The 124,683-nt window shown below is 38.4% G+C and overlaps 3 protein-coding genes across 3 annotated transcripts; 2 read left to right on the forward strand and 1 right to left on the reverse strand.

Annotated features, from left to right (window-relative positions):
• Positions 1-2,937: 2,937 nt before the first annotated feature.
• On the forward strand, positions 2,938-85,433 carry LOC139722109 (serine/threonine-protein kinase 25-like). The gene is made up of 9 exons (XM_071633429.1): positions 2,938-4,072; positions 20,537-20,767; positions 58,193-58,358; positions 61,402-61,559; positions 68,877-69,062; positions 70,234-70,373; positions 73,936-74,113; positions 76,708-76,835; positions 78,335-85,433. The coding sequence occupies exons 1-9, from the start codon at positions 4,046-4,048 to the stop codon at positions 78,372-78,374; spliced, it is 1,254 nt and encodes a 417-aa protein (XP_071489530.1). The 5' UTR covers positions 2,938-4,045; the 3' UTR covers positions 78,375-85,433.
• A 4,585-nt stretch (positions 85,434-90,018) lies between these two features.
• On the reverse strand, positions 90,019-106,684 carry LOC139722095 (X-ray radiation resistance-associated protein 1-like). Its single transcript, XM_071633417.1, has 13 exons — positions 106,414-106,684; positions 103,137-103,336; positions 102,226-102,370; positions 100,979-101,076; positions 99,342-99,487; positions 97,047-97,157; positions 96,033-96,262; positions 94,960-95,114; positions 94,068-94,280; positions 93,213-93,584; positions 92,368-92,697; positions 91,630-91,797; positions 90,019-90,198 (listed from the first exon to the last, which is right to left on the reverse strand). The coding sequence occupies exons 1-13, from the start codon at positions 106,508-106,510 to the stop codon at positions 90,019-90,021; spliced, it is 2,445 nt and encodes an 814-aa protein (XP_071489518.1). The 5' UTR covers positions 106,511-106,684.
• A 347-nt stretch (positions 106,685-107,031) lies between these two features.
• On the forward strand, positions 107,032-119,390 carry LOC139722114 (uncharacterized). Its single transcript, XM_071633434.1, has 9 exons — positions 107,032-107,062; positions 108,704-109,382; positions 111,395-111,475; positions 113,851-113,921; positions 114,472-114,556; positions 116,163-116,263; positions 117,558-117,627; positions 118,594-118,743; positions 119,222-119,390. Exons 2-9 carry the CDS (start codon positions 108,718-108,720, stop codon positions 119,388-119,390), a joined length of 1,392 nt encoding a protein of 463 aa, XP_071489535.1. The 5' UTR covers positions 107,032-107,062; positions 108,704-108,717.
• Positions 119,391-124,683: the final 5,293 nt, after the last annotated feature.

Raw genomic sequence — 124,683 nt, forward strand, 5'->3', positions numbered from 1 at the left:
TATATATATATATATATATATATATATATACATATATATATATATACATTATATATATAATAATATATCAATTTATAAAGCGCAAAACCTATAGACATAATTCTTCTGCGCTGCAAAAGCTTCTGATGTGCTTAATAATAACGAACAGTTAAATGAAAAGATGTGTTTTGAGTCGTGATTTAAAGTATGCTACTGTTGGGGATTTCCGGACTTCTAATGGTAGATGATTCCAGAGTTTGGGAGCTGCACAGGCAAATGCTCTGTCTCCCAAAGTTACTTTTGTTTACGCGTTGGAATCTGTAAAAGAAGAGTGTCCTTAGAACTGCGCAAATTATGAATGTGTCGATGAGATTTAAACACTAATAATTCGGATATGTAAGTGGGGGCTTGACCGATAAGTGACTTATACACAATCAACAAAATCTTAAACAATATTCGTTTACGAATCGGAAGCCAGTATAGATATATATATATATATATATATATATATATATATATATATATATATATATAAACATTGCAACATACCTGATATGTGCAATGGACAGAATGAAAATATGAATACACCCAGTCATGATTGTATAATAGTATATTCAAAATCATGGTAGAGCATCGCATACCCATTCTATTTTGAGACAGTATTGCTGATTTGTGTAATAATGGATGTTTGAAAACAAAGTAAAACATTGTCCAGTTTTCAGGTGTCCTTGCAATTTCTATAGGCTTAATATATTTGAATACAGTTTACAGAATACCAGTAGAGATATTTTTTTCTCTCGCACAACAATAAACTTAATTTCAAATAATTTGAACAGCATTCACAGCTTTCGTTGTCCGATGCCTGTGTTTGTTGTCCCGAATCCCGAGGTAATGTTCTCTACTGAGTATAAAGATAATGTCACTTTAATTATCAGGACAAAAAAGGAGTCTTGCTCGTTTTGTTTTATTTTGTTTTGTTTTGTTTTTCTCTCTTTGCGCGTCAGGTCTAAGACCAAAAATAGATCATCAAAAAAAAAAAAAAAAAAAACCTACGGAAAAATACAAAACAAGGCAAAACAGAACAAAAAAGTGAACAGGAAAAAGGAAGGTCTTTCTTTATAGGTGTATTACACGCCACAAAAGATATTGTTATTACCATGCATTTGTGCATGAAATATCAGGAAAAAAATGGCGTTCTTATATTCACTATCATTGTAAACTCGGCTCCCCCTTAAAGCTTACCGTCGTTCGTTATCGGACTCCAAAGAGCAATTATTTCTTTCTTTTATCGAAGATGCATTAAAAAAAAATCACAAGAGCGTATTATAAGGCATTATTAATATAGATTTAATTTGAAACGACTGCGTGCTGTCTTTGACACACCATTCATTTGAAATGGGATTTGATTTTTACTTATGTAATTCCCGGATCCTCTGTATATAAGTGATGATACTTAATGTTCTCTTCGCGTCACTTTTTTTCTCAGGTGTTATCTGTGGTTGCATCAGCACTTGTTGCCATAATACATCGTCAATATTGCTGTTTTGGGTTCTAGTCACTGAGCACGCAAGACAAATTAATTGAAAACGCCGAATGTGTTACTTGTTTCCCAGAGTATCTCACTTTCCTTCATGGCCTATATCCGCTATTTGCATCGTCTAGTAAATCCTTAACATTATCCTGAATTTGTATTATTTGATCAATGAATTATACATATAACACAGTCCCTCGTGCATTTTTTTTTTTGCTCATTAAAAATTGTAAAAAAAAAACCCACCACAAATAAACAAGCAAACAAAATAAACCCATGAGTATGACGCTCCGAGGGTTCTGTCCGAAGATTCTTCCAGTCGAGAGGGAAGGTGGTACCATTGACCCCTGACCCCCCCCCCCCTCCCTCCCATTGGTATAGGTCCATAATTATTGGTATCGGTGCAGAGATTTTCACACTGTCACAGTGAATCATAGGCCGCTAACCATATTCCTACTATAGGTCTAATTAAAAAATAACTGCCTCGCAGAGAAACATCATCCTGATATCTGTAACGAGTAAAGGAGTGTCTCTATTGATCTTGATATAGTAAACTAAAGAAGGTTGATAAGAAACAGTCTGCGTATCATTTTGAAAAGCGAAATTGAGGCAAACTATATTCCATCTTTCTCGCAAGGAATGCTAATACATCGAACAAAGAAAGCATATAGAGGGATTCACTCAAGGGCCGTGATATCATTCAATCGTGCTTTCTAATATTGAGGTCGATCAGTAAAAAGGTCATCAAGCCCATTATAGTCACTAAAACGGACTAACAAATAAACAAGCCAAACAACGAAAAACTTCAGTCACAAACGGACTTGGTTTTCCCGACACTAAACGCCATGCATTGACAAAAAAAAAAGAGGAAAACTTTAAAGAGCATAAAATGACGGGGGTATGCAGAGTTCACATTAAAACCCTGGTTCAATGTGCCCGTGTCTATTTGTCTGTTTGTTTGTGCGTGTGTGTTTGTATATGTTCACGTGTTTATTAATGAGCTTGTTTGTGTGTTCGCTTCAGGGTCGTGAGTGGGTGGAATTGAAAGGTAATGGGTATCAGAAAATAGATTTCATAGTCATACACAGGCAACTGGTGGCTGAAAATTGCTGGTGGGTACTGTAATCATAAAACAAAGATGGTGAACAAAAGGTCAACAGCTATACATTGTACCAAATGGTGTCAATGATCATGATGATGGTGATAGTGACATGGATTAATATGAATTCACATAACATTCGTTTTTGTGTTGAAATGTCACGAAGCAGCTCACATGCGAATAATGTTTCTTGTGAGTGGTGAGCATTCTGTCAGTACTCAATGAGGTGCAAACATGCACCTCGTGCATAAAGTGATGCGCCTAGTCACCTGCTTGAACTACCGCCACTGACGCCAACTATACCAACATTTACCGCATCGCTGGTCTGCGGAAATAATCAGTCTCCCAAGCACCAAGCGGCAATTTGGCAACGGTGTCGTATTCTGTGTAAAATGGCGGAAGACATATCACCAGCGATTTACTGCAAACCGTCAAAAGATGACCTCAAAGGAGCATTGTAAGGATAGTTATAGGACATAATATTCGTCTTTTCATTCCGCTTAGACATCAGTTGTTGCTTTGGATAACTTATTCAGTACAGCTGTCGTCGCTTTGGATGAGAATCGGAAAAACCTCGGACATGTAGTTGAGGATCCGTTGGTCAGGCAGCACGATTTATGCGAGTGGACACCACGACTTGCAAGCTGGCTTCTCACTGAATTGCGACGCCAGAGTTCTACGGTAGCTGACATTCACAAGCGCGTACTTTCTCTTCTGTTCCAGTACCCACCACCATACAAGTCACTGCACTGGATGTGATACTTCTTTGGTGGATGTATTGTTCACAACCACCTCGTCTCGTATCGTGTACAAGATTCCATCTTGCTGCCGACAGGGCCATGTAATTACTCTGGTACCTATCTTTTTCTACAATTCATGCATAGAACGCAACTGGATTAGTGCTTCATAGTGCCATTACTCATTAGTGGACTGTTCAAACAAAGGAGTGGAACTTTAAAAATATCTGTGATTGTGCATGTGTACGCTCCATAGTCAAGATAAGAAATAACTATCAATAACTACAGTTCTATTAAGGGGTTCTATATTTTCTATATATATCCAAAGATGCATTTGGAGAATCCAGTGCAATTGCAGATTGAATGGTGAAGGAATGATGACTGATGTGATGTGATGTGAATGAGGCTTTTCATAACTCGCAGTCACAAGGAATACACGTAGTCTCCCTCTCGAAACTGGTATAAACTCTGCCAATCTTTGTATTGAACAGTTTATAAACAGTGCCAGTGGGAAGGGAACATCTTTTGTCATCCACTCCACTTTCCAGGGATTAGAGCTGTTTTTAAGGAATACTCACATGCCGATGCACGCTTCTGGTTGGAATCTTCATTGCTGAATCTACCAGCTAGCAAGAGTCGAGTGATGACGGACCGTCTACACATCTTCTCTAGGAAAGCATAGCATCAGAAATATTCACCATGAGCAGATTGATGATATCATCAAAGGTAAATATCAAATGTGGAATACATAGAACTTTACAATGTACATTATTTTCTAAATTTAATATATGTAAATAGACAAACTAATACAAATTTGTATAACTGTCTTGATGGTGGATGGTGGTGATAGGGATGATGAGGGTGAATGTATTCGCTGTGATAGTAATTTTTATGATGAGGAGTATAATTATCTGTTATCTGATAATGATGATTTTTCTATGATGGTAAACAAGCAAGGTAATCGAGGAAACAAGGAAAGATTTCCTTGTAAGTTATGTATCCCCCTTCCTAACTTGACATTTTTGTTTTTTGTTTTAATGACCTACGCTACGTTTTTTACGTTAGTTATTTTTGTAAAGGGGAAAAATCCTAAAAGTAAAGATTTATTATGAACACTTAAAATGTACTAGCTGCTATGGGGGTGGGGCAGATATTTTAGTGGGCATGTACAATTCTACAAGACCTATTGTACCTAGGTAAATAAACCCTAATTCTATTGAATCCCAATCCTTGTCCTGCTGTCTGTATACATCGCCTATGGCTTCAGGATTACATGTACTGTATGTACCAACCTTTACCAACAGTTAAACCTTTGTTTGTACCAAGGTATACAATATCAGTGTGAGAACATGATATTTCTTTTCTTTTTTTTTTTAAATTTTTAGTTAGGATGTATATATTTAGATCTCTGTGGTATTGTTTGAATAGCATTGCCAAATTAATGCACATATTACTGACTGTTGGCATCATCTGAAAGACCTGTTTGCACCCATGCAGCTACAACGAATGCTGTTAATTTCATCAAAAGTATAGGAAGGAATTTATGTTAATTGAAAAAAAAGAATACACCAAGTTTCTCTCATACTTCATCAAATTTGTACAAAATTTTTTGCCCAATTGGTACCTTGCTACATGTATGTAAGGATGTACAATTTTTGTACAGTGTATTAGTGTTTGATTACTGTATATGCCATACTATAGCGAATCGAAATTTTGGCAAATCTGTACTTCCCGACGATTTTGCACGTGGTTGAATTCGCGATCGTGGAGTACTGTATTGTGAGTCACATTCATATTGGCATCAGAGTCATTATTTTCGCGTGTAGCACCTGACTTGCAAAATTCGTGAAAATGAAAATCCAAAAAATATTTGGCAGACAGTATACAACACTGTACTCTGGCACTGGTCTGACGGTCCAGACCAGTAAGATTCACTGTTGGACTAGTAACTTTTGAGGAATGGACCAGTTAAAAAATGGAAAAACTGGGTGTAGTGTATGTACTGGTTGGACAGACAGGTCAGACTTGTAGAAAAAATGGATTAGTGTGCAGCCTTGAAATATTGTGGGAGGAGTGTCAGATGGATAATAATTATGGTATGTTTGATAAACAAAGAAAAGCTGCAATTTTGTGGTATTGTCATAGATTTTTTTTTTTCCTTGTGTCCGTGTGTATTATACTGGCTATAATTTGAACCATACAAGATTTAAAAATGAAAAATTTAACAGTGTACGTGTTACAACTGAAATATCCTATGGTCACAAAGTACTTCAGATTGAATACATGTACACGTAGTACCCGGGTATTTCATGTAGTGGATACGGTTGGCTTAGCTATGTGTGCATGCTGTACATTGTACGTACAGTGGAAGGTGACCGCGGAAAAGGAAATTGTATGTACAAACTAAAGATACAATGGTACCACTCACATGCAGCCACTAAGCCCTATTTACTGACACTGACAACTGGGGCACAAATGAACCTACCATCATGTGCGCATTCCTCCCCCCTCCCCCCCCTCCCCCCTCCCCCCCCCCCCCCCCTACTCTCGGACCATACGTGGCATGGTGCCTGTCTGCTAGTGCAAGTCAAGACAACAATTGACTGCACAGGAATCGGGTCGATGCAGCTCTATCACCGAGCTCATTGGACAGTGCTTTGCCAAAGAGAAAGCTAAGAGAGACCATTGTACACATGGACAACATAATGTTCTTTCTACCAACCTGCCTCTGCCCCTGCCCCCTAGGCCCTGCCCCTGCCCCTGCTCCTGCCCCCACCCCCCCCCCCCCCAGCTCAAGTCACACATACTGTACGTATACAATTTTGTATTTTTCCCCTTACATGGTTGGAATGCGTGATACACAATAACTGACAAGTGAACCGTATCCATGGAAATTGTTGTGGGAAGCTGAATTGTTGTGATTGGACTCTCCAAGTACATAAGAAGGCAGAGAGGAAGTGAATATAGGAAAATTATTACCCTGTAGACATTGCCATGTGTGCCATCATCCAGGTCCAATTCTGGAAAGAAGCACACTTTGTAGAAGTAAATAAGATTTTAAAAGCATATTTAATTGTTCTGTACACATACCTGATAAAATAGTGTCTGAAGACTAAAGAAAATAGTGCACAGTTAAACCACAGACGCACTGACATAACACGACTTTTAAAATTAGTTTCTTTGTTCTCTCTTACTCTACGTATACAGTGTCATTGTACTTTACATAATGTACCTCTCTTTTTCTCTGTACAATATATGTAATGTTTTCCTATCTCTCTTCTGCCCTGATGTCATCTCTCCCTTTAAAGATGGAAACTTAGTCCAAGTGTCCAATACAAGCCATCTACATGATGTACAATGCCACAGTATTGCTGCTTTCAGTATCTTCACAGGAAGATTTCAGTACAGTACTGTAAGCAATGAAGGTATTCACACCAACCTTGAGTGAATTTCCAGTTTTGAAATGCAATCACATAGATGCAAATGCCCTCCGCATCAAATTATTCTATACCTTGGTACATTTGTTTAGCTGTATTGATGTGGCAGTGATGACAGTTTATCATGGGAGATGGTACAATTGCTACTGTATGAATAGCTACTGTGTAGTGTATTGATGCAAAAATGTTACATTTTATGTATTGTACAAACTTCAATGTACTGTATACGCCAAATATTTTGCGAGGTTTTTATTTTCGTGAATTTCGCGAGTCGGGTGCTATTCGCGAAATTTAAGACACGCGAAAATATTGACTCTGATCCCGATGTGAATATGACATACGCGTGTACACTTCTCCGTTCAGTACAGGACTCCACGATCGCGAATTTAACCACTTGCAAAATTGTCGGGAATTCCCGATTCGCAAAAATTTAGACTCGCAAAATATATGGTGTATACAGTAGTTAGTAGGAAGATTATGAAGCAATGACAAAATATTGCCTTGCCTTATTTTGTAAAGTTTATGTGTTACTCATTGTTTTTACTTTGTTGAAGACCCTAGAAATTTCAGATTTAAAAAAACAAACAGTTGTGAAGATATGTTCTTTATTTGACTTTTTAATGTTTTTTTTAATTTTATTCAAAGATGCAGAAATGTGAAAGAGATACATGTTGTGTATAGGCCCTTCTCTGAATTTGTCATACTTCATGGAACTGTTGTATTGAATAGTTTTGATCTTTTGATTGCATCTTAAACTACAGTGTATGTATGTTGTAAATGTTCCATTTTTGGAAGCTAATGTTTGAAAGAGAAATTTCTCTGTTGCATTGCTTGGCAACCTGAATGTAAAGTTGATCATCAGTATTGCTACAAATTGACAATGATGTTTGTACAACCCCTGTACATGGAAACTGTTGGTGTTCAAAACTTAGTCAATCGACAGACCTGCTGAAGTTTGGTTTAAGTGCAGTTTGCAATTCATGGTCACTCATGGGCCATTTCTCAGAACCAGGCCTAGGCCAGACATACTTGAGGCTGTGCCCCAGGTACATTGTACAAACACACAAATGGCCAATACTGCAGTGGCGTGATGTGTTAGCCAGCAATGATTGGGTGGCAACAAACGCGGATAAGCATTTTACGTTGCCACTGGGCGTCATCTATTTATTGCCATTGAGCTGCATTGAATTGGATCAATCACTACATTTTTTTTTTCTTACTGTCTCTCTTATGCAGACATTCAGGACAATCTCTCTCTCTCTCTCTCTCTTTTTTCCTATTTGACTTGCTATTTGCACAATGATAATGGCAAGCCGAATACTACAAAGCGCCTGTTCCTCCATACTCCTCTCATTGTATAAAGTCCAAAGTTCAGTTCATTCCTCCCATCTCTCTCTTAACTCTAAACTATACGATCTGTTTTGCAATATTTCTGAGCTGAGCCATGGTTTGTACTGATGACAACATACAGTAGCATGTGGATGTTGCAAAATTGTGCAAATGCACTGCTATGTGTTATTTAAACATGCAGTAATTCTCAGGTTGGTTCCATAGAGACATGTCACGTAATAGTACAACAGAGTGCAATTGAATTGAGGCACTAGTGCCAGCATATTGACACCTTCCATAGTGCAAAGGGAAGTTTTTGTACAAATGTAGATAAGACAGTACTAGTGTAGGTGTAGGCCTACTTGTACACTGACACTTACATTTTGTACATGTGTCCCATGTTGGAGTGTATCATTGCTTTCTTTGTAAGTACAGACTTACTACAGTAACAGTGTGCTGTAAAACCAAAAATTTTTGTATGCATGAGACCAGGGAATAATTTTCATGGTATCGCATTGCAATTTGCTTCACGTGTATGCATTTTTACACAACTGCTACACAAACTATCTATTGTGTACATGTAGCAGTTTTCTTCCATAGAAGTGTACAGAAACAGAATACCATTTGAAATACTGTTCATCACCTGAAATTGCTAAGCGAATATACATTGTTTTTATATGAGTTTGAAAATTATTCCCTGTGGGACATTGGAGAATTTCATAAGGAGCCAAGATTCGTGAAATTAAAGTGCACATGAATGTGTTGTCTACATAGTGCATTACAATTCGTGAAAGTTTCTGGCCGTGAAAAAGGCAGTCAGCTCAAATGTTTCTGGCTTTGCAGTATTCTGTTGCCTACAATGCATGTACAGCTGTACATGTTTATGTATGGTAGGTAAACAACAATGGGGAAGGGGTGGAGGTTGGCTGAGGAAGGTTACATAACTTGATATCAAAGCAACAAATGTAAACATGTACCATTTACAGTGTATGTGACTGTTGAAAACTCTAGGTATCACTTTGCAAGGCATAAAAAGATGTCATACAACCTGTACTATGTACAATGTACATGTTGTTGTACAATTACTATTTGTGACACTGGTATCACAGGCGGGTAGCCGTCATACAAAAGGTCCTACATTGTACACTTTGGCATTATTCAACATGGAACCCATCATTCTTGACATTATACACTCAAAACTGGCTTTACACTTGTACCATCTTCACTTTGCATCTTTATCAATAATAATATGCTATTTGGATGTAAGCTGTAAGACCAAATACTACAGTACACTTGTATGTGAGTAAGCTACCAATTTCATCTGGAAATACATGCTGTATTAAACCTGATTGACAGTGCATGCAACTACAAAATTATTCCCTGAATTTATTTGTTAAAGTGATTTACTCACACTGACACTAAAATTGTCATGACTTCTGTGTAAATTCCCTGTACAGCTGTAGTTTCACCATACTATAGGCAGGATAACCAGGGATCTGTTACTGTGTTTCATCACTTGCACAGAATATTACAGTGTATATTGTAGTGCTTATGGTATTCTTTCATAGCTTAAAGCTACCACTTGGGATGCAGTGTACATACTGTCTTCATTAAGTTGAGTCTGACCTTTTAATATATAACAGTAAATTACAAGACAAACTGGCTCTGTCTCTTCAGGGCTCTGCAAAGATAACATGAAATGGCAGACCAGCAACAGCTCAGAGAGATAGTCTTGTTTCAAGGAGCAAATACTTTGTGACAAGTAGCGGGTATTCTTGGGTTTGGGATAAGATGCAGTGGTATCCCCATTTATGAAAGGGGGATGAATAAGAAAATTATAAAATCTGTTTGTAAGATGGCACAGAAATCTTGTGTGTCATTTGTAAGAGATGCGTCTAATCATGTGTAGAGTCGGGGAGCTCTTGTACAAGATGCTGAACAGAATCTCCTTGCCATAATAGGATTAACGGATCTGGGTGTGGGTGTCATGATGTCAAATGCACTTCACTTGGGGCGGTCTTGTTTATAATTCAATAACACTATACATGAGTCTATTAAAGTTTAAAGGGATCGTACAGTTTTGGTTGAGACCTAATTTCAGGTTTCTAACATTTTTTCTTGAGATAATGAGAAACCTTATGAAATATAAAAGAGCATGTAATTCTATGAGGAATTCAACGTTTATTTAATGAAAATTGATTTTGAAATGGCTAAGATATCCGAAAAAGAGCAATTCTAATAAAGTGTGGAACCCATACTTTATTGCAATGGCTTTGTTTTACTTTGTTTTTTGATGTTTCAGTCAGTCCAAACCCGATTATAATCAAATAAACTTTGAATTCCTCTGAAATGGTATACTCTGTACTCTTTCATAAGTGTTTTCTTGGTACATGTGTATCTCGCAAAAAGTGAAAAGCCAAATTCTCATCTCCACCAATACTGTACCATCCCTTTAAAACACTCTCATTTAGGATGCCTGTGAAGGAAGTCTAACTGCTTGAATTAAGACACTGTCAGCTTGTAGATGGTGTTAGTCTTGAATGCTAGGATGTTGGAAATAATCATACATGGTATGTTGTCAGTCCAGATGGCCTGCATACTTGTGTACACATTTTAGCTTATGCACAAAAGATAGTCAAGTCACTTTTTATTAGCCTTTGGATTGGAATAATGAATGACAGGATGGTGAATTCATTGTTTGGGAATCTTAGGAATGAGCTTGTTTCATCATTATCTCTTTCAATATTGATAAGAGATCTCATCAAAGCGGATACAGAAGATGCGGCATTGTGGACATTTAACTGGCTATTAAATATTTGTGACAAAGGTTACTGTGTAAGTGCATATAGGTCAATTTTCATATCTTTTGAAGTTGTTTCTTGTTTGACTGAACTTTTCATTGGCAGGATAATGGATTTGAGACCCTCTAGAGACATTTGCATTATTATACCCCCGCCAAACGAAGTTTGAAGGGGGTATATAGGAATCAGCGGACGGTCGGGCGGTCGGGCGGTCGGGCGGTGGGTCCGTTGCAAATCTTGCGTCGCGAACTACTTCCTCAGTTTTCAACCGATTCCCATAAAACTTGGCACAGATGTGTGCCTTGGGTTGTAGATGTGCAAGACGTATTTTTTGACAGTACCCAAAAGTACGTTGCCATGGTAACGGCATATTATGGGCAAAAATGGGTACAAATCTTGCGTCGCGAACTCCTCCCACAGTTTTTGATCAATTTTTATGAAATTAGGTACAGATGTTCATCTGAATATGTTAATGTGCAAGACACATATTTCTGCAGTGGCAAAAAGTGCGTTGCCATGGTAACGGCATGTTATTGGTAAAATATAGGGCAAAATGCTTCATGGCAAAACTGCTTCATCAGTGTTCTTCCAATTCTCATGGAATTCATATTGAATGTTTGTCTTAGGATATAGGTCAGCATGACACATTTCTTGACAGTGACAAAAAGTATGTTGCCATGGTAACAGCTCACATATTATGAGCCAAAATGATGGAAAATTTTGTGTTGCAAACTACTTCCTCAGTTTTTGCCCAATTTCCATGAAACTTGGTACAGATGTGTGCCTTTGGTTGTAGATGTGCAAGACGCATTTTTTGACAGTACCCGAAAGTACGTTGCCATGGTAACGGCATATTAATGGCAGAAGATCAAGGAAAGATCTTGCGGATTTAACCACTTCCTCAGTTTTTTGACCAAAGCTTATGAAATGTTGTTTTGACCAAAGCTTATGAAATGTTGTTTGGCGGGGGTATAACCAGTCGCTGTAGCGACATTTCTAGTTTATCATACAACTGTATGAAGTTAGTTTTTGCTGTTACATTGTATATTTTAGGGATGAAACATAGGGAAGAGGGTACAGGTAGTGGGGCTGGACATTGAGGTACAATTTTGTAAGCAATACACTAATTTACTATATGATTCAAATATATACCTTGTAGATATTACAGTAGGTCTTCAGAAAACTTTAATAGGAACAAGTTAATAGGAACAAGTTAATCCATTCACCTGTACATTCTATGTACATTTGTAGGCCCTACTTAATGAATTGTAATTCTTAGAATCAATCCACATAACGTACATTAGCTGTTGCTATGTTGTACAATGTAAGTATCACACATTGTACATACACTGTACCATGCACAGGTGTACAGTTTGTACAACACTGTACATGTTGTACAAATGATGCACAGGATAGAGTGCGTTAGAGTGCGTTAGCTGCATCTCCACTAACGCCACGAAATAATCCTGTGCATCATTTGTTTTATAAAATGGGTCGAAAACTAACAGCATTTTTCACATACCTTTGTGGGTCAATACCAGTCAGCTACATGTAGCACTCGCTCAAGAGTCAAGATATCCGAAGATGTTCGTCCCAAACATTTACGCTCGTCGCACTCGGAAATCCCGCACATGCAAGTACTGTACGTATAAGAGTATACGTACGCCACACATGTTATGCACACAAGAAAGGCCGGCCGGCAGCCCGAACTAGAAGTTGTTTACAGGATTGACAGCGCGTATAGTAGCGCGCGACGCACTGGTAACAACTGATTGAGTGCGCACTGCTAGTGTAAACATTGTGACGTCAGGCCGTGCATGTTAGTGAGAAATTAATGCAAGCACACATGACTCATTTCAGCGCTTCCAATTGGCTACATTCTTGAACCCATTTTATAAATGCTAATAACTGGTTGTCAGGAGTAACAGTTATCATAAAGGTCATGCATTTATGATTTTAGTTACATTCAACCAGTCTTTAAACCTGTCTGTAAACAAGTAATCATTTCATGTCATTTTTTTTTTCGTATTTGTGTGTGTGTGCTTCCCCATACAATATACACTGTACGTTTCTGGAATTTTCATGTATGTTGTATGATGGATAATGTGAAAAGAGCTCGTAAACTGCTGCTTTACTGGTAAACAGTTGTGACACAGAGAGTCATGCCTGAGTGACTGTTAAAAATGTGAACTCAACTTTAATAGAAGTGCATTTATGAAATTCTTTGTGGTAAAGCAGCTATTGTGTAGATGGTTGCGAGTGTCAGAGTAAGCCAGGAAAATAAACAGCTGCCTTCATGTAAGTGCATTGGTCCATTGCTCAGAACACTTTTATAAAGATGATGCATAGTTGTAGAAGTATCTGTCATACAGTCAATTTGTTTGAAATCTGCATGTACAGGTGTACATGTACAAATGTACTTCCTTGTATGGAGTCATTGCCCACATGTACACTGTACAAGATGTATCCTAGTGTAAATACTCACATGATGTACGTAGGTACAAATGTAGCAAAAACACACAGAGATGAAAAATACATTTGTATCTTGATGTCATATGTGTATTTTTGTTCTGCTGGCACCTTTCGGCCCTATTGGTTCCTGTTTCTTGGTAGCCATTGCCTTTTGAGTGTGTGAGCAGCTCTCTTGAAGTGCTGCCGCTGGAAAGTTTACCAAACTACATGTAGTTCTGTTGTAGCCCATGTGAGTGTTTTGCCCTGCATTTGAAGAGTTTTATCGCAAAACGAGCTAACTCCATTCTTTTTAAGTTGAGATATTTGTGATTAAAGCTGCTAAAAAACAAGGAAAATGCTGGATATTTTTAATCATAACTTCTAGAATATTCCTTGTTACAACTTGTTGTATGTCACAAGTGAGGTATTACTGGAAAGGCTTAATTTTGCTCTATCTTATGATGGACTTACTTTGTAATGTTTTAAAATGGCGCTTAGCTCAGTTTACAATAAAACTCTTCATTTGTTCCAGTCAGTGGTCCTTACTCATCTACTTTGACGGTTAATACTTTGTACCACATTTGTGATGGTGGGAAAGCGTAAATTAATTGCGCTCTGCCAACAGCGCCCTCTCGCAGTCGCTGACGTTGTAAGGACCTGGTAAGAATCACTGAGAAGTCACAGACCGCAATCTTCATTTCCACTTCACTCACCACACCTGGCTGTGTAGGAAGCCCTTGTCCCTTGCCTGTCTGGGGTGCTGCGAAGCGCCATCCATGATCAGGGCGTTAAGCCTTTAAGGGAAGTGAACAATTTTGAAGCTCAACCGGCGAAACGTTACGTTGCGGTGTATATACCCTGCAGTTGTGCATTGCTGTTGTGACAAGTCTGAGAGTTGACCATAGATCTGTACAAGCTGACCCTGAAATCCAAGGTTTTGTCCCATGCCAGATAGGTTCAGAGGTTGATAAAATTCTCCACGCTCTTCTATCAAAGTCTGTGGCACAGGGGTTGCCTATGATTTGATTCACTTTTGCAACCTCCTGACAATCTTCGCTCATCAAAGTTTTTGCGCCCTCATGCACCAGTGAGCATGCGTTGTTGTTTTTTTGCTGGGATCGGGAGACCCGACTCGGAAGTGAATGTCAGGACAGGCTTGGGAGGGGTAGCGCGTGCAAAGTGATCTACTCTTAGTCATCCCCATGACTGCTGAGACGGACGGATAGGGCCAAGCCAGTCCTCTGGAAAACCATTGCAGGGAGGACCGATTAATGCTAATGAGGGTCGAGAGCTGTTCCAAGGGGGCAAAGGGAGTTGACTCCCTTCTCTTTTTTTTTCTTTCCGGCATTAGGATTAGAATCACACGTAGGCACCGCGACTAATGCTGCTCATGCTGTCGTTTTGGATATTTGCAGACCCAGGGACTAGCAGTTTGTTGACCACTTTTTGTCTTTGTTTGGAGTTGACGTTCCACTCGGGCATAAATCTAACTTCTGCAAGTGCAACTTTCAAGTAACCATTTGGTGTCTGCAGTTACCTAATGTTGCTTTTGGATTGTTTGTCATTCCTCTTCAAATGTTTTGGGGTCCCAGTTTGTTTGACAGGGAGAAAAAGAACTTTTGCCAGTCCCACTACTGTTCCAATGGAATATTCATCTAGTAAAAAGAACGACTCTGGCTGTTCAGTGACCAGGAGAGTGTTGACTCCCCAGAAATTCTTTTGAGTTAAGCTGGGCCCCCTATTCTGAGGGATCAAAAGAGAAGGAGGGCTTGTCTTGCACTCCTCTTGGTAGAAATAACTAAAAGGGGAACTTGTCAGGGCAATGCCAGTCTGTTTATGAGCCGTGAACTGTTCATGCTTCTTTAGAAATTTGTGTTGCAGTTTTGCACTGGCGAATGGAAATACAGAATACTTTGTACTGTACATTGTACTATTGATACTAAAATGATAGCGCCACATGTACTACACACTTCATTGGTCTGAGCTTGTACAGTGTATGTTGTCTCCTCTGAGCTATTCAAACAAGTTTTTTTTTATGTGAGGATCTGTGCCTTCGTTGCTTGGAATATTACCATGGAATTATACAGTGGATATATCTGATACATCAGTGTTCTCGTCTTCGAATTCAGGAAGGATCGTTTACTACTGCAATGATGACATCGGAGAGACAAACTCTGAAGTTTCGCTGAGACTCCATTTATTTGCCTTGGATTGTCAATGTGACATAGTGTGACTGAGATGATTGGATTATTACTCTAGCTTTTCACATGTTTTTGTTGTACGTGAATTATATGATCATATTTGTATTTTGTTGGGTTTTTGTCAAATCACACGAGATTGGAGTCACAAATATGCTGCAGTCTCACTGCCAAGATTGATTTTGTGGACTTGTAATTTCATTTTTTTTTTTTTCTGTGCGGTGAGGAAGAACCCCACATTATCAATGCACAAACGTTACAGTGCCCTCTGTTGTTCAGTGGGCATCGATTCATTGAGAATCAAGGAAAATGAGAAGCAGTCCGCGACACTGCCGTGGGACCGCAATGGGCGATCCAAACCCAAGCAGCAGGTGCGTTAAAGTAGAATGTTGCATGCAATTCAATCATCTTGATACCACAGTAACTCTTTTTTTTTACTTCCTTTCATGAGGAAAAATGATACCATGATACTCGATATGCTGTTCATGATGTTTATGTTGTATAGTGTTTCAAATGTCAACTGTCATGATTTAAACTCCATATCAGAAATGATGCTGAAAGTGTACAGTACCTGTGACTCAAGGAGTGATGCACAACAGTTTGCTGATTTACTGAGAATATTGCCAAGGAAAGATTTATACTGTGTGATTGTTCAGTAGGGCCTAACTGCTGAAAAAGTACAACCAAATATTACAGATCAGTGAAATTTTTGTAGAATGTACATTGTAGTACATGTTGAAATGCAAACTCAGCCATACCAAAATTAGTACAAGAAGTCATCAAAGATACAGTTGTACAGTAAGTGTTCAACAGCACATGGGTGAAGATTTGTCAGCATGCTTGATCATGTACCTCTTTAGTGACGTGTGTATCTTCAAATTAAAAGTCGCTGATATTTCATTAATGTCTGCACTATCTCAAAAGACATATTTTCGTAATGACTAGACTCGACATACAGTATTACAATAGATGTACCAATATATCAAGAAGGCAAGCTATTTTTGTCAGTATGCTCTCTCTTGTTTCCAAGGTCAAAACATTTTAATCCTTTTGTTTACGAATGTAAGCTACAACATATTAAGGTCATCATAATTGTGTGCATGATTGTGTCACACAGGTATTGTGGAAAATAACGCCACGGAAGCTACAGTCATTTATCACAATAAAAACTCTAAAAGTGGATATTTTTGCGTGAGTAATTTTACACGCTCAGCCGGTTAAGATGAATTTTGCTTGTTTTTCATTCCATGGATTGCATGCAAAAATATTGTCATGATTTTATTTTTGCACTAGTTTCTGTTTGCACGAATTGTGCGCAAATTTCCACACTGCGAATATTTTCATTTAAGTAATTTGCATGCTCAGCCGGGTTTGGAGTTGAATTTTGCACGTTTTTAATTCTGTGGAATCAAGACATGAACAAATGAAACACATACAAGAAAGCAAAAATATTCACCTACTTTTATTTTCATGCTAGTTTGTAGTGGCGCGAAATGCATGAAAATTCCTACACCACGCAAATTTTCACTTTTACAGTTAGTGAAAATTCTCCATTATGTTGTATTCAGTAAAAAGAAATTTGAACTGATTCTATTTCTCATAATGTTTGATACTATTACTAGTCAGAATTTTGCTCATATACCGGTATGTTGGTGTGGGTTCAGTATATTTGCTGTGATACTGAGATTTTACCAATTTGATAATTGGATTTGCTTACTATTTGCAACCAAGAAAGTGAAACATCAAATACTATATTATAAGCTTTTCTATTGTCCCGCATACCAGTACACTGATGTTTATATCCCACAAAATTGCATCAACTAATTGTCTTCAGCAGAGTGTCCCACCAATTCATATCCATGTTTGTGTCCCTCAAAGTATTATCTTTGACATGTGTTGCATGGGGGATTTGTTTACTTTGGTCAGTAGCTGCTGCACAAGCTACAGAAATCAATCAAGTACAAAAAAAAATTTCTTTTGTGTTTTATTCTAAAATTATTCACCAAAATTATGCCGGGATTCAAACAATATTTAGCACTCACTTGCCAAGCATTGTTTGGGTGTCAAATTATTGCAAGTAGTACTGACAGTGGCACATAGGGTAGTTTTCTGTCATAAGTAGTGATATGGTCGCAATATGCATGTACTGTATGCCCCTCAAGCCAGAGTTCCATGTTGTGAATCCCATTAAAAAAAAGTTTGGCTCATATTACGTGATTGTAACGCAATATTGCAAGAAAGAAGATACTATACGTGTATCTGCAACAATATTGCTTCAAGACCATAATTTTGGCAGTGGCTTCACAAGATTTATATCTATGGCAATCTCTTCATTAAAGCGACTATTCAACACAAGGTTCAAACCCTCTGGCTTGCAAAGTGTATTTTATAATGGTCAGTGACGCGTTGATGTACATTGTATGTACTGAACCAAAACTTACACAGACATAACATGTAGATGGTAATGTATGATACATTGCAGTAAAGAAATACAGTGTTGTCAACAGTCGTGTGGACTAATTCACTGAGCAAGCCCAAGTGATTAAAAGATTTGAAATGATAATGCAAGATTGAGGATTTTCTGCAATGAAGGTATTAAAGGGCTACAATGTAACTGTGTGTCTTGCCAAACAAGATTCATTGTTTACAGTACGTACAAGAAAGTCACTACTCAAATTGATGAAATTATTCAGTCAAGTTATTTTTATTGCTGCTGATTGACAAGTTGCGTTTTAGTAGTAGCCATGGCATGAGAAATCATGGGCATACACACTCAAGCAGGATTCAAACTCTTTGTACAACCTCCTGATCACTGGACAGGTGTCTAAATCCACTAGACCACTGAGCTTCTGCCCAACAGCTGGTACTGGTTCTAATCCATGTTAAATATACACGTAGCATGCAAATATGCACATTTTTCTGGTATACAGTGTAACTACTTGTGTCTATTCATGAAAATGTCTTGTCCAAACACAATATTCCTCTATTAAACCTCCTTCACAAGTCCTCATTCAGTGCATACATGCATTGTGATGAATCAGATGATCACCAGTGAATACAATGTACAAATGTAGGTGTGGTCCAACCATGAACCATTTAGATGTCATAGTCAGCCAGACCATTGCTTTGAAATGGCTGAGACAATAGAAGATGGTTGTCATAGGCAACCAGTAGGAGGGCACTGTGACTGTTTTTTTTGTGTGTGTGTGTGTGTTTTTTTTTTAGTCAGGACCAAAATTCACTCCATTTTGCAATTGAAACATTGATTCTGTGTTTCTTTTATTTGGTGCTAGAGTATCTGTAGTCTTTAAATGTGTCTTTTTAAAGACTAACTCACTTTTTATATAGTTGTTAACCTACAAAATAGTTTATTAGTTTCTTAAAGATAAGATATTAGTGACCAAGAAACTAATGGCAAAAAGGAGGATCGTCCTTGACGGGAAATAGAACTTTGTAATCCCATCATGGTACACGTAGTAATATTTGACAGAGCATACAGTGTTATAAGGCTTGGATCATGCTCATATCATCATTTTAGAGACTGTCTTTCTTTGTTGTGGACAAAGCTGTGTTAATTAACTGTCTTTGAAATCGTCATCTTAGTGAAGATGACGCCATGATTAGCTTGTGTCACTCTGCACATGGCAAAGAGTTTGCATTATACTTGGTATTAAAGTAATCTTAAGGCAGCCGTCTGCCTTAACATGTGTGCTAGATTGGGCAAGGGAAAAATGACTCAACTGCCATTGATAGTGTTATCTTAAGAAAAGGGATGCTAATGATGTGGACATACAACCGTGTACAAGGCATGTAGTTTAATTTTCACTTTCACAGTCCATTCTCTTCTGGCATCATGTTTAAATGACATTAATTACCAACTGACGCCCTGGTTCTGTTTCCCTGCGGCTCCACAAGCATCCCTCTTGTCGTCATGGAAACTGGATCCAAAGTACAGCACCCACTTGGTCTAGAATAGCTAGTCAAAGTGTTATTGTTTGCTGGTGTCTTGGAGATTAGATGCACATGACCAGAGACTGAGAGTGGAAGCACTGTTAATAAAAATGATGGATAATGTATCATCGTGGATGGTTGAGCCTGGAAAAGTAAAGCTGTAAAAGTCTCCCGTCTGTATTCAATAAATGCATGTCGGATGTGCACAGTGCTTTAATACTGCAGACGCATTATACGATCCCTAGAGGAGGATCTTTACTGTTTGTGTACAATGTACACTGTACACTTGTATCATGGAGCGTAGTAGCTTTGTGCTTGTACACAGTGTATCTCAAGCTTACACATGAGCAAAAGAGAGAAACATGCACACACATACCTGCAGACAAACAGAGGATAACATTCTGAAATATCCTAAAACTTCAACTAAAGGTGATGATGTGCTTTATTGTGCCACATTCTCATTCTTTCCATTAAAATTTGCTTTACACAATTTTGTTAACCGTATTAAGCCTCTTGTCAAATACATAGAGGAGATCATACAGTGGTGATGAGAAGGGAAACACTTTGATTTGATGCATGCACCACTTTCAAATCATCAGCTTCAATGGGATGCAGGCAACTGATAACAATAATCTGTTCCGAACATCAAGATATGTTCTCTGGCAGGTTGATTATTTTTGCCGCATCCCCAACAATACTTCTTTTGCCGATGACAGTGAAGTCTGCGTCGGTGTAGACTAGTCATGACGTGGAGACAGTACTTTCTGCTATTGCTAATATTTGCAGTGTTAACTTTTGTCTCACATGAGCTGCATTCATACTGCAAGCCTGTACGACTAGTGCAAGCTTGCATGCAGTCAGTCTGTGGGTGCAGCAAATATGTGCAAAGCTCTCTTGTGTCTGTGCTCAAAGTGCCAATTTTGTCGGGTGATTCAATTCAGCAGTCAGGCATATTCGTAATTTTTCGTATACATTCTATTCTGTTAACTTTCCCCCTCACTTCTTTGTCGTGGCCCAATGCAGAATATGAAGGCGGATCCGGAGAAGCTCTATACCAAGCTGGAACGTATAGGCAAGGGCTCCTTTGGCGAAGTTTACAAGGGCATCGACAACATCACCAAGGAGATCGTAGCCATCAAGATCATCGACCTGGAGGAGGCGGAGGACGAGATCGAGGACATCCAGCAGGAAATCACGGTGCTGAGTCAGTGCGACTCCGCCTACGTCACCAAGTACCATGGCTCGTACCTCAAGGTGGGTGTCTGTCTGTCTGTCTGTCTTGTCCGGGCTTGTGTGTGTGTGTATCTGACCGGCTTTCCTTTCTGTGTGAGTTTATACATGCGTATCTCTTTGGCTGTATGTTGTGTGTGTGTGGGTGTGTGTTCCTATCCACGGCTGGCTGTCTGGTGCGTGTGTATCCTGCAAGTAGGCCTTCATATAGGCCTACAGTCAACCTTGCTGACGTTGACCTGGCAGAAGTTGAATTATCGCCTAAGTCGAAGGTCTTTTCAAGTCTTCTTCTCTTTTAATGTTCTCTTGATTTCAATCCCCCATAAGTCACATTTTCTCGTAAGTCGAAGCTATTTCTTCAGTCCAAATAGTTTCGATTTAGGCAAGGTTGACTGTATTTGGCCCTATCTGCCTATTTCTTTGTAGAATTTTCTCTCTTTTTTTTTTTGTCCATGGATTTATGATTAAAGGTCCAGTTTACCTTTGGGAGCAGTGATTTAAAAAATATTCAAGACATAACATTTGATGCATATATGTGTAGGTCTGTTGTATCACAAAACATCCTAGCACATAAAATTTTTGTAATAAAGCCTAAAATATAAGGAAATATCAGTATTTTTCTTTATAAACCATAACTGTAGATGGTTTAGTCTGGAAACATTTTTATTATAACCAGTGGTCACATATTGCGTATATAACAATACTTATTAACATTGATACATGTAATACGAATGCAAATTTTTACAGTGGTTGTTTCTATCCCGTACTCACATATTAGAACTACATTTAAAAAGCACTAATGCTGTGTTTTTGTTTCATCTGCAAATGGTAAATTATGCCTTTAAGTTATTCTTGTGCCCATACTCGTTTGAACTCTTAGGTATGAACATTTCCCATAACGCACTCCACACCCAGTTTCCATAGGTAATGGGTGGTACACTAATACATAAAATGAGTTCATGGCTCTCACGTTCTATGCAGCAATGGATTAAGTGTCTGCACAATGCTTTCTGTCGTAATGACACCCTCTTTGAAAAGTGAAAGTTTCAGTCTACAGATCATAAGCATGTATTCATAAACAGCTACAATCTCTTGGCAGTTCAGCTGGTTCCCATAAAGAGGTAATGGGGATTTGGTTTCACTCTGTCGTGACAGGGGATCGTTAAATCCTGGACTAAAGTTTGTTAACTCCCTTCTAAGGTTTTCAGTCACAGAGTTTTGTGGGTAGCTACCACTTGTACCAATAGTGGCTTATACTTGTGTACGTGTATGTGTTCTTCTTTTAGATAACCATCCATGACATGTAGACAAATCTCCTCTCGTAAACAAAAGCCCTCTGATTTCCATACAAATATTGATTACCAGAAGTTATTTTTTTATCGAAATAGCATATGTGCCAAACTGTACACTGGAAAATTTATGTACAGTTTCATATCGGCATATGATGATTATCCCTAATTTTGTTGGTGTTTAAAGAATTTTCTTAATGTTTTTAATGTCTTTCATGTGTCTGCAGTTACACAGGTCTCAGGGGGTACATTTTAAACATTAGTCAGTATTATGTGATGATCAACGAAGTCCATACTGTATGTGACAGAGCTCTAATTTGGGTATTAGTGAGTCTTCTGCATGGGGTAAAGGCTTATTTCATATACTAGTAGTAGTCCAGGCTAGGCTCCATAGAAAGTGCACCTAACCTTGTTTTTTGATATATACAATGTTTTTTGATGGTTTCTTGTCAATTCGAGGGTGCTGATTCCAAATCCGATTGATGCCACTCGCGTAACCTTGAGCATTTTCGGCAAAACGCAAAAATCCAAAATGGCCGCCAGATATGCTAATTTGGCCATGATAATCCTGTTTATGTCAATTTTATGACAAATTATTCCATCAAAGTTTTTTAAATTTTTGTTCCTTGAGTAATTCTACTTGCACAAGCAAGAAATTTTTCATTTGAAGAGGTACATTTAGTATTTTAAGCTTATTTTCAATTCAAAATGGCCGCCACTCATATACTCATGTACTATATGAATGGCAAAAAATATGCATAGAAATAGAAGACGAATTTTCAGTCACATACCTACGCTTTTATCAAGTTTTGCTTGTGCAATGCAAATCTGATGAGTGCCACTAACAAAACAAGCAAACAAACAAGCAAAAAAACAGAAAGTTTATTGTTTTTAGGCTTATTATATTCTTCTTAATACAAAACTTCAAAATGGATGCCACTCATATACCCCTGCACAATATGAACGGCAGAGCGTGTGAAATAAAAAAAAATAATCTTTTTTTTTTTCTGTCACTCAGGTACACTGTTTTTCAATTTGTGTGCTGATTATAAATCAGAAGGTTGTTACTAATAAAGGCTGTTTTTTTTTTTTGATGCAAACATCCAAATTTGCTACCTCAATCTGAATTTTTCCCTAGGTATTTGGAAAAATCCACCAAAACTTAAATTGACGCCAACATCAAGATCGTTTATCAGGAATTATTAGATATGAACATTTGATACTTACTCTCTAAAAAAAAATCGAGTGAAAATATTCACTCTTAAAGGAGTGAATACAAAGAAGAGTGAATTTAGAGTGAAATTGGAGTGAATTTTGAGTGAAAATGTTCATTTTCACTCATTTTGGAGTGACCTCAGGGATCACTCGAAGATTTTGGAGTGATCCCTGAGGTCACTCTAAAACGAGTGAAAATGAACATTTTCACTCAAAATGCACTCCAATTTCACTCTAAATCCACTCTTTTTTTATTCACTCCTTTAAGAGTGAATATTTTCACTCGATTTTTTTAGAGAGTACTTGCCTTGAGATGTTCAACATTAAATCATTCATTCTGATTTACTGAATTAAAAGGCTGAATCCTAGATGATGACACAAATGAAATTTCCAATTAAAAAAACTGTCCTGTTCTACATTATCTAAAAGCGATATTATACAAACTTTTCAGTCCCCTCATCCGAGAAAGAACATGAGGCAGGGGAAATTGGAAAAAGGGACCACCTCACTTCCTGTTGTCAAATCTCTGAAATGAAAACAATGCCCCAAAGTTTTTAATGTTAACCCAGATGAATTATATATGGTAGATGAATTTTACCACCGTTTTTTCGGAGTGAATGTGTTTGAGTATAGGCCTATGATGTCGAGGGAGACTCTGAGATCTGTACAGTGCTGCCTCATTCTGAAAGCAGTGTTATAACAACTTCACACTGCTTGTCTTTAATCTTCAGCATTTGCAGATTCAGGATTGCTCTCGGTAACCAGACCAGCTGTGTTAGGACTCGGAATGATGGCCTCCTTACTTGTGGCTGTAAACTAACTCCACTAGAGGTCTTTTTAACATAGGCTATGTGGTGACATTACATTCACTTCACGTAGGAAGTTTGCAGATGATCTTGCCTTTACGTCTCATAGAAAGTCCTTGGATGACATGAGCCGAGTACTGACCCATCTCAAGACAATAGTGGAGTACATCATCTTCTGGAGACTTTGCCCCAACCTTTGTTAGATTATCATCAGACCCATGCCTTCCATCTTAGTAACCATCTTGCCAACGCTATGTTCAAGGTAGCTCTCTGTGGCAAGCCTTCCAAGCATAGGCTAAGGAAGTCCACCCTCCTTCACTGACACTCGATCACTCTCCCTCACACTGGAAGGAAAGGATGGCCAGTGTCACCAGTGCCGTCAACGCATATCCTGACCTTCCAAACACGATAGCATGGGGGGGGGGGGGGGGGGGCATTTCATGAAGCGTTTTGTCTGACAAATTTGTCTGACAAATTTGCTCTCAGCCAATCAGATGCAAGGATTTAATAGCTTATAACAGTTTGTCAAAAAGAAAAGATCTGACAAAACACTTCATGAAATGCCCCCTTGAACAACCTGCCATGATCAATGCGCCTGAAATCCCACAAGCCTAGATTTCCCTACTGTAACTAGAAAACATTGACCCCAAAACAAGTTGGTGCAGATGCTGGTCTGATGTCATCTCTGATACCACCCAAGTACAACACTGTCTCTGGCCTTGCAACAAAGCCACGTACAGGGTTTCAACGGGTGGTGATCAAGCAAGTCTTCATGTCTTCATCCTATTTCTATGGCAAGTAATCGCCCTCTAACCCCTGAGGAAGTGCTGAACATCACCAGATGTGGTTGCAATTAAAACAATTGCAGGACTAATATGCATCTTTAGCCTGAGAATTCTGCACATTTGGGGCTGATGTCGCCTGCTGCTAAACATACAATTAAAGGGTTCTTTAAAGACAATAAAATGACAGTTTTAGTTTTAAGACAAGACTGAATGAGATCATGATGTCAAAGTGTATATCATCAACACCTAGGAACTGTGAGAGAACTGAAAGAGGTATCTCACATTGCTCCTTGGGTGATGTTTAATGAACAGTTTGTACGGTATTGCATTAGGACAGTTTCGTTTATGCCTTCAACAGCTTTTGTTGTTGTTTTAATTCAAGAAGAAAATCAGGTTTGCTCGATAATATCAAGGCGGCACTCCTAATTACATTAAGTCATATCAAAGTGATGGAGGTTATGATCCATTTCGAACTCGCCTCAGGACTGCTCCCTCCCCCCCCCCCCCCAACTCCTTGCTGGAAAAAAAATCTGCAGTGTAAAGGGTTTTTAGTTGTGTCATTAATGTCCGATGTGTTTTTGTCCGCAACCATGTATCTCTGCACTTACTGTATAGGATTTTTTTTTGTACTTTGTTGATATGGTTTTAGGGGAATGCATATTACAAGCTTTGCTTTCTAGCTTCCTCTCCATTTTTAACATTATTTGATAAATACCATGTATCTAGGCTCCTTAATATATTGTGTTAGTATTACATTTTTATATTCAACCGGCATGTAGAATATGATGGTACATTGATTCCTTGCGAGACGTTCAGTGAACTTATATTGTTGAGACTTTTGTTGAGACAAAATGAAATATATAAGAAATTGTGTTCAACATCGTAAGGTTTATGAATATTAAATGCTCATATATGTAGGCCCCCTATATATTGTAAGTGACACCCAATATATTGCACATGCAACACTTTATGATAGCGTAGGTACGGGACTGGAAATACAGTAAATTTGTTCTATATTTCCATGCATATGTTTTGCCATTCATATAGTACATAAGCATAGGAATGGCGGCCATTTTGAATAACAAAATGAGCTTTAAATGCTAAATGAACCTGTATATATATGAAATGAAAATTCGCTTACAAATGCAGATGGAGTAACTCTAGGAACAGAAATGTACAAAGTTTGGTGGAATAATTGGTCATATAATGCACATTATTGTGTTTATCACGGCCGAATTAGCATATCTGGCGGCCATTTTGGATTTTTGCATTTTGTCGAAAATGCTCAAGGTTACGCGAGTGGCATCAATCGGATTTGGAATCAGCACCCTCGAATTGACAAGAAACCATCAAAAAACATTGTATATATCAAAAAACAAGGTTGGGTGCCTTCTAGCCTGGACTATAGCAGTTCATTCTCACTGCTCTGCATAATGTGCTGTCGTGTGCGCTCTTCGTTAGAAGCGCGTGTGCAGCTGATGCGCCACACACTCTAAGGCTAAGGCTTGGTCATTGCGTGAATAATAGGGGTACCCCGTCCATTGACCGCGGAGGGGAAAACACCCTGGGGTAAAGTGTGTCTGCGGTAATGATTGAGTCATCATTATGGAGGATGACTGCAGTCAGTGGAGAGTGCCTTTGCTTCATGCAGATGTGGTATACTGTGTGTGTGTGTGTGTGTGTGTGTGTGTGTGTGTGTGTGTGTGCATTTACAATGTTTGTTGTATTTTAACAAGTATATTATGTGTGTGGACATGTGTACGTACATTGTACATATTTAGAGTTACATGGTTTGGTTTGTGTGTGTATGAAATTTGTACTGTCACTTTACATTACGTTATAATGCACTGATGAGGTAGCAAGAAATGATCACAGAGCATTGTACTACAGGCATAAATGTTTGTCTTTTACAAGATATCTTACAGAGTATATAATGGCATTTTTGATAGCATTGTGAGAGAAGTGTGATATTCAACTGATTTGTGTGTGGTGTGTGTATGTGTGTGTGTGTGTGTGAAATAGAAATTAAATAAAGATTATGGAAAAACAAAAAAGTGTGTATGTGTGTGTGTACACTGTATTTCTAAACTGAAGGAACTATCTCAAGTTGTAATTTACTGAATTTTTTTCTTTTGCAAATTTAAATAATAGGTAGGAACTTTATCCTTAAAGGTTGACCTTATGTACATTGTACATGGCATCATTCTTGTCTCAATAATATTTGCATACAAACTTTACTGTATGTGTGTTATGTAAACATCCTCTTTCAAATGTTTGCTAGGTAAAATCTTATACAGCATCTTGAAAAGCGGTTGCACTCAGGTCAAAGGCTGGTACATGTAGCATAGTCTGCGTTCCAGATCTGTGTAATTTCCCTTTGATATTAAAATGATAATGGAAAGTATCGTTCATGTGCGTAATCAAACTGTAATGTTTAAAAGTGGTGCTGGAGCAAGGTTGCACAAGAAATGAAGGGTGTTCTTCTGGACCTTTCATATTCAATGTATACCTCTTGGGGTAAAATTAAAAAAAGAGAAATGTATGAAAGATAGAATGATAAAGTATACAAAATTCAGGAACTGAGACTAGTTGTCAACATTGTACACTGTGTAGGTCCACACCAAATTGTGTACCGCATACTTCAAATGGAATGTTCTCATTGACATCACATCCTGTTACAAGACCACTTTTAAAGGTCTTCGCTCCTCCTTTGATTGCATGCTATTCACAAGCTGATACTTGACATTTAAGATGCACCAGGGCGCCTTGCATTTTTCATGATGCACCCCCTCAGTATGAGAAATGTTGAGAATACATCCTGTGATATCACTAGACAGTACGTTCTGTAAGGCAATACTTAGTAATATGCATGTATTGGTTTCCGAAGTCCGCAGAGGGTACTCCGCCACAGTATCGTGAATTCGCAGACGTTTTGACACGTCAGCAAAAATTGACTTGTCCCTCGCTGCGACGGGGAATATGGCGCTGTGAGAGACACAACACGCTTAACCCATGGAGTCCTGGGGGGGTGAAAATTATCATCTTGTTCTATACTGGCAGCCCTGAATTTTACTTTGCATCTGACTGTATATTGAAGAAAGACCAGATTGTGTAAACTGGTTTAGAATTCATTGAGTCTGTACTACATCAGAAAGAAATTTGTAAAAATCTGCCAAAATTGAAAGGAAGTAACAAGAACTTGGATCTTCTTTACTGTAAATACAGATCATGTATATTACCAATTTATACCTAATTTATAGATCCATCAAGTGGGGGACTTTTAATGATATGAAATACTGGTAGAAAGTAAAATAGTAAAGATTATGATAGAATATGGGATACAGCACCAAACCACAAATATATGTTTTTTGGGACTGTATTGAATAAATTAATTTGAGAATCCTTCACCATGGTTATTGGTCACCTGAAAAGTGGCAAGAGTTGCTGCTTCAATTCTGATTTTTTACTGTACAAATCCCAATAACTTATCCATGCTTTGTAGGTTTGCACACATTCCATCAAGTTTGGGGGATTGGATTGATAATGTTTCATTATATCATGAGGTAGAAGTAGGGTGTAGTTCACCTGGATGTGTTTTCATGAAATAATATGCATCATAATTTTCCACTATTCTGTCTCTCACAGAAAGAAAGAGAAACCATCAGAAAAGTACCACAAGTGTACATAGTATGTTTTGTTTGGTTTTGTGTTTGTAATGATCATTGTGTAGAGATTATTGCCTCTATGTGTAATAGACTCGTCAGGATGGGGTATTTGGTAATTATTTCTGAGAAAGTCATGCTGCAGGGAGCGAGAGAACAATGCCTGATGCTCCCTCGTTTTAGTTTACATTTTGGCATCTTGCTTATGATTGTCTAGACACAGAATTGTTGTGTTCCTGTTGCATGGTCTAGACACAAAATTATACTACAGAAGAAATTTGGGGATAATAGTGATTTGTTCTTAAAGTTTGGCTGTCTCAGTGGGCAGCCACAACCCCCTTTGTACAGAGTGCCCTCGTGTGTATTCTAGACCTACCACAAGGGTGAAAAGATTAAAAGCAAGTATTGTCCACTTTACAACTAGTTATTGTAATTGTCCACTGTCTTTCAAATCAGTGCCTGTCAGATAAGACTTCAACTCAAGTGTGTGTTACTGTTAGTTGATTCCTTGCCCAACTGAATGCTCCTCCTAGTCTTGCATGAGAAATAAGACCAAATAATGTGTCCAGATTACCTTTTATCTTGTTATCATAACAGATAATTGTTCTTTTCTTTGCAAGTGTGTGTGTGTGTGTCTGTGTATGTATGAGTTTGTGTGTACATAGTAACATGTTATAGAAGCATCAACTGTGTGAATATTTAGCACTGAACTTGTGCTTCATACTCTTCAGAAATAAGCATGCAGCATTGGTCAAGACACTATTCGTCAGTTTGGTCATGTATTTGCAGTTGGTCGTGATCGTTTTAATAACAAGGGGGATGGTCAGCATCAAAAGGGGCGGTAGTAAGGCTGGACCAAAGCAACTTTGACCTTGCCCTGCCACAAGCCTCCTACCACCACCCTTCTTTGATTTGATGCCAGCCGGAAGGTTCTGGGGTTATGTAGGGCATGGACAGTGGATTGATGGTATTCAGAGAGAGTGCCGATGATCAATAGCAGACATCCAGGCACCTTGGCGTGTAGTCTTGCATCAAGGAGAAACGTGATTTGCGTGGTTTTCTTCCCAGCAGTCTGTATGTGAGGCCAAAGATTGCAGTACTTACTACTGGTTCACCCACTTCAGCACTTCACTTCTTGATAATTTTCTGTGGATACCATTGCCAAGCATCATCCTCTTTCTCTTGTCTCCTCAAAGAATAAGAGGAGGAGAGGAGTAACATGAGTACATCCAGTGAGAAATATGTCTTTCATAGTTATGTAAAGAAGTGTTTGATTACGCATCTCAAATGAAGGTGATTCCACACATACACACACACTTTTTTTTTGTTTTTCAACGATGTTTATTCTGTTCCATTCAAAGTAATAGAAAAAAAATAACAATTTTCATTTGCTACAATTGAAATGACGAAAATATACATTTGTGATCATAATAGCAAATTTGCTATTGCTGTACATAATGACATAACAAAAATTACATTTTCATGAACAATTATCAATTTACATACAGTCACTTCCCCTATGCTCTCAAAAAAAATTGCTTAAATTTAACAGTGATAATTCAATTCTTCTAGCATTAATCTTAATAATCATCCAAATGAATTATGCAGCAAAATTATACAGTAATAAATAATGGAACCATATTATTTATCAACCAATACCCGCCCATACACCTACTAACTCATATCCCTTACTGAGTCCCTATGACCACCCCCACCAGTTCCCTCCCTTCCTGTTTCCTCCCCCACCCCTATCTGTACACATGCAACACACAAACACACACAAACACACCCATACACACACATACACATGCACCTAATTTGGTTAACTGCTCTTGCCTACGCATCACAATATAGTAAATATAGTTATATAATCAGCCCGCCAACAGGCTGACAGGAACGCATGGGAAAGGAGGGGGAGAAAATACAAAACAACACAAGAGAAAAAAAAAAGAAGAAGAAGAAGAGGAGGAGGAGGAATGAAGGAAAGGGAAAAAAATGAAGAAAAGAAAGAGTGGAATACTATGGAAACATTACTATTTTCTTAAAAGTCACAGACGTTGCACGTAGCTTCAGACTGGTTTATTCAACGAAGTCTCAAAATATTCCCATTTTTGTAAATGTACATGTAGCTTCCCAGCCTTGGTCGCAAGGATTTTTTCCTCATTTATTAATTCAACAATAATCTTTTGCATCTTTTCTCCAGTGGGTAACTTATTTCCCGTTCTAGATTTAAAAATGATGTATTTTGTTAAGATAATCAAAGTATTTACACATTTTGATCTATTTGAATAACCAGAAATTCCCCCAAATATATCTCTCCAATTCATATTCCTTAACTCATTTATATCAAAATAATTAATTATGAATTCCCATAACGGTTTCACTTTAACACAGTGTAAAAATAAATGCAGATAAGTTTCAGGCTCATGTTGGCAGAAGGAACAAAGGCTGTCTGTTACAAAACCAAACTTCATTAAACGCTCCTTAGTGTAAACTACGCCATGTAACATCATAAATTGAAATTCTCTATATTTTCTTATCAATGTACACTTACTCGGTTTAATAAAAAGATCTTTTATTTCTTTGTTTGTATAATCATAGCTACTGTGGTCATCTTTGATTTGTAAAACATAAGATGACTGTAAATCTTCCACCATAGCCTCATATATTTTTCTCGATTTTAAAACTTGCAAATTTACTCTCTGACCAGAAAAAAATCAATTTTAAGTCAAAGTTTGTGGAATCAACTTGCTGAAGTGTACCTGCTCTCATAGAATCCTTCCATTTCTGGGGTATAGCATTAAATATATCATTCAGTTTAAGCAATTCTTCTACCTTAAAACCAAAACCCAAGCTTTGAAAATGTGACTGAGATCTCAAATGACCGTTATCTAATATATCTTGTATTGTAATTATTCCTGCATCAAATAAATCTCTATGAAAAAACATCCTACCTGTTATGCGTACACTCCTATTATTAAATATTATTGGATTTACAACCTCATTTTCCAATTGTCTATATTTATAGATATCGAGCCAAACCTTCAATATTTCCGAATAAAAAGGTGGTACATTATCTGTCATAATAGATGAATCAAAGTCACACATAAACAGGAATCTACCTCCTACAGTACTAAAACAGAAGTCAAAAAATAATTTCCACCCAACTTCTTTTTCTCCATATAGAAGGCGTTTTAGCCACATAATACGTTGTGCCTTAACAAATAATCGAAAGTTCGTCATTCTTAAACCCCCAAACTCATAATCTTGATACATAATATTTCTCTTTATACGGTCTTTGCCATGCCATAAGAAATCAAAGGTAATTTTTTCGACTTCTGAAAATACCCACTGAGGAACAACAATAAGTGATGCTACATAATTCAATTTTGACAAGGCGAATGTTTTCATAAGATGTATTTTTCCCATAAGTGTTAAATCTCTTTCTTTCCACCATCCTAAAAGACTTTTTATCTTACTTAATATTTCTTTAAAATTTAAATTCTCTTTTGCCTTAACATCTAAGGAAAAATAAATTCCTAATATTTTGATTTCTTGAACAAAATTCCCAAACAAATGAATATTTGGCCTATCTTTTTCCTCCCCAAGCCATAAGAAATTAGTCTTCCCTTTATTTATTTTGAGACCACTTATTTTCCCAAATTCATCAAATAAAAATTGTAACCTTTTAATTGAACCCTCATCTTTCACAAACAAAGAAATATCATCCGCGTATAAAATTTGTTTTATTTCATTTTGACCAAATTTAATTCCATTAATATCCTTATCTTTTCTAATAGCTCCAGCTAAAGTTTCCATAGCTAATAAAAATATATATGGAGACAGAGGATCACCCTGCCTCACACCCCGTTTGATATTAAAGTACCCCGTTGAGTTTCCACCGTTCATAACACAGCTACTGATATCCGTGTACAAGACTTTAACCCAAAATTGAAATGAATTCCCGAAACCAAATAATTGCAGAATTTTAAATAAAAAGATATGCGCTACCGAATCAAATGCTTTCTCAAAGTCCACCGCAACTAGATAACCGCAAGGATGTTCCAATGCATGAAAAAGAATGTCATCTATTATTCTTACAGCTTCTCCGATATTTCTGTTTTTCATATAGCCTACTTGATCATAATGAATAATTTCCGGTAACACCTTTTGAATCCTTTTAGCTAATATTTTTGATAAAATCTTATAGTCAACATTTAACAAAGTAATAGGTCTATAGTTTTGAACATACATACCATCTTTACCTTCCTTCTCTATAAGTGTAATTACTCCTTGCTTTTGAGATGTAGACAGTTCCCCCCTATTATATGCCTCATTTAGCGTTTCAACTAAAATATCTCCTAAAACTGGCCAAAAAGTATTATAAAACTCCACAGTAAATCCATCATTTCCCGGAGACTTATTAACTTTCATTTCCTTCAAAACTTCATAACATTCATTTTTAGTTACTTCACCTTCACATAAATTTCTACTTTCTTCATTTAATTTGGGAATACCAGATAAAAACATCAACTTTTCATCTTCAAGGATATCACAAGCAGAATACAATTTTTCATAAAATGTTCTAATAATTTTCAAAATCTCATTTTTATCTGACACTATTTCTTTCTTTTCATTGTATACTTCTTTAATAACACTTTTCCTTTTCTTAGATTTCAACAACTGTTCAAAATACTGTGTTTTCTGTTCTCCCTCTTCATACCACTCTGCTCTTGACCTGATTCTCAGACCTTGGCGAGAATAATCATACAAATTGTTTAGTGCTGTTTTTTTCTCTTCAATTTCATCCGTTATAAATTTTACAGGTAAAGTCAATAATTGAGTTTGTAAATGACTTATTTCTGATTCTAACTTTTCTATTTCCTTTCTCCTTCGTTTTGCCTTCTCCTTCGAATAACTGATTATAATATTTCTCATTTTCATCTTTAAAAAATCCCAAAAAAGTAATTTATCCTGGATTTCTGGAATCAATTGTTCCCTTAATTGATAAATTTTCTCATTCAACATATTAACAAACTCAAGATCTGCACATAAACTATTATTAAATTTCCAATAAGATTTACCAAATGAAAATTTATCTGCTAGATTCTTAAGTTGTAACAAAATACAAGAATGATCAGGTGTAATTGACGTAATGATATCGCACTTATTAACCAAATTAAGTGCATTAGAGGAAAAAAACCAATAGTCTAAACGACTTTGAACGATTGGCCACTTTTGCCTAAAAGTAAATTCCCTTTTATCCGGGTTTCTTTTTCGCCACACATCTTCTAGCTCATACCTTCTCAAAAATTCTTCCAATTTCTCATTTCTCTCACACACACACACACACACACATACACACACACACACACACACAAATGATGTTCAACAACCTAAATATTAAATGTCTTAACCACCACGTGGCTTAATTTTATTGTGTAAAAATGTTTCGAAATTTAAACTTCTTTTTTTTTGGGGGGGGGGGGGGGAGTGGTGCATACTGTAAAAGTGGATATTTTCGCACAAGTAAGTTTTAGCGCTCAGGCGAGTAGCATGAATTCCGTGTGTTTTTAATTCTGTGGTATCAAGACATTTACATAGTGGAACGTGTAACAGGCGAAAGTATTCACTTGCTTTTGTTTTTGTGCTAGTTTTTGATTGCGCAAAACTTTCCACTTTTACATATATTCGTAGGGCCTACATCCTAGCATGTTGCTATTAAAATACTTATTAGATGCTTAATCTTCATAATCTTCTGCTCACTTTGCTGTGTCTCAACTTCAGAAAACATCTTTTCAAGTCTTTGATAATGTTGTGGCTGTCTTTCCTGCAGACTCTGTCATAGAGTTTTCAAAATAAAGTGAGACTATTCAGATGAATATATGTCGAAGCGCAATTTGTCAATCAGTTGCAACAAATTGAAACTATATGGTGATACAAGTGTATCTCAATTGGGAAGCTTACAGTCTAAGAACCATAAAGATATCGAAGTTAGGAAATCCATGTTTAGGGACTGTGCTCTTGTGGTGACAAATCTCACAGGTACAATGTGTGTATGTGTGTGTGTGTGTGTGTGTGTGTGTGTGTCTTGGCCACAATTATAGTGAGCTGTATACTACAATTGTACGTGCTGCACTTTGTGCTGTAAAGATACATTTTAGTATGAAACTCATTTGTAAAAATTGTCTTAACTACTGTGTAGCTGCAATGCCCATTGTAAGTTACTAGTTTTATCCCATTATTACATTGTTTGCCTCCATGTTTTTCTTAGCACGGTAATTTTTTGAAGTCATGCCAATGCGGCAAGTGATGAGGCGAAATCTATCGCGAAAAGCGACAGCTGTCCGTCTGTATATTAGCTTGTGGTGTCAAACTTGGTTACTGATTATAGGTGCAAGGGGGGCGTGGGACCCGGCAGACAGGAAGGGGGTTCGTTGGGCTTGGCCAGTGGGCCGGGGCAGGGGTCAGGACTGTTGTCAACAAGATGCAGGGTGGCTCCAGATTGCTTAACAAGAAGCCAGAGTTTTTCCATCCTTCTCCTTCTTCGTCTGGCTGTCCATATCTTCCACAGCATTAACATTCAAACAACTTGAATGGTCGACAGACATCTTTGGATAGGAGGATTCCAACTTGGTTTCCTGTGATTCCAATATATTGTTTTTGCTTTGATCAGCACTGCCAAAAACACTTGAAATAAACAAAGTTTATATCAAATTTTGCATGGTTTTGCAAAATTCTCATGTCAATTTTTTTGCTAATGGTTAAAAATAATAAGCAATGCAGAGGGTCAAATAAAATCTGGGCTTCAACACATTTAGATCTAGCTTTATGCTAAGGGAGTTGACCATGTTACAATGGATCATGACAAGCTAGCATGCAAGATAAAAACAAACAAACAAAAAACAATAAAACAACAACAACAACAACAACAAATGGGGGTGGGGGGTTGAACCCCCTATAAAACCCCAGTATTTGATACCGGTAACAAATCAAAACAAAAAACAGGAAGGGGGATGTTTTAAACTGCCTTATTCCCCTAGATCCACCCCTGACATTGTTCGTAAGTTTAATCCTGTATTAACAACAACAAAAATGCTTATTAGTTTCTATTCAAACAAAATAAACTTGATCTGCATTACCAATGAACTGGAGAATAGTGACAGCTGTGAAATGTAACAGTTTTCCATCAAGTACAGTGAGGATGGACTTTCAATTTTAGCATGAATGGAAGTATTTGAAAAGAAAAAAAAAATTTCCCCCAACAAAATTAAATCAGGGTTATTTGAGAGCTGTGGATCAGCAGAAGTTGGAGCTGAATCAAACCAGTACAGTGGCCCCCGCTCTATCAGGAGGGTTTGGCAGTCAAAACTTTTCTTTCATCAAAGTGAGTCTTCCGTTTCAGTGTTAGCTGGTTTTGGCCCATGCAAATCAGCTCACATGAAGCCCAGTACTTACGTACATACACTACATGCACAGTTATTTTAATCCATCTAGATATCCATGGCAACAAGTACATACATTGTGTGATATCCAAAGACAAAACAGCAATGATACAGAATTCAAATGACACATGGGTCTTGTAGTTTTGGCAAATGCATTAGCATTGGAACAAACCTTTATTCATTTTACATTCTGCGAAGAAATCCTCTTCATAGTTCACAGTGCACAATTTGTTATGATGCCTATGGCCCTATCAGTGCCAAGAAATAGGCAGTGCTGCTGTCATGGTTTCGTTTGTACACCATTCAATTTTACTTCTTGAAATTGAAAATTGACAAACTCTTTCTTGCAACATTTCTTTTTAGATCATATGCCCCCCACAAGTCTGTCCGTCACACACACACTACGACTACTACTACTACTACACACACTACTACTACTACTACTACTACTTCTGCTTCTCCTAGTACTACAATGAGAAACACTTGCGTCTTGCAATTTTCACGAATTGGAGCTGACGGCCTTTTTCAAGGCATGAAATTTTCACAAATCGCCACTGGCATTCAATGTATTGTCTAGACAAACACTTTGGGAATCTTGGCTTCTCGTGAAATTCGCAAAAGCTTCATGCACATGAAAATTTCTGGTTTTACAGTGATATACCAACAAAGAGAGGGAAAGTATGAACCACCCTGGGGAAAAAATGACTCGCCATGTTTGCCCTGAAAAGCAAGTATGAGAAACCCCCCCCCCCAAAAAAAAAAAAAAAAAAAAAAAAAAAAAAAACTGATTGAGCTCGATATGAGCGCCAGCACAATGCCATCTTTACTATCCATGTAGTTCTATAAACTATGTCCTACCATCCTGTGCAAAATGTTTAGTCTGCAGTTAGCAAAATCTATTTGGGATTGGTTAGAAATTTGCTGTTCTGGTTAGGGTGTGAAGTCCCTATGATATTTTTTACTGAATAAGTTATTACTTTCGATCATTATTGAGGAACAATGGAACTGTTTCAGCCTAATATGCCCCAATTAAATTATTTGAGGTTCCAATTTAGCAGTGAAAATAATATGGAGAATGTATGAAGCTGTTTCAATAGTATGTTGAGTTTTGATGCATTAATGATATTCCTTACTAAAGCGGTTCCCAACTATTGGGTGAGCACTGTGTTAAAAGGAAGTCTCGCAGTTTAAATGTCAGTGAGTCACAAAGCAGAGCATCATGTAATGAACTCAAAATAGCTTTCTTGGTAAATGGGCATCTATTTGTGTAGAAATTCTATTCCATTCCATTTTTTTTTTTTCATGTGAAGGAGTTTATCAAATACTTCTATCATTGATATTCTTTGGATACAGTCATGGAGGGAAGTTTGTTTGTTTGTTTGTTTGTTTTCCAGAAAGTGTGTAATTATGAAACTTTAGGCGCAAGATAAAAGATAATTACAAGCAGTTGAATAAATTTTGCAGTCATTATATGTAGTGTCCTCAAACACCATTTTAGGTGTAGCTGACTTTAATACAAACCATATTCATTTCATAACCTTTCTAACTGGTAGTTTGATCTCTTGCTTGTAGTTGCTATATTGATGTACACACAGTACAGTGAATTCCACTTAACAGACGATTTTGGAATACCATATGGTGTATTAGGTTTAGCCCCATGTATGTGGTAATATTCTCGTGGTTAGGACATCTGGTGTATTTAGCAAGTGCTGGAGTAAAAAACATACCCATGATACTCCATGATCGGCATATTTTTGAGACGAAGTTATCTACATGTACATTGTACTTTTCTTCCGCAGTTGGCTTACAAATTCCACGAAACTGTCAGATATGTTTTATTTTAACATTTCGATAGCACAAGAAATGTTATTGGCAAATTACTATCAAGAATGATAATTAAAGTGAGGATTCTGAACGTGTATTATACTGTGTCGTCTGTATTGACAAATAGTTTATACCACACTTAAAATGCATGCACTCTGTTCGCATTAAACCCCACATAGGTACTCTTTCTCCGCACATATGTACTGTGCACATCACAGCGAGCTGTTTGTATTCACTCTTGGAACACCAGAAGTGACGTATATATTTACCCAATCATGAGCATACATAGGTATAACATTATCCAATGTTGCCAATTTGAAGCAGTATGCTGTGTAGTGAAATTTTGAAATGAAGGAGAAATGCGCCATTATCAATCCCATGACCGTTCTTCAAGACTGGCATTCTTGAAATGTGAACATTATTTTTAGCGGAATACTGTAAAAAGTGTTGATGTTTAAGAAAAAGTTTAGATGAAGAATCTCTCATTGTTAAATCTGTTCCAACTTTGTGAACTGTCTGGATGATGTTTTTCCCATTTCTTGCTAGCATAATTGCTCAGTAAACTGTACCAAGGGACAAACATAAGTAGAGGTTTTTTAAGTAGTATAAGTATGATAGCACAATCACTTGGGAACCTGCAAGTCGCTGTCTTGTCCAACTCATGTACCTGTACACTGTCCAATTTTGGAATTTTTAACCTGGTACATGCTGAGGTGACATGGCACACTTTTTTGTCCATGACTCACCGCGCAGAAAGATTGGATGGCTTGATGCACTGCCAAAAAAGGTTTGATCTAGCCTTCTGTATCACCCTCTATTTTTTGCGACTGCAAAAATAGAAAGTGCGTCTTAAGAGAAAAGAGAGCAAGAGAGGGAGGGAAGAAAGAGGGAGTGAGGGAATTTAACAGACAGAGGGAAAAAATGTATGTAAGACTGATCTCACAGTATGACATATGAATCATAGGGAGAGAATCAGGAACATTTCAGAAATATTTGTTTCAGGTCTTGTAGGGAAAGGGAAGTGTGTTGGGTATAAGACAGTGTGCCTGTTGTCTCTTTATTAGCTGGATGTGTGTGTGTTGTGGTGTGTGTGTGTGTGTGTGTGTGTGTGTATGTGTGCGTGTGTGTGATTACTAATGCTGGGAATTTTTGTATGGAGATACAACAGTTAGCTTGTATACCATCTCTGTTTCCTTCTTCATGCTTTATAGCACTTTTTCATTTCTTACCAGGAATCATATGCAAAGCATGATTTTGATGACAAATTGGCTGCAAATAACTGAAGAATGCTATATTTTTTGTTTAAGTTCTTGATTGCACAGTTACAAGTGTAGTAGTCATCAGTGCATCTGTGTGATTCTATAGAAATTTTCTATTACAGTACTTTTAGGCCTACATTGTGTTATAATTGTTGTCTATGTAGTTTGATTACATGCACAACTACTTTGGAACATTCCAGATTTAGCATTGAGCTTTAGTGCTTAGTCTTGATTTCAGCCTGCTGAATAACATCTTCAGGTCAGCATATTTCATGATCATGAGGTATGAGTTTTCTTCCATTTGTCAGCCCTCTGTACAAATGAAATTTGTAAGATTGCAACTGATCTACAGATTTTAACAAACAGTCAGGGGGAAAAAAAGGAACCACCAGGAATTGAACCTGTCATCTACTGCTAACAGTGTTGGAATTTCGGAAGTGTGGGTATTTGTTCCAAGTTCATTATATCACTGCTGGCAACCAGGGATAGCCTTGTGGTAGTGTCACTTGCCCGGAAAGCAGTAGATGACAGGTCCGATCCCGCCGGTTCCTTTTTTTTTTTTTCTCAAACATGTTTGATAAAATGTAGATTAGCAGTTAACAATATTACAAAATTTCATTGGTACAGAGGGCAGACAAATTGAAGAGAACTCATACCTCATATCTTTACCCCTCTGCTTAATAATCTCTTCCTTTCATATCATAATCATGTCAAATTACTTTTTACACCCCATGCATTTTTATGTTTTTGCCCCAAAGAGCGCTGGAAGCATTATTTTCTTTTAGATTGTTACCCTTATATAGTGTGTATAGTGAGGTATACATGAATAAAGTAAGAACCCATCGCTTAGTTTCGAACTCTGCCACATAAACATTGGATAATGTCAAAGAACATTGTCTTACAGCCTGAAAGCTAGGCTAGTGCTGCATGGCACACAGGTTACATGGTTTCCTACTAGGTAAGTATCACAGTATGTATGTTTGCACAAAAGGCGGTGTGCCCAGTGGACATTGGCTCTGGCTTTATGGCACTAAAATATATTGGTGAATAATCTTTAGACCAATATAAAATGATATCTGATGTAAAAATTTGGTTATAAAATTTAGCAGCTGTTGGTACTGTGTCCCACTTGACATATTTCCAATATCTATCTTCCTATGATAAAGATTTAGGGGGAAAAAGAAATTTTTCTGAGCTCTTCAAACTTTAGATCATGGCATACTGCCTCGATTTGCTAGAATTTTTCAGTACTTCGAAGGTTTTACCCTCAACAACAACATCAACTATTAGAGCACTAGGCCTATATGAGCTACTCAGAAGTAAATCATTTTACTGTTAGTCTATGTGTGGAGGAGCCTTTACAGCTGATAATGTTTAGACTAATGTTCATATGTCTTGCTTTTATACCATACTGTAAATGGCTATATGCCAAGGAGAATCTATGATATTTGCTGAGTTGGCATGAAGGTGTGCAGGTACATTGCTACGTCTTTTCTGAAAACCCAGACTATTTGTTACCGTCGCAGCACAAATATGCATATGTCATGGACACTGCTGTATTGCTTGTGTGGTATTACGTTCAGCCAGATATTGAATTATTATCATCCCTGCCCCCCCCCCCACCCCCCCCCCTGCTCTGAGTCAACTTGTCGCAGTGTGACCCCGGATCTAGGCATGTATCATTGATTCTTACAGGTACCTTAAGCTGCTTGTGATTTCAGCATGCAAATTGAAACGTGCATGGGGATTAGACTCCACGAGGTTAACTCGATGATATGAAACTGTATTTATTATGAATCATTCAACCGCTGCTCAGTACCTTGGTACATTGTACACAGTGTATAGGCCTATAGGATGTTGTAAACAAGGAAACTCTTATCTCTTTTTAAAAGTGGAATTACGGTGACACTACATTTGTTCAGACTGCAACTGTTGCTCCAGCTTTATTTTCTCGTAGTTAGGGTTGTGATACTAGGGTTTGGGTTTAGTTTGATGTGAGGATTAGGATTAGGGTTACGGTTATGTTTGTGGGTTAAATTATGTTGCTTTGATAGAGTGCAGATATTTCATGAGAGCAATTGTCGCAGGAGCAAATGTCATGTGACCGTAGATACATACCGTAAAGTTCCGTGTATAAGACGCACTATTTTTTCGTCGGAAAACGTTGAAAATCGGGGGTGCAATCGTATACACGGGTACAGTCGAATCACGGAAAAAATCCGTCATGTACACCCAATTTTATAAGGCCAACTTGGGGCCATGTATGCCCGTCGACATTTGGAAGGTAAGCAATCACTAAAACTTACGGATAAATGAGCGATCTTTCAATCTGGACACACACAAAAGCTGCAAATACGAGATAAACTTACATCGGCCTTGTGCAGTAACGATGTATCAATCTGGCCATAGACAACAGCTGTAACAGCACTGCTGTATGCTACTGATGTCAGTCTACCAAGCTACCAACAGCCAACCTAGTAGCTGGAATACGCGATGTACAGGTACGTTGTATCATTACTAAATTACCGATACCGTAAAACTTATCAATGTACTAGTATCAATATGGCCATACAGCTGTAGACAAAAGCTGTAAAATACGGAGTAGGATCGACACTATGTCACCGTAAATATGAACGATGTGTGAAGCATGCATGCATATCCATGTCGTTCGTTTGCTCTTCATTTCACGAGGCCAGCTAGGATAGCATAGCTACAGAAAAGCTAGCTAGCTAGCTAGCAAGTCTTTGGCAAAGGTAGCAGCTGCAGAGAGGCGCCTTGCAATGGACCCGCGTGCACACAACGATCGGATCGAAGCGCGCTTGCCCGTTGCCAGCTGTGTGTGCAAGTCCATTGCTCTCTGTGTGCTTGTGCTGAAATTATAGCGAGCTGCCTTTTGCAAAAGGCTAGCACTGTGCATACAAGCATGGTACAAGAGACACACATGTTACTGGTAACAGTGCATGAGTGTAATTACCGTACGCACCGTTCGTCTTGCCGTATGATCCCTCTGCTACACTTGTTGATGTTTTTCTTATTTTTCGTAATGAACCTTCCAGTCTGACATGCGTCAATATGCGAGACACCCTCTGCTATGCAGCAAAGATCGTACTGTACACTCATGAGTACGATATGCATGACACATGTACCACGATTGAAAGGCGAAACAATACCAAGTGAGTAGTACCGAGACAAGTCTCGCATTTTGCATCTTCAATATTTTGCTGATGTCCGATGAATACCGTTAAAAGAAAATATAAAAGGAAACAAAAAATAGAGCAAATACATGCTGCATTCTAGGGAAATTTTGAGCTGAAATAATATGTATGACACACGCAATATTTGCGTGGAAATTTTCGTGTTTTTTTTTTTTTTTAAATTTTAGGTCTGAAAGTAGGGATGCGTCTTATACACGGGTGCGTCTTATACACAGAACTTTACGGTAACTGTGTAAATGGTGGACTGGTGTGCATACCAATGTAAAACAATAATGAATCTGAGGACGAAAGTTTCCAGTTGTCACAAATTTTAAAGATTTGACTCCTGGTGTCAAATAACTGTTATTATTTCTCAGAATGCATTCTGTGAATAGTTGATTTTATTGAGAATTCAATAATTCAGATGGTTAATTTGATTCTTGGAAGCCAAGTATAGTATACTTATATATTCCCAGTTTGTATGATATGGGGAAGGGGGCAGCAGTTTGAGACTTGTCGAAGGCGATTTGCATGGGGGGGGGGGGGAGTGGCTCTTTCTAGAATAAAGATTTGCTTCCACCAAAATTGACAGTTCTCATGGTCCTGACTGTACCATACATTGATGTTCATGTTGAGGAGATGGCAACTTGTTTATTCCGTGCAAAGACCAGCCATCTTGCAACTCCCCCCCCCCCCCCAAATACAGTGAACAGCTTGAGTATTTTCAAAAGCATTTTTAGAGACTTGAAATGAGATTGAAGATACTCAGCAATTTGCATTGGGTTCGCATTCTGAGCCCCATTTCTCACATTTACTGCAAAATTTTGGGCTGAAGCTGGACATGGGGGCACAGATTTGAAGTTTAAATGTCATGCTAGACGCCTGCTCTAAACATGAATATCACAAATGCACTCTGTGACCTACATAATTATTCTCTGATTCAAAGTTGTTGAGCTTGCATGCAGTTAGGTCTGTGACAGACCCATCTCAAAAGCCACTGTGCCGCATTACATGTGTACAAAGCTATTCTGTCTGTATCTGCACTGATGATCATGGTGATAAGAAATGACAGAGGATTATTGCCTCTATTCTAGGCTGTCTGAACTCCGGTTTTGGGTGTGTCCCTTTTCTCCCAACCAACAACAGACCAGCCCACACAAAGCCTGCCTTCACTCACTCATTCATCAACTCGCATTTCTCCAAGCTTGAAAAGTCACACATTACTAGTCTGCAATCTTCAGACCCTGCAATGCCCCTAACATAGGGGGCCCTTATGTAAACGTAAGAAGAATGAGTTGACAGAATTCGTAGCTCCCCTCTCGCCTAATCTGTGTCATTGCTGCCAGTGCAGAGCCACACAAAAAACAAGACTGTGCACATACAAACACACGCCCAGTAGAGAAGGGTGACAGTTTGTTTGTACGAAATCAGTGATATATAATGGCAATTTTCTCTTTTTGTCCTTGCCTATTATCGTGCCCTGTCAGTGCTTTTTAGAGTTTATCATTCAGCCAGTACATGCTTTGTTTGTGCTTTGGGAGGCTATCTGTAAAAGGATATCTCACTAATGCTTCCTCATTCACTCCAGCCAAAGAGCTACCCATGGCTCTCTCGGTATAGACCTATCATGCATTCAATCCCTTTGATTTTCTAACAGTGCGTTGTTGATTTCTAAATCTTCTTGCTCTATGGTGCAATCAATGCAAGTGTAACATGTCTAATCAAGAACATAAACAACTCTTGCTACAACTTGTAGCTCCTCAATTACACTGTATTTATAATTTTCCAGTAGAACCACTTACGTGAATATGCATGTATGACTAATTATCATTGTAAGAAACAATTAGCCCATTCAAAGTTCTAACTAATTTCCTTCATTAGAAAATGTCAGCTCACTTTGTCCATTTGGGCATGATGGGGACCCACTTGGTATAGGGAATTATGCACTTTGTTATGGTATTTTTGATGTATAATGTCACTGAGGTGAACTGCATGTAGGCCTACAGATTATGTGGTAAAGCTTGTAGGCAACTATTAACAGTACAGCGTCACTCAGAGTTTCACCCGCGAGTTTACCAGGGATGGGTCGAGGATAAAATTTAAGGAAAATCACCTGCGAGACCTTTCTCGTACGAGAACACCTCATGGGTTCACCCAGGAACATGCAGGTGATATTTACGAAGCGTGAAAGGGTATGAAATATGATTAACAGGTACTACATACTCCAGCAAAAAAAAACAAAAAAATGAAAAACAGATAGAAAAATGAAATAAAATAAAAATGTCTTGGTCATGGAATATTATGCTTTGTGTCTGCGCTGTTAAAATATGAATGTGCACGCACCCCCCCCCCCCACACACACACACACATGCAAACACATTCTACAGTTCTGAGCAGATCAAATTTGCTTCTGCTGTGATCGTGGAGATTTTTTATGCTGGAATTGTTGCTGGTATTTTGCAGAAAATAGCACTTTGACACACTGGCTCATCCAGGGAAACATGGTTTTATGCCAGTAGATAATATTTGTGGTGCAGGTCTGGTGTAGATATTGTATCATAGTTTCCCATATTATTATCATTTTTTTTTTTTTGGGGGGGGGGGGGAGGGGGTAATGTTTTTCATGTCTACAGTCATAGGGATAGGTTTATAACTACAACAGTGTTATTTTGGGATTGTTAAAATAACCATACTATAGGCCTATTCGCAAGATTTCAGTTGCTGTCTGGCAATATGACAAAGAAATGATAGAAAATACTTGTGCATGTGTGTGTGTGTGTGTGTGTGTGTGTGTGTCTGTCTGTGTGTGTGTATGTCTGTGTGTCTGTCTGTTTGATTTAAGGGAAGGGGGGGGGGGGGTTGGGGGAGATTTGGGATTGCCAATTTAGCCCATATACCTCAGTACAATTCTTTAGGGTTGAGAAATGTGTACCGTAAACAGTTTGCCAAGCTCCACATCACATGGGTTCAGTGTTTCCCACCTGTAGGCCTACATGTTATTTTATTCATTCTCTCGTACAGCTGTATGTAACTCTCATGAGCAAAGCCAATGGGACGTATGTATTGATGCTTGGGCAACACATCAGCAGCAAGAAGCCACATACGCTGTGTAGTATACCTCGCTAGTTCAGTGTGCTGAGTCATTCATTATTGGGGAACCTAGCATTCTCTCTTTTTAAAAAGTGTGTGTGTATTGAGTGTTTTCAGTCCCGCTCTTGAATGACAATGGTGGGCCTAGTCTAACCATATCCAGACCTATTTTGTAGTCCATAATAATGTCACAACGGAACTAGCATGCATAATGACATTGATGAATATTTCATTCGAACAGTATGATAGACTAAGTTTTTTTGGTAGTCTTATGTGTATTTTTTCCTTTCTTGAAAGAAGATAAATCAATTTAGATACCCTATACTATTGGTCAAAATATGTTGATTAACATGGTTGGTTCAGTACTATTGCCATATGAAGGATGTTGTGCAGTAGATTGATGGAGCCAAATATTGTACAGCTGAAGGGATTTATGATAATGATGCGAACTATTGCCTTTGAAAGTGCCGATTATCCATCAGGCATTGCATTGGTGTTACCAGGGTAGTTCCTTTTTCATGATGTATTTCCTTTTAGCATAATAAATATACGGATGTTTTTCAAAACTTTGCCACGGTCTAATTATCAAAAACATCAAAACTAATCGCAATGGGGTCATATCACAGATTTATAATAGCACGGCCTCAGGGCCATAATGAATATGAAATACTTTGATACTAGAGATGAAGGGGGAGAAAAGCTTACCAGTCCATCAGATGCATTTTATATCAAATCATATTTTTGGCAGTAATTTTGATGGGTACAGTTTGAATGTTGTCAGTGTACAGTATTATAAATAATTTAGTATGCTTCATGCATTAAGGTCTTTCTCATAAGACTGGTAGTGTCAAATCTTTGGATGTAGGGCCTACATGTAGATTGTAATACTGATTGGGCAACATGATATGCTGTATTATGAAGTGTATCCATAGCCGACAGAAACTACAACATATGTACATGTACAGTATGCCATGCATAGTCGGTCTGAATTCCCTGTGTAATACCTTTCAAACGTGTAATGCTGTAGGTTCGAATACAGTATTCTGGAATTGGGGTGTTCTATGCTGAAACAAAGTAAAAATCTGTCTGCACTTAAGACTACCATGTCCGACATTTTGATCGCCTAATCCATTTGTGGCCCATTTTGTCCGCATTCTACTGTTTTGTAGTACGATGAAACTCACAGCCTAGAGAGAAGGGAGAGGAGGGGAGTACAATCCCTCGCTCTGTACAACTTGGCAAAGTGCAGTCACCTGGTTGATCTTGGCTGAGTTCAGCTGGTCATTGGAAAGGGGGAAGCAACAAGCTGGAGTCTGTCACCATTGAACTTTGATGGGCAATGTCACTGGAGAAAAAACACGATTGTTGAAAGAATTCAGCTTTCAGTGACAAGTACGATAGTCTGGCTGCAGCTTGGAACAGTTTCAGTTCGTTGACTGAAGACTTCATTGTTCCCAAACTGTCTTGTTTGCTTGCATTGTATGAAACAATGAGAAAGGGAAATTTGAGACTTTGGAGGTAATGATAATGTGTCAGAAAAAAACTTTGTAGTAGACAAAAAATACCTCATGAAAGTTGACTTTGTTAGAGATTAGCCACCCAAAACAAACAAAACAGTGACAGTTGCATTAAAATTGAACCAAAGATATGAAAGTTATGAAATTCGAAGTTTTAGAGCTTTTCACAGATCAGTGAGAATAATGACAACCACACTCAAAAATTACGTGAAGTGATGAATTTCACTGCATCATTTTATTCCATGCTTAAAATTATTAACCTTTGATCTTCCTTGACTTACTTTTGGTCTGATGGAAATCAAGCTTACTGTTTTTCTGTGTAAAGGTTGATCTTTTTCTAAACTATTTGAAGACATGGTGTGGATATTCCCTGTTAACCCATTGAGGAGGAGTCCCGAGTATAATTGGGCGGGTGTCTATGGGAAATGCGTGTTGTAGAGAAGTAGTAGTGGTAGTCCAGTGCAGTCAACAGACATCATGTTATAAAGGCAAATACCTGATGTACATACTGACAGTGACTGAAGAACACGCTGTTTAAAAACGGAATGAAAAAATTTTGTTTTTCACCTGGTAGAGTCGAGAGATGCAATTTTCTCTGGAAGTGCCAAGAGGATTCAAGGCATGCATGCTTACAGCAATCTCTATTTGGATGTACACTGCAGTCCTCTGGGTACTGTGCATAATGAAAAGCATCTCATCTTGTGGAATATTGAGCTAATGTTCTTTTGGAGGACCTTTCGAAGTCATGTGACATCTTCCCAGGTCCCATATTAAGTGATGTTAAACTCTAAACTCAGGTCGATGTGGAACAGCTACTGGAATTGCCTGTGGGTAACAATTGATTGGTACTCAGAAGTTTTTTGAGATTTATGGAGAGCTCACTCAGGTGCTTGAAGTATGTTTATCAGGAAGGGATGGACAATGGTATTGATCTAAGTGCATACATGTAGCTGTGTACCCATACTGTTCTACTGTCAAGCACATCCACTTGGCATTACATTGTGCCTGTTGATTGATCATTCAGTGATGCTATGGGTATTACTGAAGAGGGAATGAAAAATAGTATGGTGTACATGGCATGTATATTGCGTTCATCACATGTTGCTAAACTCCCCACATAATGTTTCATGAGCTAGAAAATGTTTGTCGCTATTAGTATTGGCAGAATTCAACAGTTAAGGAATACACTGAACTATTCATTAGCATTCAAAACCTCATAATTCTGACTATAACAAGATTTTTAAAAATTGGTAATACACACATACATTTTGTAGTGTTCAGCATGTATTATCAGTTGCACAGACTCACACAGACCAGTTCATGCAATGCATAGTATTATTATTTTTTTTGAATATTTCAGAGTGCTTGAAACTCACTTGCCCAATTTGCCCAGCGCAAGTACTTGTACACGTATGTAAAATTTACTGCTTGGGCAAGTAGAATGAATAGGCACTTTACTGTCTGGGGCCCATAAACTCACATGCCTCAACAACAGAAATATCGTTTGTAAGGCACTGTGAAGTCTTGCCACTGTGATGAGCTACAGTGTACTATGACTGCATCTCTAGCATTGCTGGGTAGATTATGCAAAGTGTTTGTTCTCTCTAGGCAAATATAGTATGTATTATTAATGTAGGCCAGTTAGTTGACGAAAGCCTTGAGGGGTTTTATTGTCATATCCTACTGGCCGCCAAAGTTTTGTTTACCTGTCTATTGATTTACACAGTCTGTGAGTGTGGACATTGAGTTATTGTTGTTGTTTTTTTCATTATCACAGGTGTAAATGGACATGTGTGATATTTTGCTTTTACTTCTATGAAGATGTAATATTGTATCCGTTGGCGTAGATCTGAGGATAGTGCAAGCCAGTGGAAAATATGCAGCATTGCTTAACCCGCTGAGGATGGACTGATTTTGTCATTTCCCATAGACCCCTTCCCGAGTATACTCGGGACTCGTCTTCAACGGGTTAATCAGTTAAGATGCAGAGCATGTCATAAATATTTCATTTTTATTTGACGACGAACCGATCATTAGAGCACTCTCTTTATTACTGTGTCCTCACCTTTCCCGGCAAATGCAGTTTTCAAGGTTTCCATTTTGCAAGCAATATTTAGATTAGGCTATCACCACAGATGCTTTGCGGTGTAAAACCTGTGCACATCATCGACAGTATATGGTAGAATTAAACTAGGATTCCTACAAAAGCACAGAATAGAATCTAATCAAGGAGCTGTAGTTTACCAATATATGTGCCATCTTCTATAAATTCTTTGAGAAAATACAGTGTACCTGTATTATGCCAGAGGGGAAAGCACCATTAAATTCCAGTACTCAGGCCTGGAATGTCTGAATTCATCATCTTTTAACGCCATTGTTTGGTACATGGTCTATGACCATGTGCAGGAAAAAAAAAACAAAAAAACAAAAATTGGATTCAATAACTGATTATCTTAATACTTGTCAGCCGTTTCACTTATTTGTATTCATCAAACTTCACAGGACCAATAATTGACCTTTGTATTCACGCGATCGGGAAGAACATGCTCTATAGGGTCTTTGGCTCTCACGAAATTCGCAAACTTAAAATGCACGCGAACATTCCTCGCTTTACAGTATTCTTGAGTGTAGCAAATGTCAGCTTTATCATGAGTTACAGTACATGCTCGATTGACTGGCCACGGACTCTTGTGACAATTAAGTAAATTCATTGAAGGAGTTATATACATGTAGCTGGCAGCTGGGGAGGAAATCATTTTCCAGTTCATAGAACACTCGTTAACTCTGAAGACATTAAGAAAAGAAAGGAAAATGAATGTCAGTGAATGTGAAACCCTTTTGATTTTGTTTGTTTAATCGAGGCACGGTCTGACACTAGAGCACTGAGTATTTCATAAACAATGTTTTACAGTCACAGATTTTATTACCATTTGTGGTACATTCAAAAGGTAGGGAGTGTTAAACTGTTCACACCTCTTTACTCACAGGGCTCCATACAAGTAGCTTGCACTGTGTAGTGTTTGTAAATGCTGCACTGCAGAGTGTGGAATCCATTGATAAAATGATATTTGCTGCATTCTTTGTCCTGTCACAATCAAATGGAAAACACATACTGTAGCATGTAACATGTGAGAATCAATTATTGATTTGCTTTTCAATGAGATCTGATAGCAGACATACATGTATGATAATTTCTGTGAATGAACAGTTTGTCCTAATGTGCCTGCTTCCTGTCCTTACATTATTTCACTAAATCCACAGTGCTCCTGCTATGATAGAGGTGGAGATTTTTTGACTGCTTAGAGTGGAATTGACCCTCATTTGCTAGTGCTAAGTATTTTTTATCAAACTTGGTATTTACTATTTCTGTCATAATGATATCACATTTAATCATTTGGTGTTGTTCATGTATGGTACATGTGCTAAACAGAATTTGAACCAAATGTCTCTCACATGTAAAAGTCGAGAGCCACATTCACTGTACACAGCACTCTTGTTTGTTTCAGAGTTATCTGTGTGTCTTTAGTACACAATGTAAAGACATCTAGATGGCATTTACTACCCTTGATACGGAATATGAGCAATCCAGATAAGTTCCAACCATAAGAACATTAGTGTCAGTCAGAACCAACCCATTCACAGTTTTGATGGCTATCATGAAAATAGATAAATAAATAAATTTGATCAATACCACAATCAACTTCTTACAATTCTGTTGCTCTGAACGAAAAATGAAAAGAAAAAAATGGCGTAATTTATGTCCAAAAAGACGTTCATCTCAGCAGAGTCTCGGTATTTCCTCAGTAACTGGTATGGGAGCAGGAAACACCTTGAGGAGCTTCTGTGATTCCGGACTTCCCCCTGTCACAAGTTTTGAGCCCAAGCCTACCACACCCATTGGAAGGCGTCTCAAGGTCCAAGCTAGTCTCTTCGCAAAGACCCTATAAAGCATGTTCTTCCTGATTGCGTGAATCCAAAGGTCAATTATCGGTCTTGTGAAATTTGATGAATTAAAAAACAGGGAAAGTTATCCCCAACAGAGTCAATCAATTTCATTGGTGTCAGTACAAGTCAAATTAACACGGGTAAACGTTTGAACTAAATTGGACAGCTGATATTAACAGGTTACATCAGCTTAAAACTGTGAAATATGAAATTACTATGAAAACTTTATGGCCTAACGCTTGTGCTTTTAGTAGTGACTGGCAATAAGGGAATTAACACGTTTGAAACAACGTGTTTGTGAATTCTTTGTAGAAGCATAGTAATGCATATTAAGCAAAATACCTTTCGTGTTTACGGGTTTTCAAAGCTACACTGTAGCATCAATCACGTTCCTTCAAATCATGCTTAGCCAATGTTGGGTCTTGAGGTGCTTTCCAGTTTTAAATGTTACTGCACTTTTGCAGCCTGAATGCTGAGGAGACCCAAATCTTTGTCGAAACACTTCATAACTGTCAACTTGTTCAGAAACGTCTTTTAGAAACATGATTACTGATGTATCAAGGTTTTGTTTGCAGTCAGAATCCCCTCGATGTTGAGATCATAAAAATGAAGCAGTTTGTTTGAACCGCCGTTGGGACACCTTGTTCTCACCAACTTCCATCAAATAGTCACAGTGTGCTCAGTGTTTGTGTAGTTTTGCGCAAATTTGCTCTGCAATATTGCCACATTTTCAGTGCTTTCACTCTGGATGAAATATACAGTTGAATTGTCTCCCAATAAATGGTGCTTCTTGTGGTCAATACAGACTGTCAGGAGCTTGCAAAACTGCTGTACAACTGTGTACTTATTTTCTTTGTCTAGTGGTGAACTTGTGAATATGAAAATAAATAAACCTGCAAGGATGATTACACTTTGAGTGTTGTGGTATGCTACTATGAAAAGAACGAAAAGTTAGGCTAAATAAGTAGTACACTTTGGCAGTGTTTTTTTTTCCGTGTTTATTTGTATGTATGTGTGTGTGTATGTACATGTGTTTGTAAAATGGCAGGCAAAATAGGGAAAATCTACTTCTACAAAATTTAGATGGACGAGGGGAAAACAAATGGGAAAATTGCTCACAAACTAGTCTAGGTAAGGCCCCCTTTCTCTGTCAGAGTTAATTTTGACCATATTTTCCCAACATTTCTCATTTACCTATCACTTCATTCGCAATACATCATTTGCCAGGCTCAATGGAAAGGAAATTATGCAAACAGGAAACGGTTGAATAGACTGCCAATTTTGACCCAATAGGCTTTTTTTTTTTTTTTTTTTTTTTAATTGTTAGTGTGGATGTGAGGGTCAGCCATTCATTGTTCATGCACCAAGCCTGATGAGGAGCTACCCACTACGTAGGTCTATGGGGCTGGTTGGCTCATCTGCTATACCACCTGTTCCTAGTGTCCTCTAGATGAGATTCATCTCCCTTGGGAATTATCAGTCACCACTTATTGTATGTAGGTGTTCTGATGACTAGACAGAGGGTTTACTTGTTACTTTGATAATTAAGGAATCAATAGATCACACAGCAGCCAAATAATAGGTCCCTATGTTTTTGCCATATTGGGTATGTTGCCGTCGATGTCGGGAACTACAGCCTTTTTTATGTTTTTGAAAGTGTTCTCTGTTTGTGTGTAGCGCCTACAGTGCCTACAACAATGCTTTCAGATGAAGTGACTCCTAGAGCATTTGGATATCCCTATAGCACATTTACCTATACCTCACCACCATAAAAATCAGTTTTGTATTCAAATACCTACATGATTCTCCCCCCCCCCCCCATCCCACTCCCAATGTTGTAGTGACCCATTTAATTTAACCCACCTCTTCAATCACATTCAAAAGTCCTTTTTGAATGCACTTTGTTGTTGCAATGTTAGACAAGCCTTAATAGCAAGCTTTCCCATAGTTAGGCACAACCTTCAGGACTTGAATATCAGGGCTCGACATTGACCTTTTTCTCTTATGGCTAATTCATACCGCTAAAATGTTTGAATTTGAAATTTTGGTGACCCGAAAAAGAAATTTAGTGGCCTGAAAAAGCGGAAGGTGTAAAGATCATTTTGAATATTGCCTGCCCAATTGGGCCACCAAAAGATGTTCGGAAATTTGGTGGCCTGACATCAATTAGAAACTTCAGTAATAAGCGCTATATAAGTGTTACTTATTATTATCATTATTATTATTCTCATGAGTAGTGTTGGTGTTATTATTATTATTATTGTTATTATTATTATTATTATTATTATTATTATTATCATTATTATTATTATTATTATTATTATTATTATTATCATTATTATTATTATTATTATTATTATTATTATTATTATTATTATTATTATTATTATTATTATTATTATTATTATTATTATTATTATTATTATTATTATTATTATTATCATCATCATCATCATCATCATTATTAATAATTTTCAGCAGCCCTGGGTCACCAGGTCACTAGTAATGTCAAGCCTTGTGTATTGAAGTAATAATTGTTATTGGGTTTTGTTTTTGTGGCTTTTTTTTTGTGGGGGTACATGCCATGTCCTACCTGACTATGCAGAGAGTACTGTATCTAGAGCAAATATTTGGAAAGTGGATTATCATGCATCTACTGTATTTATGTGTATATAGTTTGTCTGCATGAAATGCAAAATTAAAGGACAAGTTCACCTTCATAAACATAAGGATTGAGAGAATGCAACAATATTAGTAGAACACGTCAGTGAAAGTTTGAGGAAAATTGGACAATCGATGCAAAAGTTATGAATTTTTAAAATTTTTGTGTTGGAACCGCTGGATGAGGAGACTACTACAGCTTGTGAGTCATATGCGTACAACAGTATAAAGAAAATGTAAAGAAAATTCAACATATTTTCACTTTTTTCGCATAATAAAAGAGCACTTGACTTGCCTCTTTCTAAAGGCAGGGGGAATAATATTACCCATACCATTTGTCGGTAACGAGTCGGGGGAATGCGTTCTTTTTTTCAAAAAATGAAATTTTGTGAAATTCTCTTTATATTTTCCTTATATTGTTGTACGCATGTGACATCTAAGTTATTCACACACTGCAGTAGTCTTCTCATCCAGCGGTTACTGCACAAAAACTTCAAAAATTCACAACTTTTGAACGGATTGTCCGATTTCCCTCAAACTTTCAATGATGTGTTCTACTAATATTGCTACATTCTCTCAATCCTTATGTTTATGAAGGTGAACTTGTCCTTTAAACAACAATGTTTGCCAAATTATGACGCAAAACGGAGGTGCAAAGTTCCCCTGCTGATGGGGGAAAACAAGTGTACATCAAAGCACAAGTGCAAGTTCATGAAGTGGCAAGTAGGTGTGACAGGCTTTAATAACATGAACTCTTTTTTTCATACTTGTCGATATCAATGTGTTCAATGCTACACTGTACAGCGGGTTGCATGCGAACACAGGGAAACAGCAGTTGTCCAGTGCATCAAAAGTATGTTGGAATCCACACTGACATGAGAGGCAACCTCTATCCACCTCTGCCCTCAATCTTGACTAAATCTGACATCAGTCAGCTCCTAAGAATAAACTTTGTGACATTGTTGTGACATTCAGCTTTTCCAAAGTTTCCTCCACCTTCTCTCTCAAAGAACCGTAGCCTGCTAGAATAGATTTGCTTGTCAGCGAACATGTGCGCTGAAACAGACACTCATGGGCAACGTTCAATTCCAGTCCACATTCTTCAGCTGAGTGTGTGCTGCATACCTGTATAAAGCTGTACACAGTTTGTTGCAGTTAGTGTATACCAAAACAAGGAATATTCGTGTGCATTTTAATTTTTTGAATTTTGCGAGAGCCAAGATTTGCAAAATTTAAAATGCATGCGAAAGTTCTTGTCTACACTATATACATTGAATGTTGGACCAACTCGTGAAAATTTCATGCCGCGAAAATATCATGTTTTACAGTATTCCTGAATAGTTCTGAGTACTCCCAAATAGTTCCAAGTCTGACCAGTCTTCCCATTGCCTGGTCTCCCCACGCTACCCGATCTGTTTAGTTTATCGTAGGGTCACACATTCTCAGCTGTGTGTTTCTTTTAGTCAACTTCATTGACTTCCATCAGCTGGTGATAGCAATTTTTTGGCCCACAATTTTGTCTGCTTGTCGAAAGTTAGGTTCACACACTTTTTTTAAACTTTAAGTTTAGGTTGAAAACTTAACTCTCGATGATTAGCTTGTAGTTTAGCACCGTGTGGACACACTCGAAAGCTAGCAGTCTTAAAGTTTAGTCGATGATTAGAACCACAAGACATCTTTAATTAGGGTTTACGCTCTCTCCACGAGCCACGGGGGGGGGGGGGGGGGGGGGGGTCCCCACTTGTAGTTTCGCTCCATTTGGACACAATAATCAATGAGCTTGTGAGTTAGCGTGAACTTCGCTTCTCGTTCACATCCGGATCAACCTCCGGCTGTGCTATGTTGTATGGGCATATAAAGGTCATCTAGCAAAGACTCTGCACTTCCAGTGTAATCATCGAGTGGGATTAGCTTGTAAGTTGTAACTTAAAGTTTAGGTTCTCGTGTGAACCCGCGTTGTGAATTCATGAGTGGAACTAATCATTGACAGTTAAGTTTTCGACCTAAACTTCAAGTTTGGCAACTGTGTGTGAACGTAACTAAAGTGGGGCATTAAAGATGTAAAAATTGCTTCGCTCAGATGTCTGATGTGGTTAATGATACAGTAGTTTGTATTTGTATGTATTACACATTTATGAATGCCTCATGGGGTTTGACCTCTGAGTGACCTGGTACAGTACCCTCGCTCTTGAACTTCCTGTGACTGTTAGGTTGAAAAATGATATGCGCACGTTTATACCACAACCACAGCTTTTAATGGGCAGTCATGTGCAAGGATTATACAACAAGGAGACATGACTGTATTGATAACAAAACATCTGCTGTTGTAAAGTCTTTAGAGTCATGTTTGTGCCACATTGAAGGACACGAAGAGTGTAAACAAGATGACATTACATTACACACAAAAAAGGTATCTGTGAGATTGTGCGTGATACCAGCTTCATGAACTACTGGAATACAAAGAATCATTATAAGTGTACGTATATCCCACAAATGAGACATAAGAATCCAAACTCATGTATTGCAGTGGATCATGAAATAAATGAATGGAAAATGGCCTCCCTTATAGGACAATCTGTCCATTGTGATGAATTCATGGGGGGATGTCTATATCTATTTCACTAATTTGTATGTTTCTTTGGAAAATTTAGTCTATTTGACTGCATTAAAAGGGAATCTCTGTGTTTGTATTGAGCTTAATGAGTGACATCTTATGTGCATATAATATGTGCATGAGATGCATTGTAGTATAGCAAATGCCAGATTAAGATAATTGGCAGTTGCTCATGTTGATGAGGACGAGAATGTACTGCTTACCGGGTATTTTATAACCCTCTAAATATGAATCCCATAGACATCTCATGTAAGCTACTGTAGTTAGCAAAAAAAAAAAAAAAAAAAAAAAAGAGAGAGAAAATATAAAGTGATTCATAATGGTTTGTTTTGAGGCTTTTTTGTGGGATTTCTAAATTAAAGTTCACACTGTGAAATGTAAAATCATTTGGCTTGCTTAAGAAATGCCACATGAATATGCCACAGATTTGTGATGGACATATTTTCATCATGACTGTTCTTTTCAAGATGTATCAAAGATATCAAAGTTATCACTCATTCTCCAGACCAATATATGAAAGATAAAACTCTGGTATGTTTGTGCCAGAAAACAGATGAGCGTGTCTACCTTTTAGGCACATCAGGGTCACATGACTAAGTCTGCTATTTTTGAGAGATCCCGAAGGTTACCCTTGTATGTCTGACTCAATGATGGCAACGCTGATGTGACTTGCATACTGTATACGCTATAATTTTTGCGTACATAAATTTTCGCGAATTGTCGCTGTCACACATTTTCGCGAGTGGTTAAATTCGCGATTGGGGGAACAGAGAAAATATGAAGTGGCAAAGAAAGTGTGAATTTTCAACTTACTAGCAAATAAGAATGATACTAGTTATACACTGCATGAAAAAGACTTGCCAAACTCTGCGAACTAGTAAGTTAGAATTCAACATTTTTGAAGTGGTTACGTCCATCGCGCTAGATTTCTGACGAGTGGTCCCCTTGCGATGATGGATTGGCTCTCTACAGTATTCGTAAGTAAACGTGGACGTGCGTAAACAAGCTTAGCCAGTATGGTCTGTTTGGTAAGCCGTGACATGGTATACTAGTACTGAAATGTTCGTATCATCAAGGCAAGGGATTCATTTTGGAAGGTAATATTTTCGTGTGTTGTTAATTTCGCGAATAGCTCCCGACTCGCGAAATTCGCGAAAATAAAACCCCCGCGAAATATATAGCGTATACAGTAATACTTGTTCGATTTCACTCGATCTCTGTGTGGTGTACAACAAATATTTCTTTGAAATTTTGGATTAAAACATGTTTTTTCAGTGCTAGGAGTTGATTAGAGTGTTTTAGATATCTTGGCCTTTCTTAATAATGAAAGCTTGCAGATATCAGTGCCAGGAATTAGTTTCTTGTCTTCAATTTCATGAATGAAATCTGAAAGGAGGATATTTTCATTTTGAAATGCATTTTACTTCATTTGCTTCTTTAGACAGTTAGGGTGGAAGAGAGAAGGGGAGACACATAAAGTTGCTTTATTATATGAAATAGAAACATGTGAAACTGCCTTGATTAGACTTTTAGAGAGGATATATTTTTTTTAATTACTGAAATAGTACAAATGTACAAAAGTATGCACATATACTTGTATTACATGTAATACATGAACAAATGATGGAAGAATGGGGCAAGTCCAACACAGTTGTTGAACTGATATAACTGCAATTATAAATTCTGTTTCTTCATATCTTCATGCTCCTACCGAATGAAGTTTGGCATCAACTATTTCATCCTAATTTCCATTCTTATGATTGATGTACCATCCATGCTGTTGCTGTCAACATTGACAATGTTATATTACACATGTACGTATGTCATCATAATCACATATATTGCAAAGTCGATCTAACCTGTATGTTGTATTTGTACATTCATAAAAAAGTATTTCCACCAGTGTGAATATTCACCCCTCCCAAAACAATAACACCCCCCCCCCCCAGGAAAAAAAAAAAACAAAAAAAACAAAAAAACACCAATTTATCCTGTATTCATGCATATTTGTATAATGCCATGTAAACATGTGAATATAGATATTAAATAAACTTCAACTTCAACTTTAACTTCAGCAACAACAGTAGGCATGTAAACAAATTAACCAACAAGTCACCTGGACCCTCCTTTGTTTTTCCTCCAGGGCACCAAGCTATGGATCATCATGGAGTACCTTGGAGGGGGATCGGCCCTGGACCTCCTCAAGGCTGGTTCCATGGATGAGATCTACATCGCCACCATCCTCCGTGAGGTCATCAAGGGCTTGGACTACCTCCACTGTGAGAGGAAGATCCACAGAGACATTAAAGGTGGGCCACGCCCTCATAATAGCAAGCTTTAGGGTGGGTTCGAGCACTCTAAAGCAAACTGAACCAAAGCATACCGCACTGCACTGTGCCACATTTGAAACGTTCGAGTGTTCTGTTGAAAAAGTGTACTCGTGAGTAATTTTGTAGAGAGGGTCACACATTTTGTAGCAAGAGGGTTATTCACCCAGTGTGCTTGAACTACTTACAGCCGTCCCGAAAAAAAGAGAATGACCTCTTTACGTTATGACAAATGTGCATGTTACGCACATTCTCACATGCGAACTTTTGGTACGCTTTTGGAACCCTTTTGGAGCACGTTTTGAAATGGTCCACTTTTGGCTCGATTCAGTTACGGTATGGTACACTTTAGAAGCATTTGAGTGCTCCTTTGGCGCGGGTTCGGTATGGTTCAGTTCGCTTTAGGAGAGCACTCGAACGCACCCTTAGATCCTTGATGCCGAATAATGGTTTTGACATTCCTCCCTCCCCCCAGGTGGGACAATGGGAAGAGCTGTTTTTTGAGTGTGCAGAACAATAATTTTTGCCTGGGAGCTGCATAGCAGGATTAGTGTGGCAGATTTGAAGCTTGCTATTATATAGTATGATGCAAATAATGATGGCAATGTGTGGTGATTACCAATAATCTACTTCACTTTGCTATACTTAATACCTATCATTATTATGATTGCCACTCTACGTGCCACTTAGAATGTTGAGAATTATTTCATGAAAAGTCAACTCTTCAGTTTGTAGGAAAGTACATTCATGAGAGTTCAAGTGAATTAAAAGAATACATAAATTTTAAGTAGGCAACTACAGGAGTGGAGAGCAATAATAGCGTTAGACAAAAAAAGAAGGAATGTGCAAGGATGTGATAATGTCAAGGTCAATGTCAAGATTTTCATGTTATAATGATGGATCATGTTTTATGATACCCTGCTCATTATATCCCTGGCATTTTAAGCATTGGCATTGAGCCCTCCTGTATACAAAATGTAGGTACAGGTGGAATTTAATCGTGATATTCACAGGTGACTCATTCAAAGATACATCACAGCTCTCATGGTATTGATGAGTATAACAGTGTGTACTTTTTGAATGCCAGCTATGTGTTTAGACACACAGTTGGGGGGGATGTTCAGTTACAACATGGACCTAATACACACATGGACAAGTAACGAATGGCTTTCTTTGATCCCATCATCGCCGCCGCCCCCTGATTATGTGCATCTTAATGAGTACTTTCAGGTGCTTGGATAATAACAGTTGTGCGATCGTGCATCGTCCCTGACAAAAGAACCATTTCCCTCATTGCAGTCTTATTTTGCTGAGGTGCCTTTTCAGACTCAACTGCCTTTGTATAAATACCGATGAAAGGGAGCAGCAAACCCGAAAACATGACAGTTTTCCTGTCACAAAATTGAAAATTACTGAAGTGGACACTTGTGGACAAACATGTAACATGGCTTAATGATGGGATATACATGTCATCTACGGTTACTGTCCTTATTTACTCTGGAACAATGTGCGAAAAATATGAAAATTAGATTACAAATCCCATCCAACCTGCCAAAATAATTGCTTTCTCTTGTAAAGTACGCGCATTTCGCAAATGAAATTACTTGAGCGACAATTTCCCAATGTACACGACAACTGCACATGCATTTTTCGTGATAATAAGAGAAGTACTATCTTCTGCGCATGTATTTTTAGAGTTATCAAAGCGTCGTCTTGGACCCCGTTTACAGTTCTAGGCTTGGCCGCGGCCGAGCCCACCTTCATTTCAGCGTAAATGCGCAAAAGGCCAAATACGAGGCCAAAATTGGCCTCGCATTTGGCCATGCTCTGGAGGTGGTCTCGGCCGTGGCCGAGCCGCGGCCGAGCCCGGCCTTTTCTCAGTGTAAACGCAAACTGGGCCAAATGCGCGGCCAATTTTAGTCTGGCTTCCAAAACCTCTGCCTGTACTATTTCGCTATTCAGGATATTAACCCCCTCAACGTCGAAAACTAGTATAGTTTAAGGTGGTTTTGTCCTGCAAAGGATTTTTTCCTTCGGCAAAGGACTTTGCCCGAACGGCGACTTCATCGCCAAGGAATTCAGTTGGCAAAGGGTCTGAAAACCAGACAATACCAAATTGCGTTTGTTTACAAGCAGAGCGCCACTACGACAAAATATTGAAAGGTTTGAATTAAGAGCGCGGCCGAGCCCGGCAGTGTAAACGGACAAAATTGCGGGGCTCGGCCTCGCAATTGAGGCTGGGCTCGGCCACGGCTCGGCCGCGGCTCGGCCCAGCCCCGCACTGTAAACGGGGTCTTGATTTCATCCAGGCTGGCTGTCGGCGGTGATGATAAGATCAAGCAGGAAAGCATGCTTAAAATGCTTTTGTGCTACTTTTGACAGAAACAGGTGCATGAATTAATTAACGAGCGATGAAGGTCCATGTATAGTAGGTCCATGGTTACAACATCCTACTGTATTGGCATCAATAACGTGATATACAAATAAGTGTGAACAGGATGAGAGATAACTAGCAGATTATGTACTTTTTTGTTGTGTGATACTGCAAGGGTCATATGTTAAGTGTGCCTAGGTTTTCATGATTTGGGACTTGAGAGTCTTTAAATTTGTCATCGGGAAACACAATTATAAGCATCAAGAGGAGATGGACTAAAGATTGTTGAGTATCAGTGCTGAAATGTTTATGCAATTCTGTATACATGACCTTGGTAAATCAGGGTGAACACTGTGCCATGTTGTTGGCTTAGTAAGATAATGGCACATGAAATTCTTGAAAGATAAAAATCAATGATGATATATTTCAATTTCATTTACGAGTAGAAACCCTCAAAAGGGACAGATTATTTGTGATGTTATGTAAAGCTTACTTGTTTTTTGTCTGTATGAGGGAGATAAAAATAATAAATGTTAGGAAAATGTATCTGAACTTTGACAGTTTCTTTCCACCAGTAAATTGCCTTCTGATGATGAATTCAAGTGCATTTTTCTTATATCCTGTCTTCCCGTATGTTTTGCCTTCATTCAGCTGCAAATGTTCTGCTGTCCGAAAACGGAGATGTCAAACTCGCGGACTTTGGCGTCGCTGGTCAACTCACAGAGACCCAGATCAAGAGAAATACATTCGTTGGGACGCCGTTCTGGATGGCGCCTGAAGTAATCAAGCAGTCGGCATACGACTCAAAAGTAAGTTTTCTGTAGACTTCACTTCCTCTCATGTCAAGCTATTGAATATTTTGTGAGAAGTTGAGAGCTCATACTATGTGCATTCTCAAAAAGCTGTAGCATGCTCAGTATGTCATTTCAACGTATGATGCTGATGAAAAAAACCTTGATATATATGCAATTGGTGTACTGTAGGAACTTCTTGTTCAGACTGATTTCAGTGGATGCCAAACTCCAAATTGCTCAGATTCCATTTTACTTTTGAGCATCTTTCCTGTTTACCCCACACCTGAAAATAACAGGTTTTTAAATCTGTTTTTGCAGCATAATGCAAAAATTGTTAATCCTTGTGTTCGGACACACAAAAAAACTTGATACCCCTCATGATGTGTATTGCACTATGAAAATCAGTCACACTTAATGTTTCTTTGAACCCATTGCAATAATTCATCTTGTGCAGCATATAGATATGTGAACGACATGTGAAGAAATTTTATGGGTTTTTTTTATTATAGATCTGCATGCTTGGGTGCCTGGTAACACGGTTTATTGTCACTATTTAGGCATGTGCAGTGTAGAGATCCAAAATGCTTCATTTGCGGCAGAGTTATATTTTTTGGTGTTGCTGCCTTGTATGAATGTTGGCAAATAAAATAAATTTTCTCATCACGATGCAAAAACCGATAACTTGTGTGTTAATGCAGAAGAAGGGATGTTTACTCCTGTGCATTATGTAAGGTCAAAATCTTTATGAACGGTTATGAATTACAGTGCAAACATCACATGTGCATTTTTCATCACACATTGATAAAACTCATTGAGCTACTTTGTTTTGTTTTGTTTTATTGTATCTCTCTCTCTCTCTCCCCTCTGGTTTAGGGGTATTCCCTAAAATATCCAAAGTTACATTCCACAGACTTGGTGCAATAAAAGCCTATTGACAAATGGCATTGTCCTTCAGAAACTGGTGTCAAAATGAAACATATGCTCCTGATGTGTTTCCCTGCATCCTGTTTGAAGTCTGAAGTGTCTGATCTCATCTTTACATGTATTTTTGTCACACCCTGTATGGTAAAACTTTGCAAACTATTCTGCTGAGGAAGTCAGCATGCTGTTCTGGGCTTTTGATATTATGACCTGTCAAATCTTGGGGTTTATTGCCACTTGGTCTACTATCAGATGGTCTATTTCCCAGTTTGTCTACCACCATTACGGCTGAACACATTTGGTCTTATTGTCAATTTCGTCTAATGCCCATTTGGTCTAATCCTCACTCACATGGTCTAATGCCCAGTTTGGCTAATTATCATTTCGTCGAATAACCATATGGTCTTATCGCAGTTTTGTCTCCTTGGGATTTTTTCCCATTTGGTCTACATTGTATTTTATGGGTATTAGACGAACTGGTTGTAGACAAAATGGGATTAGCCCATGTGGGTTAAGACTAAATGCCTATTGGACAAAGTGGAAGTAGACCAAGTGATAGATCACCAAATCTTGGCACACTTCATGTGTTTTGTTTTGTTTTTTTGTTTTTTTATCTGACACTTAAGTGGAGAATTTCCTTTGTTATGACCCATACTCATAGAAGTGGTAGTATAGGGATGGGGTGTTGGTAGGACCATTGGTATCAAAATGGTGCTTCTCTGCTGTGAAATCAAAAGAAACAAGACTCAGAGGTTTACTGCCCCATTTTATGTGACTTTTTCATGTGCCTTAAAGGGTGTGCACAGTTCTGGTTGAGGTGAGGATTTAGCTTTTAACGTTTTGCGAGATACTCAGAAACCACTCTATGAGATGTCAAAGAGCATGCAATTCTAAGGGGTAACAAAAGTTTATTTGATTGAAATCGGTTTTGAAATGGCTGAGATATCCAAAAACAAGGTGAAACAAGCAGACCCTAATAGATAAATGACGTTCATTCATGTAGCACTTGATGATGATGATGATTTTACAACCTAAGCCTACTACATTATTCTAATCGCAGTATGAGATTTGAAAATATGGCAGCTGAGCCTTGGAACAAGGCTAACTACAAAAGTGGGCGATGTCACTTTGAGGTGTCATACCACGCATTGTTCTATCATTGTTCTGTCTGGGTGTCCATGTATACGCACTCTTTACTCCTGACCCCAGGAATGCAGTGACACCATTCTTATGTGGGCCTATAGAGTGCAATGCACTTTCTGTGGTCGTGTATTTTTTTTATTTATTTGTATGCTATTTATTTATTTATTCATATATTTATTTATTATTGGTATTGGTGGTGGTGACGTTAATTCCATTGTATGTCAACATTTACCTTGTACCCACGTGATGTATTTCTTGTTACTGTGTTATTACTGTGTCGCCACTGTGGATTGTGCTGAAGGAAATGCATTATAGACTATGGTTTGCTTTGACATCATATGATGCCCATTAGGAACACCCTGAATCTGCTGTTATGAGTGTGTAGGAGGTAATTCGTGATTACCTGGAGCCTGCAAACCAAACTGGTGGTTGCCTTGTCAGTTTGAGTGCAATGTAGATCCCAATATCAGCATTGTTCATGTTATCCTTGTTTTGTGGGAATGTCATTGACCAATACACTGTGTAGTGCTGTATGACTGGAATGGCCTTCCCACTGTAGATAAGATGATTGAAATTTCCCTTTCATTTACAATTTGAAAAAGCAATTACTATAGAACAGGTTCCTAAACCAGTAGCCAATTCAGTTTTACACAGAGATTGTCTGTGATATATTGTATGTTTAATGCAGATTAATGCACACACATGGGTATGATTTTTCATTCAATCAGTTTTCAAGTCTGGTTAGTATGGAAATCATAAAACTTGTATGATTTACATTGTATGTGGGTTGTGTAGAGTTATCTTTGAATGCAAAATACATTTGGTCACTAGTATTCATGTCTTGTGATATATGTTATGATTTAAAAGTCTTTTATTAGAAACGTCCCTCTTACGAAACATCGGGCGAAAAGAATGCAAAATATTCTCTTGTTTCTCCATTTCCTCATCATCAATGTTATCATAACTATACAGATTTTAATCATTCATCAAAACCTCTGCTTTGTGTTGTTGGTTTGTCATCACAATTCTAGAATGAAAACGGAGATCTTGCAAAATTTTGTGGTTATTTTTACAATTGTATCAAAACCTTGTGCGCCGCCCTTCACTAACCATACTCCGATGGCCATTAGTCATCCATGGTAGTATCAGTGACATCGCCCCGATATAAAAACAAACTTCTGCCCAGTAGGGACACTCCAAGGATAAACACTGGTATCAAAATGTGCTATGTTTCGATATCCGCTCACTGATAAAAGGGCATCACGCTATCTACAGTGTATTGACAAATGAAATCAGATTTATGTACATTGACTCAAATCATTACTGTAAATTTATAATGTTAGCGTCCATTACAGCCCAGTTAGATGAGGTCTTCAGATAGTCCACATATATGATGTCTCATTGGATAAAACAAGCTTTCATCACAGACTATAGCTGTCATGACTCTGCAATTTATTTCTCAAATCTTTGCTTGTCTTTACCTGTGGAAAAAAAAAAAAGGTCTTAATGTTGCAAACCCCCGCAATATCCATCAAGATTTATCTGACAGTGACATCACATGCAATATCATATGATATTGAACATTTGTACTATGCCCTGAGGTCTATTGTGTGTCACATGTGAATGTTTGTGTGCGTGTGAGTGTATTTTATGTTCACTACATGTATTTGACATATGGAAGGTATGTTCACCTTTGGATAAATGAGCGAGTGCCCGATCAATCAATCTTCTTGTATCGACAGTGTTTATAAACAAATGTCATAATAATTGTGTTCACCTTTTGGGTTGGCTGATCAGAGATGCATGAAATTCTTTTCCATGTGCTGGACTGGTACCAAAATGAAGATTTCCGCCATTTTGTCATGAAAAATGTATTAAATGTAGACCAAATAATTAGTGGTAATACTCAGACAATGTCTCCAGTGCTGTTGCCTGGTGACAGGCTTATCATTGTCAACAGTTCCTTTTTTTTTTTGGAGGGGGGGGGGGGGGGAGGTGGTTATGCAGCGAAAAATTACACAATCTCCTGTTGCTGGGATTTGTGTACCTACATTGGCTGATATCCCCATTTTAAAGTGCTGAATGCACTGTTACAACAAAATGATGTTCTTAGTACCGCTCACTTTGAACTTGGGCAGATAAATCAATAACAAATGTTTGTTGGTATCAGAAGAGGAACATGTGTCTAAGCCAGGACAGCCATCTTAAAAAATAAAAAAAATGTCTGTCCTCTGTGGGGAGGGCAAACCCTGCCTTCTGTGAGTAGAGCTTTTACAAGTACAGTCAAACCTGCCTTAGCGGCCACCTCTCTATAGCGGCCACCTGTTTATAGCGGCCACTGAAAAATCCCCCCGAGAGAAAAGCCATGTTAAAGACCCTGTGTATAGCGGCCACCTGTCTAACGCGGCCAGCGGCCACAACTTTTGTTTCCCGCGGTAGATTTTAACCTGTCTATAGCGGCCAAAAACCCGATGGAGCCGTAGCCGAGCTGATAATTCAGGGTGTTTTTCTGCTTTTTAGCCGTGCCAGTCATTTCTGGGCAACATTCAGTGATCGCCACCGTTGCATTCATCACTTATTCAGTCACAATAATGCGCTAATTCATGACTGTGCACATGCTACATCTAGTGTACTGTGCAACAATTTCATAAACACCGGCATTGTTCTATGCATTTAATACACACGTGTGCATACGTACACACATAAATGTACATGTATATACAACAATGATACATGTACATGTAGGCAATGCACACAAAGTTGACCCGATTACCTGTCTATAGCGGCCACCTGTCTATAACGGCCACTTTTTCCGTATCCCTTGGGTGGCCGCTATAGACAGGTTTGACTGTATTAGGATGGTGTGTGTGTGTGTAGTAGATATCGGTGTACTGCTGTGTAGGTAGCTGAGAATGCATTCATATGTTGTAGAGTGTAGACAGGATGACACCCAAGCAGGAAATGAATAAAGGGCAGGCAAGGGACGTACCAGTATTATTGTGAACACGTCGTTGACAAAGCAATCAGATATATGAGGGTGGCTGTGAGTCATATATATTTTTTTTATGTCTACGCAAGTGAGGAGAAATATACTGCATTGATAATTTCCCCCTGATCAGACTTTCATTTTGTGTGTCCGTGTATAGTGAAGGCACACAGGGCAGCAGAATTGATGAATCGGAAGACTGATATAAGTTTCCATCTCTAGAGAAATAATGAATGAGCAATGTGATTAATTTAGTTGATGATTTAATATCTCTCTGTTTCCTCTTAAGTGCATTCCTGCCTAGTGATTTAAAAAAAAAAAATGTACTTCATCCTAAGGGCTGTCATGCACTTTAATGAAATGAAATGCTTTTGATATATGAGGAAGGATTTTGTGAAATACACGTGAGGAAATTCCCAATGCTTTGTCAATGTTGTGTAATGTCTGATTGACAATTGAGTAATGCAATGCAAATTGCACTAATGTCCGTCTGTGGTGACCTCTGAAAGGTCACAGCAAAGATTACTGTAAAAGTGGATATTTTTGTGTGACTAATTTTTCGCGCTCGGCCGGGTGAGAAGAGTTTCGCATGTTTTTAATTCCGCGGAATCAAGATATCAACTATTGGAACATATGGCAAGCAAAAATATTTGTGTGCTTTTATTTTCGCGCTAGTTTCTGGTTGCGCGAAATGCGCGAAAATTTCAACACCGTGAAAATTTCCACTTTTACAGTACCACAGTAGACAGGTGGTCACTATAGACAGGCTTTGGAAGTGCATCCAGTGCTGTTCGGTATTACACTCATATGGGAGCAATTGTGTAATTATGTTAAACAGCTGACTGCTCAAGACAGGTGACCTCTAAAAGAGGGTTGACTGAAATCCAATCTTCACTGACAGCATCACTATTAGAAATTTTAGATGAAAGCTAAGGAAAACAAATAATTGAAACTTAGGCAAACAAACATGAGCGACTCATGGTAAAATTTAGTTTCTTTTCCATTTTATGTGATATGTCTGACTTGAAAAAATACAAGTGTATGTTGTAGAAGCTCATCAGTGAATGTTTTCATTCATAGATGTCCTGTTTCCGTTAAGTCTTGGCAAGACCTTGTTGCAGCAAAGACCGTCAAAACTATTTTTGTGTAAATTTTTTTCTTTTGTGTACGCACTTGTATTTCTTTAAGTTTTAATAGAAAAGCCCAATTTTCAATCTCTTGAACTTTCTTTTATGAAAGAAAGTATGAATCTGAATATGTTTTTGCTTTTAAGCATGACAAGACCAAGCAACATTTTCAAAAGCGTGTATAGTTTGTTTACCAATATTTGATCTGTATAATCCTGTACTATGGGTTTGTGTGTGTGTGTGTGTGTGTGTGTGTGTGTGAGCTGGTTGTTGACTACCCAATATTGAAAAAAAAACAATCTTAGCAAGACCAATTATGGGGAATTTTGGAACACATGCTAAAAAGATATGTAGATGAGAAGAAAAGAGATTTTCATAGGTAGGCTGCTGGTGATGAAAAAGATTTTAACCAATAATAAGTTCCGTTGTGTACACTGGCTGTCGAAAGAGGATGAGTGTTCTAGTTGATGAGAGACATCAATGTGTCAGTCAGTCATAAGGTTAATTAACTGTGAACCTAAAAATTGATCAGCTTGGAATATGAATTTTTCACAAATTAAAGATTTGGCGAGATTCTTGCAGCAAGAGCAAACTGTTGTTTTGTTTTTTGTTTTTTAAATCATCAGGAAGTTTTTTAAAAAAATCACATTTGTTCCATCATCTGCCGTGACCTAACAAAAGAGCCACTATGGAACATATCTGAGCAAGGTTTAGAAACAGCAAAATTAATCAAATAAATTGATTTGAATGAAAACAACAGTTGCCTTTTGATAGTCTAATATTTTTGACATTGTAAACTCTGAAGTAGTGCTGTCACTGAAAAAAGAATAATAGCAGTCCCATATACACTTGTACTTTCATTAGGAAATAATCTTATTTGTAATATATGCATTTTATTGATATTCACCCTTAAGTTTGTCATTATCTATAGTCATTTTTTTTTTGTAAGTTTACGATACAATTATTTGCAATTGATGAAGAATTTTCATTGTTTGGTATTTTGTATATATTTGTGATTATCATATTAATTTGCGACCAAAATGGTATTTTTAGAATCTCTGTTATGAAAACTAGTTTAACAATTTTTCTTCCATTTCTCTTCTCCTTTTCCCCCACCCCTTCTCCTCCTACTTATCTTTTGCTGCTACTGTCTAGGCTGACATGTGGTCGCTGGGTATCACAGCCATCGAGTTGGCCAAGGGGGAACCCCCTAACTCAGACCTGCACCCCATGCGAGTCCTCTTCCTCATCCCCAAGAACAACCCACCGAAGCTGGAGGGCAGCTACAGCAAGAACTTCAAGGACTTTGTGGAGGTGTGCCTCAACAAGGACCCAAGACATGTGAGTCGTTTACTCCGTCCCTCCACCCTCCACCCCCCTCCTCTTCCTCTTTATCATCATCATCGAACCCATCGGCTCTAGGCCATTACCCATGGGCAATTACCCCATACCCTTCCCCTGACCCTATCCCTAATCCTTATCCTAAACCTGATCCTAACCCAAACTATAACCCTAGCCCTAACCCTAATCTTTACTCTAACTTTAACACTAACCAGTATTGAGCCAAGGGGGTAATTGTCCTTCCTTGGCCACCACCACCACCACCACCATCATCATCATCATCATCATCATCATTGTCATCATCATCATCAACTTTAGTTCATCTGGCTTTTCTTCTCTTTCCCTCTGTTAAAAATTTTATCTGATGGTGACATTTTGAGTTCATCGTGTTTCAAACTTGGACTTAATGCTAAGACCACCAACAGACTTTGCTCCGTGATATCTACAGCATGTTTTTTCATTCATTTCATTCTTCTCAGGCCACAATTTAGTAGAGAAAAAAATAACCCAACTACAACAACTACGAGACAGAAGGATTTTATATTTCATAAACCAGAAATCAAGTGTTGGTAGAATAGATGTGTGAAATCATCTGGCATTTTTACATTGTTGCAGTGAGCCTGAATCACTTCCAATCCTTCTGTAATGTATTGATGGAAGGGATGGTGACAGCCTTTCCTATTCGTAGCTCTTTCCTCACCATACTCCTGCTGCCCCCCCCCCACCCCTCGAATTCTTGCCCCTCCAACCCCTCATCTAGCAGGAATTATTACGTTATATACACATACCTTCACTTGCCTGCTTTTTATATGCTAGAATGCTATTGGGCAGTTTTGTTTTTGTTCCCACTCACACACATATAGAGATGTATTTTGTTTCAAAGAGAATTCATCAAATAAGGCATATAATAACAATTGTTCTTGCCTGTCTATCTGTTAATCTACATATAATATGCATTGTGTGTATAGTACGTAGGAGCATTAATTTGTCTCCATGTTCTTAGACACTTCAGGAGATATAGAGAAAACGAAAGAAGAAAGTGAAATAGAACTATTGACACACCTCGGAATGAGTGTGTATATATCTGCATGTATACATATTTACGTAATGCCTATACTGTGAGTGATCATTTCCTCTTTCCTTTTCTGCGCGCTTCTCCTGCGGTGAACAGCGACCGACCGCCAAGGAGCTGCTGAAGCACCGGTTCATCAAAGGCGCCAAGCGAACGTCTTTCCTAACCGAGCTGATCGAGCGCTACAAGAAGTGGAAAGCAGAGGGCAATGACTCCCCGGACACGGACGATGATGACCAGTGAGTTGTCTCCCCACCCCCCCCCCCCCATCCCCCATCCCCCCATCCCCCCATCCCCCATCCCCCATTCCCCTCCCGATCCCCCATTTCCCCCCTCCCCCTCCCCCATTCCCCCTCCCCCTCCCCCATTCCCCCTCCCCATCCCCCATTCCCCCTCCCCCATCCCCCATTCCCCATTCCCCCCCCCCCCACACACACATACACACACATACGCGTCTATTGTGGAAACCGAGGACCTATTTTACCCATAAGAATTTTACCACATAACCGAGGACCTGTGTGTATTAAAGTAGGACTTTTGTCAATCGAGGACCTACAAACATGTACCCCTACATGCAAAAGCAGACCGTTTGGAATGGTCTGCATACCGAGGACGTCCTCGGTTCTCTGTGTGTCCTCGGTTTAAATATAAAGTTCCTATGTGTGTCCTCGTTATACACCATGGGTAAGTGCACACACACACACACACACACACACACATACATAGATTATTACAAGTTATATATTATGTGTATATGACATGATTGCTCTAATCTATGTTGCTTCACAGTGGGTTTTGTTTCTTTGTCTCTCTTGTTCTTTCGGGGAACCATTGCATTGAAAGGGTTGAATAACTCATGCTATAGCCATATCTTTAGGTTCATTCCGTTATTCATATTGTAAAACATGCTGAGTTGATACTGTTTGCTGACTAGTGCTAGTGACAGTGACAAGAGAGACATTGTAAACCCATCAAGTCCAGAGATAATTTTAAGTGCAAAACATTATATTGTCATCCTTAAATTGGCAAATCTTATTATTACTGCACATCTTCTATAAATGAAGCTTGTTAAATTCATTAAACCTGCAAACAGTCGATAAGAAATGTATTCAAATATCTGCCAATATGAGAGAGAAATGTACCTTGAACTACAATCGCCGAAGTTGTTGCCAATTTGATAATCAGTTGTAGGTTTAGAACTGATGGGCTTTGGGAGAAACTGCAGTGGGAGAAAAAGATTGAATCTGCAAATGCCGAAGAGCTCAGGTGAAAAAGATTTTTTTTTTTTTAACTGTACCAGATCAAGTTATTTTTACTGTGCCAGATGAAGTTACTAGAAATAAACAGTAAAAATAATGATAAAGAGATACAGTACAGTACTTAACCATGCTGAGTTTCAGAGCTTAGCAAGTTATACATCTAAAAAGTGCATTGGCCTACAAAGAATTAGACCCAAGTTATTATACACGATGTAGTCCACATTCAACTAATCCACCCCCCCCCCCAAAAAAAAAAAAAAAAAAATGTAATGTATGTAAGGAAGACACATTCAGGCATTGCAATGGGACTGCGCTATCGTACAAACTATTGTCATACAATCAATAGACATTTGTGTGATTATGTAATCCCCATTCATTGACACTTTGGTTTTAGGACATCTGTTTCTTACTGCCACATAAAAAAACACACAACAGTGGATGTTGCTGTCAATGAACATAGTACAGTTAGGGTCAAACCAGGGGCTGAAATCACACAGTCAATTTACACAGCTCCACCCATGGACTTAGACAAGGGAGGGTCAGTCTTCTGCATTCAGACAGCATTTGTGCCATGGTGTGTGTATTAACAGTGTTTGCACACCGCTAAAATTGTTCTATTATGCTTCCATGTCAAGCAGTGAAGTTACTGCTGTGGAGAAGGAAACTTCCTGTCTGTTTTTTGGAAACCTGTGTGGAGCCCGTCACAATTTTTCAATGAACAGTAGTTTGGCCCGTGCTGTGTTGAGCTAGGCCTCTCCTTTGCACACTTAATACTTGGGTTACTTTCGGTGGGTAGGAAATCGGTCCAAAGTCCACTTTGACTAAGTACGCGAAAGCGTTCCCTTCGTAGCCGTTGAGGATAGAAAGTGAGAGTTCGGTGTTCTGCTGGCTCCATGAGATGAAACGCCCTAGTCATTGTCTGATGGGAATCGAAAGGGGTGGAGACCCAGTAAGATTGGATGCCGTGAAAGGATTATTGAGGGCCATTTATTACGGCTTCTGTCACGACACCTCATGTGTTTTGTCCAAGAAAGTGAGGGCACGATATTGTCAGCTGTGTGAACTACACAATTAATGAGGATATCCTGAGGGGACTGTGATGATAAAGCTCTGAACAATCAACTTCTCTCTGGGAACGTTGATGCTGACACATGCATACACCCACAAATGTTTATGTGTGTGCTTGTGATTATGTGCATGTGTCTGTATGTATGTATGTATGTGTGTGTGTGTTTGTGCATGTGTGTGTATGTTCCCTAATGACCTGTGATGAATGCTTGCATACCACTGCAGCATTTGATATCATATTAGAATGTGCCAATATAAACACAGAAACTGGAATGAGGAAGACAATGAGACAAAAGAGAAAAATATGTAGAATTCTTGGGGGGGGGGGTCCCCCTCTTGCATTCAATGATCTGTTAATTAAAACATAATTGGAACACAAGGTCATAACCATAAATATCAGCAAACTAAAGATTAAAGGCTCCTCCAATATTCAATTATGTATATTTAAATATAATATATCGTCGCTGGGGTGACAAGACCTTGTATCTGCAAATTTGGTGAAAATGACTTTTTTGGAATAATGGTCAAATAATGGGTTAAGTGATGTCCTGTCCAAATCCCAACTGTCTTACTCCAAAAATGAAGCCACCACGGCATGTCAAAGGAAAGGCTATCCCATTCGCCACAGTGCTTTGGCCGCCATGTTTTTTTGCTCTCCTGAACATTTGACAATTTGTAGATACGAGGTCTTGTCGCCCCAGCGACGATATGTATATATATATTTTTGATGCAGTAGATGTATGTCATGATCAAAAAGGTTAAAATGCACAAAAGCAAGCAAACAAAAAATGAACGAAGAATGAAATATTACAAATATTTTGAAAATGCCTTTTCTTTTTTTTCATTTAAGCAATTGTAACTCTCCTCCTTTTAATAGAAAGTCATTATGGATATAGTTGGAAAGCTGAAACAATCTAATGTGAAGAGTATGATTTCTTTTACAGAGCTGCCAAGTCTCCCCGATTCTGCAGGAGTCTCCCTGAAAATGTCAAAATCTGTTCATGTCTGAATAAGAGAATATTAAAATCTCCCTGATTTGGGAATTATTTTCGCCCATTGAAATGCATGTAACACACAGATATCTCCATGATTGCTGTGTGGAATATCCCTGATTTGAATGTGGGAATGTTGGCAGACCTGCTTTTAACTTGAATTCATGTAAAAGAAGGAAATTTCCTGATGATCTGAGTAGTAAAAGGGCGACTTGTGAGGCCATGACATCATCACCTTTGATTTGCATATCAGTGTTTTCTGAGAACATGTGAAATTATGACATTCCATAATTTTCTTCTATAATATCTGATTTGGTAAATCTTCCACCATTCTCTTTGTAAGATGTGACAGTGTGTATTAAAGTCAGCGTGCTCATGTAGTGGGCATTCACTACCATGTAGAAGCTTTCCGTGATAGTCTTGATCAAGGGTGTTCTTATAATTTTTTTTTGTGTGTGTGTGTGTGTCTGTCTTTCCCACAGGATTGATAACGAGACCCTACAGCGGGACGACGGTCCTGAGTTCGACTACCCTGGCAACACCATCCGCGGCCCCCAGTACATTCCAAGCGAACCGCCCCCGGAGCACGTTGAGCCCATCCCCCGCAAGCAGCCCAAGTCTGAGTCCATTCAGTCCCTGCTGGGGCCGCTCCTCCGAGACGTAAGTGTTGGGTCCCCTGCGGCGCTTCAAGTTCAGTTTGGTGTTAAGTTCACTGCTGTTCAAGTAAACATTATGTTTCCATCAAGTGTAGATTGTTCATAGATTGGATGAAATGTAGTTGAGACTCCATAGTAATAGTAACAACCAAGAGGTATATATGATGATAATAACTATTTCCTAACCACGTCATTCTAAACAAGACGGGAAAGAGTTGATGTGGAAGAAAATAGTATAAGAGAAAGCAAAGCTTGTACATGCATAGGTCTTTTGGCTTGCCAATATCACTGATCTGTGAACAGATAGGAAAATTTGAAATTCCATAACTTCCATAAAGTTTAAGTCTGATTTTGATGCAACCTTTTTGATTCTGTCTGTTTGATTTAGCTCAATTTATTAAAGCCACCCAAAAATGATGGTGGAACTGCTTTTTAATCTCAATTTCAGGCAAGAGTTTCTCTTTGAGTACACTTGAAGAAAATTCTGACACATCATTTGCAAGTGAAGTTGATTCAAAGTGTCTTTACTATTGCTTGATTGATATGAGTAATGACTATATTTAGATTCATTGATTAAAGGAATGGTATAGTATTGGTTGAGATGAGGATTTAGCTTTTAAGTTTTTGCGAGATACTTAGAAACCACTTTATGAAATGTTACAGAGCATACAATTCTAAGAGGAATTCAAAGTGTATTTGATGAAAATCAGTTTTGAAATGGCAGAGATATCCAAAAACAAAGTAACGCAAAGTGGTCTTAGTAAAAGGTGGGTCCCAACTTTTATTAGGATCGCTTTGTTTTGGATATCTCAGCCATTTCAAAACCACTTTTCATCAAATAAACTTTGAATTCCTCTTGGAATTGTGTGCTCTTTCATATTTGATAAGAGGTTTTTCAGTATTTCAGGCACAAAAAAGTGAAACCTGGAACCTGAATCTTGCCTGATTTCAGGCAAGAGTTTCTCTTAGGCTACACTTGAAGTAAATTCTGACACATCATTTGCAAGTGAAGTTAATTCAAAGTGTCTTTACTATTGCTTGATTGATATGAGTAATGACTATATTTAGATGCATTGATTATTAAAAAGCAATTTGCTCAATTCAGAGAATTTTGTGCGGCATGGTGGGAACACCCAGATATTGTCATACTCATGACATTATACATTTCACAGAAATATGTATCCACCTACTCACACATGCTGCATGGGGAGATACATTGTAAACAGATCTATATTTAGTTAGCGAACACCAGGATGAAGGGTGTTTCCTCACCAGAGCAATTGCAGGAAATGGTCCGAGTTTCATTTCCCGTCGACACGGGAGAATACCCAGTCCGCCAAAATGTAGCATGCAAAATCCTGCAGAGTGTCATGTTCTATTGCAGCTCAGTCAAGGGTAGATTGCAGCGTGGCATATCACATGTCAAGAGAATTACAGTCAACTTTTGTTTCCATGCCCTTGGTTCAATTTGAACATATTTTTACTGTTTTTTTATAATTTCCCCATAAATTTTTCATGTGTACAATGTTCTTTCTTTTAAAGCATTGGAGTCATGTCTTGTCTACTAACATTTGTACATTTTGTAAAGGTCAAATTCTTGAATTTCCATTGTGAAATGATTAACAACAGATTATAGTTGAAATGATGCACGCTAACTTTCGTGGTGTACCCAAGAGACTCTGATTAAATTCTTGATGGATGAAAACACTCCAAGCCTATATATTCTTGTATAATTTTGCACATGATAGGTTTCTTATATTTAGGCGAGTCACAGAAATATTTCTTCCTGAATATGTTGACATTGCAGTATTCCATGCATTGCATTGATAAAGAAGGAGCCTGACATAAATAAACATCACATATCAATTACCCTGACAACCAGTTTTAGGTTCTTAGAAAGCATCAGATTAAAAACAATAGTTTTTGGCATTGAGTTGGTCAGAACTATCTGTTGGTTTGTATGATTTTGGCTTAAAGTTGGAGCAGCATTTCGATCGAAGGCTTGCCAACTTCGCATACTGTAAAGCAAGATATTTTTGTGACATGAAATTTTTGCGAATTGGAGCTGATGGCCTTCTTCGCTGCATGAAATTTTCATGAATTGCCACTGGCATTCAATGCATAGAGTGTAGACAAGAACTTTTGCATGCATTTTAATTTCATGGATCTAGAGCAGAAATGCACGTGAACATTTCTGGTTATACAGAATTTGGCTCAAACGCACAACCATGCACAAACAGTTTGTTTTGGATACTGGCCATTTGCAAGAAAAATGGTCGTAGCTTTGTCATAGAATTTCTCTGCCATTTTGCTTTTTAAATGCATTTTCAGCAGAAACACTTCTATAAAAAGTTATGTGGCTTTGAAAAACAGATTGTTTTCCCAAAACACCCAAGCATTGTGGTCTTAGAATAATGTGGCACACAGAAGATTTACATTGTAGCACACAGAGGGTTAAACATACCACTGACATTCTGTAGAGACATGTGACCATTGAAAGTGACAGCATCAATTACTGTTCTCTCTCTCAAACAAATGACTCTTGTGAATGTAAAGGTAAATGTCCATGACATAATCCTCTTGCCCTTTTATTTCCAGCTCAAGACGAAGAATGATGGATTATCAGCGGCGATTGATGAACTTCAGAACAGCTTTGACATGGCGGAGGAATCGAGTCCAGGAATTTGCGATAGATTAGTCAGCCAGGTAGTCTCCAGAGTAGAAAGGTGAGTGGCAGAAGGGTCGCTGGTGCACCTTCTGCAGATGCAAAAGGTCGTATGTCGCCAGTGGGAGGTGAATACCTGCAGTGAGTCCTTTCAACCAGGGTGTGTCTAATGCACTCAAGATATGACCTTGTAGATGTCAACATAACTCCAATTCAACATTAAGATGCACTTGACTCTGTTTATTGTAAAAGTGAGCATTTGTGTGTTTTTGTACAAAATTTCATCTCTCTTCAAATATTTGCACATTTCAAATTCAAGATAGTTTAGCTGAGCACAAACTTGAGCAAAATTCCGCCACAAGTGTCATATTTCCTGCGTTATTCTCACAAAATACAGGAGTTGGTGGTATTGTGATAGGATGACATCATGCTTGGTCTAATTTGCATATCTCAAGGTCAATAATGTCTCTGTTTTGCCAAAACTTTTTTTTTAAAAACTCTAAGATGCCATGGCTTTCTTGTTATTGTTCAATTTTCGTGAAATTTCCCCAATCTATTGGATTGTGATGTGGTTTATCAAAGTTGCCTTGAATGTGCAATGGCTCTATTAGCCTTCACCCTTCCATCAAAGTGCAGGGCACTATCTCTGAATATATGCCTGGCCTTTGAAGGCATGTCTCAAGATTTTGGCACCGTACCAACATTCCATCTCCCCCATTATGGTTTACAGCGTCTCGGCAAGTGACAATGATACCCACTGACGTGACTTGATCATATTGAGCCATTGGCAGGCAGGTTGTAAACAGCATAGAGCAGAGCAATGGATATGGACTGTAAACTCCCAGGCAGTGTTTGGGAATGACTTAGAAAAGTTTTTAGAAATGAAAACTTAAAATGCCTTTTAGTAGTAAAATCCGGTTCTGCTGATAATGTGAATTTTGCTAATTTATCAAGGGGAAAGGAGAAGACAAATCAGTCATACCTTGTGCCACTTTCTCTTTGTCACAATTCCCTCCTCTTCATCTCATTATCATTTTACCGATTTTATGTAAAATAAAAGAAAGATATTATTCTGAGGGGTGAAGGTTCAGATGTGAGTTTCTTCAATTTGTCTCCCTCTACAAATAAGATTTGTCAAGATTTATGGATCAGCAGTTGCGATCTTAACAAATTTAATTTGTAGAGGGAGACAAATTAAAGAAACTCACACCTGAACCTTCACCCCTCTGTATAATATCTTCCTTTCATTTAATGAGCCTTGTCTGTCTTGGACTACTTAACATAACAATGTTGGAATTTTGGAGCTTGGGTATTTGTTCCAAGTTCATCGTGTCACTGCCGGCAACCAGGGACAGCCTGGTGATAGTGTCACTGCCCGGAATGCAGTAGATGACGGGTGCAAGACCCGCTGGTTCCTTTTTTCCGACATGTTTGTTAATTTACAGATCAGCAGTTGCGATCTTAACAAATTTAATTTGTAGAGGGAGACAAGGTGAAGAAACTCACACCTGAACCGATTTCATGTTGTTGTTTATTTTCTCTCTCTCTCTTTATCTGCAGTCCTCCAAGACCAGGTCCCTCGAGACCAGTCACACACTAACCTCTGACACCTACACCCCTCCCCTCTCCACCCCTCTCCCCTCCGAGCTGCGTAGTTAAGAAACTGAAAGGAGGAGGGGAACAAAGAAAAGCAGAAAGCGAGAGAGAGAGAGACCAAGAGATCTTTCGCCGATCTTGGGGCAACTCCGTCGGCACTTCCACCTGAGATGGACGGGAAAGAATTCATCAATACAGTGAATGCAAGCGTGGTTGTCCTCCGAGGCTTGCCGATGAACTTAGAATGCAGCCAGCTGTCATAAAAGAAACATTTAATATGCGTGTGGATAGTCCAGCGGTACGGTCATGGCCACCGGTAACCTTTTACGATCTTCTATTATGAGTCTTCTGTCGACCGGACGTGAAATGTGCTATTTCATGTAGTGAGAAGTGAGACTGTTTACAGACTGCAGGTTGAGAGTTTCCGTTACGTTGCCCGGAGAACATTACCCGAGGGAGACAAAAGAAGGGAGACGAATGCTGCCGACCGCGCCCACTCTGGAGTTAGCTGGAGACCCCTCGGATTAAAATGGATCACTCCGAAGTTGTGTATCATGCATTAAACCCTTCGGTGTATTACGCAAACCCGTTTATGCATGTGTTGACTGGGAGTATCCCCCTCTTTTCTTTTTTTTAAAAATCCATTACGAGTGATCCTGTTTGTTTCTTTTCTCTAATGATAAATTTCGCCATGCAAGCATGGGGATTTCCATGGCTGGAATATTTGAGGTGGCATCCCACACAACATTCATTGCGTGCAGGAACAAGTAGATGAGTTCGTGCAAGAGTTTGACGTGCTATCAGTTTTTTGTCTTTAAAACCAGTCCTGGTCCTGAATGGTCCAGTGATTTGCTGCCTGAAGAAGTGGTAGCCGTCTAGTATTCCCACTTCTTTTTTTTTTTCTTCAAATTCACCCCTGCACACCTAAGGGAGCGGCAGGCATTATTTATTTCATGCTTGTTTTTGTAATTGAGCCAAACTGGGAGTTCTTGAACCCGGCAAACAAATTGACCGGCTGCATTGTTACCATTATTATTATTATATTGTCATTATGAAATGATTTTACAAAAGTCAATGACATTGTCAAGTTGTGCGGGTCAAGTATGTGGCTAGGCACACCAACAAATTTCCAAAACTCATAGCAATGGCCGTTAAACTAAACAGGAAAAAAACAACAACAAAGCAGCAGGTGACCACTTTTGCATTTGGGTGGGGTTTTCCTGCATGTTTGTTGTAGTTGGGAAATCACTGCTGTGTATATCACAGATAGAAAGAGACGTACATTGTAATTCATCCAAACAAAGCACTGTGCATGTGGTGTTATTCATACACGGACGCACCAAGCTCTGAGCCTTTCATCATAAATATTAAGACGAGAACTTGGCAAATTTTCAATCTTGATTGGTCAGCGATATTCCACAGCCATAAAGCACAGACTAATACAAGAATGGATTCAGCTCACTTGGTTGAAATGCCTCATTGTAGCTGGTAAAAAGAAACAAAAACAAAGAGAGAAGAGTATGAAGGAGGAGGTGTACTGAAGATTGTGTCATCCAGAAGTCCAGTATTAGGTTACACTACAGAGATGATCGATATTTCTTGAATGCCTGGTATGACAACGAATATTGAGCATAATCTCTTCAGATACTTCTTTTTTGTGTATTTATGTATTTAAGCCACCTGTAGAATAATTGGGCAAATATAACCGGTGTTTTACGTATTCCATTACATCAGAATTTAAGCAGCATCCACAGTCCTGTCTGTTGTCGAATTTACGGTCAATGATAAAGCAGAGTTGCGTATAGGTAATCCTCAAAACTCTAGCACAATTTTGTACAAGATTCTCATGAATACGCCATCTTGGAGAATTTAAAAAAAAAAAGAGGAAGAAGCATCTATGTAATATATTCATTTTTGACACATTTATATTTTTACAGTAATATTTCTATCATCTTTTGCGTACCATGTGACAGACGATTGTTATATGTCCTGGGGGAAACTGTGTTTCAGTAGGTAGGCTGTATGTAAGCTTCCACGTGTGTTCCTAAAATTCTTTGACAAGATCGCAGCGTAATCTTACACAGGCTTTCTATCCTCCGGGTTGCGTGTTATCTACCCAGTGTAGTATGTGGTTGTATTTATTTGTCTTCAAGCTTTTATTGTCCACCCATTCATGTCACATTTTCATGACGTATCTCCTCTTGTCTCATATAATTTTGTTGTTGTTTAATTTAAAGATATATAATGAATATTCATCAGTATGTGTATCAGTGTGCATGGTACCATGTGTTTAATGCAATAATAAGGGAAAAGAAGCCATGAGGTTGTTGTTATTTGTCAGGGCACTTGTGTTCTCTCACCTCATCCTCTAGATGTCCTGTCTAATTATCCACAAGTTGTCCTAGACAGATTTAATCCAGGAGGAAGGGTGTGGCTCATTACCTTTCTCAGCTGTGTATAATTTGCCACACCTTTGCGAACATTCTGGGTCATGGGCAAGGCAACAGCAGGAACTGTCGGAAGTTTCAACACTTTGGTAATTGCGTTCATATTTAATACTGCTTGGCCTTTTCCGTTCAAAGAGAAGCGCAAGATTATCGATCAACTGTGCAGTGGGTGTACTGCCATCCAAAGTCCCCTTCTCTGAATGTCTCTTTCGAAGAATTCATTCTTGTGGTTCATCACAAGGACACGATCCTTTGCTGCACAGTGAAATCGGCGTGAAAGGTCTAGAGTGGTCAAGACTGGACCTACGATGATCTCTCCTTCCTCCCCCCCCCCCCCCCCCTTCCTGATGATACCCTACTCTTCGGAAGAATTTATCCGTGTCAAAAGGCTGTAAGACAAGTTCTTTGCCCTCTCGACTGCTGCTTCATTTCCTGTGTCGTCCTCTGTGGGAGGGTACATTGGGGTGAGGGTGGGGGAGAACAATTAGGGATGAGGGGGCACATTGTTGTGCTCAGGAGCTCCTGAATTTGTCTGGGGTTGAAGCTAGTAATCATCAGTAATCCCCTCTCATTCGCTGCAGAGTCGATGACATGCCACACGTGAGCGTAAGCAGACATCTCGATCAGGAAGCTGGTGTTTGTTTACTGTGATATATTTGAAAGGTGATAGAGCAACGAAGAGAAAGCCATGCAGCAGTGCATGATGTATTTGTATTACTCGGGGGACGTTTTGTATTTTCGAACATTTGAGTGATCATATGACCTGTGTTCTACCCCTGCTATTCATATTCTTTTCATATTCTAGAATATTTTTCTTTTTAAACAATATATGTGAATCAATTGCTTTGCATGAGACTGTGGACCGGTTGAAAGAAGCAGCATTATTTGTTACACAAGAAGATTATTTAGTATTCTTTGAGTCCGAGAGGACACAATATAAGCAAGAATCGTCCTAGCTGACGAAGACTTTATAATTTGTATTTTTAGATGGATTCTCTTGGGGTTTTGTTTTGGTTTGTTCGTGCAGCATTGTCCCACATATGTTATTCAAGCAATGTTTTTCTGGTGGCTTCAACACACCTCCGTTGCAATCTTCGGTCTTATGTACAACTGCAGCTTGAACTAATTTTTCATGCGACCAAAGCTGTCTTTTCAAAAACAGTGAGAGAAAGAAAAAATTATGACTTCTCCATTGTCCTAATCTGTAGGATTCTTGTTTTCAACTGGATTCAATAATTATCAAATGTTATTCATTTTTAGACTGTTTGGTATATACACTCCATGTAGACAGACTGGTCAAGTGTATGTACTAGTGCAGAATAAAGTTCTTTGGTTTGATTTGCCAACTCTTTCAAACATTGGCAGTGCCAGGGACTGTTCCGTAGGCATGATGTTCAAATTATTACCAGGCGCCAACATTACAATGGGGCGAGAATGCACAGACATTATACCAAAGAACAGAGTGCATGCATTGTTGTGACAGAAAAAAAAACTGTTGAGGTTCAAGTAGATTAATTGCTTTTAATAGGAACTTGAGCAGCGCATTACTATTGGGAGCTTTGTCCCTGGCCAGGTTGCTGCAGTTTTGTTTCCTGTTTCATTTAAGGAATATCATCATCAACTAGAAAAATACCCAACAAATGCAACGCGTTATAGTCTCTGCTGCAAATAAAGTAGTCAAGAAAGCTGTCACGAGGAGAGAACATGATGTACACATACTAGTATATGACCATAATTTGGTTGGATTCTATGTTTAGCGATAATGCAGGGATTGTATTTGGAGCAGGAAATAAATTGGAAGTGTATATCTTCTTCTGTTTCTGGAATCTGCAACATCAGATATGGTGTGCTAGAGAGTTGTCACAGAATATCTTTAGTGAGGCAGCCTGTGCTGAGGAGCCAAAATTTGGAGGTTATACTAAACTTTACCAAATAAGGAAAAGAAGAAATAAACAACTATTTTTGTTGTTGTTTTTAGCCGTGGGAACAACACTCCAATAAGCCAGTTCGTAGTTCCACTTGGCACATGACCAAAAAAGGGTTATTTGAGATTCCTCAAGCCCGTTGGTTTTTAAGTTCGCTGAGATGAACATCTGTGATATAATGATTATTCATGTAATCCATATAAGTGCCAGCACATCCATCTGACAGCAAGCCTGGTATGTAGCAATATTGATAGACAAAAGTTTGTTAAGGCATTCAATGCAAAACAATGAAATAGATGTTTCCCCAAGTGAAACCAGACAGACCATTCTAGTCATCTGATCTACACAGGTTAATTCTTTGTTTGAACATGGACTCCATGAATTGTTACATTGGGCAAGGTTATGCATTATTGCTTTGACTGCGAATGAAGTGCCTAACCAACTGAGAAAAAGAATGGTCATTTGTCCACATGTGCACATGAGCTAATTACGAACTGGCTTATAGTCTGCAACTTTTCTCAGGAACACTTTACATTTGAATCTTTTTTTTTTGACAGGTAGGAATTCCTTATCCATTTGATCGCTGTAGGTATGTAAGTCACAGTTGTCATGTTCTTGTTAAAACTGTGAATATGAATATTGTTTCTCCCTTTGTGAGTTGATTTTTCATATGATATATATGTATGTATGCAAATCAGTTTGTAGTTTTTAATTCATCAGAATGTTAGAATAAGAGAAAGAGAGAGAGAGAGAGAAAGAGAGAGAGAGGGGGAGAGAGTGAGACTGAGATGGATAGAATATGATGATTATCTTTGCTGAGAGAAGTCGAATCTTTTGTACCAAGTAATTTTATAAGATTCTATTTAAAAGGAGGCAGTGATCATGTGACACTGTTGTTGTTGCTCGTAGACTGCTTTCATGCCTGATAGAGGGAGACATTCATACTGAACGCAATTGTACCACGTGAATTAGAGAAGGATCTGTGTGTAGGAGAGGTAAGGAAGAGGGATATGTAAGCTTTCACCGCTTCATATGTGATCAGCAGAAATATCCTGGCCAGATTTCTTTGTAGATAAATATTTTCATTTTTTTTTTGATTTTGTGACACAAAATGCAAATATATCAGTTTTGTCTTTATCTTCCCCTCCTCTGTTAACGCAAGTATATTTTGAACAGTAAGCACTGTGCAAACATTTCTTTGCAAGTGTGTGCTATGAGCATGATCTATTAGAAGACTTTAGACCAATGGTTGAGTGAACAAAGGGTGAGACATTTCATTTTTATTTTGTTCTCTTTGTTGGCTTGTCTCGATGAATTTGGAGTCAGCAGTAATGTGGACTAGCGAGCTTGATTGAGCGAGACTTTTATCAAGCACGCTGATAAAAATACATGAAAGCCCTTCTTTTTATTCATTTAAAAGCAAGTGGGGAATGTTCTGCATGCATGGTTGCTGTCTTTCATGATGTTACTCCATTTTGATTTTCTCTTTTTGTTTTTTGTTCAATTATGGAATGTTTCCCAGCATATTTATAGGGGAGAATGATTCTTCCCCCCAGCTTTGTGACAATATTTCAAGACATGCAAATGAGTTGGTTGTCGTGTCGGACAGGTACATTTGTAACAAACCCGCTGGCTCATATTACAGGAGATTCACGTTGAGAAAAGTGAAGTTCAGCCAGGAATATCTAAACCTTTTTTTTCTTTTTTTCTGTTTTGGAATTGAGAGGAAGAAAAATAGAAGAAGAGACTGTCGTAATGGCATATATATGTATAATGGATTGAACTGACTCTAGTCTTAGATATATAGGTGATGGTATTAGTATTTATATGTTAGGTACACGGCTTGTTGGAAGAGCATTCTTGTATTTATAGATTTTTGCAGAATTCCTCTTTTCTTTCTCTTTCTATTTTTTTTTTTTTTTTAACTGAAACAGCTTAAAAAGTTGTGTGCGAGAAAAGGTGGGAAAGCAAGCCAGGACCATGGAGATAATGAATCCACAGCTCTCAGTGTACAATTGAGACTAGAGATATTGCTGTAGTGCATAGCTCATTGGTACTGCAGTTCATCTTCGTACTCCAAAACTTGCACAGTTCTCACAAATGGAGCAAGATTGCCCAGTGTCCCTGGCTGATCTTTACTCATCAGAGTTTTGGCCCATAGCACAAGCGGGGAAGGCATGCATACACTGTACCACGTACATACCAAAAGAAAGAGAGAATAAAGATATGGATCGGCTACTTGTGAAATTATTGCAATGGTCATATCCCTTACCCCTGCCCCATGACATATTCTATGGTGCATAAAATGTCATTTCTCTAAACGAATCACAGTGAAGCATGACTCTGATTCCAAATGGATGTACATAGGGGTCTCCAAAGTCCATGCAAAATTTGATGAATGCTTGATTAATCTTTTCTACATTGATTTTCACACTTACATCGAATTTCTGTTCCCCACGCAGTAATCTTATTTCTAAGTACAAATCTGAAGATAAGCAGTTAAGCAGTAATTTACTAGGATATGTGACTAATATTACATGCCATCTTGAATTTGTAATAAAGAAATCAGTATTTACTTTGTTCACAATGTTTTTCTTTTTGTTTTCTTTGAATATCAGAAAAAAAATATTGATAATATAGCTGGAGGAAACCATTGTAATTATTTTTGTCAAAATGGTTATGTACAAATGAAAGAACTGACAATGAATGAAACCTTGTGTTTTGTGTCATCTTCTTGTGTTTGTGGGAGAAAGTGTGAATCTGAATTGTTATACAAGGAACAAGGTAACACTTATTTCCTTCAATACCATGAAAGTATACAAATACATTCACCATGAAAGTCACTTCAGACACAATAACAATTACATACATTGAAAGAGGCGTGGCACCAAAAAGCACAACATGTAACAGACACGTCTTATAATACAACATACATACAGATAGACATCGATAACAAACAGTAGAGGGTTGATACGTGTACTGTATACTATGGGAAAATTATAAGCAGACTAGTGTATTGAATAATTTGATTGTGAGTGTGCTGGAGCGATGCAGCGCAGAGGTTGTTCATGTTTGTGGGCATACATGAGGTGCACCACAGTGTGTGTTGCGCTCAAATGATGCGACCCAAGTAGGCGCTTACCATTGAGTAATGGTTTATGTAAACCAAGCACATTGGTGCACATAGAAGAAACCCCTTCCAGATACTATACTGGTAGATGGGTATCTAAACATGTGTGCAATGGAGGAGTATTGTGTTTGAACATGAATATTTTGCCTGTGTGTATTACCTTGTTGAAGATACTGGTAGTGTACATACAAGAAAAGATGCACAGTAGGTACATAACTGTAGGCACGTGTGTGAACTGCTGAATTTCTAATGCACTCTGTGTGTGTGTGTGTGTGTGTGTGTGTGTGTGTGTGTGTGTGTGTGTGTGTGTGCGTGTACGTGTGTGAATGTTTGTGTATTTGCTTGCGAATTCTAGCTTTTTGTCTGGGCTCACTCAGGTTTCTTTCTTGGCACGTAAATTTCAAAGTCACAAGAACGACAAATCACAAGCAATTACTGAAAAATAGTTCAATCATGAGCCACATCCACTTTAAATCAACAAATCAAATTTTGTGGAGGTTTTGGGGACTTTCATTTTGAAAGCAAAATCATCACCGCTACTAGTACGTTTCTCAGGATTCCCACTTTGTTTGCTTCATTCTTTCAATAATCCGCCACTTGGGGACACTGCACTTTCAGGCTCCTGTTTTTGTCTTGTAGGGAAGTTTTTCTCCTGCCAGGAGTAGAATGGAATCATCATGTTCTGATGTTGGTGATCCATCTCTTGGGATGAAGGAGAATGTAGGTCATTGATTGAAGCATGCCTGCAAGAAGGTCATCGTAGGAACCATGGCATCATTCCAACTCATTTTTGTGGCCGTGTTCAGAAGACTCGGGGCTGAAAACAGAAATAAGGGATTTTATTTTGTCTCTGTCGCCCTGCCTTTGTTTTTATGAGGAGGAATGCATAGTAGATGTTATGAGTTGACACGCAGGAATAGCTAGGGATGGTGACATTTATGCTGGTATGTGTCTGGATGTAACCGTATGGCCGAGTGCCAAAGACCGCTGTATGTACAAGGTGTATCATTATCGCTCTGTACTCTCTCTCGCGGGAGAGTAAGACTTTCTGTCTACTTTCAAAGTTTGTCAGTTGATATTTACAGCAGATTTTGAACATTCTTGTCAAATTGCAACATCCCATTTTGTGGCAGAAAGTGCTATTAATGTCACCATGAGATCCACAAGCTGTGAATTGACAAACTTTTGCCATGAACACATTGCAGTGCAATCTTGCACACAAACACACACACACACACTCAATCCACCCATGTGATTTTACAGTAATACAAATTATAGTCAAACATATTGATGTGCACTTGCAACTTAGCTATAACACTTTATTTACAATATGAATATCATATATACAATATAAGTTACACGCAAGTATTTCTTCTTGTTTCCTTCTTCTTTTTTGAACACGAAAAGATGTAATGCCCACTGAGCCATGACATAGGCACTGCCAACATACACACACACACACCTTTGGTACATTGCATAGGAATCTTTTCCAATGACATTTATATCAGCAGCTTGTTCATAAGGCATTTGATGCGTATCATATGAAAGGATGACTAACAGCGGCATATGAAAGGATGAATAACAGCGGCACATGACAAGGCATTCAAAATTATGAAAGCACTGCATACCATTGAATACATGTTTCTTTGTCAAACTTTCAGAATAATTCAGTGTGGAGGGCATGCAGATTTCATAGTTACTGTCATGAAGCTGCATCAAACCATCCAAGATACTTAAAACTCATTATTCAAAGGAGTACAAGAGATGTTAAATTTTGTATAATGGAATGTTCATAGTAGAAGACAATAATAATAGTAAAGTATCCATCAATATGATGATCAACAAGAAATGACAAATTGCCTTTAGTTATGTTTAAGAGAAGAGGAAGGCAGAAAAAGTAATATTCTTCCACTCAGAGTAGCAGATATCCACTGTAGTGAGTACTGTATAAGCTGTTATTTTTGCATACTGATATTTTTGCAGGTTGTTCAATTTGCGATCCAACTGTGATTCGCGAAATTTGCAAAAATTAAACCCTTGCAAAAAATAACATCCTTATACAGTACATTTCCACACTGAAAGAACTTGGCACAATACAAGTCAAAATGTGTGAATACATGCATATATATAATGAATCTTTCTGTACACTTATATCAATATGCATAGATATAGAAGATTACCGGTACATTTCAAGGACGGATGTACAGATAAATAGGCAGATCAATATATAGATACTGTCATAGTGGACATTTTCACACAATTAATTTTCACTTCTTTGTAATTATGTGGATTAGGAATGGTTCTGTACATATTTCTCGACATCCAAAAATGTCTGTGTGTTGTTGTTTTGGTGCTGACTTTAGCAGAGTGTGAACTTTGCAAGATTTCCACACTGTGAAATATTCCAAGTTTACAGTAGAGACACAGAGACAGAGATTTAGAGAGTTACAATTATATATCATTAAAGAGCATTGGATGTTTGAAAAGTACCATATATTATATTCATTTACAATCTATCTTGTCCAAATCAAGGTTATGAGTATCTAATGTCCTGAGATCCCTAAACCTTGTGAATAACCAAATGTAGGATTCACCAGCACAATTTACTACAAATCTTTGTAAGGACATAAATTTAAGCAGAGCGATTTGAACTATTTGCCGACTTACCTCAAGCATTAAAATACAGGAAATAGTATCAACTCAATTGTACAATGTTACACATAACATGTATGCCACCTCTTTGAACAAACGGGATGAACCTTTTGGCCTTTCATATCAAGACTGCAGATTAACTGTAAGCGTTTTTTGTAGGAGACTCACAATAGCATCAACTGTCATGTATGGCAAGTTGAGCTTAACCCTATTCTAACTGGGCTATTTGAGACCAAGTTTTTACTGGGGGGGAGGGTCAATTTGACCCCCCCTTCAGATCTCGGCCGCCGATCGCGCGATCGCCGCAAAATTTTGCCTGTACATAGAGCCAGATGTCAACTACAAGGTTATATGGTCATACAATAGAAAAAAATTTGATTTTATATTTTTTAACAAATTAATTATGCAAATTTACGCATGAAATCATATTTTCACCTATAACTCCATTAAAAAGATTGAAGGATTGCTAAATTTTTGTGTCAGAGTTCCTCAAGACATATCGAACAATTTTCTTATAAAAAGATAGCGCAATCAAAATCAGTTTGTTTTGTTTTGTATTGTTTTGTTAATTTCTTATGTATTTTATTGTTTTTTTCGACCTTTTGTTTTTCATTGTTTTTTGGCCAAAATTTGTTGCAGGCACTTTTCCAAGCTGATCTACATTAGAATTGATTAATTTCAATGGTTAAAAGTTGAAATAATCTAATTTATATCAATTAAACAAAAAAACACAATTTGCATTGAATTTGCACACAAAATCATGAATTTGAGCTGTTTTTGGGTTGACATGCATATGCAAAACATTGCATAACTTCAGAACGGTGTACCCGGACGTCGCAAATTTGGTCTCAAAATATGCGGGAGACTTCAATGAAAAAAGTCATGAAAAGCTGTGGCAAAATCTTTGCGCGTTGCGGAATCATGGCGCGAAATGTCGAGGGGGGGTTAAGAGTCCAAAATACTTTCCAAACTTTCCTAGCTTTCACAGTGAGAGTGTGACCACAAGAGGTGACAAAATCCTCTCAAGGCTACAAATGTACATGCCTAAACAAAATAATCAAGTATATGTTTGGGGATGATCTTTAGTTTATCATTGTGTTCACACTCGAAGCTTGCCCAAACATACCCTGCACACACTGTTCAGATCAAGGAACTCAATACACTGTGAAGAGGAAGAAGTTGAATCCTAACACATTCTCACATCTGTAATCGAGTTACACATTTATTGACTGTGATCACTTGAGGTACTGAATATGTGCTGTCTGGAAGAGTTTTGAGTGCTCTCATCATGAAAATGGCTACAAAGTGAACAGACATCTGCCATCTGGTAGAACAAGGCATCACACTCTTCCGTTCAAAAAGATTGACATGGATAAGGATAAAACCACAATAACATCCTTGTCTCAAATTGTGTCAGGACAAGAAGAAGCACACATTGTAAAAAAAAAAAAAGCGAGCAAAAAATAAAAGGTTGTTCCTAAACACATGCAATGTTCAGTGCGCCTCCGATTGCTGGACTGCTGCAGCTGCCACTGGCTCTGGTCGTGACGACCCAGCGCTGCGGAGAGTGTGGTCTATCCTGTCTAGGTCTTCTAGCATATCAGCCATCGCTTCATCTTCTTCCTGTCTCTCCTTCATGGATGCATTCCGGACATCGCTATATTTGCTCTGGATCTGCAGGACACAAGGCCAATGAAAGAACAATTATTTTAGCAAATTTGTTTTAACACAGCATGTTTGCAGTGTTCTGTCTTGACCAACAGAGTGGAAAAAAAACAGAAACAGATATTAAATAATAATGATGGTGATAATGACAACGTATGTGTCCCACTCTCTCACACCTGCATATGTGACCCTGCACCTCAAAACAAACAAAAAGTCGCCAGACATGAATTTTTAGTTAAGACCATATTCTGAAAGAGCAGACTTTAAGCTTTAAAATGATGTATAACTCAAATCAAATGGACTCTCTTAACCTATCTAAATATTGGAAAGAAAGCACAAACTCCGGAAAAGTGTGAACTGAGAAAAGAGGCTCTGAAGTACAGTGTCTATTCAAGCGCTTAATCTTTACCAAACCGTGCTGGCTGTGCGATGAATGGGACAAAAAACAGGAAGTAAACCACCAGAGTAACAACAATGAAGGGATTATCAGATTAAACTGAAATTGAGCATGCCTCATTAACACATTCTGTCCATAATTAATGCCAACTTTCAAAGCAGTAGCACTTTCCTTTCAAAAGTTATTAGAGTTGAAAGTGAAGAGTGTGGACAAGGTTTTTCAGAAATGAAAAAGGGATTCTGAAGACACACCTAATCACACTATTCTACCCAAAATGTTCGAGATAAACTGCTAAAAAAAAACACACTTTCCTGCCCGTTTTATGATACCAAATTTTAGCATCATGTAAAAGAAGACCCGCTCTTTCAGAAAATATGAAAAAGTCAAGTTCGGCTAGGTTGATCCATTTCACTTATTTTCAGTCCTTACGCAAAATCAGTGTGTTCGTTTTGAGGTGCACGGTCACATATAATATGTTTGTTAGCCTCCTTACAATCTGTCATCATCATGAGAACTCTAAATAATGAGATATTTCCTTTATCCTGATCATGATTCCATTAATTTTCTATAGTGTGTATGGAGGCAACTTTTCAATATCTGAGATGAAGAGCAAATTCACAAGGGAATAAGCAAAAACAAAAACATTTAAGCCTTTAAATGTGTTGCGCTGAACTACTAGGAACAGTATCTAGATACTCATGAACAAAGAGATAAAATTGCACTGATTATGCAATAAAAACAAACAAACCAACAACAACGGTGGGTCACCCTTAGCAGGGCACGACACTAACTTTTGGCCACTAAAATCTTTAAACATGAAATTTTGGTGGCCTGAAAAATAAATGTAAATGTAAATCCAAAATGAAAAGAAACATAACAATCCATTTAGAACCTTAGTTGCCCAATCAGGCCGCCAAAAAGTTTAGTGGCCTGACATCAATTTGTATTGGTCCAGGGCCACCACTGATGTTGAGCCCTGCCAATAGCACTATCCCTAAATATCTAATAAAACCCTTCCCAGACTGGACTGAATATAATCTCACCTCTTGCAGCAGCTTGGCAACCTGGGGAAATTCCCTCATCTTCTCCTTGTCTGCCAGGATGTCAGCCAAGTTAGACTCTACGTAGGTCTCCCTCTGGTTCATCACGTCCAGGATGTCTCCCAGCCGCTCAGCCTTGCTCTTGTGGTGCGGCTTGCTGGGGACTTTGGTCTGAGGGAGCGTTGGTGTGGAAGGGGAGGGAGGATGAAAGAATGGATGGGGAATAGATTGCAGGTTAATGCCATTACGAAGCATTGGCTGCTGTGTACAAGAGTGTACGCGGCATGGGAGCTGTTCTATTTGTGACAATTTGCTCTGCACCTATGCTGCGTGTACTGATCATTTCTTAATTTTACAAATGAAGTGAAGCATTATCATAAAATATCTAAAAGTGAGTACTTCACAGTATATGACACAAATTGAGCCTGAATTTAGTAATACTGTATTCTTGGTTACATTCACTATACTCTAGCATGTTAATATGTTTTAGTCTTACCAAGATTTCAATAAAAATGAGAGAGGAAAGGGAAGATTGCAATTGCGACTTTATACACCTGGTCCTAAACCACTGACACACGATGAAGATTTCAGTGTAATATCTTGTGAATCTGAGCATTCATTATCACTCAAAGCATAATCTGTCATTAATATCTCTAATATAAGAGCAACAAGACTCTCTGCTGTGGATCAAACCCTGTCAGGGGGTCAAGAATATGTAATAACCCCACTGATGTAACTCACCTTCTGGTATGCATGGAATGGCTTCTGCAACCTACTGAGATCCACCTTGTTGTCTGCGTAGACTGTGGAGTGCTTCAGAGCCAAGCGCAACGACCGCAGGTTGCTCTGGATGTCCGGCGCTGTGTAGACCTCAGGGTCATCTGGCGCGTCGTAGAACATCTCATAGCCCTTGAACTTGTCGGGTACGCCCATCGAGTATGCTGCACTGTCCACCCTCTTCTTGCTGGTACGGGGCTTCTCGACCGGCGTCCTCGCCTCAGTCGGTGGCTTGGGCTGGTGCTGCTTGGGCGGCTCTGGGGGTGCTGGCTCATCATCAGGATGTTCATCCACCTATGTGGTAAGCACAAGGATCAACAGCGTGAAACTTGAAGGTCCATTTCAAAGGATTTAAACATTGTAATCTCATTCCTCCCTTCTTCAAAAATTGCACTTTGTTGACTCTGGTCATGCAATGATTTAATACAAAGTGTGGGGAACTGCAAGGGTCATCAACTAAGGTAGACTTTGCTCTGTTCTAACACCATTCTAGTTCTTGAACGCTTTAATACCGAGTGTTGGGAACTGCAAGGATACCAACTCATGGAGATTTTGTCTTGTGTAACCACCAATTCGTTCTCTGATACCAATCTGTTATTGCTTCTAGAATTGAGGACATTATCTCTACATCTCAGGTTTCAGTAAGACTCAAACAGAAGGCACACCTAAAATAAAGTTATAAATCCTCTCACTATGAAAAAAAACAAACAATAAAATTCATTGGTCAGTTGAATGCATAAAGCACCTTAATCACGTAAAGTATTTGAAGGACAAGAAAGATGTTTGACTTAACAACAAAGTTTAGATACCTGTGTAAGGAAAACTGGTTCATCAGCAGCTTTGTCCTTTCCTTTCTTCTCTGCTTTTGGTTCTTCCTCGTCTTCAGATCCACCGAAGCTCCGCTCCGTCCAGGATTTTGTCCTCTCCAACCGTTCCTCCTCCTCCCTATCCTCATCATCCCCGTCCCCGAATGGACCGGACCGGGACTGTGTGGGCAGGATGGGCGGCAGGGGCTCGGATGCCGGGCGAGTCAACTCATCCTCGGAGATGCGCTTTGAGCGGACAGGAGGGGGTGTCTGGGACTCCGACGACTGGGGCAGCGCAGGCTTGGAGTCGGGCGAGGCCGCTTCAAGCATGAGCTGCAATGGCTTCTTTGGGATGGGTGGAACGATTTCTGCAACCTGCGACAGGAAAACAAATTATGCTTGCAATGAAGATCAGATTATTCCTGTCTTCTCATCAGCCCATCTCTCATGCATTTTAAAATATTGAGTCCAACATTGGAGTTTTGATTGACTTATATCACGCCTTTCCCCACTGGGTATACAGAGATATACGTAGAAAAACAGATAACAGCCAATGACATCATAAGAAACTGGACTCGATTGCTTAATATCACCTGCATAGAATTCTTTGAATACATATGTAATATTGCAAGTTGTCATACAGTTTTGAATTAACTTTATTCCCAGCTTTACTTTAGTCACAACAAACCAGACATTTGAAGCTTTTGCTGGTCCCCTACAATGAATATATTCACCATATGACTTTGAAATCAAATAGTCATTTTTTTGTGTGTGGAAATAAATGAAATGAAATAAAAATCAATTCATAACCGGTCAATCATGCTTGATTTCATACGCTATCAGCCTCCCCCTGCTCACCTTTCTGTGGGGCTTCTTGGGCACCTTGACGGGGGGCTTCGGCACCATGCAGGGCTTCTTCCGCACCATCTGGATGCCCAGCCGCTTGGAGAGGTAACGGTTGAGGAGGGGCGGGTCCCCGCTGTTCTGCGTTGTCAGGGGGTTGTCGTGGATGATGAGCTCCTGCAGCATGGGCCAGGCTGCAACCGCGAGAAGACCCTCCTCATCTGCAATCTGAGTGAGGATGAAAAGATGGCGAAGTTGCGCTTTTCATAAAATTTATCCTCCCTGCTACTGCTGAAGCAAAATGATTGATTCAGAATGGAGGCAATGGTATGAATATTGTTGAAATAATGATTGATGGCACCCTCATAATGATTATGAATCATAACAATCCACTACAAGGTATCGATTCTGAATCCACAGTGAGATATATATTTCTATTAAATACACTATCACATTAACCTCACCATCACTATCTACAATATCATCCTCATCACCACCATTATTATCATCATAACTATCAGTATCATACCTGAATATGGATATGTTGAGTAGGGGACTCAACATATCCATCCTCATAGTCACTAACATTTCAATCATCTCTATCATCATCATCATCATCATCATCATCATCATCATCATCATCATCAGTGTAATACCCCTGCTCAACATATCCATCCTCATCATAACAAGCATTTTAATCATCACTATCATCACTATCATCATCATCATCATCATCACCATCACCATCATCACCATCACCATCACCATCACCACCATCTTCTTCATCTTTCATCATTTGATTCCATCATTTATTCTTGCTCACTCCTATATTTAACGTCAACACATCAAATTTTCATTGTCTTTATATTCACCATCACCAACAGTTCAACATCCCTTTGTATCTCACCTTGTTGTGAGCCAAGCTGAGGTAGGTGAGCTCCGGGAATGGGGGAGAAAGTTGGTCCATGTCGGTGCCGTCCATGATGTGAGAGGTGTCAAATAGGTCCCCCTCCTCCTCAATGTCAGCCAAGACATTACTGGAGTCCACTAAGTTTGCCTTGCCTTTTGAAGAGTCATAAATACACCAAAATACAGTTAAGAATGATAATACATGTTTTCTGCAACATAATCATTATTCTTTTACAAAAGAATTTGTGGTGTTGGTTGTAAGATGAAAGATGCAATTTCATCTCCCAGTACATCATATTGTTGATAACTATCATCACATAAATGGATAGTCCAATAAACATTTTTCTTGTCATCAACAAGCATGAAAGGTGAAGGAAATTATCATATCAAGATTTTACTATCATTAGAGAGAAGGAGATCAATGATTTTGCTTGTCCTTCAATGCACACAATTTTCCCAACCGATTTTCTTTTTCCTGGCTATATTCAAGCAACTCCTACAAGCAATGTCTGAAATCAGAATCTAAGGACCAAAGAGAACTTTGACAGAGAAAATCTTAGATTACAAGGAAAGCATAGACACAAATGCAATAGTAAGATGGACAAATGTAATAGTGACACAGAAATTCACCCAAAAGAATACTTACAACATTATGACCAACTTAATGTTAGAAAATCAACTCATGACAGTGCTTCATACAATATCAAAAAAACTGCAGCATTCACAACACTGTGGCAGTGCTCAATTTTTCATTTAATGAAATGTCACTAATAGCAACAGTACATGCTGCTTTTGTGCTGTTTCCTTTGGATAGTTGCCAGAAGAAACATATACTTCATTCCCCTATTCTTGATGCATAAATCAAGTGAATAACCTTCATCATGTAAATTACTCTCACACTTCCACTGGTTTGCTGAGTATTTGTGGTTGGCTGTTGTTGGTTTTTTTCTGTGTGTGTGTCTTTTTTTTCAGCTTTCATCCATGACAAATTTTTCTTTCTGCTTACTTTCAAACATGTACTATTTTGCACAAAAAATTAATGTGTCTAAAGAAACTGTCTAACATTCTTACCAATCTCACTCCCTTCCGGTGTCACTGATCCTTCTGAGCCGCTCGCCTCTGCTTTGTCCGCTCTAGCCCCGCCCTTTTTCTTCCCCTTTCCTGCAGACTTTGGTCTCCGCCTTTTCGCGGAGGAGGACTTTGCGTCCGAGAGACTCTTGATGGCAACCAGGCGCCCCCTTATGGGCTTCAGGTGTGGGACGGAAACAATATCATTCTTGTCGAGGTTGAGTTGTCGCAGCCTGCAAAGAAAATGTAAAGACACAGGAACAAATCATCTTGGGCAGATCCTTTATCACACAGTGCACTTCTGTTCTAACAAACACGGTTATAATAGAAATCTTTACAACAAAGAAAAAATTCAGGTTCCCGAATCATTGTCTGCATATCTTTACATATTTCATTTGTTTGGCAATGTACATCAAAATTTACTGAAAAAAAACCTGCTTGTCCCAAGGACCTTGTTATAATGTCCCAAAGACCTTGTTGTAATGAGAGTCACCTGTATTGGCATAATCAGCACTGTGATGAAGTGCTTAATCACTATCAGTTGAAAGTTTTATCCATAAATCCCTCCTGAGAATAACAAGTAACGTAGTAGTTCAGAATTACTGCAAAGTTACATAGGTGGTAAATGCCATTACAATTTGACTTCGTAAGGAAATACAGTACAAATTTTCAAGATGAAGATGGTCTCAAAATTGATTTGCTAGATTCCCTACGAAGAATTATTGCCACATTGTTGGCTATTTGGAGATAAACAGGAAATACCAACTGATTACAGACCCCCCCCCCCCCAACCTTAATGACTGAAAAATAGGGATGATCTGGCTCAAAAGTAGGAAAGGAAGAGCAGTTCCTAAAGGAGTGTGTAGTAAAATTACCAAGAAAAATGGGAGAATCCCATGAGCTGTGAATGGACAAAATTTCAAATTCTTTCCTCCAAATTCAGAATGGTTGGGAGGCATGTGATTATGATTGAACAGCATCTGAATATCAGTGCATGACAAATCTGTTTTTACTCACTTTCGGAGGCCGGCTAGACTGGCGAATATGGCAAGATCGTGCAGTAAATTGTCATCAATGTGGAGGATCTCCAGCTTGGAAAACCTTGGAATGCGACTTGACTCCATCTCACTGTATCAGAAATGACATAGACACATAACATATAACATGTATCACATGAATGAATCCAAACATACAGTCATAACATATCTGTTCTCACTCAACAACAAACGACATGCTGGGTTTCAATTCATATTTATATCACTAGCTCATGGACAGCCTAGTATAAAGGAAAACTGTGGTTTGCATGGACAATGTGAGAAAGGTCTACTGCACATAACTAAGCAATACACAACAACACGTGTAGAGCTTGATTTCATTTTGTAATGAATGTACAGCCTTTGTATTTTTTCACATCCATCTAATGTAACACAAAACAGCTGAGAAACACAACACAATAATAACAGGTATGACTGGATGGCCCTAATCAGCTGAACCTACAACACATGGCTGTGTGTCTGAAAGCACCGAAAAAAAGAAAAAATGACCCACATTGGGTGGATGTTCGTGAAGAAATGTTATATTTAGCATAATAGCTATCAATGCTCTTCAATCCTTATCTCCAGTCCTTATCAGGACTATCCATATGGTAAACCACAAACCTCTCCTCATGTTGTCACAAATCTGTCATCACATAGTGATAAACACCATAATTATGTGGGGGGGTAATATTTGGAAACACATAAACCCCAAACCAAAAGCTATTTTGGATAATGCCACTGCATGCACCATGGCTAATACATCTAGAAATGTCACTATGGCAACTGGTAGGCCTCGCTGTCCACAAAGTTAATTACGGACAGAAGGATGGACGGACGGATGAACAGACAACCCCAAAACATAATGCCTCTGGCGACACTTGTAGCAGAGGCATAAAAATACATGTCTGATTATTAAAATCTGATATGAATTAATATAACTTAACAAAACTTAACAATGTAACACAGAAGCAGACATCAGCATCATCCTCACAGCTGATAACAAATCATGCAAACACAAGCATACAATGTTTAACCTGTGTGTGCTTTGAGTGCTAATTGCCACTGGAATCCCCAGTGTTGTCCACACTATCCAAAGTTCCTGTCACAGAACTTTTAATGTGTTACTGAAATACTAAATACTGAGTGATGCATCAAGAGGTGTACCTCGATCTGGGATGCATAATGTGCGACCTCAGATATATCATGGTGCAACTAAAAAGATATGAGATGCATTAGGACATGTATCAGCGTTTTGACAGATCATGGCACATTATACATCATTAAGAGGTGGGAGAAAAATCTCCTGTCCAATGTGATGAAGATACATGACTTATTAGACCACAAGTGACTGGAACACATCGGTGTCTGGTACACCACCAGTGACCACCGGTGACTGGTACACCAATGGTGACTGCAATAGAAGACCACCGGTGACTGGTACACCAATGGTGATTGTAATAGAAGACCACCGTTGACTGGTACACCAATGGTGACTGTAATAGAAGACCACCGGTGACTGGTACACCAATGGTGACTGTAATAGAAGACCACCGTTGACTGGTACACCAATGGTGACTGCAATAGAAGACCGCCGGTGACTGGTGCACACAACCAAGGGGCTGACATCAACAGTAATTGGGTTTTGATAAGGGATACAAATTACTGCCGACATCAACCCCTGGTGGAGTACCACTGTGGATGGTAGGTGACCCCATGACTGTCCTCCTTGGTTTCCATTCAAGTCATCCCTGTCAGTACTTGGCTTCCTTCAAGATACCAGCTCAGGTCATTTTCAAAGAGACGTACATGTATTCACTGCCCCATCTAGCTTCTCTGATATGATGTCTACATGTGTCAGAGTACTATCAAGGTCAACTCATCTGTCACTTGAGGCGGACTGATATAGCAATGTGTTGAATCTACACATGGACATTGTACATTCATGTAAAAGTTTCACATTTTTGTGTTTAATGCTTTCTCCACAGTACATGCTGAGTTTGCCTTCATGTTGAAATGATAAATTTTCTTCTAATTCTTCCGTACTGTTTTCTTTTTTTTCTTTTTTTTGTTTGTTTGTTGTTTTGTTTTGTTTGTTTGTGGTTTTATTGCATGGCTAGACTAAACCATTCCAGATATGAGAGAAAACTGTGCCCGTGTGGACTCTGGGAATCTTAAAGCTTCCTCACTTGAATTTTTTTTTTTGTGCATGTGATTTCAGTATGTCTCTGTGATGTTTGTTCTGTTTTGATCATTTGGTAGTCTCTTTTGTTCATACCTTATTTGGACTTTGTGTGGCTTGCCCATCTCAGCTGGCAGTGACCTGAGCTGGTTCCCAGTCAGATATAACACTTTCAGGCTGGCGAGGAGACCAAGGCTGGACACATCATCCTTGGACAGATTGTTGTGGGACAGGTCTAACACCTTGGTGGGAGAGAAAGAAAAGGAACGTAACATTCTGTTACATGTTGATTTCATTCATTTACAGTACTCTCCACTTAGTTATATATACGGTTGCTGAGAGGAGATTTTACCAAATATACTGGAGTACCTGATTAAAGAGACATTCACAGAAAGTGTATATCAAATCCTACCTCATATAAAGGAAATTTGGATTCAGTTTGCATGCACAACCTGAGAACAACAAATCTTTCTGATAACAAGAAAATTTGTCCGACAGAGTTCTACCTGGTGAACACTATTGAATGCAAATTGGGTCCGATTCATATTGCCACATGAAATCCATAAAGCTCCACAGCAGAAGAACTAATTGCAAATAACTCAGATTACCCAAGAGAGTCATCAATCAATTTGCAAACATTGTACATTACAAAACTCCATTACCAACAAGAACACCCCATAAATATTACCCTGTCATGCTGAGGTAGTTCTACCACATAATTTTCTTATGGTGACCTTGGAAAAACATGTGCATACACTGTGTAAGCATGTATTATTCACATTTGCCGTTACAGCAATGTATGCAATCAACAGTACTACAGTTATTATTGTATTACATGTACAATGTATATCATAAAGTCTTGAATTTATTCATGCCATCATACTGAACAGCTGTTTAGTGCATTGATGTTAAAAATGCTGGGAAAGTAACTGGATATGACAGCATTACCCACAAGATCTGATTTGGTAATGAAATATGAAAAAAGCTTTTTAATGTTAATATCCTTTGTACTGCAAGGATGTCCCACACCGGACAAAGGAGGAATATAACTGCAGGTGTGCAAGTCTGGTTCGGACAAAAATGTTGACAACAAAATCAATCAAACATTCAACGCAGTTTACCACAAAACATAACCACATCAGTCACACAGACTTACTCTTACTGGCAATATCCCACACATACTGAGTGCCTTTGAAAAGTCATCAGAATGCATGTTTTTGCTGAATTCCAAAATAATTAAAGATAGTAGGAACATGGATTTGTATGTACAAAGTAACAAAGGTATTTGCAGTAAGTTACTTCAACAAATAGATGTCCATGTTCATAGGTTTTGACACACATATACTTCAGTCTGACGTGTTTGCACTTTTGTCCCATTTCGGCCCACTGACACAAGTGAAAAAAAAAAGAAGAAACTATGCTAAGCTTTTGAAATATGGATTTTTTTTTTCTCTCTCTCTTTCCCGATGGTTGTTCTAACATGTTCATGTATATATTGATTTGTTTTTTATTCCAATAAAACACATAAAAAAAAAAAATTATCCATGATGGGTTTAGAGTTCAAATGATGCACAATCAATTTGAGAGCTAAACTGCCAGTTTTAACACAAAGCAATTGCTTAAATGCAACTGTCAATATGTCTACACAACACTGAGCTGCATTCCTGTATGCATCAAGTCATCAGAAACTGAAAGATGTGCTTGTCTAAATGACCTAGGTGTTAATGTCTTACCTCTAGATAAGGAAAGTGACCATACTCTATGTCGATTCCTCTTAAGCCATTGAGCGGCAGTTCTAATTCTCTCACTATGGGGAAGCGGTTGAATGCACCTGTTGAAGAAGAAAAAGCGAACAAAATGGATAATCATAGTATCTCTCAAAGAGAGACATGATTACGTCTTTGACAATCATTTTATAAGTGTAATAATCTTGCTCAGTAAATGCAATGGAAAGTCTTACAATTAGACAAAAATGTACACATGTACTGAGCAGATAATGGTCAGAGATTCTTGCACCTGCAGATGTTTTCTCTGCTAGCATTCACTTTTCAATAAACAGGTAGACCCTTTTTATTTTGGGTGGATAAGGGGCGCGTGGGGAAAACATCACGGCTGCCTGACTGGGCGAATGAGCAATATTGGCATTACAAATTCATATTCGGTTGTTCTGAGCTAGAAGTATGTTGATATGTAATGCCCAGGCCCCATGGAGTATAAGTACAAATGAGGGCTTATATCTGACAGCATGCCAAGTTTGCTTTCTTTCCCTACACACAATGTAGGGCTGCCAACATCAATACTTCAAACTCGTGGGGTTCCAAAAAACAAATGAGGGAGATGCTAGTGTGTTACATCAATATCCTTAGGCAGAAGTAATTTTCAAATCACATAAACAGATACATGTATTGAAGTTTTCAGGGAGTCTCCTGCAAGATCAGGGAGACTCTGCAGCTTTAACGATATCAAACTCCTCCATCAATAAGAAACACAGAGAGCAAAAAAACAACAACAAACAAACAAAAAAACAAAAAGAAAACAGTTGCAAGTGTGATGGTTTAGTCTAGATCTAATTGTGTTACATCTACTGTAGCTCACAACTACATGTATGACACAAGCAGAGTTGACACAAGCAGAGTAGCCACATTTGTGAATTCTCATGTGATAAAGTTCCTCCATCTAGTGACACATTTCCTCCTGCTCCTGTCTATTTGTTTTTTTTTCCAAGGACTTAGGGTTAGGGTTAGTTTTATGTGAGGATTAGGATTAGGGTTAGACTAGAGTTATGTTTGTGGGTAGAAATTATGTTTGGCTCAGCACGCGGATATTTCATGGGAACAGTTGTTGCAGGAGCAAATGTCATGGAACCCCTCCATTCACACACAGCTTTCACACACCTCAAAGCAGAATACAAAAGACTATTGAAAGAAGGCATGTAATACTTTGTCGTGTGAGTGCAGAGCAGAATACTGTTTGTACTCACCGAATGGCAGGAGATTTTCACCGGCATTGATGTAAGCGACATTAGTGAAGAGTTCAAAATCCTCCTCCTTTGCATCTGTCAGATCCTGGCCTGCGATATTCACTGAGCACAGATCCGTTGGGTCCTCAATGCAACAGTGCTTCAACTGCACAGAGAAAAAATATGAAGTGCGTTATTCTTAGAAGCCACATGGAAACATACAAATGGCACACTAATTTGAGATCACACAACATTGAATCAATACTTCAATTCTGAAACGTTTTTCCGATATGATAAAAAGTAAAAACTGCTGAAGACATTCCATTCTCCTGCACATAAAAACTATGCAACATTGCTGAAATAGTATACATTTACTTTTTACACCATAAGTTTATTCTAAGAGCTTCCAAGTGTCAATAAACTGGATAACATACAAACAAAATACACATCATTTGTATATAAGCACTGTATTTACTTATGAGACACTACCATATGATAGTGTATGTGTGTACTACATCTCAATAGCCCAATAGTAGAAGTACACCTTTACTAAGAATAACAATTTAAGTGAACCCCCACCTTACGAAGAATGGTTATGTGTTTGATTACAACAGTTTGATACTGATTTCTAATGGACATCAACTTCATTTTCACTAGAAAATATACAGTGATCATCAAGGTATTGTTAAATGATAATCATCCTTTACACAAAAATTACCAAATAACAAAATAGACAACATGGTTTAAAACCTACATTGTAATCTTTTTAGCATCTAAGATCCATTTACATGTAGAGAGGCTCAAAGCATCCATACACTTCACTCTGCTTTATGACCTATATGTGTAATTTCTTTCATGATCTGTCAATATGATCATCTGTTGAGAGAGTGTAAATCAGGAAGGAAGGTCAGCTACAATCTTAGTAAGCTCACCAGAAAGAAGCCATCGAGGACTCCTGGAGTCGTGCTCTCCTCCTCCTCATCTTGGAGGCTCCCGCCTTCCTGCAGGAGCCGCTCCTGCTTCTCCTTCTGCTTGCGCTCATACTTGAGCTGAGCGTAGGTCTTGGGCTCGCTCTGTGGCCCCAAGAATTGACGGATCTGGTCGGTCCTGTGCGCTACCAGCCACGCCCCAGCTGAGAAGTGAACGAGATTAAGAATAAAGATATTGCCGCAAGTTATTTCTCTGCCTTAACTTCACATTATGTCAAGCTCTGTCATACACCTTCTTAATCAATGTAAGAATTATAATCTTTTATGACCCGATACAGCACAACAAACTTCATGAGTATCGGGGTATTACTGAAATAGTAATTGATCATAAGGGATACATTCCTGAACAAGGGGTTTAGGCATGATAAGCATACTGATGTATCACATATCCATTTATTACACAAATACTTGCCACCTTTCAAACATTCAACTGTAAACAATAGTATAATATTTATTGAAAGCCTAATTAAAGTGAGATTTTACACTACAAACCATATGTTCAAGTTCTAAAGTTTAACAAAGTAATATTTCACACATTGAATGGTAAAAGTTTCATGAAAATGGAACAAGAAAATAAAGGAATACCAAAGATGCATGTGAGCATGTGTTTTTAACCAAACAATGACATCACTTGTAACTACACTATGCAATTAACTGAGCTGGATGCCATCATCTCAACTAATTCTTCCATTGGCTCATACACAAAAATAATTAAGTCAGGTTTTTACAACAACTCAGGTAATATGACCCTCTCCCCTAAAAAATAACAAAACAAAACAAAACAAAACAAACTTGCAACTGCCAGGTTATTGCAAAAACAATCTCAGGATAAAGGTTCGAACTTATTTTTTAAAGTGTAGTCCATGTTGAACAACACAAGAAACTTGACAATCCTGTAACTTTCTGAGAATATTCAGGTCTGACTTTGATGAAACATGCACCATTCTAGATTTTTTTTTTTTTATTTGACTCTATTCACTTGCATTAACTTGAACATGGTATGAGAATGTATTGAGATCATACTCTTAATAACTCCTGTTCTGCTCTGGCAGCTTTGAAAAATACATCAAGTAACATTTATAAGGACTTGTTTCAATATCTAATATTAAAAAACCAACAAACCAACCAAACAAACAAACAAAGGAGAGAGATTCATACATTGTATATTTGTATCTCCTCACAGAGTCAACCCGTTTCAGGATTTACCAGAAACTAGAACTCAAGATAACTTTTCCGATCAGCATTAGTGTGGGTAGGCCTACACAACTATTTGCCAAAATGTAATCTCTAGTTACAGTCTCATCCAACAAAAGTCTCATCGATAGAAGGATTATCCAGTGATTTATGCAACTGTAGACCTGTTTTCTGTGTTACGATTTGTAGGTTGCTGACAGTCATGTTTTGTTTTGTTTTTTCAGAATTGAGATAGAAATATATTCTACTCTAGATATTTTAAGGTTTATGCGAGGCCTTCCTGTACTCTCTGTCTACATGTTGACAAAATTTCTGAAGAGTAAAAAAAAAAGAAAAAGTAACCATTGAATTGGACTCAGATCAAATTTGAGATATCTTTAATTCTCGACAAAGACCCTGCAACCTGGTCCCTAGTCCTAGACCCATATCTAACATTAGATGTAAATCCACTGGAAAAAAATAAAGTAGCTAAATGTTTTAACGTCAGTTACCATAGTCACCACTTGCGTGTATTTCCTAATATGCACTCCTGGGTTGGCGAACTAACAATAGGCAGGGCAGGCACTGAATTAGTTCGCCAGCCATAGCGCGCCACGTATGGAGGTGTATCCCATTACCGAACGATTTTTATTTAATTTCTCCAAATGGGCAACATTATGCTTCAATTCAGCTAAAAATCTCCTAGTAGATAATTGAAATTCTGATAAATTTAGCTATAACAGTATTACTTGAAAACTAAGCCACGCACTAAACAAAATCCGTACCGGTATTTCAAATTACCCTTCCACAAAAACCGTCTCTTTTTACCGATACACAAATCGTATTGTATTTACCGAATGTGCGTCCTCTGTATGGGAAAATTTAGGCATTGTATTTTCGGTCAATGTTATTAACGCAGAATAACAAACATCAACATTTCAGCGATTATTACTAAAATTTGAGGTAAACTTGTACTGTACTTAACGTTTTTTGCTGCAGTTTAGCAATTTTCTGCACTGGCTTCCCTTGTGAGATAACAGCGCGTACGTATTGCAATGGATGCGCGCGTATATACGAGTTGTTTTATGGGCTAGATACATTGAAAACGTACGCGTTCGGTAATAGGATACTGTTCGGTAATAGGATACCTGCCTATACTATTAATTAGCGCTTGTGTTGTACACATGCCCTGTAGAGTGTAGGCCCTATCACAATTGTAGGATGCATTGTGCATCATCGTGTTTGAAAAACTTTGTTATTCTGCAACCAATCCATTCAAAATCAAAAAACATTCTCGCATTAAAGATGGTTTTTATGGAGGAAAAAGGTGAATAAGGAATGCCTTTTTGACCGCGGCATGCGTTGCATGCGATGTGAATGTCTGGTGACTTTAGGTCTTGCAGATCAGATCCTAGAGGCTAGATTCCTACTCCACATCACCCCCCACTTCTAACAAGTAGACTAGTAATATAGAACACAATGATATCTAGGCTGAACATCAATTAAATCACGATAGCCTCTTTGGAATGTTCCCGAATGTACCGATTATGACATGTTCACTAACAGTTAGACTTCTCTCCAGGAGACAAAGAAAAAGAACATAAAACAATTTTACAAGTTACAACATGAACCCTGGCAATGCAATGAGAAGCAGAATACAAATGGACAGAATAATTAATGGAGGTTAAAATTGTCCTTTTACCTCCAGAGACCTAGGGAAAAGAATGCAAATTCAATCGTATTTTATACGACTAAATACAGCGATAGAGTGTGACAGTAAATCGAAGCTTCCAGGGGGTTTTGGCCCCCGATGGGCGGGAAGTACCGTATCTCGAGTGACCGTATCTATCTCGAGCCCGTCTCAATGGGCGAGATGAGCGAGTGCCAATGCAATTGCAATGCAAGTGTATGTAATCAATTTCTCTGCCTATGCTGTGCGGTTTGCTGTGTAGGACACCAATGTGCCGCAGATCAAAAGTCAAATCAGCTGTAAAGGCATATTTTTTCCAGGCAAAAACTGTAAAGATACTGTTCTCTGATCACTTACCGCTGTTAGCAGATCCAAATGCGTGCCTAACGGGAAAGCAGTTTGAGATAAAATGCCCGCTCCCATCATCAAGTTTCACACCGGCGGGAACAGCCATATTGCGACATTGCTGGATGCAGCTAGCTTCTCTCTTGGTTTATTGTCATGACAACACTGATTGTTTACGGAAAATAACGCGGGTTTTCGTTGCTAGATTCCCCCACGCTGAGCTGAGAATAAAACTTCAATTTCAAACAATTGTCCTTGGGTGGTTGATCTATATTAATATTCTATTCATCACTCACAACAATGGCGTGTTTGCATCTCCGTATTTTGGAGAGTAACCAAGAAACAGAACAAAACAATACGTACGCTATCTGCTGGGCGCTATCCGGGTATCCTCAAACCGGGTTGCCTGACCCTTGTTTACGAAACCGAATCCCTCTTGATTACGACATTTCCGCTTCCGCCATGTCAAAGATAGATCAACGCTGTGCATGCACGTATATGCGTGTGCATTTGGTGTGCATGTTGTGTGTGGTCGGTCGATCGCACTTTAGAATACGTACGGCGTACAATACAATACTACACACAGACTTTTAGCAAGCGTTTATATCTTTGGTTTGGCTTCCTGAACATTACGTTGCGTTGTTTCCTCTAATGTGAAGCCGTGAGTTATGAGTTACATTTTGATTATGTATCGTTAATGTCTTAGATCGCATTGTATCGAATGTCACTGTGGTGTGTTGTTGAGGAAGAGAAGAGAGTGTGTTTTTTACTTTTGTTACTTGCCAGTTCTGTTATGCCCAACCATCATCAATCACTGACAATAAAGTGACATGTATGCACGTTGAGTAGCCCGACCCGACAGACCAGACTCCGAGTCCGTGCCGGCTCAGTTTTCTTTCCTTCCCTGAGTCTAGAGCAGGAGGAGAGTAACCCACAACTGGCAAATTGCTTTACATTTTGTCACTTTCGGGGAGTTCCAAGTTACACGAGTCATTAAAACTTAAAAGGGTTCAGGTATGCCAGGATAGCCCACAGGGCTAGTTAACAATCAGTTACACTACACAACACAGTACAGAAATAATCATCATTGACATTATTATGTATTGTCCCATCATCGAAATAATTAACCGTAGGGCCCTAAACCGGGTCCTAAACCAAATAAACTGGCAAGTCCTCCGTCCATGATTCATAAATAACAAAAAAAGCAAAAAAAAAAAAAAAAACTAGGCTACAATAGGAGGGATGTTCAAAGCAACTAACTGCTAGTGTTACTTTAAAATCCAGGGGCTGGGCCGGCCGAAGCTTGTGATCAGGGGTCGCACTTAACTTTTTTTTTAACTAGCCAGGCGGACTACTTAGAATCAATTTTGACACTGAAGCAATATTTTGGCTAGCCAGACGGACTAGTTACTTCAAAATTTTATGATTTTTAGCTAGTCCGACATGATTTTGGGTGGCCAATGGCCAGCGGACCATCGCCAATTTCGAACCCTGGTGATACAAATTTGTCGGTGGTGTTGGCCTCGACTGACTGCCTCATGATCATGGACTTATGGAGTAATCTGCTCAGACTCAGACTCAGAGTGGGAGTCAAATAAAGATTGTCTTTGGTAGGTCTAGTGTAATGACTAATGTCGAACTCACACCAATCTTCACTTGCACACATAGGTTCTAACATCAATTACCGTATGGTCGCCATTGTGGTAAGGTCGCCAGACATTCACATCGCATGTAACGCGCGCCGTGATCGGAGATCAGCTTGGGCGACGGATTTTCATCACTCTCAAAATACATTCGTAATTCACCTTTTTCCTCCGTAAAAACTCAAATAATTGTAATCAAAATATATTCTACCATATGTAAGAGGTGTTCAAACCATTTTTAATGCGAGGATGTTTTTGATTTAGAATGGATTTCAGGTTGCAGACTAAGGGAGGTTTTCAAAGGCGGTGACGGACGATGCATCCTTCATTGAAGTGTGTGTATAAACACACACGCTAATAATATGTGGCAGGCTATGGGCGGCGAACTAATTCAGTGCCGATATTACTAGTAGTTCGCCCACCCAGAAGTGCATAGGAATTACACACGAGTGGTGACCATATCGTAATTGACGTTAGAGGTTTCTATCCACATTTGCTTATAGAAATGGCAACAATGCTGTTTTCATTCTACAATTGATTAAAATGTTTTAAAAAGGGCCCAAAGATAGCAGGACTTTTTTTTCAGAATTTAAGAAGTGCAGGTAGGGTCTAACGTTAGTGTTTTTATTTCATCTCTTATCTCATTTCACTATTTTCAGACGAGCAGTTTGAAATGGGTCCAGGCATCAAAGAATCTCCACAGCACAGGAACAGGCACAGAAGTCGCAGTCGCAGTCCTGCATACCTGTCGAGCAAAAGCAAGAGGCAAGAACCCAGACATCGCAGGAACAGGTCCTACTCAAGCAGCAGGTCGCCATCTAGATCCAGATCCAGGTCCCGGTCCCGCTCGAGAAGGAGGTCTCGCTCAGGCTCATACCACAGAAATGGCAGCAGATACCGGAGCAGAAGTAGGTCCAGATCACAGGAGAAAGCTCACAGCAGAGGACGTCGCAGGTCAGGTTCCTCAAGCAGCGGTCGATCCGACAGTAGGGGCAGATCCAGATCTAGATCTAGGTCAAAAGAGAGGTCAAGAGAAAGAAATGGGAGAGATAGGTCTGATATCTCACACCATCACAGAAATAACTCGCCTCCCTCGCGACACAGCAGACCAGAACGCGAGAGCAGATTTTCAGATGCCAACAACAGAGGGAGGAGGGAATCTGGTCATCAGTACGGGAGAGACGATTTGGCCAGATTCCAGAGGGATTTGGACTCTAAAATTGCAAAATACCGCGATGACATCCAGCAGAACGGCGACAGGCAGGGGGACCGTCGTTCAAATGACAGGAACAATAGGCAGAACGAATATCTGGACCAACAGAATCTGTTCTTTGAAAGGTAACTGACTTTATTTATGAGGCTAGACTTCTTTTTTCGTGTTTAAAGCTAACAGGGCCTATAGTGTATGGTTGATATCCAGGTGTTGAATGTGACTCAGGAAACTTCCATATCTGGGCCAAGCAAGAGTAGTACTATGTACAGTTCTTGCAAATGCAAGACAGGAAGTAATAAGTTTATCATACATTCAAGATGCGGTGTAGTCAGTAACTTCTTTTACAAGATTGTTATTAACAAATAAAGACAGAATAAACTGACCAGAAAGAATATAAATTATTAGTGGAAAAGTGAGCAAAGAAAATGGGATTCCATCGGGATTCGAACCCGAGACCTCCGGATTGCTAGACCGGTGCTCTACCGACTGAGCTATAGAAAGCCCTAGTGCAGTGTTCGTCCCAGAAGCCCTTAATTCTCAATGCTCGGGTGGTCAGAAGCTATAGCAGTGTGTTTGTGTGTGACACACACGCACACACTTGAACCTGGCATAAACCCGAAGGATAATTCAACTTGGGGATAAATGCGAGGGATCACCGAAGTGATGCAGCTTTTTGAGTTTGTAACAAATAAAGACAGAATAAACTGACCAGAAAGAATATAAATTATTAGTGGAAAAGTGAGCAAAGAAAATGGGATTCCATCGGGATTCGAACCCGAGACCTCTGGATTGCTAGACCGGTGCTCTACCGACTGAGCTATAGAAAGCCCTAGTGCAGTGTTCGTCCCAGAAACCCTTAATTCTCAATGCTCGGGTGGTCAGAAGCTATAGCAGTGTGTTTGTGTGTGACACACACGCACACACTTGAACCTGGCATAAACCCGAAGGATAATTCAACTTGGGGATAAATGCGAGGGATCACCGAAGTGATGCAGCTTTTTGAGTTTGTAACAAATAAAGACAGAATAAACTGACCAGAAAGAATATAAATTATTAGTGGAAAAGTGAGCAAAGAAAATGGGATTCCCATTTTTTTGGAATCCCATTTTCTTTGCTCACTTTTCCACTAATAATTTATATTCTTTCTGGTCAGTTTATTCTGTCTTTATTTGTTACAAACTCAAAAAGCTGCATCACTTCGGTGATCCCTCGCATTTATCCCCAAGTTGAATTATCCTTCGGGTTTATGCCAGGTTCAAGTGTGTGCGTGTGTGTCACACACAAACACACTGCTATAGCTTCTGACCACCCGAGCATTGAGAATTAAGGGTTTCTGAGACGAACACTGCACTAGGGCTTTCTATAGCTCAGTCGGTAGAGCACCGGTCTAGCAATCCGGAGGTCTCGGGTTCGAATCCCGATGGAATCCCATTTTCTTTGCTCACTTTTCCACTAATAAGATTGTTATTAGTAAATGAATTGAAGAATTTTAGATACTAGCGAGTAAAGTGTAACACAAGAACAATTACAATTGAAGTATGCTTATCGACAAATTGTTATTATGGCTGGAATAAAGCATGATGAAACCTCATTTGTATAAATGCCAGCAGAAAGAATTTCCTACATTGAACAATAAATGGAATCCAGATCTGAATCTGAATATGACAGTTTGTTTTACTGAGCTGATATCATTGAGTATTAGTGTGGGCAAAAATGTTAATGCAGAAACAGAGTGTTATATGCAAATATTGTCCCGTAATGAATTCATAGGATGGTAAATTCTAGCCCTGTAGGCAGTCTCCTTTATTTACACCTTAGAGCAATCAACCAAAATTCTACAATGTACAGGCAACTCCCGTTATAACAAAATCTTGGGACCAGCAATTTACTATTGTTATGTCAAAATTTCATGAATGCCTCAAATTTAAATTATATAAAGATATTTAAGATGTTAATTTTTACCACATAATAACAAGAATTTCATTATAAATGTATCTGTTGAAATGCATGGGAGTACACCCTATACCAGAAGGAGAGTGTAAGACCGGGAAAATGCCAGTGCGCTCTCTTCAAGACTCGTAACAATGTAAAGTGATGACTATACTCGTGTGTTTGTTTCCACTGTGATATTTACCAGGAGAGGACAGGAAAGGGAGAAGCTAGCTGCCATGGGAGTTCCAGAGGTCTGGGAAAGGTCTCCTGAGAAGCCGGAGGAAGAGTGAGTCTCTATTATTCTGTATGTGTCATGGTGTAAACCCTGTGTGTACCACATCGTTCTGAGACCGCAAAGTAGGCAAACGTTTGGAAAACATTTTGTTCTTTAAGTCTACGTAATTTGTTGTGCTAGAAGTGTAATAGACAAAGTTGTATTTCAGACAATGATAAGCTTTGCTTTCATGTAATTTTCTGACAAATATATGATTTCATTCAAACCTCCAGTATTTTAATTATTTTCAAGGTATGACGTGTGCACACAAAACAGTGACAGAAACTTAGAATTTACTTGCAAATCCAATAGGTGACACCATTTGGTTTTAAATCACTGCATAATGCAAGCCACAATTGACAAGAATGGAATTGCGAGTGACGCTTTCATTGCACAGTGGCATTTGGTGATTTATTGATCAGTTTGGGCAGGTTTGTGCATTTGATCGAAATGTGCGAACTGGGCATGTCGTCCACTGAGGCGAGCATGCAAATGTGGCACATAAAGATTTAAACCTTAGACTAACTAAACATAGTGGTGCATTCCATTTGAAAGCAGATACTGTTCATGTGTGAGATGTCTAACTTGCAAACATTGTGTCTATGTGTACATTTGTTTTGTTTGATGAAAGATATCGTATTGGAGGACAACAGGAACTTCCTGACAAATGATTAAGTGTTGTGTAAAGGGGGTGGGGAATTGGTGAAAAAATAGAATAACCAGTCTGGGATTTGAATCTGTCACCTGCAGTTGCACATGTTATTAGGCAGAAACACAACCAACTGAGCAGAAGCCAGCTGATGGTAGCGGCATGATAAACATTTAGCAAATACCCAAATTGTATTCTGTTTTCCTCTTCTTTTTTTTTGGTCTGGCTGATAATTCATGAGTTTCTAGGAAGACATGTGACATGAATGGAGGAGGATTACTTTTGAGGAGATGCCATGCAGTTATTTGATAGGTTTTGGTGCTACTTATATGAAGTACATTGTAAGATATTGATGTTCAGTCTTTGCCGTTGTAGACTATGGAGCACTGTTTGTATGGAGAGACTGCACTCACTAATGGCTGCCCTACAGCCCTACACAATGACACATCAAGCATTTTAGTGCTCTTTTAAACTTTTTTTTCTTACATTGATGAATTACTCATTTGTTGCATTCATGATATTTTGATACTACAATCTACACAATTCTGCTTGAGGTGAATTATATTCCAATAGAAATTGATATTGATCCAATAACTTGAAAGAAAAAAAGGTTAATTGTGTGTTTTAAAAAAATGCTTCCACAAGTACAGTATTCATCGCATAATCGGGACAGGTTGGGAGTAGCAAACACGGCCCCTTTAAGCGAGGTGCCCGATTTCGCAATAAGTACTCACCATACACTAACGGCATACGACATGTACATGTAGTGCACACACACACACACACACACATGCATACTGACGTACTGTACATGTACATGAATACACAACACGCTACCCCTCGGCGCGACCCTCCAGCTCTCCCTGCATTCTCGCAATGATGTAGAGTAATCGCAACCGGGTTCGATTCTTCTGTCAAACACGCGTGTACACGTAATCAATGTCAGCTCATAGTCTAGATTCATAAAACGTTACGTATTCGCACATACATTGAACCCTTCTCATCTTTCACGCTCTCCCTCCCACTCTCTCCCCCATTTCACTGAATACGTAACTGTTCATAGCCCTCATTTCAATCACGTAACTTTTGCCCAGTCACAACTGAGGAAGATTGTGACGTACACACAGATCACAGTGTACAGCTGTATTGAAAATTGAAACCAAAGACAGTAGATAACAAGATACGAAGGCGCGCGATAACAATGGACTTTGCCCTCAGAGTGTATGACTGAGATTAAACAACGCACACAGCCTGGGCTGGATGAGCGAGGCATGTTTTTTATTGGATGTGAGTCGAGTAGGAATTGCAAGCGAGCACATGGCTTTGCTTATGTAGGGGAGAAGAATGTTCGCGAAGGTATGTGCTTTGCAATGGCATGGATACTTATACACGGCGCTTTCGTGGCTATGCATGTACATGTACTGGATGGACGGAGGTCAAAACACACCAATCCGAAGCTTGCTTTGTAAGTTTGTTGTAAACGACAACTGATACGGAATCTTTGAAATATTGTTGTGGTATTTTGGTAGATTTTTTGTGTAAAATATTAACAAAATCAAAGATCGCTTGAAGAAAAATTGTCCCGTTTATCAGAGGTCCCCGCCCGATTATCCAGTGAAAATAACGTGCGTTGGAAATGTTTCTGGGAAGCGTATATCATTTAAGCGAGGATCCCGATTATCAGATGCCTGATTATGCGATGAATACTGTACTAAGGTTGTGTCATTTTATGTTTTAGCTCTGATGCTGAGGAGCCAGTGAAGCAGGAGGAAGAAGAAGAGGTTAGCAGTAGCAGTGAGGACAGTGAAGGTAAGTCCAAGATGTCAACATAATATACATGTAGTCAGATTGGATATCATCATAACATTGCCAAATAAACTGACAATTTAGCTAAACTTGATGGGCCTTGCCAGGTGCTCTCACAGTGCACCCTCAGCTGTGTTATTTTCTGATGAAATTGATGGCATTTGTGACAGCAAAGGTCTTGATGATGAATGGTTTGATAGTAGAGTATTAGTTCATCGGTGGCGGATTCAGAGGGGGGCGCAACCGGCGCACGCCCCCCCCCCCCTTTATTTTTCGTGAAAAACAAAAGAAATAAAAAGAAAAAAATGAAATGAAACCCGGAAGTGCCACCAGAAATATTAGTCACCCCCCCTTTACAGAATTCCTGGATCCGCCCCTGTTCATAGCTCTCATTTGAGATCTGATAGAAAGAAATGCTGCAAAATTAAAGCGCTCAATATTGTCGGCTCAAATTTCAGTGATTGCCTGTCATGTTATGTAGAGCATTGTGCTACATACAAGAGTGAAATAATGTCTTCAGTAAATGACCAAATCTGTGTGTTTTCTCATGCAGAAGAGAGGAGGAGGCGAAGGAAGGAGAGGAAAAGAAAAAGGAAGGCCAAGGAAAAGAAAAAGAAGAGGAAGAAGTCAAAGAAGAGGTATGTCTGATCAATAAAGACACAGTAGGTTTCTAATTTATTGAGATGAAAATGAAAAGCAAGGAGAGAGATTGACAGTCTTACCACCAAGCCTTCTGAAAGCATAGATGACCTTTGCTAGTTGACACTCGGAAAAAAGAAATGCGTTATTGCATCGAGTCTACTTTTCACACATCTATACTTTATTTTCGTTGAAAAGAAATAAAACAAAAATTTTGAAAATGAAAGTCGGTGCTCTCTCTTCAGTCTCATTAGCATTATGTAGTGTCTGCAGTTTGTATATTTACCTGAAGCCAAAGAGAATAATAACTTGATGGGAAGATGACTGTTTTGTTTTGTCACCATGCACAAACTGGTAATGATGCAAGACTTAGAAGAAGGATATATTTTTTCACAGTAATAATCATTATTCTTTGAATGAAATTGGACATTACGTCGTCTTTTTTTTTCACTATAAATGATAAACTGACCATGATGTCTTTATCACAAATTATTGAACTCTTCTCATTTATATATACAGGGGAAACTCGGTATAACGAACACTGCTATAACGAGATATCGGTTATTACGAGGAAATTTTCCCGGTCCCAAATTTGCTTCCACACAAGTCTATGTAAAATGCTACTCTTATAGCGAGATCGGCTATAACGAAATAACTGCTATAACGAGATAAATTTTGTGATTTCCAAACAAAGAAAAACATAGCCAATCAAACCTGTTATAACGAGGTAAAACAAAATGTCTTCGGGTAAAGCTTTACTTCGCCTGTGCTATCACATGTTCCGAGATTGTAAAGCTCGATGCGCCAAAAACTGTCTTGTACACACATATTTTCTTCAGTTCACTCTACAGCTAGCACTGCATGTTGTACGTGTATACATGTGTGTGTGTGCGCATACTGATACATGCAGAAAGTGTGATGGGACGGCCGTATTATACATGACATCATCATGACGTTTAGCAAGTGTGAGGCAATCTGATGCTGTGATTGGCTTTCTACGTAGGGAATTCCCCATCTTCACACACACGCAGTCATGTGTCACACACAGCATTGTGCAGACCATTCCCAAATTCAAGCTTTCCACACACAACACACACTCATATCATAACCACATACCAATCCACATATGATCTTCACACAATCGCAAGCTATACAGATTTACGAATTCAAACATCTACAATTAATAAGAAAAACATTCTTGATATCGGATTTCATTGGCGAAAAAACATCTTCTTACCCATAAAGGTGAGTTATTACCTCACACACATTACCAAGTTATCAGTATTGATTGAAAGATGATGGGTAGTCCCACATGTGCAAATTAATGTCTTTATGTTATGCTTTCTTTTATGCCTACTGATATAACGAGATATCGGCTATAACGAGGAAAATGACTCGGTCCCGACCATCTCGTTATATTGAGTTTCCACTGTATTTATATAAATGAGAAGAAATGACATTTATATCCTGTAGCTTTGTTTATGTATGTATGGCAAAATTAATAGGACAAGAACACATTATTCCCCCGGTATAAAATTGAGATTGATTGGTTGTTTATTTATTTCTTCTTCTCATTATCATTCATATTTTTACATGTGTATGCAGTAAGAAATCCCGCAAGAAAAAAGAATTGAGTGAGAGTGAGGAGAATTCTGACTCAGATGACTCGGAGGAAGAGGAGGAGGAATGGGTTGAAGTCAACAAGAGTAAGATAGAAGCATTCTTATGTAACTTTATTCCATTGTACTGGTCTGGAGGGTTTTTCATCAACATCTGACAACTTGTCAGCGCTGACAATTTCAGCAAAATCCTTGGTTTTGATTGGATGAGATGGTCTGGTCACTGATTGTTACTATGGTGATTGTCAGTGCTGACAAACGTTGATGAAACACCCCCCTGTTCTACTTTTAACCCATTGAGGACGGTTTGATTTTGCTACAACACGCACTTCCCATAGACGCTTGCCCGAGAAAACTCAGGACTCGTCCTCAATGGGTTAAGAGTAGTATGGTGTCAGCATTTTCATGGTTGCTGTAATATGTTAAGAAATATCTATGAAAAGCTACTATCCTTTTTGAGCTTGTTGAGAAATGATATGCATTTCTAAAGAAGAAAATATGAATTTCTAAAGAAAATGTGACTGGATTGCTAAAATGTGTCAGCACACACACATCCCAAAAACAATATGTCATATAGTGGACTATCGTTAGAAACAAAGCTGAAGTTACAAACTATAAGTAACTCAAAAATAATGTTTCGTCCCACAAAGCGTAGTGTATTAGTATCTTGTTGTTTTTTAAATCCTGATGCAACATATTTCAATATAACGAAGTGGCTTTAATGTTACTATGGAATTAGTGATGGTGAGAGTCCACTGTGCTGTGTTTCACACTTTTCTAATTCCTGTCACGCAGTACTGATGGCGCCCTCTGTTGAGAGTGTGCAGGAATTCAAATCACTGCATAATTTTCTGCTTTAACCACTTTTTAGGGTTTCTTCAGAATTCCCTTACTACTATTGCCCTGTCCAATCCCTAATTCAGCAAATAGCATCTGAAGGAAAGTTGTCCTTTTGTGTAGTTTTACTCTCTTCTGTTTTGAGGCAAATGTACTATTTGTTAGTGAAAAAGCATTAAAAAAAAGATGAAGTTGCCCACAAAGGGGATTTCCCCCCAGGAATTAAAACCTATTTACATATCACTCCACTTATGTGTCCAATGACAATACAGTGTATTTTAAAGAAGGGTTGATGCCCGCCATTTTCATACCATTTCTCTCTCACAAGCATATGCTTTTACTTGAATTTTGTTTGAAATACATTGTTTAGCCGTTGTCTTCTTGACTGCTGTATATGTGGTTTGGAAGGAAAATAGGTTTCCAGTTATATGATTTGTCAGTTGAAGACAAGGCATATACTTCTGTCATGAGATATGGATATCTGTAATCATTCTCATGACATGGCAATGTCCATTTGAATATTTCTCATCTCTTTGATTCACAGGACAGGGAGATAATGAGCTTATTGGTCCCTTGCCAGCAAATGCATCATCTGGAACCATGTTACACATGGAGTAAGACCTATTTCTTTGACTACTTTGACTAGGGAAGATAAAACGATTTAGGATCCTTTACAATGCCATACCCAGAGAGCACAAAACTTTTCTTTTGGGAACAATTTTTAGAGGAACTTCATTACATACTTTTGTGATTAAAGAATGACTTTCATGATGAAATTAAATTTTGATCATGATCGTGAAAAAATTTTGCGTATACATTGCCTGTGACATAATCTAAAACACCGTAAATTTGTTTTTATAATTTATGCTAAATTATGCTAATTTATGCATAATGTGCATGAATATCAGACATTTTGATATATCACTAAATGAACCTAAAAACAGGCACCTTTTTTGTGTAATTATCCTTTCTAGTGTCCTTAGCAAATGTAGATGAAAAAAAAATTGTGCCATCAGAAAAATTTCCTAATTGTTGTATTGTTTTTAGAATTTCTTATGCATTTCGTTATTTTCCGATTTTTTGTTTTTCACTGTTTGTTTGGGGAAATTTGTCCGCGGCATCGTTCCGAATATCAAAATATGTTATGAATTGATTTTAATCAATAAAACCCCAAAATGATAATGCCTTTTGTGAAATATTACTGTAAAGCACAGTTTGCATTGAAATTGTACAAGAATTCACGTTTTTCAGCAATTTTTGGTCTGACATGCATGTACATATTTATGCGTCACTTCGGAACTGTGTGCCCGGGCGTCACAAATTTGGTGTCAAAAGATGCAGGAGACTCGAAAGAAAAAAGTCGTGAAGCATCACTGCGATAGCTTTTTGCAATGGCGATACATCGCTCGGAATGTCGAGGGGGTTATCTGCATATCTAAGTAATTGAGCAACTTACCTTAGACACATTCTCCTGAACAGATTTTGAGACTTGACCAACTGCCCTTATCACATCACCAACAAGTGCAGTATTTTGAACATGCAAGTGCAACAATGTCTTTCTTGCTCTTTCATTCCCCCAGTTTCGGTAAGGCCCTTCTGCCAGGAGAAGGTGCTGCCATGGCTGCCTTTGTCCAGGAGGGCAAACGGATCCCCCGCCGTGGTGAGATCGGACTGACCAGCAACGAAATCTCTTCCTTTGAGGATGTGGGATATGTCATGAGTGGCAGCAGGTCGGTCAATGGGGAGGGTCAAATGTCATTGTTTTATGTAGTTCCTGTGAAAGTAATGGGGAGGGGAAATGATTGACCCTTGAAACTGCCCCCCCCCCCCCCAGTCAGCCCACAGCCCCCACCCTAAAAGCTACTCTACACATACATACACCTAATACAGCATATATATCATGATGGATTTGTTTAAGAGTCATTCTGCAAATTGACCAATTGTTACAGAGATACTCATAAACCAAAATGTTGCCTTCCATACCATAAATATAGTTTATATCAACTCCACTTTGTTTGCCGTGTTCAGCTTCTGGTTTCTACCATGATATTATGTAAGTTGATTCTGTCATGAAAGTTGTGAAGTAGGATGTCCTGTTTTAGATTGAAAGTCTAAGTCTTTGGCAAACAGATTAATTACCAAAAAAGTTCTTTCTTTCATGATAAAAAACAAAACAAAACTGAATCCGCTTCTGCATTATGTTTCCAGACATCGCCGCATGGAAGCCGTCCGTCTGAGGAAGGAAAACCAGATCTACAGTGCAGACGAGAAGAGGGCACTGCAATCATTCAACAAGGAGGAGCGCAGCAAGCGGGAGACCAAGATCCTGGCCGACTTCAGGGACATGGTGCACAAGAAGATGAAGGACAAGCGGTAGTCAAAGGAAATGGACTTTCATTGTGTAGTGATGATATAACTGAAGTATTCCTGTCTATCGTGGATTAGAACTACTGTAAATGCAGAATGCAGAAATTTTTGCAGTACATTAATTTTCACGCTTCTTCTGGCGAGTGCGAATTCTAATACCCGCAGAAATATCCTCACACTTTTTTACACATTGTGAATGGGTCGGCAATTGCACAGCGCTAATTAATCACACAAAAATATTGATGTTTACAATAGTGGTTTAAGAGCAGTGAGTTTAAGACCTGACCTCCTTGGTAAATTTCTTTTTGTGTATTTTCCCAGTTTCTGCAAATTTTTTACCTGCATATTTTGACTGGCATTTTTGCAAGAATGGTGTTGAATAAAACTAGCTACTAAGTAAATGGTTTGATAGTTTGGAAAGAATGATAGGCATGCAGTTTTACATTCGTATCTCTGAATGCCTGATGCTTTCCCACTACTGTGTATCAATATACAATATGGCATTTTGACTGTGAATCATCAACTAGCAAAAGCAAATACTGGAGACTCTGTGTTCCTGTTACTACAGTTTTAACTGCTATAAGTGCTAATTTTTTGAACAATAACATTTCCTGAAAACTCACTGGTTGTTATAATGGTACTACCACTTGGAATTTCAATTCAATATCACCATAGTAAGTCTTCAATAAGTTATGAAAACAATTGATTATGTCATTCGATGATGAGCCTAGTTGTGTTGAACGTTTTGTGGTGCCTTCAAGTCCAGAGTATTGTCTTTTAATGTTCTTGTGTGAAACTCCCAGGAGGTTCAAGAGATGGAGTCACAAGAGTCTTATTCCCTTTGAACCCATGTTTGATGCTACCACTCAAAATTATATGTGCTTGATGTTTGTGCCAAACTACATCTGCCCCACAGATAGGAAGACGATTGATTTCTGTCTCTTTGCGTAATGACTAGCTACTCTCTAAGAAAAATATGTATTTATGAGAGTAATTACTTTTGGCCACCCCTACTTATAAAAGATGAGTGGCACACAAAAGACACTGGAATTCTTGAATAGAAATTGCACAAAATTTGCTGAAATAAAGATAAAAATTGCTCCAATAGACATGTCTGGACACTAATCTGACATATTAATGTATAAAGAACTCTACATGGAGATTATACCATATCAGTTTCAATTGTTGGAATTAGTCAGAAAATGATAAAATCAGCTTTCCAGGAGGGTACAGTTTCCAAATACTTTCACAATATACAGTTCAGATATACAATTTTGCACATATTTCTAGATGGGATTGACTTAAGTTTTTGTATGTTTTGTTATTAGGTGAAATTTCATTTTATAAATAAGTGAGCAAAAGAAACCTTCATTATGTTAGAGGTCAAAATGAAAGATGGCAGAAGAGGTTATTACCCTAAGCACAATCAGTACATTTGATTTGTAAATTGAGGACTTAGAAACCCTATCATCAAACTGAAAGGCATAGATGCACGTGTGGAATTGCTTTGTGGATACAGAGAAAATTATAGAATGGGTAACGAGAATCCTGCGATCTCATTGGTCGAGAGCTATGTGTTTATTTACTGGCCGCACGCTGAGTCACGGTAAACATGTTATCACACACTTGTAGCAAGAGTATGCGCACTTGTAACAAAGGTTCGCGCATTAAGCAAGTGTTCGCGCACTCAGTATGGAACACCTATTGGCTAAAACAACCATGCATCAGTTTTTACAGATGCATGGTTGGCCATGCATCCTGTAAAAACTGATGCATGGTTTTCGGGCTCTCGTCTATGGCAAGCCAAAAGGAAATGCATCCAGGAAATTTGTCATCAGGTAACACGATAGAAAAATGGGTTTTTTGCAAGAAAATTACCCATTCTATAAAACAGATGACGCACATGTCTTTTCGTGCGTCAGTCGGAATATAGTGTGCATGCGGTAACTATGGAATTTAGCCTAAACCCACTCGGCTTCACCTTGTGGGTTAAGCATTCCATAGTTACCTTATGCACACAATTCTGACTGATGCACTCAGACCTGTGCGTCATTTGTATACTGACACCCAGTTAAATGATTGTATCCACTTGGAACTCTAGATTCTGATCCTACTAAGTTGGGCATTTCATTGAATGACTAAAGGATAACAGAACAGTTGAATGTGTTTATTTGTAGTGGGTCTAAGGAGTAAGACATAGGGGATTGCTTGGCAAATGTTCAGAGTTTTCCCTTGCAGCATCCCCCTGTGAAAGTACACTTGTATCTTCCATTGATTTTACAATACATGTATTGAGAATTTGGCATATTACCGTACATTCTTTGAGAGGTTCTTACCCGTAGGACAATCTGTAGGACCCCCTACATTAGATGTGTAAATTTGGGATTTGCATGCTGCGCTGATATTTGGATCTTCTTGGTAGGCACAGCTTACAGTTAATGTTATGAAAGACAATCCCAACAACCGCTAAGATACATTTTGTTGTGTGACTATTCATCAATTACGTGTGGCAGAAATTATTCTCACAGAAATTGCATGTTTGTATAGATAGGTTTCCATTAGTATAACAAAATACCTGATACTGTATAACAAAGTCACAAAGTCTCTTTTTTGGTGATAATAGACATCTGCCTTGTTTGTACTTTGCTTTTGGCTACCACTTTATCAAAGTGTCTGGGTCCATAGAACCTATTTATTCAGAGTTTCCATTGTATTAAAAATCTAGATATTGATTCTGGGAATTCCTTCTATAATGCTCTTCAGTCACATGTTGCATGTTATCATTCAATCTATAGCATTGTACAGTGTGTACAATGAATTGCGACATACAGACCAAGCTTCAGAGATGTTGAAGTAATTCTTTTATTAGAAACTATAAAAGATGAATTGGAAATGATATGCTTCAGATGTAATGAAAAAGGAAGACAACTACACTGTATCTGACAATGTTGCTTTTGATGAGGAAGACTGTTTTCATAGTATTGATGTGAGGAGGAACTGTTTCTTTGAAATTCAGAAGTGTACCAGCTTCATACAAAAAATGTCCACGGAGATGTAAATAATGTATATACATGTATTGTGTAAATAAATACAATGTACAATGTACGTATGTGGTAAATTGTAATCCTGCGAGTGAGAGATTGATCCTTTTACCCTTCCAAACTAGAACACTGGTAGTATTTTATTTTCAATGGTCCCAAGTGTTGTATTGGATGATATATTATGAGTATGATGAGTTATCTATTCAAATGTGTGTGTGTGTGTGTGTGTGTGTGTGTGTGTGTGTGCGTGCATGTGTGTGTTTGCGTTTGCATTTGTGTGTCTACACACGTGCATGTTTTGCTTGTTTTTTGGTCAACTAGCCAAAATCAGTTTGTATTTCTTTTTAAATCACATATTATATTCTATTAATTGAGTGGATGCTAAGATCAAGACATGAAAAACTGCAAGTAATACATGGCAATGAAATCTGCTATTATTAGACGTGTTTGATGAGAAGTATATATACTCCTAAATGCGGCATCAGCACACATCACGACAAATGAAATAGAAAACTTCAATAGGATAATTATGTATGAGCATTCTATTTATTATTCACAAAATATTTTGTGTGACATCACTGTACAGAATAAATATGCAGTTTATTTGTACACTTGTTTCTAAATGATACAAACTTGCAATACATCGGCAGTCTAACACTTCTCACAACTTCGTTTTTCAAGCAAATTTGAATGCCTGATGTAGAAACGAAAAACATAAAATTATGAAGTGGAATAATTAGGACAGATTATTGGTTCAAGTAAATGAAAATATCTCATGATAACAGGAATAAGATATTTATTTCGACACATCATCTGTCACAAATATACAGTGATGCAAAAAAAAAATGTAAATATGGATGAATATGCAATTTAAGAGTATCAACATTCTAGGACTGAATGCCGCAAAGGCTTCGACCAATAACCAAAAAATGTTTTTTAAAAAGTTATGAAAAATGTCATTTTTTATAACTTAAAAACAAACAAACAATGATGATACATGTACTAATGTAGGCATACTACCATGGATTTACATTGATCTACTCATCGTCACCATTTTGCAGTTCAGTTATCCCTGTTATTTTTCTTCTGGATACCAATTTAATTAAGTATGTAATTAATATGTGAAGCACATTTGTCAGCAGTAAAGTGTAAATTACATTGGGACATATCTTTTTTTGTGTGATTGTTAACAGCTGACATCGGGACACTTGTTTGATGAAGCATGTGATATATGTTCTATAAATCAAACCTGTTCTACTCCTCTTTTTTTTTCGGAAAACCATAATAACATGATGTCTAAAATTACAATCATGGTTATTATTAGTATTGCATCATTATGAATTGATAACCTGGGCCAATATTGTTACTGTCATTGTTCATGTTGTTAGTCTTAAGCTGATGAAATATATCGTAAACTCCGTTCAAAAAAAAAAAAAGAAGAAAGAAAGATAAATAGATATTGCTAAAAATGTAGATCAGCAGTTGCGATCTTGCAAATTTTATTTGTACAGGGGGAGACAAACTGAAGAAATCTCATATCTCAAAATAGATATCATGGCAGCATGAAATGTGACATCGGCAATAAGCTTGCATCAGCTCAAAATACCACGTTGTCATCAAACTGATATGTTTATTTCCTTTTAAGTTGGAGACACGTTCACTAAGCGCTAAAAGAGAACGTTCTGTGGTACAAGGTGTTCATTTTTTTTTTAATTTCCTCTCAAACAACATCAGAGAGCTTCGATAGAAACAGAGACTGGCTTTGTATTTATGAATTGACCATGGCAAGCAATACAAAATTGCTTCGGCGTACTTGCCGTGACTTTCAAAAGAATTTAAAGGGAGTACATGGGAAAACGTGTAAGCTATCCAGAATTAAGCTAACAAACGCTCGACTCGCTGATGATATGCATTTAAACTAGTCGTATAAGGGAAAGAGTATGGAAATATGATTTCGATGGGATTAGAATTAAATACGAGTTCTATTCTATCAATTGACATCCGCAGTTATAAAGAATAAATCTATTTTAAACTCAAGTTTTTTGTGTGCAAAGATTAAAGAATATAGATTATACTTACAATTAGATAGTGAAGAAAAGTTCCTGTCAAAACGCATGAAAAATCCATGTACATGTTTTTCCATATATCATATTGCATTTCTTTCAAAGTCCAAGAAGAGAGGACATTTCTTTGGTCATGAGATATGCATATTTGGCAATCTGGTCATGCTACACTGCTGAGAAATAAGTCTTATTTTTAAAA

The sequence above is a fragment of the Diadema antillarum genome, unplaced genomic scaffold, assembly GCF_040938485.1.
Source record: "Diadema antillarum isolate AM-2024a unplaced genomic scaffold, OU_Dant_1.0 scf00000157, whole genome shotgun sequence".
NCBI classification, from domain to species: domain Eukaryota; kingdom Metazoa; phylum Echinodermata; class Echinoidea; order Diadematoida; family Diadematidae; genus Diadema; species Diadema antillarum.

Excerpts from the sequence above, each read along its gene's own strand:
- LOC139722109 (XM_071633429.1), top strand. The coding sequence starts at position 4,046 with ATGAGCAGATTGATGATATCATCAAAG. Across the intron at positions 61,560-68,876 it reads AGTCGGCATACGACTCAAAA|GCTGACATGTGGTCGCTGGG; the intron begins GTAAGTTTTCTG and ends GCTACTGTCTAG. Across the intron at positions 69,063-70,233 it reads TCAACAAGGACCCAAGACAT|CGACCGACCGCCAAGGAGCT; the intron begins GTGAGTCGTTTA and ends TGCGGTGAACAG.
- LOC139722114 (XM_071633434.1), top strand. The coding sequence starts at position 108,718 with ATGGGTCCAGGCATCAAAGAATCTCCACAGCACAGGAACAGGCACAGA. Across the intron at positions 109,383-111,394 it reads CAGAATCTGTTCTTTGAAAG|GAGAGGACAGGAAAGGGAGA; the intron begins GTAACTGACTTT and ends GATATTTACCAG. Across the intron at positions 114,557-116,162 it reads AGGAAGAAGTCAAAGAAGAG|TAAGAAATCCCGCAAGAAAA; the intron begins GTATGTCTGATC and ends ATGTGTATGCAG.
- LOC139722095 (XM_071633417.1), bottom strand. The coding sequence starts at position 106,510 with ATGGCTGTTCCCGCCGGTGTGAAACTTGATGATGGGAGCGGGCATTTT. Across the intron at positions 103,337-106,413 it reads ATTTGGATCTGCTAACAGCG|CTGGGGCGTGGCTGGTAGCG; the intron begins GTAAGTGATCAG and ends TTCACTTCTCAG. Across the intron at positions 92,698-93,212 it reads AACCAGTTTTCCTTACACAG|GTGGATGAACATCCTGATGA; the intron begins GTATCTAAACTT and ends CTTACCACATAG.